General features: G+C 41.0%; 5 protein-coding genes across 6 annotated transcripts; 1 reads left to right on the top strand and 4 right to left on the bottom strand.

Moving 5' to 3' along the window:
- Nucleotides 1-278: 278 nt before the first annotated feature.
- slc4a10b (solute carrier family 4 member 10b) lies at nt 279-19,280 on the top strand (the record flags this gene model as incomplete). Its single annotated transcript, XM_084544167.1, has 24 exons — nt 279-449; nt 1,463-1,504; nt 5,695-5,776; nt 7,640-7,792; nt 7,898-8,036; nt 8,442-8,602; nt 8,793-8,978; nt 11,082-11,170; nt 12,568-12,725; nt 12,815-12,902; nt 13,535-13,681; nt 13,793-13,896; nt 14,647-14,821; nt 14,966-15,099; nt 15,273-15,518; nt 15,653-15,758; nt 16,114-16,275; nt 16,520-16,633; nt 16,946-17,107; nt 17,210-17,620; nt 18,219-18,392; nt 18,787-18,906; nt 19,025-19,089; nt 19,205-19,280. Exons 1-24 carry the CDS (start codon nt 402-404, stop codon nt 19,278-19,280), a joined length of 3,342 nt encoding a protein of 1,113 aa, XP_084400293.1. The 5' UTR covers nt 279-401.
- A 4,005-nt stretch (nt 19,281-23,285) lies between these two features.
- Nucleotides 23,286-24,874, bottom strand: gcgb (glucagon b). Its single transcript, XM_084544123.1, has 3 exons — nt 24,705-24,874; nt 23,914-24,069; nt 23,286-23,712 (listed from the first exon to the last, which is right to left on the bottom strand). Exons 1-3 carry the CDS (start codon nt 24,860-24,862, stop codon nt 23,592-23,594), a joined length of 435 nt encoding a protein of 144 aa, XP_084400249.1. The 5' UTR covers nt 24,863-24,874; the 3' UTR covers nt 23,286-23,591.
- A 614-nt stretch (nt 24,875-25,488) lies between these two features.
- fap (fibroblast activation protein, alpha) lies at nt 25,489-34,367 on the bottom strand. 2 transcript variants are annotated; one of them, XM_084544881.1, is made up of 26 exons: nt 34,032-34,367; nt 33,734-33,815; nt 33,171-33,260; nt 32,987-33,081; nt 32,822-32,896; nt 32,640-32,692; nt 32,481-32,553; nt 31,767-31,887; nt 31,525-31,679; nt 31,313-31,410; nt 31,085-31,214; nt 30,922-30,960; nt 30,741-30,839; nt 30,592-30,662; nt 30,447-30,500; nt 30,200-30,324; nt 30,017-30,067; nt 29,433-29,531; nt 28,673-28,742; nt 28,382-28,576; nt 28,202-28,256; nt 28,027-28,126; nt 27,054-27,112; nt 26,888-26,960; nt 26,660-26,733; nt 25,489-26,476 (listed from the first exon to the last, which is right to left on the bottom strand). In XM_084544881.1, the coding sequence occupies exons 1-26, from the start codon at nt 34,032-34,034 to the stop codon at nt 26,378-26,380; spliced, it is 2,238 nt and encodes a 745-aa protein (XP_084401007.1). In that variant the 5' UTR covers nt 34,035-34,367; the 3' UTR covers nt 25,489-26,377. The 2 variants fall into 2 exon arrangements, with proteins under 2 accessions (XP_084401007.1, XP_084401006.1); XM_084544880.1 differs by having other exon boundaries at nt 28,027-28,256.
- Nucleotides 34,368-34,578: 211 nt separating this feature from the next.
- On the bottom strand, nt 34,579-45,722 carry ifih1 (interferon induced with helicase C domain 1). Its single transcript, XM_084544712.1, has 16 exons — nt 45,145-45,722; nt 44,694-44,865; nt 43,595-43,720; nt 43,205-43,255; nt 41,455-41,681; nt 40,652-40,862; nt 39,433-39,650; nt 38,810-38,911; nt 38,579-38,702; nt 38,246-38,458; nt 36,981-37,237; nt 36,734-36,883; nt 36,196-36,357; nt 35,921-36,114; nt 35,735-35,828; nt 34,579-35,394 (listed from the first exon to the last, which is right to left on the bottom strand). Exons 1-16 carry the CDS (start codon nt 45,577-45,579, stop codon nt 35,197-35,199), a joined length of 2,934 nt encoding a protein of 977 aa, XP_084400838.1. The 5' UTR covers nt 45,580-45,722; the 3' UTR covers nt 34,579-35,196.
- A 3,918-nt stretch (nt 45,723-49,640) lies between these two features.
- On the bottom strand, nt 49,641-84,047 carry kcnh7 (potassium voltage-gated channel subfamily H member 7). Its single transcript, XM_084544342.1, has 15 exons — nt 83,647-84,047; nt 83,094-83,324; nt 73,437-73,592; nt 67,971-68,411; nt 66,628-66,839; nt 63,952-64,377; nt 61,752-62,151; nt 61,346-61,545; nt 57,971-58,223; nt 55,864-56,069; nt 55,686-55,773; nt 55,360-55,521; nt 53,273-53,429; nt 50,442-50,622; nt 49,641-50,267 (listed from the first exon to the last, which is right to left on the bottom strand). Exons 1-15 carry the CDS (start codon nt 83,720-83,722, stop codon nt 49,977-49,979), a joined length of 3,480 nt encoding a protein of 1,159 aa, XP_084400468.1. The 5' UTR covers nt 83,723-84,047; the 3' UTR covers nt 49,641-49,976.
- Nucleotides 84,048-121,896: the final 37,849 nt, after the last annotated feature.

Here is a 121,896-nt window from a genome sequence, read left to right as displayed (position 1 = left end):
TGGAAACAGTTATATAACGTGGAGCTGATCTCCCCCTATAGAACCAAACTGGAGGGATGTCATGGTAATATTTTCTGGCAGTTAGACCTTATCATACATTTTCAGTCTCCTCACCTTCTGCGCTTGAAACAAAGGCAAAACATTTCAAGAGTGACGCGTCCACGTCAGCTGGCAGCGTTGCGCGTGATTTTATTTATTTATTTTTCTCTAAACGGCATCTGAGAGGCGCTAATGACCAGCGGGTCTGCTGCTGCTGCTGCTGCTGCTGACCGACCGAGATATAAACATGTGACCGCTGTGTGGTCGCTCAGTTACTGCTGCACCTGACGGGATTACGCACAGTAGAGGTCTCTGCTCCATCTTTCTGCTGCTGCTGCTGCTGCTGCTGCTGAGAGAGGAAGATGGACAACACGGATCAGGGTGCTCAGATAGAGCCGCTGCTGCCATCGGTAAAGAGCACTGATCTCTGATTGGAGCTGATATTTGCTATTGATGAATATTTCAGGACTGCCTAGCGTAATGTGTGTGGTGTAGTGCTAAGTGGAGACTAATGGGAAGAGGTGCTATTAAAAATTAAAAATTTAAGTTCAGCATCTCAGGTGATGAAGTAAAGTAGCTACCTGTGGAGATCTGAGCAGCTGTGGTTCACCTGCTGAGCTCTTCTCAAAGACTGCATTTCAGTTTGAAATATTTTATCCAGTCATTTTCCTGAGCCAAAATTTACAGAAATCTAACTTTCTGAAAGCACCAGGAGGCTTCCACTGTCTCATCTCTCAGCGTGAGGCTGTTTTACCGTGTAACCTGTGGTCTCTAGGAGTGATTAAGTGATGTCCAATTACTTTGTGCTATATAATTTGATGCATGGCAAATCCCTATGGTGACAGCTGTACTGTTCATACAGTAAATTCACACAGGAGTGACCTTGTATCATCACATTATCTAAATGTATTGTGTGTCAGAGCCAGCAGAATGTTATGAAATGAAGGCTAGCTGCAGGCAGCACTGATCCACACATAAACGGCCATCCCAAAATCCACCTCCAACATTTATTTTTGAACAAATTATTAGCGGCAATCCAGATGAAGCTCTCACAGAGGGGGGGATATTCTCAGAGAGCTGTGGGCCCACGCTCAGTGGTCTTTGCAGATCATTTCGAAAGAGATTTGTTGTCATTATCCCCCGAGCTGTTTACGTTCAAACAGATTTTATTTCCCCCCATTTAGCCGAGGGCTGAGAGTTTGTTTGCCCTGAAACTACTTTTCAAAACCCGGTGTAGCTTTGGCTTTGGAAATTTAAGGTCACGACCTTAAAAACTGCAGGACATTTAGGAATTTAGTTCATCTTTTGTCTGATTAAGAAGGGTTTGAACTTGAAAATGTTTGGGTTGTGAAGTTTGGAACTTAAGTGTTCCTAAGCTTGTGGACCTTCTGTTGAACTGAACGATTATTTTCTTATCTTCCAGGTCGACTCTGCGTTTGGCTCATCAGAGGGGTGCAGAAGTCTGGTGAGTTATTACCTGGACTCCACGGCGTCTAAGTGTATTTTCGTTCTTTATTTTTTAATGTGCTTTATAAATAAGACTGACACTTGCACTGCTCCTTACTAGACCAAATTCCGAAGATTCACTCATGAATCAGCATTACTCTCCATCCGGGGTGAGCATTTAGATTCGATGCAACACAACGAGCTTATCCACAGCTTCCCTATACATACATACAAGAGAGAGAGGAGAGAGGAGACCCCTCTCAAACCGAGCTTTGTCTTTGACTAGATTCTGCCGGGCAGCAGCGATGATGTCACAACTATAATCTCCCGATGGGAGAGTGGTGGCACTGTCGATGGATGCTCAATCACGAATTACAGTTGTTTGACACAACAGAAGGGCATCAGCCTTTATCAGACATGGTGTGAAGCAGGGCAGCAGGAGTTTGCTCAGAGCTCAGCTTTTGGACTGTGTTGCACTCTGTCTAAACTGATTACATAGCAGAGGACACGGAGGGAGAGCTCATGCAGTCTGAAAACTTGGAGGCTCCTTGGATCTTCAAAAACCAGGTAGGACGAGGTTTGATTCAGGGGTCTTGTAACATGCCGGGTTTCTGGTTAGTGTGTGGACTTCTTTATTGAGATGAAGGACTTTTCTGATTCAAATTACAGCATGGTCAACAACGAATGGGGTTACGGGGCAGAAATCCACAACTAGAGACCCTTCTTTCTGAGTTCTGCAGCTCGGAGATGGATGCAGATATTAAATCTGCCAAAATGAGGTCTCAGAGCTGTAAAACACCTTAAATTGCGGCTCTGGGAGAGAAGACACTTACCACTAATGTGTAGTTGAAGTTTAAAGCGGAGACGTTTAAGGATTACAGTGCATTCGTTCTGTGCCACACGGAAGCCTGTGCCGTTAATGATATTGCTGCCACTGATGGTTTCAGAACTGCCTCAGCCATCTGTAGGGATCAGATCCAAGTATGTGCCACATCCTGCGATATCACTTCAGCTGTGTGGTTTGCCAGTCCTTCAACAGGATTTTCCTGGGTAGTAGCTGATCATTAGGCTAAAAAGCAGTGTGTGTGTGTGTGTGTGTGTGTGTGCATTGAGGGGGTATATGGGTGGTAATTGGATCACTATACTTAAAAGTTTTCTCTGGATTTTTGGTTTTCTTCAGATCCTTGTTTGCTTTGAGTTTCCTCAATCTTTCATCCATGCAAAACAGAATGCAGCTCATCCAGTCTGCAAATAGCCCCTTGTCAAACTGCAGATTGTTGTGTTAACACTTTGGCTTTGTTTATTGGTCCAGTCTAATTCTAATCAGGAGTCCATCTTGCAACTAGGATTTCTGAACATAATATATGAATATATGTGTGCCCAGTAAACCCTTTAAAGTTACGTCTCCAACTGATCTGCCTTGTGTATGAGTGTTCATACGGTTTCATAAAGAATCATTACAGAAGTTGCTTCAACTGGACCGACTGTGTCACAGTAGGGATTAAATATACATGCCCTTTAGTCTGGATAATTGTCCTTCTAAGAATAGAATACATCTACATTCATCATTACCACATTCGACATTAAGACGACTGCGCTTGGATTGTACGTGTGCACGCTGAACATTTAATGTGGGCTAATGTGGCCGGTGTTTTAGCAACAAATCCTGGCAGTTTAATCTGAGCAGGGATGCGTATCCTTGGCCTGTGTGTTCGTAGACAGATTACCGACATCAGCCTCGCGGCCCTCGCCAGCCCATGTGGCGCTGCAGCTGTGACCGGCAGTGACCTTCATTATCGTAATGCCTTGGTGGTCAACTGGTGGTCAAGAAGGCTCAAGGGAAAGCTGCCACATCCAGCAAGATAAAAACGCCCACCGTCGATAAGTGCTTTGAAGCTCCTGGGCTGAAGGACTCTCTCCGGCAGTGAAAGCAGTTGCATGTTTGTTTTGCGTTCTCAGCCCCAGCTGTTGCTGCTTGGATTTATAGCAAATGAAAGTGTCAAATACTCTTAAATCCGAATCACTTGAGCACTAATCACCAGCAGCACAACACAATGCTCCGCTCCTATAAATAATCAGCTGTTTAGACGGACATTTCTTATTGATTTATGTCTATATGTTGGGTTTGTTCTTATTGCGAGCATCCTTTCTTTTTTTTAATAGTGCTCCGAGTGTAAAATGTGATTATGAGAAATCTGTATTGATAATAATTACAGGAATCATTGTAGGTTTTTAACTGCAGCTTTGTGTGTCCAAATCTTATGAATAGAAAGTTTGCGAATAACCTCTTGTGAAACTGCTGATAGTTGTGTTAACACTTTGTTAACACAGACATAATGTGACTTGTTAATTACTGAGATTTTTGGGGTGAGAGTGGGCTTTTGTTACCTTTTGCCAAAGCCATGGCTAGTTATATTCAGAGTGTAAAGCTAAGCTACAAGCTGACTGAGGTATCAGTCTTCTTATCGTAACTTGTGGCAAGTTAATAAATGTCAAATTGAGGTCATTTGAGTGCACATGTTCGCTGACTCCCTATACTCACATTTGTAAATCTCTATGTAGTTGCAAATCTGGGCTCTGCTTCCTCTCGATGAAGGTGCACTGAGTAATCCTTTACAGACTGAGGGAGTTGCACGCTTGTGGCCGTAGCAACCTCCTCATGTTCCTTCATCCACGCAGGTTACGTCACCTCCGCGCTACCTGCGCCGTACAGTGCGGCTGTGAGTGCTCACGTTAAGCGGCGGTACTGTGTTGCTGTTCATATTCCGTATTTATATTCTTGTAATGTTTAACATTCATGCTAAAGAGGGTGTTTTCCCCTGTAAACACTGTTAAATGACACACAACGATTTCTGCTGGTTTTATTGATTCCCTTTTCACCACCTCCTCTGCACTCTCTCCTTCTTTCACGAGTATTACATAAACAGGCTGACATTCACACCACAGACTGCTGGTTTTCTCCGAGATCTGAATCTAATCAGCCACTCGATCCATGTTCCCCGGATCTGTCGCCCAGGTGTCCTGTGCTTATGAGCGGATATGTAGGGTTGGTTGTAGTATTGCCGACATTTTCAGAGCTATTCCAATGTAGTAATGTGTCAGTTTCTTCACAGGAGTTTGTGTTCTTTCTTCTCTCAGTTTATTAGTAACTGCATGGAGCCGTTGAAGAGTTAATGGTGACTATTCATAATGTTCCAGTGCGTCTAGACACCCACAAAATATGAGAAAAGCGCCTTCTCTTGTCTCTTTCCTTGTCAATTGCTCACAAAGAGCCAAATCAGTCAGTCAACGTTGCAGCATCTTTATGGGGCAAGAAACACCCAAACTAATTCTTTTTCAGATGTGTTCGGTTGCACACCTGGGTTATTATTATTTTTAGGGTTAGGGTTTTAGGTTTAAAGCTGCAGACACTAAAACTGTCTGTTTAGATCAAGGTTAAAAACAAACAAACAAACAAAAAAAAGCAGGGCTACATAAGCCTGGTAGAATGAGCCACCATTGTGGTATTTTCAGCAGAAACAGACCTATTCTGGGAACATGTAAAACTTTTATTAACTTGGTAAAATGAAACATAATGTGGGGACTTTAACTATCTGTCTCATTAAGTCTTTTAGCAAAATGTTAAAAAACAACAACCTCTCCTTCTCAAGTCATGTTCCCTTACAACAGTTTCTTGTTAAACATTCAAATCCAAGTGACCAAACCCACATTCCTGCATTTAAGAAGTCATATAACACAGCACAAGCAAACAAGTACTTAACTTCGTTTGAAATCCAGCTAAAGCATTTTTAAATATTTGCTTCTTCTCACATGGCGTGAGTTGTTGCACCTGGGTGTGGGCGGTAGGAGATGCATGACACCAACCTCACCTTGCTATATGAGCTTGGGCAGGAACTTGAACAGAAGTAAAATGTTGATTGGGGGGGTGTTATTGTTCCCATGATGAAAAGCTTTCTGTTTGGACTAAGATGATACGCTTTCCTTTTCAAGATAGGACATGCAATTAGTTTCCACGGCAACTGCGCTATTCCGTCTGATAATGTGTTTGCTCATAATGCCCTCCACTGCGAGGGAACACCGAGTCAACAAGCATTTTATTTCATGCTATGTTCAGGGTACTTATGTGTGTTTTTGTGTGTGTCTTGACTGAATAATACAATATGACTGTGCTTTTGAATATTATTCATGATTACTGTTTCTGTCTAACAGAGGAATGATGACGAGGCGGTGGTGGACAGGGGAGGGACACGGTCCCAGCAGAATACCAAGTTCGAGCAGGAGGATCTAGAAGGTACCTGGACAGGCTCTAAACGCTCTGAGAACGCTAAAAGCATCAAGCGGCCGCTGCAGCCGAGTCCGCCTACTCGGCCCTTACAACTGCTGCTTTCCTCTTGACAGCATTTTTACAGTTAAAAGATAAGAGCAGGCAGAGTGGGAGGCAGAAACGGTGGGTGAGCCGAGTTTGAATCAGTCATTTCATAATCACTGAAAAACATGGGCAAACAAAACAAAAGATACAAACTGTGGGGATGAGTAACTTTGGGTCATTAAAAACCATCTGCAGACACAGACAACAATTCACAGCTTCACAGCTTTTCTAAATATTGTACTGTAGATTATAGTTTAAAACATGACCATTTGTTCATTCTTATAGGGCAGAGGTCTTCAACATGGGGTCCGCGACCCCTAGGGGGTCCGCAGAGGTACTGCAGGGGGGTCGCAAATTATTTTTTCCATTAATTTAAATGTCTTTAAATACACATAAGTAGGGGGTCCCCGCTCCATCTCTCCATCAGTTTGGGGGCCCTTGGCCTGGAAAACGTTGAAGACCCCTGTTATAGGGGGTCACAGTATATATATATACTGTATATATATCCCCAGCAGGATGCAGCCTGACACAGACACACACACAAAAACGGTTTAGGAACAACTAAAAAAAACATGAAGAACAGCACAAGGTGTTGACCTGGCCTCCAAATTCACTAGATCCCAAACTGATCAAGGCCCCTCCCCTCAACCCGTAGGACCCAAAGGACCCCACTAACAACATTCTGTTACCAGACACCACAGGACACCCTCAGAAGGCCCATGTCCATTCTCTGATGAGTCACAACTGTTTTGGAGGCACAAGGGAGACCTACGCAATATTAGGAAGGTGGTCATAATGTTATGTCTGATCTGTGTGTTAACACTTTCACTTATCGCTTTCAGTTTGTAACATATAGTTACAAGACAAGCAGCTTTTCTATATGAAATGATAGTCTCAGCATAAGACAGGAAGTCTCACTGTTTCTGTCTCTTGCTTTCTATTGCGTGTGTTACTACAGTAGATAAAAATAAACATCCCAAATGAACAGAGCTGAAAATATATTGTCAAGACATTCAAGAAATTCTGCATACAGTATTTGTCATTGTAAAATAATTAGAAACAAAAAAGCAAGAAATCTTTTAAAAGAAATTTACAAAAAATTACTCTAATATTTCTTTAAGGGATAACACTTTATAAAACCCTGTTTGAATAGATCCAATACATTTAAAACCAGTATCGTTGTGTTTGGGTTATTGATCGTCTTGGCAGTAGCTGCACCGGTCTCTCTGGAGAACACTGTACCTCATACTGCACTGTATGTACCTGAATCATTGTGTCATACTGCAGTGAGGAGAGTGGGCTGACTTATGAGTGCAAGCGCAGACACAGACTCTTTCTCTGTCTCCTGTTTCCTCTCGGGCTGTCTCACAACAGCACGAACGAGACACATGAGACTCACATTAACTTGTTAAAAGGGGTATAATATGGGAACTTTAAATATCTTTTCACCAGATCATTTTCCTGTAGAACACAACCAAACATCACCAGCAAATCCCTTCAATAAATACTTGTAGGGTGGTCGAGGTAATTCTGATTTCAGTCCAGACAGAACAGGTGATCTAAGGCTCAAAGGGGTCAGCCGTGTAGTAACAGTGGGCATTATATGATTACATATCTGCCTGAGAAACGCACCCCATCACAGTAAAAATGCTCATGATGTAGCAGAAATCCACAGAACTAGTGCTTAACCATGATCAGCGAAATCATGATAATCTGTAAAGCTTCTGAAAGCACATGGACATGCACATTGCAGCTGATCCTCCTTTAACCTGGATGTGTCCCCAGGCCACAGGACTCTGTACATTGGGGTCCACGTGCCCCTGGGCAGCACCAGGCACCGGAGCCATCGCAGGACCCGTCACCATGGAAACAAACACAGGAGGAGGAGCAGGGATCGGACCCTTCCCTTGGTGGAGGGCAGAGAGTCTCCTGTTTACGGTACCGGCCCACGTTCATGGACTTCACAAGCTGCTCTTGCTTACAATCATTTGCTAAGTGAGAACATTTGGTGCAGCCAGTTCAGTTTGTATCTTGTGTTCCCAGACACTCCCTCCCAGAGAGTGCAGTTCCTGCTGGGGACAGATGATGACGACGAGGAGCACATCCCACATGACCTCTTCACAGAGATGGATGAGATCTGTGTGAAGGATGGAGAGGATACTGAGTGGAGGGAAAGTGCCAGGTACATGACTCTCGTGTCACTGCAGCACTGACACACAGTCACAAGCTACAAGACTGAATGCACTGATCACTCCCTACTTATACTGATGAGAGATGTGAGTCTGATGTTTGTGTTTCCACCACTTTTTATCTCTCCGATAACTGCCAAGATGTAGACTTTATTTATCACACAAAATTATGGTTTTCTGTTAACATGGTACGTCAGACATATTTTATTTACAGTGATACCCTGATGAAAGGCAATAAGGAAGGCGAGTAAATGAGTAGAACTGAGAGAGGGAAAGAGACATTACAGGAGCTTAATGTGGGGAGAGAGGCACCCAGAATGAATGTGGTTATTGCGGCTAGAACAGATGGCCGGCCGTCTGCTGGCCTCTCCTGACAGGAACTCAAACTCCTGTTACAGGTGGCTGAAGTTTGAGGAGGATGTTGAGGACGGAGGAGAGCGATGGAGCAAACCCTACGTAGCCACGCTGTCTCTGCACAGTCTGTTTGAGCTGCGCAGCTGCATTATCAACAGCACGGTGCTGCTTGACATGAGGGCTAATACCATTGAAGAGATTGCAGGTAACTGGTATTGATATTACAACTGTTGTATTTGAGAAGTAAGAAAAATGCTGATGTATTTTGAAAGGCTCTTTACGCGCTAAATGTTAATGAAATTTGTCTTTGAGGGAGACTTGAGCTTGCTTCTTCACTAATAATGGTCATCATTTGCACTAAAGTTTAGTAAACAGCTTCTGTTCGTCTGCTTTAGACATGGTCTTGGACCACCAGGAGTTGTACTCACCGCTGGGAGACGAGCTTAGAAAGAGAGTACGTGAAACGCTGCTGAAGCAGCACCACCACCAGAACCAGAAGAAGCTGGCTAATCGCCTGCCGATTGTACGCTCCATTGCTGACATGGGCCGGCGGACGTCAGAGCTCCACCTGGACAAGAATGGTGAGAAAGCTGTGTTACAGCGCTGCCATCTGCAATGGTCATCGTCCCAGATTGGGACCATCCATCAAAGCTGTTGCTATGAACAAATATATGTATTTTAAAACTTTTAAATTAAATAGATTAGCTAGCTTGGTATAGACAGACTCAGTTCTTAGCAAAATATGAGTCTGGTAATATGCCCTTGGATGCAACACAATTGAACAGTCCTAAAACCAATTTTGTTGTGAAAGTCAGCAATTCAGTGGTGCTCAGGTGACGCGTATGACCATGTTGCTGTTACTCCTCTGTCCATCCATGCATAAAGCCTGTCCAAATTTGACTGGCCGAGCAGATCTTTGCCGCAGCGTCCTCAGTTCCCAACTAAACAATTTCAGACCAACTTTCCCTGCCCACAAAGTTCAGGCTGGCTCTCAGGGTATAAATTGACACCTTTTCTCATGAACTTGATTTTTTCAGGCCACACACTTACGAAAAACATTCTTAAAAGGATTTTTTTCCTGGGATTGAACTGAACGGTTATTATCACACAATTGTCAGAAGGGGGCTCTATTACACATAACTTAGTTGCAAGGGTTTACAAGAAGTGAATAGATGCAAGTCTTTACAGTCTGACCCTCCAGCTTCTTCAAAATGTGCTGTTTTTTGGTTAGATTAAAGTGATTATGTTAAAAAGAAGAAGAAAAAACTATGTTCAAAGGTCCGTACACTGTTTGCTGTTCATGATACTAGAGCTAATTGGTTGAAGTCTTGGCTAAATTTATTCCAAGATGGGATTGAAACTGGAAGCATTGTTTGCCAATATCTTTGCCAGCTACATTTTATAAGCTTCATGTTTTTTTGTTGTTTTTTTTGCCAGTATTCCACATGACAAAAACGGGTTTCAGATTATATCAGACTGTTTGTGAAATGCTCTTCCTGTTTGCAAGAAATCCTGAAGGCACATCGTGAACAGTGTAATTTCACAGGTGTAGAGTTTCAAAGCAACAATTCCTGATAAGATCAGTGTAATGTAATGAGTACACTATAGTAACTACAATCTGTTATCATTTTTGTTTAATGAATACAGAAATTAGGCCACACCTGTTGAGCAGCTTGATGCTGAATTTTTAGAACATTTGTTTGTCTGCTTTAACCGTAATGGCACCAGAAAAAACCTATACCCACCATCTCTATATGATCATCATTCTTTTTGCTTCAACAATGTTTAGTAAAATCCTCAGCCTGTGAATGGGGGTGATGACAAGTTTTATGGAAATAGTATAGTATAATAAATCATCTCATTCTAATTGGCAGCATTTACAGATGAATGCACTTATGGCAACGGTTCTGTTCAAGTGAGGGAAATTAGCTAGGGAAATTAGCTAAACAAGAGTTCCTGACACCTCTGGGACGAGGCAAGGGAGAGGATGGCAAACATCTGGATAAAGATAAAAAGGAAAAATTGCATGGAGCTAACCAAGGATGGCATGAGGAATACAAGGAAGCACTACACAGACAAACTAACGAGGGGTTGGACTATAAATAACACAGAGAACTGATTGACAGCTGCAGGTGACACCACTGAGGGCCGACCAGCAGCCATGAAGGATGTAAAGCAAAAGCAGGAAGTGAAGCAAACACTGACACGTGAAGGAAACTTTCAAAATAAAACAGGAAGCTACAATTGCTTACTGGTGGATTAACACTGGATATTCAAATTATCTTCATAATTCTTCCTTTATTACCCATTCAGATGTCAATTTTTGATTCGTTAATTTAACAGCTTTTACCTCTGAGCCATCTGTACCGTGAATGCTGCTAATTCTTAATTAAGTGTAGTATCTTGTATTTTAGGATAATAGTTATTATTTTTAGATCACATATTATCTATTGGCCTCATGGCTGTATGATTGGGGATAATAGTGACCATGTGAATGGGTGTCTTTTATGTTTTTCTTTTTTTCTTTTGCACTCTTCAAATGTGACATGTATACTTTCATTGTACTGATGTACAATGACAATGAAGCTTTCAAATTCAATTCAAATAACTGCCTTACTAGAAATATATCTGTGACACTTGTTAGTGTAATTTACTTATGTTGTTCTCTGGTCTGGGTCGTTCAGGTCAGATGACGGCCTCTCAGTCCCAGTTAGCGGGTCCGGATGGCAAAACAGACATCAGTAGAGAAAACAGCTCTGTTGACTTCAGTAAGGTATGGTACACATTTTGTCTAGTTGAAGTATAATATTTTATATTTTGTGCATTATTTCAGTTCATTTCCAGTTCATACTTTTACATCACATGTACTCAGGGACATTTCAGGCAAATATTTGACTTTTTCCTCTACTGCAATCATTAGACTGGCATTACAATTACTGAATATAACATGCAAACATCCAGGTTATCATAAGAAATACAACAGATTGTCATACATAAAATACACAACAACACTGCAAATCATTATGACAGCTGTCACAAGAGTTGTTTTCTGCTTAATGAGCACTTAATGAGGCTATTTACAGTTTTAGTTTTTGATACCGAAACTGTAAATTGCAGGTAACAATTACAACATACTTTTTGCTTGTGCATTGTGAATGCTGCCATTTTACCATATTTCTGTCACAGGACATACTCTATGTAGTTATATACACTGTCATATGAGCAGACAGTTATTTAATTGTGTGCTTGGTACAATGACGAGGAGGTCATTGTTGGTATTTTTTTAATGGACAGGTTATCTAGTACTACCGGATTAGGATTATAACCATGCTAAGTATTAAAAAAGACTGTTGCCACAGATGATAACAAACAGCCACACACAGTAAAGGCAAAGATAAAATCCTTGTTGAAGCCTTTTTGCATTATGTATATGAGTTAATCTTTTTGTCCAGATGAGTGATTGAAACGTTTCATGCACTTTTCTCCTGTTCATTGAAAGAATGATAAAATACTGTTAAAATGAATGAACAAAAGTCCTCCACAGCAGCCTTTTACTCTTACAAGTCTTCCAGATTTCGGTCCCATTATTATTTACTTAATACACAAAGTAGCAGTTTAACTCTGAAACTTTTAAAATCAGCGCTATTTCATGATTTGTGTCAAGTCAAATCCTATCAATGTGTCAAAACAATTTTTCTTGATAGGTCTAGCCGCCATAGAGCCATGTGAACTCTATGAAGGAACAAACAACACTCCAGTCACCACTTGTCATCTCCACATAATTATCGCTGCAAATGCCCTCCCTTTAATTTTCTAAAATTTCCTGCACAATAAAATTCCGTTTTTATCAAAGATTGGAAAGCAGATAGAGGATTAGTTTCACTGCTCGGGACCGCTTGTTTGTGCTATTTTTGTGGAAAATTAAAGATGAGCTATCCTTGTGGTCGTATTTATTTGACTGTTAAGTAAGTAATAAGACATGCAAAGCTGCTGGACTATATTTTAACTATTCCAGCCATTTCAGCTCTTATATTTTTGGTTCTAATATGAGGATAGACAGTGAAAAGAATGAACTTCTATGCATGAAGGATGCACAAATCAAAGGCTTATGTTATTCTTTTAGTCAAACCACAAAACACTTCAAACACTGCATTTTGTGTCCTCTTTCAGATAGACCTTCATTTCATGAAGAAGATCCCTCCTGGAGCCGAAGCGTGCAACGTGTTAGTGGGAGAGCTGGAGTTTCTGAACAAGCCGGTGGTGGCGTTTGTCCGCCTTTCCCCTGCGGTTCTCCTCAATGGGCTGGCTGAAGTCCCAATTGCCACAAGGTTGATCTAACTTTGCTGCATCCTGTCTTGCTCTCGCAATTAAATAACGATTTGACAGTGAATTAAAAGTGACGTGTCTTTGTCTTTAGGTTTCTGTTTATTCTTTTAGGGCCCTTGGGAAGAGGGGCTCAGTATCACGAGATAGGAAGGTCCATTGCAACGCTTATGACAGATGAGGTAAGAATTCCCTGCTATCGTCATTTTTATCATCTGAAGGGTTTATTCATTCATTATGTCCTGGAAAACTTGCTGGATTGGTTTAAATGTCAACCAGATGTCGTACTCAGACTCTCCGCAGGCTCTTTGCATAAATTCACAGCACAGCAGAACTCAACAAATTCCTAAAGTGATGGAACATTTCTCAGCGTGAAACACAGCTCAGAGCTTTTATGACATACTTTGGCGATTAGTCAGCCCTCATGTCCTCCTTTTTGTCCAAAATTTAGCTCGTCATCCATCAGGACCGTGGAAAAGATCCACTTTAGCAAAGTCTGAACTTTCATTTAAAAACAAAACAGTTGGGAATAATAAGAACTGAGGAAACTTATTTCACAATGTAGAAAAGCGAGAAAAAGTCGTGAGCACTGTTTTTTTTTAACAGTGCGCTGATCCCGGGATTTAATATCCTAACCTTCTGGATTATATGTCTGCATGTGTTTATGTTGGATTAAGTTTGTCTGCAGGTGAGGTTGCTGCTGCTGCCTTTAAATGTCTGCAAGGCTTGAAAATGTGTTGTATGTATAGCCTACTGCACAACACTCAGTCCCAAGTAGTCATAAAAGAATAAAACCACAATTTTCTGTTTTCAGGTTTTCCACGACGTTGCCTATAAAGCTAAAGACAGGAACGATCTGATTGCCGGGATTGACGAATTCCTCGATCAAGTGACAGTCCTGCCTCCTGGAGAATGGGACCCGTCCATACGGATAGAGCCACCAAAAAATGTCCCGTCTCAGGTATTTGTTTGGTTGCTTCCTACTTTTTGGTAATTTTAAATTTCTATAACGCGCCACAATTTAAATTTGCACTTGAAAAAAGAACCGGCATGTGCGTCGTTTGTTAAACAGGAGAAAAGGAAGAAAAGTAACAATCTGGCTAACGGATTAGTGGAGGGGGAGGAGGAGGAAGAGCATGACGAGCACGGGGGTCCAGAACTGCAGCGTACTGGAAGGTGAGAGAGTCACCAGCCAGCCACACACTTCCCTTCTTTTCTCCATAAAAAGTTTTAAACCCATTACATTTCTTGGTACATAATTAATTTGTACAACAACTGGACTATTCATCCTCCAGAGCATCATGCTGTAATACTTTAGAGGGTTTGTCATAGTGGCACCCAGAGGGAGGCCCTGCAGCACAATTACAGTAAATATCAGCATGCCTCTTCTGTTCTCTTCTGTTTAAAAAGACAAACATTTTTCAGTGGTCAGTGCAGAACTGTGTCTCTCATATTATAACACAGTCTAAGACACTACACCCATTCTAATTTTTTAGCTGAATAAATCAGGTGCTTCTGTTTTTCATAATTAGGATTCCCATGGCTGAATTATTTAAGATAATAAAGGTAATGTGCCCTGAATCTTAATATTTTATGTTTTCCTGAAGTGTGCACAGACTGTCCTAAAAGCAAGCCATCAAACTAAAAAACTACCATCTTTCTCCACAATGTACCCTATAATGCTGATCGGCTATTTCTGGGGAAACTTGGTCTGTAGTTGCGGCCATGAAGTGGTTTCCATAGAAACATCCTATCTCCAGATCTCTATTTGCAGTTAGACTTTTCCATCAGAGGGAATCTATCACACTGAGCCAAGACACTGGGAGGGAGGCAGTGGATGGAAAAGAAGTTAGAGAAGCAAAAGGCACATTTTAAAGACTTTATTAATGTTTTTTTTTTTTTTTTTTTTTTTTTTTACCCCCTCAGGTGGTTTGGTGGTCTCATTCTAGACATCAAGCGCAAGCTCCCCCACTACCTGTCCGACTACACCGACGCTATTAGCTTGCAGTGCGTCGCCTCTTTCTTATTCCTCTACTGTGCCTGCATGTCCCCTGTCATCACCTTTGGAGGACTTCTGGGCGAGGCAACGGAAGGACGCATAGTAAATCACCTGCCTTTTACTCTGAATGTTCACACTTTTCTGCCACGGCAAGCTGTACACTGTGCAGTTAGAGTTTGATACGGCGAGGGTTTTTAAGATGCACATCTACCATAAATAATCTCTTTGTCCCTTTCCTTCACCCAGAGTGCAATTGAGTCACTGTTCGGAGCCTCGCTGACTGGAATAGCTTACTCCCTGTTTGCTGGGCAGCCTCTTACCGTTCTGGGAAGCACGGGGCCGGTGCTTGTGTTTGAAAAGATATTGTTCAAATTCTGCAAGTATGTTCCTGTGACTGCGCACAATTAATTAATGATAGCACAAAAATAAAAAGCAATTGCTCCAGGCCTCAAAATCTGACTGTTTGTATGAATAAAAAGCAGTTGATTTGACTGTGATAATGATTCCCTTTCAAACTGTAGATAATCCAGTTTTGTTTTTTTTTTTCCCACAGGGAGTATGGCTTGTCCTATCTGTCACTGAGAACCTGCATTGGCCTGTGGACAGCTTTCCTCTGCATTTTGCTGGTGGCCACAGATGCCAGTTCCCTCGTCTGTTACATCACACGTTTCACAGAGGAGGCCTTTGCCTCGCTCATCTGCATCATTTTCATCTACGAGGCCTTGGAGAAGCTCTTCCACCTGGGAGAACACTACCCCTTCAACAAGAACAACAACCTGGACAAACTCACCATGTACTCGTAAGCGGACACTTATTCTTACACCACTCACTGCTTAAAGTAATGAACCCACAGTGGCTATTTCTTGGGGGTAAAGTATAACCCTGGCAGATGAGGGATCATTAACTCACCCAGATGTTCATGTGCCACTGCAGATGTTCATGCGTTGAGCCTTCTGACCCCACCAATGGCACCCTGAAGTACTGGGAGATGAACAACATCACCGCCTCAGAAATCTACTGGGAAGCACTGGAGGTCAAGGTACTGTCTGATTCCAATGAAAACCAACATGGTGATGAGGATTTTATACGTACACAGCAGATGGAATGATTGCATTACACAAAGACAGTCTGAAAAGAATACATTTGGGTTTTCCACCTTAAAGTGGCATGCTCTACCAGATGGAGGAAGCGGAACAGAGGAGATTAAGGGCATGTGGGCTGGATTATATTGGATTACTAAAAATGCTCTGCAAATCACTATAAAAGCACATTTTTTTGTATTGAGTTACTAAGTTTTTTCTTTTTTTAAAACCCTGTCGGTGAAAACCCCAGAGTTTTGTTGTTGGTGGTTTTTTTTTGACGTGACTAGGTGTCATTCATTGTCTCCCCTACAGGACTGTATTGAAAAGCAAGGGGAGTTTGTGGGAAGCGCCTGTGGCCCTCACGGACCGTACGTTCCCGATGTCCTCTTCTGGTGTGTCATTCTCTTCTTCTCCACTGTCTTCATGTCCGCATTCCTCAAGGAGTTCAAGTTCAGCAATTACTTTCCCACGAAGGTACAGTGCGACACCCATTAATATTAACATCAGTGCCGTGACTTTATGTTTCAAACATGAAGATATAGGTGCCCTATCCTCCTGGAATGGCTTCGGTAGTGTGGTGCAGTGGTGCACTCTAGTGTGCATTTTTAAGTACTGCAGAATTAAATGGAGGAAAAAACTTAAATGGATGGAATTGGGTTAGACTGACTGATTCAAGAGGTCCTTGAAATCAACTTTGACCAGGCATCCTCTCTTTCAGGTGAGGTCCATCATCAGTGACTTTGCTGTTTTCTTCACTATCCTCACCATGGTGTTGGTCGACTACGCTTTGGGCATCCCCTCTCCAAAACTAAAGGTTCCCAGTGTGTTTAAGGTGAGCCAGAGTACAGAATAACTTTTACGGTGGCAGTTCTACAGATCATTAAAAGATTGAGTCTTCCTTAGACTAATGTTAACTGTTGAAGCCTCTTATTAGTTTCAGTTGAGCTTTTGAACGGAATGAATTAGGACTGCAGGTCTTGAGCCCCAATCACTTGATGTTTTCTTTTAAAATGAATCTTAACGTCTCATATGATGAGAATGAATGAATACGATTCATCTTTCGGTCTCTATGCACACATGGGTGCTGTTTTAAGATGCAGCTGAAAAAGTGTAACATAACTTCATTTCAAACATTTCTTCTCAGCCAACCAGAGATGATCGAGGCTGGTTCATCAACCCGCTGGGGCCCAACCCCTGGTGGACGGCAGTCATAACGGTATTCCCAGCTCTGCTCTGCACCATCCTCATCTTCATGGACCAGCAGATCACAGCTGTCATCATCAACAGGAAGGAGCACAAGCTCAAGGTACCTTCCTGCTTTGGCTGCAGGCTTCATATCACTTGTGTAGCGTCTTGCTGACGTGCATCCAAATTCCCAAACTTTCATTACTGGTGCCTCCCCTTCCAGAAAGGCTGCGGATACCACCTGGACCTGTTCATGGTCGGGGTGATGCTGGGCGTGTGCTCTTTGATGGGCTTGCCGTGGTTCGTAGCAGCCACCGTCCTCTCCATCACCCACGTCAACAGCCTGAAGCTCGAGTCCGAGTGCTCAGCTCCTGGGGAGCAGCCCAAGTTCCTCGGTATTAGAGAGCAGCGCTTTACGGGCCTCATGATCTTCACCCTTATGGGCTGCTCCGTCTTCATGACGTCAGTGCTTAAGGTTAGGCATTTTTTTCATTTGCTTATTTTATTTTTTATTAAATGTGAGCTACCCATTTGTAACTGTACCGATGTTTTGTTTGTTTTGAAGTTCATTCCTATGCCTGTGTTGTATGGAGTATTCCTTTACATGGGAGCGTCTTCACTCAGAGGCATTCAGGTAAAGTTATTTCACTGTGCATTCATGTTGTATTTAATAAATCTGCAGTATGCTCATCATGAAGTATAAGAAAGCGCAACAATGCATTTTTTTCCTCTGTGATTACACATATCAGTCTTGAGCCTCACTCCAGACAAGTAAAGATGTGCATGTTGATGCATATTTTAGGATCAGTGCTGAATGTTGTTGCAACAATCAATCGCCTCCGTTTAAAAAGAGTTCATTAGCCTCCAGTGTGTTCCAAGCATTTATAGATCCTCATAGTCAGTGGTCTAGTCTAATGTGTGGGTTAGGTTGTCCAACGTTTACTGTGCATCCAGATGTTCGGTTTTCTCAATACAGGATTATAAAGATTTAATGGGAAATTTATAATACTTTCCGTCATTAGTCACTGAGGAAGGAGATTTTACTTTAAGCCACTTGATGGAGAACAAAAGAGTAGATGCTGTAAAACTACATCACTTTCCCAGAGCTGTAGTTTCATTATTCTTTGCAGGTTTTTAGGAAACCTTTTACGTCACATGCACATTCTCACGTTGTGCACATTTCAACCAAGAAGACACAACCTTACGAATTGTTAATCATTTATCATCTGCAGTTCTTTGATCGTCTCACATTGTTCGGCATGCCCGGCAAACACCAGCCGGACTTCATCTACTTACGGCATGTACCGCTGAGGAAGGTGCACCTCTTCACCATCATCCAGCTGACCTGTTTGGTCCTGCTCTGGGTCATCAAGACCTCTAAGGCTGCCATCGTCTTTCCTATGATGGTTCGTAATCTTTCCAGTCGTCACTGTACTTCTGCAGCGTCGCTACTCCAGCGTCACATCATTCACGAGCAACATGCTACGTGTTACGTTAAAGGGTTAACAGACAAGTTGTCAGCACATAAAGTTTAGTTGCTCTGTTTTGTTTTCTAAATGTGCCCTCTGCTGTTAATAGACAGTTTCACAAGTTTTTGTTTACCTGAAGCTCTGATTGTTAGTTCATGGGTTTAATTCTCCTAGATGACACTTGAAACATCATTTTGTGCCGTCAAAAATACATTAAACTCTGCTGCTGCTGTTCGCTGGCTGTTAATTTAAATCCATCCACCCCCTCAGCTTCGCATTCTATTAACACGTTGGATTTTTTGTGGATTTGTCTATTTTGATTCTTTTTCAGGTGTTGGCTCTGGTGTTTATAAGAAAGTTAATGGACTGTATCTTCACCAAGAGAGAGCTGAGCTGGCTGGATGACCTCATGCCAGAAAGCAAGAAGAAAAAGCTTGAGGATGCCGAAGAGGTGCTGCTGCTGTCATTAACATAATTATAGGCTGCTTCATGACAGAATGCATGATGCTTTAATTTCATCTCATCCGTGTTCACATGCATCTAAACTGAATTATTTACTCAACCTTCAGGAGGAGGAGCAGAGTATACTGGCTGAAGATGAGGGAGTAGTCCAGGTGCCATTAGAAGGCTATAAGTAAGTTAGAGTTGTAAAGCTTTCCAATTAATGTTTTCATTTTTCTTTGTGTAAATTGTTTTTCTGAATTCCCATTCATGGACAGTATATGTTAGTGATCACACTCTTTTCACAGAGGGATACCCATCATCAACATCACAGATGAAATGTCAAAGGGTTCTTTTGGAAATACCTGGAATGCCAACGGTTAGTTTCAGAAAGACTCCACAACCGAACAGCAACAAAAACAACAGTAAGATTATTTATTTTGGAACAGGTGCAGAAAACTCTCTGTTTGTGTTGACAGAGACGAAAATGACATATAAAAGGTCACTTTTACGAATGCAGCGTCCCTTTCATGTAAATACAAATATGGAACCCAGTGACAGTGAATTGACTAAGGTGTTCAGGCTTTGCCCAATAATAATCTACAGAGCAACATATTTAGTTGCTCTGAGTTCACTTATTTGCATATATATATATATATATATATATATATATATATTAAGGCCTATAGGAGACTATTATGAAAAGGATAATGTAAACTTGAAAAATTAAAATTATTTTTTTATTTTCTCATTCTGGGTGCACTGTGACCAAATTATGACGAAAATGCAAAATTCATATTGATATTTAATATTTAATGTTCAATGTTGGATTCCACAGACAAAATTCAGTAATTATAACAACACCTTCCATTCATGCAAGTAGAAATTGTAACTACAATTAAGGCTGAAGTGCAATTCTTGAACTGCTTGACATGAAAATATAAACGGCATTTGACATTTTCTTTTCAAAGACCCTACAGTGGTCAATGTTCAGATGACAGTGGGAGACAGATCCCAGTCTTTTGCATTCACATGTATGTCACCATGATGTTCTACATGTTCACTTTTAGATTTGTATATCAATGCACACAAAAAGGGTATACGCAATTTCCATAGGGAGTCAAGTGTCAGATAATTTCTTGTCAATCTGGACAAGAAATTGATTCTTTGTAGATTTAGAGCTTTTAAATATAACCTGACAATTCAGTTTAATAAGAGTAGGTTATAGTAGTATGATATAATGGAAGGGAACCATTTGAAAGAGTTATTTTACTTTCAGTACTTTAATTTGCTGATAATACCTCTAACCATTTACTTGAAAGCATCTTTCACCTCTGCTGCTACTCTCTGTTAAAGTCATGAATCTATCTTGGTTCTCCATTAAAAAAAAAATACATAACCACTGCAAAATCAACTAATTATTCATCTGTCTTTTCTTTTTTTAGATTCTTAAAATGCCACTCACTCCCTACACAATTCAAGATGATGAAGTGCAAGATGGAGGCAGTGGGCACGGCGTCGTATTTGTCAACAGTTCCTTCTCTGTGTTTGTTAATCTAATCTGCACTGTGTACTGCAGATTATCAATCCTTCAAGTTTAGTCTCGTAAATCTCTGTGCGTGAGTGAATAACTTGGTTTTTCTGACGTGTGTCATCATGAATATTCCGTTTATGGACCAATGAAGTGTGTCGCGTTGTTAACGTCAAACCGGACTTTATGAGTTTACCGTATCGCTTTGCTGAATGTAAACTATAAAATCACACATCTCTGAGGAACCAAATGCAATAGCCCATTCGGCCAGAATGGCGATACTCTATGTGAGAAATGATTTTAGCTTTATTTATTTTCTGCAATAAAATGAATATGTTTGCTACAGAATATGTTTGAGCCTGATGGAAACTAACAGTATTTTGCTTTTTGGTGTCACTGTACTATTGCTTATCTTGTACGTGTAAATCTTATCAAAGGATCCTAATGTGTTAAATGTTTGTATGAACTTTACTAAATCATAAATCACTATGTTTTATCATAAAGGTATTTAACCCTAACAGACATGAGATGGGTTTAGTTTTATTCTGTATGTCTCGTCGATGTTCTAAACTGAATACATTTATATGAGCATCTCTTTTTCGTTTGTCTTATGACATCTTTCTAGAAAAGTTTAACACCGGGCCTTATTTTCCAACATGGTTTTTTTTTTGGACTTAATGAAAAAAAAAAAGGAACACAAATGCTTTAAAATGCTCAAGCAAGAATGTGTGGAACGGCAAATTGCAAAATGGCCCCAGTGTAATCAAAATAATCAAATGTTTGTTGTTCCGGCACGTAGCATGGAAAAGTGGAAGACACAAATGCAAGACACAGGAGGAGGCAAGAACAGGAAAGACAAGAAGTTAAAGAACTAAAGAGATAACAAAGGGTGCTGCAGTGACAAGCAGGTTATTTCAGCAGTCCAACAAATTAAGAGAAATTAAGATGGAACAAAAGGCCAAGGCAAAAAAAATTCAGCAGACATAAGAAAAGAACGGCAAGGAAACACTGGCAAACTGACAAAGGACGAGACAGTGCTATATATACACATACAAGGGCTGATGAGGTAACGAGACACAGGTGAAACCAGTGAGGATGGAACAGACAGTCTCCCAGGTGGGAAAACATAAAGGAAGTAAAACCAGCAGAGAGACACTGGGATGGTAAAAGATAAGATAATCCTTTATTTTTCCCACAGTGGGGTAATATGCAGTGTTGCAGCAGCAACACAGTGCACACAAGAGAAATAAATAAAACGCCAAATAAATACAAAAAACAGACAAACACAACAGGATTTATATGCCTACTGGGAGCAGGCTTGGTTGTGAGGCAGCTGGCTGATGCAGGCGCTGCCCAGAGGAGGGGGGTGGGACTGGTTTTCCATCAGGGATGACAGTTTTGCCATCGTCCTCCAATCACCCACCACCTCCACCGGCTCAGGAGGCCAGCAGCCGGCCACCGCAGAGTCATAAAACGAGTGCTCCCTGCAACAGGTAGAGTCTGCTTTGGGCTTTCTTACAAAGCCTAAACCCGAAGAGAAGTGCAAAACTCAAACCCACGACATAGCAACAGAAAAATCCAAATTAGCGAAACAAAGAAATCCCATAACTCGGACAACCCTGAACATTTTACAGTTGCCCTTTAAAGCACTTGAAACTGGGCCTATTCTAAACTCTATACTCCATATTAATCATTTAGACCTAAAAACATGGGAAGATGTTCTCAGGTTTAAAAACACTGCAATATTATAATTATATTAAGTGGTTTCAGAACTTTTAGTTGGCAACGAGCCAGCTAGCACATTCTCTGAAATGTTGATTAATGTTCATTGTCTTTGAAATTAAGCAAGGGCAACATAGTGATGTGCAATTAAATCATCACAACTCCTAAATCGTCACTTATGCATAATTAAGCACTGCTTTTGTATCATTATTGAAAATCTTACGTTTAATGTCAAATCACACCTGAGCTCAACTGTCAGATGAGGCAGCTGCACATAAATTCAGTGGAGAAGACATGTGAGGAACATCGAACATTGAGGCGGCAGGGCTCATTTATAACTCTCAAAGGTTTGGCCTGCAAACACATCGAAGTGGGCAGAGTTTTTTTTTAATTTCTATTTTTTTTTTTTTATAATCAACAGATGGTTTGATGTGCCACAGATGACAGCTCAGAGAGGTGGCACATCCCAAAGCATGTCAAGCCGCTGGCTCATGTGAATTACTGTTTTGTCTCAGTGCCAAGAGGAACTCGAGAGTGTCGACCCAGTCAGCGTCGCCGACGAGCCTGATACTGAGTTGATTGACATGATTTCCTCTTCCTTCATTTAGCATAACCCTCCTCTGTGGGCAGTCAGATCGTCACTGGGAAATCCTTCTCCAGTGAGCCGCTGACAGGTGACACACATCATCCTGTTACCTGGTAGAAATCCCACAGCACATTTCTCCCAGGGGAGTTTATTGATTGTAGTTCTGCCTCCATAAACAAGTGGATTAGGAGCGCATGACAGAAATAACAGCGCTGCATGCTGTTGAATCACGTTTCTCGGCCAAAAGTTAACACTGACACTTGGATGAACATGCTAACTAGCTCTTATATTGATTTGGAAAGTACTATTGATTAAAATTACCAAATGTTCTTATTTAATTTGGTTCTTTATGGGATTTAAAGCATAGATCCTGTGCGTCAAGCATCTTCACATATTTTCTGACAGAGACGTTGAACCCTGCCAAGAACACTCAACTTTATTTACTTGATTCCATTTATGAAAGCGGGAACTCATCGATTGTACACATTTCTTTATTGAAAACTAAATATGACTTTTCTGAATAATAAGAAAAGGTATGGAAACTATCTACAGATGTAATTAGTGGACTTGCGGTTCTTATAAACTTGTGAAAGGGAAGATGGAAATGAAAATAAATCATGATGTGAACGCTTGATGAAGGGGATGCATTTCAAACATACCGTGACTGTTTTAAACGACATTTCCTTCAACCACTTAAGGCCAGCAGGGCTTCTTGTGAAGGGAATTTAATTTAATAAGCAGTACCAAGAAAAAAAGTCTACTACAGGATGTGAAACATAGAATGGCACAGAGTCAGTGAGAATAGTTGCATTACTTTTGAGAATGGGTAAAAGCTGGAGGAGCGCTCTGGTTGAGTTTATTCTCTTCTGCCTCGGCCGGTCTTCAGCCAGGACACGAACTCCTTGGCTGCCTGGTCCTGCAGGTAGGAGCTCACATCACTGGTGTAGGTGCCGTCTGCATGGCGTCTGAACAGACTCCTGTGGATGTTCAAGCCACAATAACTCTATGATATAACTCTGGTGCAGCAGGTTGCAGTGAGACTAATATACACATGCAATTTTGGGAAGAGACTTTTTTTTTTTAATAGGAGGCATTTTGTGGACAAATTCAGACTCGCTTTATCAATATATTATTTAGCAGTTCACTGCGCATATGAAACAACACACACGGACACCCACCCGTTCCTTTTTGAGTTCTTCAGCCACTGGACAAAGTCTTGCGCTCTTCTCGTCTCCAGGTATTTACTGTAGTCGTTGGAAAACGTTCCCTCCGAATGTCTCTTCATGTTTGAGAGCTCAATGGGTTCGTTGAGCATCGAGTTTTCAGTCAACAACCTGAAGAATTATGACACTTTACGTTAGCAGTTGAACAGAGAAAGACACGCTCTCACCAACATGCTGTCCTGGGTACATGGCAGCTCATGCCCTAAAGTAGGGTCATTTGTGGAGTCCCAGAATACAGCTCTTTATCCTGATTAATCATTCATATTCACCAAAGACTTCTTATGTATGTATGCTTCATACTAAAGTATTCTTAACGCTGCTCATAAATCTGGAGATCATTCACACAGTAGTCCCTTTGCTTTTTTAGCTTGAATGCTGAAAAGGTTAAATTACTGTTTGTTTCAGTAGATTTGCATCAACAAATGCTACAGTCCTAATAATTATCAGGTGAAATCACATTATTACTAAACCCGAAAGCATCAAAATGACTCTACGTATGAAAATAATACTGCAATGAAGGCATTCATGATACACAAACATTTGAAATGACATAACAATAAATTGGCAGCTGTGCATCATTTTCGCATGATGTCCATTTCCATTTGTAATTATGATAACAGCTGTCACTTCCTCCATTAATGCTGCAAATGGGGCTGTAATGCGGTTTGATACCACATGGTATTGGTATATGGTCTATCATATTAATTAAAAAGTGTCAGTGGCAAATAACTGAAAGTTGATCTTACATGGAGTTGTGGTCTGTGTCTTGGTCAGGCACCTGCCAGCTGCTTTGGATGATGATCAGGAGCAGGAGTCCAGCTAAAGAGTGAGCACTTCTCATTGTTTGTTTGAGTTTCTGAAAAACGAGCAGAGAGAGACACTGAAAATGATCCCACCAGCGCATATTAAAGGTACATTCTAGAAAGGACCTTGAAGAAGAGACTCACCTGTCCTCCTTTCTGTCGAACGTTTAAGAGAGTGACTGTGTTGATAGGTGCCCTTCTTCTTCTTCTTCTTCTTCTTCTTCTCTGGCTTCTGAGGCGGTCTCATGGTCCCCTCCTGGTCTGCTCCTTCTTATATAGCGGAGCTGAGGAGCGGCTTCTGTGACGGGGGAGTCACCTCTCCCAGGTGACTCCCCCGTCACAGAAGCCGCTGTTACTCTCAGTCCATTAGTCAGCTTCCGTCTCACTCCCCTGAATGTGTTTGGATTCGGTTAAGAAAGTAACTGCGTTAGCCGAGTGGTTCAGGTGTCCCAATCAAACATGACCTCTAGCTCGACAAACAAATCCATCCACAAATACTGTGTGTGCTTGAATGATTCCCTGTCCATTGATCATTAGGGAAAGTTGTTATTTTTTACGCAGCAACTTTGTTGGCCAGCACTTCTAAAGACTGTCTGTTAAATACAGAGAGAGGTAAATTAAAAAGAACTTCAATTTCAGTGCATGTTTATAAAGATGCTTATAAGTCTTATTCAGACAGGGGAATTGCACATAATTAATGAAAACAAATGAAGCAGTTATATTTCAAAGCAATCTTTATTTTACCTGCATCAGAACACAACTTAAACACAAATGTCACCACTCTACAACAAATCAGTGCAGTGCAATTGATCTACTGTCTGTTACAATATTCTGTGGTGGATGGAGTATTCAGGTTCTTCACTTACCAACACAGCATAGTAAAACACTCCTCCTGGACTTGAGTAAAAGTACACATGTATTAGCAGCAAAATGTAGAAAAAGTACTGGTTTGGTCCCTCCGACTGAAACACTATTATATATGGCATCATTGGATTATCAATACTGAAGCATCAGTGTACTTAAATTTACTGAAATAAAAGCATGTAAGCAGTTCTGATGGAAAAATCGCAATGTAGTGGTGTCACTACCAACTCATGGAAATAGAACATATTATCCACCACAGTCACACTGTACCTTTGTAAGACTTCAGGAGACAAAAAATCTTGAATAATGTATTGTATTTTTTTAAGCTCGTTCAAAGGCTTAATCTTACAAGTAACTTAAGCTGTCCAACTACAATATTTCCCTTTGAAATCCAGCGCAGTAAAAGCACAAAGTGGCGTTACGTAGACCTCCTGCTACCTCATAATTGTGCTAAAGTCCTTGAGCGAATGCGCTTTTGTTCTCCACCACTGATGATATTCAAATAAAAATGTTGCCAGCTATAAATGCATGCAATGGCTTTTATTTTTGTCACATATTTTTAACCAGAAGATAAAATACAAACATTCATTTGTATGAGCAATCCAATGTCTGTTACACATAAAAACTTCATCTTAAAAACAAACTCCACCTGGCATCTCTGAATATTTGTAGTAAAAAAAACCAAAAAAACAACCACACACAAATAAAAAGAAAAAAATAAGTAATCACAAATGCTGTCACGGAGTTCACATCTATTTGGGATTAAGGCATTTCTGCAGGAAGTGACTCATGAGGGTGTATATGTGATGGTAGGCTGATCCTCTGAGAGCATGGTCCTTGTCAGTGTACCACTGAAATGAACCCAAAATAAGATAAGTTATACACGAATGAAAGCCACAATGAAACACATGTTAAATAACACACACACACACACACACACACACTCATATATATATATATTTCCATTTGAAACCATCCTTAATTCAACACCATCAAAACCAATATTAGTCCCACTTCCCTTAGCCAATATTTACCATTGCCTCAAACTCCACTTGCTCGTCCACCAGAGCTTTGGAGATCTGTGCGGCCTGCTGGAAATGGACATTGTCTACAGGAAAGACAGTACGTGACTAAAAACCAAGTTTCTCACAGAGCAAATAGAGTCCATCACCGTGTTTCCTGGAACACTAATGAAAAACAGAGCTACCACACGTTCAGGTCTTATCAAAACTAACGTGACGGAAATAGATGATGGAACGTACCATCGGCCGTGCCGTGAACCAGCAGATAGTCCACTGTTTTGAAGTTCTTTGCTCTGGATGTCACCGTGGAGTTCTAAAAAAGTAAGAAAGAAATGAATTAACGACAGGAACATGTCTCAAGTCAGGTATATAAAGCAGAGACGTTTTACTGTTGTATGATATTTACTTGGTAAGAATCTGAATTCTCTGTGGGCTTGCCCATGTAGCGCTCAGTGTACACCGCATCTGCAAAAAAATTAAACGACAACTGTAAGGCACATACAATATGAACAAAAATAAATCACGCTTATTCGTCACACAGAAAGAGACAAATTTTCATTAACCAAGATATAAGAAAATACATAAACGGAGATTTGAGATATGAGAATATTATTAGAGTATTATTGTTTCTCTGTTGACACTAAGCAAACATTCATTACTGGCAGTAGTGGATCTATGGCATTATGACATCTATGATACACGCCATGCTTGACAGGACATTGCATTGACTTTCATTTAGCATAAAGCTAACCCTCTGACCTCTAACCTAATCTCATCAGGGATAGGCTTTGGTCCCCCATGAAGACCAGGTTATGAAAAAGGTCAGCATTTATTTTTTTTTTCAGCTTTATTAGACTTTTTTTTTTTTAAATTGTAATATCCTTGACATATTGTACACCCGACATCCAGGCCAATAGAACATCGTGAAATTGAAACTTAAAGGTAAACTCATGAGTACAGATCTTGGGAAAGCTGAAAGCCCATTGTGGCTACAGAAAGAGTTGTGCAAAATCTGATAAACTGCCTCAAGTCGACTGGGTCCGAACACTGCAAAGTCTGAAACTTGGGGGTGTAGCCTTACAAAAAGGTGAGCTCAACAGATCTCTATAGCCAGCTGCTCAGGGTTCAGTTACTGAATGCTAGCCCAACACATTCAGATCCTGAGACGGTTGCATTGAGGATAACGTAAGTTTTGGCAAGAAAGAAGAATGCATGGAATAAAAAATATAAATACAATGATATAAATACAATATGTATTATATGTATAAATATAAAATATTATATCTTTGCTGCATCAACTGTGGTTGGACACTGCTCTTAGAGACACTTGTAGAATTATACACTACACGCTATTATAGTATGAATTCATGCGCACCCACCGTAATATTCCCACTTGGCTACCGGGGCCACTGCAATCCCACACTTGAAGAGTCCAGTTCCAGCTCCCAAGGCCATTGAGGTGACATAGCCACCATATGACTGAAAGTCAGAATAGATTACACATAATGAAGGCAAGACAGCTGATGAAAAAGATAAAGGAAATATCCAACTTACCCAACCCCATATTGCTATTCTGTCTTTGTCGATAAAACCCATATCAATGAACTTTCTGTAACACAGAAATTGTTCATTATCAGGAGGAAAACAACATTTATATCTATGCAAGTTTTAAATTTTGCTTAAATTCTAGATGCGTACAGAGAACGAATATCATAGAGGTGACCGACACTTTACCTGACGGCTGTTATCTGATCTTCCACTTCAAACGTCCCGAGGCGTCTGTAGATTGAGTGCAATATTTCATCACCTTGGTAACCGCTTCCCCGTCCATCAAAGCTGGCCACGATGATCCCGAGTGAACTAGAGAGGTACGTGGCCCAGTTCAGCTTGAAGCGAAAGTCCACACTTTGACTACAGGGGCCAGCGTAACTGCACGGGACAGAAACACCATACAGTTTGTCGTCAAACTGATAGCAAAGAGTCCCTGAATTTTATGGCATGGAGCTCTGAGGAGTGTCCACTTACACATCAATAAGAAGAGGATATTTTTTAGACTTCTTGAAATTCGGTGGCAACATCATTTCGTACCAAAGATCTGAAAAGAAAAGTTATGAAATAAATAAAGTATGAAATGAACATGACAGTGTTTCTGTTTAAACAGATTTGTCATACATAAATGATCTCACTTTTTAAGTTGGTAAGTACCTCATTTGGAACTTGTTACGTTATAAAATGCGTCTAAAGTCTTATTATTCAATTTAAAGTTACAGTGTAGAGTGTTTGTCCCCCCCTTCTGGCAGTGAAATTAATTACACGACAAATGACTAGAACCTGCATTCCCTCTGTCCTTTTTCTACTTTCAGCACTTTGCAAAGAGGGAAAGTCAATCATGTTAATCTTTTAGAGTTTCTTCCTGACTGACAGAGGCTAACAATGCATAGAACCCAAGTTACATTCATAACTTTAGTTTTTCAACTGGCTCCCCTGTGCTTCTAGTTTACTTGGTCTCAGTTGCTCCCCTCTTTACAGGGAGATTAATTAGCTTAATCAGCACTGTGTGTACTTGGGAAGAGGCTTGAATGTAACAGTCATCATTTATATGTAAAAGTCCAACACAACATGTTTATTGAGATTTAATTTGTGCGGTGCTCATGGTTCAACATTTAACTTGAACAAGGATAATACTGAAATTGAGACATGTTATGAGAAGTAAATACTTTTTTGATGGATGATATGTTGTCTTTGATGACTTATGGAGGGAATCTATACGCAAGCATTGTCTCACCAAATCCTGCAACCTTCAAGGAGCCATATTGCATCGTCGGCATTTGGAATTCAGACAGAATGTTTTTCAATTCATTGTTGTCTTGAAGAATGGAAGGCTCTGAAAAAAAAGAAATTTAAAAATTAACGACTGTCCTTCAGGAAATTACTGCTGTGCACTAAAAGCTAATACAAAAGTGGTTACATAACCATAAGACATTAAAACTTAGAACTGTTTTTTTCAGTAACAAATTTCTATTAGTTTCCTGTGCTGGGAAACACAACTGTTAATTCTAAAAGTCGCAAAGTTTGGAAGATACCAACTTAATTCGCCTGATTCAGACCTAAATCCTCACTTCCATCTTTAGATTTTGCCTCCTCCATCAATTCCTTTAGATGTGCAGTAGTAATTGATGTTAGAGTTGTTTGTAGCAGGAATGCAAATCTGTTTAAATGTTTATTTCATTTTTATTTCACCGCTGAAAACTAATTGAAAATTGTGTCCATATGCTCTCCGTGTCATTTGATGTAGCTGTTTTACAAAACAAATAATGTACTTGGGTTAAGAACGTGAAACTTCTATTTGCATACAATTTGTATTTGTACCTGCACTTGAGCCCTTGTTGTCCACAAGTGTGTAGAGGGGGAATCCAGGTCCTGGTGAAAACATAAATAGAAAGTCTTTCTTACGACTTTAGCTCTGATTATTGTTCACAGATGTTCCACACCACAGATGATCTCCACATGGGTGCGTTATTGCTTAAGAGAAAATGTGGATGGGTAACTGACCGTAGCAGTCCATTCGGTAGTAAGAGGCGTCAAAGCTGAAGTAAGCGGAGTTGTACTGACACCTGTCTTTGTACAGGTCGCAGGTGAGACACTTGGGGGCAGAGGGGCTGCTTCCAATCATAACCCTAATGACGAGTCACAAATCATGTTAGTTATGTATTTATTTATTGTATTCTAAACAGAGTAAAGTGAAAAAAGCAATGTGATATCCTGCAGTAGCTTAAACAAACAAGAATTCCTTACTTACTTGTAGAGATTTCTCTGCACAGGTATTCCTTTGTGCTCATTACTCACAAAATATCTGTCAAAATAAATTTAACAAAAGTCAGATTTATATATTTTTACTAAAATATTTGTGAAGTTCATGCAGTTTTCCCGAGAAATGTACTCACATGGCATCTTTTGTTAATTTGGATATGTAGATAACTTCCCATTTCCCAGAGGTTATTGGCGTTGCCTTGCCCTTGAAAAGCCATTAGTAAGTCACTTAAACACCAAACAGTGTGTACGCACAGTATATTTGAAAAATAATACAACTTACATCTTTCACATAATGAATATGTTTGTAGCCCCGAGTGTCGCTTATCACTTTGTAGAAACTGAGCTTATCTTCAGCAAAGAAAAGAGGCAAGGGCACATACTAAAGAAAAAGGTAATATTTTAAAGTCATACATCAACTCGAATTATGTGGAACAATGAAATACATGTGCAGTTACACTTACATGTCCTACCCAACCGGTCTTGCTTGTTTGCTCAAATTTCTATAGTAAATAGTAAATAGAGTAAAGGCATTGGTTGCAGTTAATAAGCATGTAATCACGTGAGATCAGTACTCTGTCGTGATCAAAAAAGTTGGGACAAACGACCTAAAAAAGTGGCGGGTACCTGTTTTTCTTTCCAGCTACTTCCGTCAAAGTCATAGATCTGCACGACCACATAATTCTGTTTTCTCGCGAGCCACTGCACGGCGACGCGCTCATCTGTTACCCAGTTCACCGAGCACAAAATGTGATCACTGAGTAAAGGCGAGAGGAAGTGACAAGGTTTGCACATAAGCCGGAGTGTGAAGATATTTTGCTCAAGTATGACGATACGACCGAAGGATGTACAGACCCAGAAGCTACTGGAGCAGGTGCAACAATCTGCATGCGGCGGGAGGGATCTGCGGTATCGACCACAAACAGCTTCACCTTGGTAAGGGCTGATCCAGCCTAAACCAGATACACATATAACATATAAAATATCACATTTGAAACTCTTGGTGACTATCTTTTTTTGTAAATAACTGCATATATTTAATGTTTGACAAATTCATATGATCCCACCTTTGGGTACGGAACAGCTACTGTTTGTGGATATTGCTCCGATCCATACCAAGAGAACTCCACTTTTTGAACTTCCGTGTCATTAAACTCCACATAAGCCAGGAATCTCCCAGTGGTCGACCACCATATCGCCCCGTTTGATGCAAACACTTCCTCTAAAATTGTTGATGGAAAAAAAAACAAAAACATTAAGCATCTTCCCTATCAATACCCACATGTCTGAAATGATTAATGTTACCTACCCTCATAGACCCAGTCAGGGACACCGTTAAGGACCTCATTCTTTTTCCCGTTGCGAGTCACTTGTACAGCTTCAGCGGTGACATCAGACTTAAAAAACACGTTGAAGTCCGAGACGTAAGCCTGCAAAACACGTTGCAGTTTTAGTTCCTGGATACATTTTTAGAAAAAACGTAGTCGATATCCAAATGTACAAATTTAGCGCCCAAAAATAACTTGTTTTCAGGGATCTCTTTTCAAAGATGCAATGATGGTCATGCACTTGAAATACACTTCCTGTGTGAGGCTACAGTGACCAAAATATCTCTCTTAAAAGTAACTACCCAATGAAGATACCATCCAAGGCATTGCTTTGCGGTTTGCATTTTCACTATGAACAGGAAGGCTTAAGTGACGTAATGGCCGGTTGCTGTTTGATATAATTTTGCCAATGTTCATTAAAATGTATGGGTGTTGTCATTTCATGTGCTTGACATTGACGTACACATAATATGTCTGGGACAATCACTGTGCACACTTTCTAAAGATTCCTCTTGTGCTGAGAGCATAGTTAGAAAAGCTAGAAAACTCTTCTCGTTAGTTACTTTTTGCAGTTTGGACACAAAAAACGGATGCTTTGTTCAACAGTTATACGAACTACGAAAAAGTTCCTTCAGCCTTGAAACATTGCTGTTCAGATAGAAATACGAGTACATAGTAACATGGCGCAAACTCACATATTTGTTTCCTGTTGGTGCCCAGGCAAAGTACTGCACGACAGGTGGAAGATTCACAGGTGTAACAAATGTTCTGCAACCAAACACGAACATTTTTAGGTTAATGTTTTTTCTTTTGTTTGAGAATAACAAAGCTTTAACAACAACATGGCTACTTACGATTGCTCCCTGTTATAGATGGTGTACGATGCTGTGAATGAATGCCTCCATTTCTGCAGGATTTCAAACACAAATCTTGTTATCTCGGACTTCTGTTATCAAACATGCAGCCTTCAGCTACTGCAAAAAGAAACATTTAAAGCTAACAGAGAACATTTACTTTTTATTAGGGGGCGTCTCACCTTTGTGTAGTTGCTTTCAAGAGCGATGTATTTATAATCGCCCGACAACAAGTAATCGTTTGCATCCACTTGGGCCTGAAAGGATTACATGAAAACTTGTACATCATCATTCGTATCCAGAATTGAAAAACGGTTACAAAATGTTCATATTTAAAACTATATTACAAAGGTTGAATTGCTCAAATACAGCGACTCCTCTTTTGTTTCTGCATTGTGGAGGAAGATATTTCCTTCGCTTGTTTTATGCAAATACTCCTTATCTGAAAACACAGAGGACACAGATGAATGAGCCAGTGCACAATTACTGATCGCTGGCCAAAATGAAGAACCGATATGGCAGGAGTGGTACCTGATATCCAATACAAATTGTAGCGTTTCCATCTAATGGTGTCATTGAAGTAATCTTCCAGGGTGAAAGGCCTTTTGGTGCGACCTGATTCTGAAATGATACGCACATGGGAATTTACTCTACCTCCAACTCTATGGGCAACAGTGCATATACAGTAAAGGATTCAGATCTTTGCAAGCTGATTTTCCCATTGACTCTCAATTGGAAGCACAGACAGACAGAGAGACGGACAGAGAGACAGCGTGAGAGAGAAAGAGAAAGAAAGGCCACACCACCAACTTAAAATCTGTGTGCCTTTTTTTAAGGCACACAGATTTAAGGAAAAATCTAAGTTTTGTTGCTTAAATAAAATGGTCAAACCCCCACTTTTAGACAGAGGGGTTACTCACATGTTTGAAATGAGACTGGTAGAAATGAATGAATTAAAAAAAAACCTATAATGAAGTGGTTCAGATCTTTACAAGCTGGTTTTCACTTTGAATTCCATCAGGACGCACAGACTGAGAAAGGATGAAAGACAGGAAGGAAGGGCATAGATGTGTAGATATACAGATATAACTTACTGCTGAAATAAACTGCTGGGATTGTTATTAAAGTGATGACGACAGCCGCCCCTACCACCACCCACATCACCTTGCTGCAGCCCTGCGGTGAAAGGTGACACATAAGTTGCGAAAAGAAACACATCCCCTGAAATCACACAAAGCTGACGCTGCAGGTTCCCATTTAGCAGACTGGCCCCCCTCCCAAAAAAAAAAAACAAAAAAAAAAACTTTCGGGCTGCTTTCTGTCTGTAAGTAGTTCTGCTTTAACAAATACATTTTCAGTTTTAGAAGTTTCAAGAGTCATTAGGCTACTGACCATGGTGCAGATGGAGTCGCCGTCTCGCTCTCTGGTAATCCTCAAACGTCGCCGGAGTTTTTTAAAAGTGTTTGGACATGCAGCCGGGTTTTACCGCACAAGAAAACCGAGCTCCGTCCTACTTTTAAGCTTCCTACACTTCCCGCTGCATTCCAGAGACTGGTCCGACGGAGATGCCTCCCTGAAGTCCGCAGCCCAACTTTCCAAGAGCGCACGGCTTAACTGGTACTAGGAAGTGTGGCTTTTTCGCCGAGGGTGTAAGTCATCCGCGCAACAAACAGAAAAAGTCGCCGTTTACATTCCATTTAAATCCATACCTGATTATGTGACCTGTATTTTTTGCATTAAGTATAACATAAATATAAATGGAATTATAATGACAGTGTAGTTTTATTTATTTATTTAGGCTAATTTTTTAATTTTCTACACTTTTTAATTAGGGAGCAAACGTTTGAGCATGTCATGGATTCATTATCTATAAGCACAATAAAAAACAATATAATAAATTTAAAAAAGAATTAGAAGCCATATAAAGGAGTCAGTTTTAATTCTTGGGGATAGGTGCCACTTTCGTTCTTGTGCTGTCAGTCTGATCGCACAGGTAACCCTTCTGTATGCGAAAACAAATATCCTACTTCTAAAAATAGCATCTCTGGCATTCTCTATTGTAGCACTCACTAACTGCTGTATTAAATGGGGAATCGTCAGCGCCTTGTCTGTGTGCATGTGTGTTGACAGGTGGGCTCCGAGGGGCTATGGCAGGCTCAGCGGGCTCAAACATCTCAAGAGAGCACAAGGGTTTGAGAGAAAGAAGTTCACCTTTTAACATTCATTTCCCACTTTATTTCAATCCATTGACAACTTATACACAGCGATTGTTACAGTACTGCAGCATTAAGTGTAATATATAGTATTTGATACATAATGCCAAATCACTGACCTCATATTTATATTCAAGAAATCCATTGCCAATGAAATGATGAAAGATAATTCCACTTTCTGTGGGGAAACCCACCACCAATAATGGTTATCTTCACAGTTTAGCGCTCAAGGGAAGCATTGCATGTACCAAGCCGATGGTTATAGTAATTTATGCTGTGCATATGCTGAGCCACCTACTTCTGACAAGAATACAGCACAGGTAAGTGTCTTTATTACTGCTAATTCATTCTGTTTCCTCCTCATCCGAGTTCGCTGCCACCCTGCTCGCGTGTTCAGCGTAGTCGAAGGCAGTGAACTTGACAGTGACCTCATTCCACTTGGTGCATTTGCTCAGCCTTTTGTCGCTGATATTCACCACAAAGTTTTTCACGTGAAGGCAGGGGCACTCGATGCCGCGGTACATCATCATTGAGCCCCATGGCTGCAACGGAGGACAGAAGTTAGCACAGCGGGAATGAAAAGGCACGCTTCGCAGGTCTATTTATCAAAGTGTGCAAGGCCAGCTGAATGATTGGAGCAGTACGTCCTGTGACGTCTGATTTACATTTCTCTCCCACATTTAACAACGAATTTCCCCTCTTTCTTAATCCCCTTTTCTTCTTTTTTAAATTAGCTGTACACAAATTACCACTGTAGCTTATGTATGTTGCACTCTGCCAGGGAACAAATGGTTGCAGTATGTTCCAAAACTATTTTAAGTTTTTCCTCTCCACAATTCCAAGTAAGTTTGCAAAACTTAAAAAATCCTGACATATATGTACCTGTCCGCACTGTTTGCATGCTATGACGCCATTGGTCTCATAATCCAGAAGCCGTTCTTGAAGACTAGTGTTTTCTCTCAGAATATAAAGTTCACTGTGAAACAAACAAACAAATGGAATTATTCCTCAGAGCTCAAATATATTAATGATTCACACGCAAGAGTTTCAAAGGATCATAGTTCTAACCTGAACTCTGGCGTAACATTGACTCTGTGCATGTTTTCGATGATCTGGATGTCTTCACCGGTGCAGACATGTTTGCTGCAGCCTCGACAACTGAACTTCACATTGGACGGCTTCTCGCTGTTCAGGTCCTTCTTCTTCTTCTTTGTCATTCTCACTCTCTCCTCCATTATAGCCTGAAACTGAAACTCTTTGATCTGATGATGAGAAAAAAAGCTTTCAGTTTAACAGACAACGTGGGTTTCGGTTTAACAGATACTGATTGGACGTGAATATACCCGTTTGTCGTAGTCATCTTGCTTTAAGGTTTTGATTTTGTCAATGGCTTTGGTCATCATGCCGGTGCGGTACTCGTTGACAACCTCCTTTTCAACCACCCCAGAGTTCTTCACGTCAACCAGAGTATAGCTGCTGTCCTCAGCTCTCCCTCTGCCTCGAGCCTGACGAAGGTAACAACTGAGTCAACGGTAGCAACTAGGTTCCCAGTCATCCAGGACATGGCATGTCCAGAAATGTTAAAGAAAGGAAACTGGACTTGTAGAGTTGCTTCTTCAGTTCTAAAGGGCAGGTGGGGAGTTGGGGTTAGCTAGTTTCTGATGGGTGACACCCCCAGATGTCCCTATTTAAACCCCAACTTCCCACCAGTCCTTTAGAACTACAGAAGCTACTTGGATGAATGCGAAACGTCTTCAAGAAACTCTACAAGTCCAGTTGCCTTTCTTTAACGTTTTTGGATAATAAAGTGTAGTAGTGATTTAATGACTGGACATAGAAGAGATAATTTGTTCCTTGGTCATTAGTCATCACATCACTGACCTGAATCATAGCGATCTCGTTGGTCACAAGGCCATATCGGATAACAAAATTGCAGGCCGGTATGTCCAAACCTTCCTCCGCCACCGTGGTAGCAATCAGCAAGTTGATCTCACCATTCCCAAATTTTTTCAACACGTCCTTTTGCTCTGCCTGATTGAAACAAATTAGTACGGGAAGGTTAAGAGTGAGTCGCATGCAAAATGCATAAAATACCAGAGGCAGAGAAGTTTGCGTAAAGTGCACTCACAGCAGTCATCGGTTTCACAACACTCTGGTCTCCTCCTCCGATGACATATGCGGATTTCACTTTAACGTCGTCAAACTTGGGGTTTTCCTGAATCCACTGATTCAGAGCAATGGCACTGCGACGTGTTTTGGTAAAAATGATTCCTCTGGCCTCCTCCCTGGTGCTGAACTCATGCAGAATTTTAGCTCTCAGCTTTGACAGGCTGTCATTTTCATACTCTGGATTCTCTGCAAGCTTCTCCAGCTCTGCCTTGTTGTCTGCAGGACAAAGATTTCAGTTGAGGACATCTGTGATGTTCTTGATATCAATCATTAGCATTACAAAAGAACTGGAAGGGCTAGCCAGAAACTTGAGCATGGAACATGAGCGGAGCTGTACCTAACACCTAGGCAGATAGCAAGAACCCACCTGTCGCTCAAAGCAACCAAACCGCAGGTTATGCCTAACTTTAGATATAATTTCAACAAGTGAGTTATATAAAAAATCACAGTCTATACAGGAAATGTACAAATGGAAAATTAGCAATAGCGAACACAAACCAACCTTGAATCAGGCTGCAAACATTTTTGTTTTTGCTCTAAAGTTTGACATTTTAACACGAGGAGCCAGACTCAAGTGGCCATTCGAGGATCTGTAGTTTGGGCACTTCTGTTCAGCCCAGGAGGTTGACAATTGTAGATAGAAAGTTTAAACTCATGCAATGCTAAGCTTATGAGCAGTGAATTCTTAGCATCTTTTTCCAATCACCATTTTTTGTCACTGGTTTAAATACAGATTAAACAAATAAGATTCTCTTCTGCCTTGTGGCGAGCTTTAAAGGTGTTGCTAGGCAGATTCTATTATCTAAAGCATGAAAAGAAAACAAACGAGGACATTTCCAAAATGCCAAACCACTGCTTTAGTCCCTGCTTGATATTAGGTGTCTTACACTCTACAGCATGTCCTTTATACACGGGTATCTGGTCCAACATGGTATTTTGGATTTTTTGACATTTTCCGGAAAATGACTCATCCTGCACCAGGGGGCGTGTACTAATTTTGTGTCCTATGAAATGCTTACTCAAAGCATTCTGTCCCTCCCTCCGTGTTTTTGCCTGTCAGTTTGGCAGAGTGGCAGCCTCCCTTGCTCCATTTTTACAGGCAACATGTAAATATGCAGAAACAAACAGCACTCTGCTCTCACGGGAACTTTAAAATACTTCAGGACATAGATTAACTCTTTTGCTTCCGTTTTCTCTGTCATACAACAAACAGTATTACAATACCATCAAACAAACTGAAGAGGAATCTCTCAGTGTCTGTGATTTGTATTTTCTGGTCATCTGGGGACGTTTTTTTCTTTTTCTCCTCCTCAAGGTATTTGCTCAGGAAACTGAAGGCATCACGCATGCGGATGGTGCTGCTGAGATTCAGGCCCTCGCTGTACTGTCGAAGGTGCTCGGCGCAAACTCTCACTTTGTGATCTTCCTCTTTTTCAGCTGAAATGAATTGAGACATTGTTTTAGTTTCCTACAAAGCAGGGTGTTGTCATCCCCGAGAAAGAGAAAAAAAAAAGGAGACACAGGACAAACTTGATAAGCTTGAAAATCTGTGCTCACCTTTTCGTTCCTTTTGAACGACCCACTGTTCATAATTCTGGGAGCCAAGCTCACAGGTGGGGCTCAGCTGGGCATGGGTATGAATAGCATTCATGATTTTCTTAATTACATCACCAAATGGATCCTGAAAAGCATATTTTGCCATGTTAAAACAACTTGACTACTGGACTCAAGTTAAAGTTTATAAACCAACATGCTATTGTGAATCCATCTCCTTTTAAAGAACTATACCTCTTTTCTGTCTTCAACAGTTACAATAATTTTCCTTGGTTCCTTCTTAAATTGCCCAAGGCTGCCTGTCATGATCTGGGATGCATCCAAGTTTGCACAAATCTATGACAAATAAAAAAAACAATTTTGCAGCGTTAAAGCATTAAGCATTAAATCCAAAATCTTGATCTTAGTGGTAGATAACATTTCTAATGAATTCCTGTAGAGTTAAAACCACATTGCTGTTTTCATTATTATTATTATTTTTTTTTTTTCACTTCTTGTGGCAGTGGGAAACTTTATGGCTGCACAGTCTGCAGGAGCAGTGTGGAACATTGGAAACAGCTTGGCTGTATGAGCAAGATCCTCAATGGCTTTGGCTGGAAAACTTACATGGACACATGGACACAATTAAAGAAGCAAGGAAATGAATTTATTGCTAAGAATACTCTTCTTCTATGGATGTTACGTTCAAACTGTGCCAGGTAGGATATAATAATCAAAATACCTGAAGAGCATAGCCTCTGGTGCTGCTATAATAGACTGAATAGAGATTATAAGCTGACATTTTGTGCATATGTGCAAATGTGTGCCACCATTATTGTCTTCATATGTGCAGACAGAAAGCTGAGAAGAGTATTTACGCGCAGTATGTGCTCCTCAGCTTTCTCCATTTTCGTGGCTCCCCCAACCCCTGGAGAAGCAGTCAGGCCCAGGATTTGAGGGAGGAGCGCGGGCGTCTTCTGCTCCTTCTTGAGCTTTGTGTTCTTGAACTTCTGCTTCAGGTATCGCATCATTATGTGGTTGTAGACTCCTCCTTTCTGAGTGTGGTGACACTCATCTATTACGATCAGCGTCAGATCTACGTGAGCAAAGGAGATAACACCTTAAACATTAAATGTGTACATTGCAGTATGATGAACGTTGGATAAAAGTATGATCGATAAGTAAATCTGAAGGGTATCCAGGGATTTTTTTGGTGACGCTGTTGTTTAGTAGGATTGCTGCTTGCTTTGTTGAAACAACAGAGATGAAACAGTTCAAGCGTTTAAAAAGATTATAACCTGGCTTAACAAACCAGTGGCAATTTAAAGTCGCATATTTATGTTTCCTAAATAAACAGAGGTGACTTCCCTCACAGATTATAGCATCTCTCTGTAATCTCTCTGTGGGAGATCCTCCCACACAAACCAGCACTTTTCTAGGAATTTTTGACGCAGCACTTTGAAACCACACAATAACATACGTTGGAAAACTGTCCCGATTCAAAAATAACATGAGATAATGTGTGTTCTACAGAAGCGCAAGCAACGCGAGTTATAATTATTCACATGTACAAGTTCAACCAGTGTGATAGAAATGTGTCTCTGGAGGAAAAGAGTATGCAGAGTGGCAGCTTGATGTATTGTTGGGTGATAGAAGCTCTCATGTGAATTTGATCAGCCACACACTGATGGCTTGAACAGACGTGTGGCCTGGAAACCGGGAGGAAAAAAAAAAAAAAAAAGCTTTCAGGCGTTTCAACAAACAGCATATGTTCCACTGAGGTGGCTATTCCACCTTGGACTGGTGAGTGCCAAGAGGAGTGAGCAGCGGAGTCGGAAGACTTTGACAAGATCCTGTCAGGGGAGATGCTGCTCTGAGTCATCTGGGTGGCTTTCTATTCCAGAACCTGTCACTGTCACAGGTTTAATCCTGGACAGATTTTAGCTTAAGTTTTTGGGAACAAATGTTGGGAACAATGTGGCCTTGTTTGCTCCCTAATGCATATCCCTCCCTAAAAACATATCCTAAACATATCCCAAAGAAACATTTATGTTGGTTTTATTTAAATTCACTAAAATTGTGTTGGAAAAATCATACCGCTTAGGTTCACCCCTTCATCCTCTCCTGAGTTAGATCTCTCCAAGAAGTTTTCCAGAATCTGGGCTGTGCAAATGATGATGTCATTTCTCTCCACAATCTCTGTAAAAGAGATTTTGAGCTGGGAGTCTCCGCTGACTCTCTCCACCTTGTATGTGCGCTTCAGAAAGGGCAAGAACTCTGTGGAGTAGTGCTGCTCCACAAGAGGAACCTGCAGGGCACCAGAGCACATTAAAGTTTCATTATGTCAATGCCAGCGTGCACTTTGTTTCCATACAGCTCCTGATGATTTATGGGTATGTTTGTTTGCATGCACATTAACAACACATCTAAATGTGTGCAGACCGTTTAAACTTTGTTTAAGGCGCTGGTTCTAATTAGTTGTGCAATGATTTAGATTATATTGGAGTTCATTGTTTACAAAGGCAGCGGACACTCCCTTTTCTGCGAAGACACAGTCACACAGTCTGCTTTTTTCAGTAACAAAGAATGAACCACTATAATGACTTTCACTCACACAGGGAAACTATTCCACAAGCTGTTTAGAAGAAAAATAAATGTTTTATTGCAGTTCAAACCAAATCCAAAATGGAGGTTTTCCCAGCTCAGAGTAGATCCCATTTGTGCCAAATAGTAAGTGCGTGGGGGAATATTTTAACATTATGGTAGTATGCCATGTGTGGTAAGCTGACCTATATGTGCAAACTGACTGAACGTTTTATTTATGTCTTAAATGGACACAAGTAGGTTAACATAATAGTGCAAACTCATAAGTGAGGGATCCCAGACTTGGATTGTAGTACCTTGTTCACCAGGACGATCACTTTCCCTGATTTCCCCTGTGCCCTCCTGCTGTCCAGATGTTTTTTGGTAATATAAACGGCAACTCTGGTTTTACCGCTTCCTGTCGGGAGGCATATGATGATGTTTTTCCCCTCCAAGGCAGGTCTAGCGACGTCCATCTGATAATCCCGAAGAACGATTTCATCTCTTTCTGGGGCCCTGGCCGATGCTACTAAGTCACTTCCTTCTGCAAGGCAGAGCAAAGGTTCAGCGAGACAAACAACTTCTGTCCGTGTCAGCAAACCACAATTACACACACTACCAGCAGGAAGAGATTGTTAGTCATTGTTTTTGCTTTTGGTAGCATAATGGAATGTCTTCTCCTTAATGCTGCTTTTAAAAAGGCAAAACACACAGATACAGTGCACCCCCATATCATTCAGGATTTTTTTTTTTTATAAACACTGACCAGTTAGATATTTTTTTTTGAAACCCCTGCGCTCCATGAATTATGTTTTGTTTTCTTAACACAAACCATACAACCTAAATAGTTAAAAGTCAGGCCAATATCTGCACCACATGGCATTGTTCAAGCACTAATAAATATGTAATCAGGCCCCATTTTCTCAAATTGCTATATCATGTCATTACATATCAGTTCAGTAATGAAGTGATGAACAATGGCAGTTTTCTGTTATTTTCCTCTGTGAAAGTACAGCAGATTTACTGTAATCCACTTTATCCAGCCTTTCAGTTGCTGGCAGGCAATGACTAATTTGCTCTGTCTAGGCATGGGATAATACATGACTAAAGCACCGTGCACAATGCCCTTGAACCCCCCTCTCTGCTATTCTTTCCACACAACTCTGCTTTCCCCTGCAGGTATGAGTTAGAAACCACAGAAAGTTATTTTTTTTCCCCCTCAGTGCAGACAGCTTTTAATTTCCCTTCTCTGACGCCAGAGTTTAAAGTGTTGTTTCAAGCGGCTTCATGTAAATACAAGTCTGTGTAGATCACAGTGATAAAGCTTTGATGACTATATGAAGTAAACACTGGTCTGTGTGGCCACCTTGACTTTTACCAGCAGTTCCCAGACAGCAGATGTATTAAAAAAGTTGAGAATTGGTAATAGTTTGGTGCTGTTCCAACAGGAAAGTTCAGAAGCTACACAAATAATTTGTACACGAGACAAACGGGGTTAGATCCTAACTCCTCTTGAGACACAGAAACTAAATGATATTTTCTCATTTCAGACAATAGTTTCCACTGCCTTATTAGTGCACATGCATCTCCTTTCGTGCCTCTTGCCGTGGCTCGATTACCACCTAGAACAACCTTTTTATGACATGAACGCGGTCTCAGGAATGCACTTTTATGTGTGCACAAGCGATGACGACGGAGCAGCCTTTGAAATAATCAGTGGGAATGTCTCAGAAAGCTCAGAGGTGTAACTCGAATTAAAGTTCTTAGTTCATGTTTCGATACAATCTGCAAATATAAGAGTCAGCATGTGGTTTTCATTTGAAGCCCTCGCTATGCTCTGTCCTCCCTGACCCCTATGTGGTTCATCATTGTACACACATGGAACTTATTCATTGGTGTAAAGCAGGGAGGACGGAGAAATGTTCCATGAGTGTTGCAGCACACTTCCAGCTACACTCACTGTCTAATGTGCATTTCTGTCTTTCTAAGACTTGATTTGGGAGATTTTGCGGACTTGTGAATACTTGAATAGCATCCACAGAGTGAGTGGGGGTGATTCAGTCCCACCTGGCTGCGAGCGCTCCGAGCTGTTTGGCAATTCATTGCTTGAGTACAGGTCTGAAAAACAATAAAAAAATAAATTAAATTACACTTATGAACGGCAAATGATACACCTTAACCTTGTTCAATGTGCTTTGTGAACAAGTTGCTATAAATTATCACTTTCATCTCGGACCAGTTTTGATGTATGAAGAGTTTTAGATGTACATCTGTCTATCTATGTCTGTGTTTGCGCCAGTTAATCATATTGTTCCACATATGAGTAAATGGGCATTTTTAATCTCAAGTTTTGTCTGTAAGTTAGACAGTGAAAATGCCTAGATTTAGTCATTTGACCCAATTTGCTGACAGCTGTTTTTACATGTTAATATATATATATATATATAAATGTAAGACCTGTGGTATCATCCTGAGGCTCCTCGGATACGCTGACGTCCATGTACTCTACTGGACTTCCCCCTGCAGCAGCTTCCGTTCCGGCTGGTCCTTCTCTCACTGACAGTGATGGTTTCTCATCTGATCCTGATGAAAAATAATAAAAACTGAATAACAACAAACTAGACTACAGGAAGAAATGCCATTGAGGGTATTTTAGATTATTGCTGACAGCGGTGAACGAAGTATTTTGATCCTTTACTTTAATAAAAGTTTATAGTATTGAGAGCAAAGACATTAAAGTATTTGTTTGGTCGCTCTGACTGATATATTACTATACAGTGGCATGGCAATCCTTCCTGCCATTTGCAATAACACTGTAATGTTGACAGATGAACAGAACAATTCTGCATTAGTTCACTCTGTTACTACTTCACACATCATATTACCATATTAACATTTTGCACAACTTGTACTACATGCTGTCTCTATTTATTCACATACTTACTACACTCCATATACAGTGGTACTAATCTCATCTAGAATTTAGTGTTTTTGTCTTGAATTTTCTTTAAATTTTATATTTGTAAACATTAATCTATCATTCAAAGACTGTAGACAAATCTGATGGGCCTTGAGATGATTAGCTGAAGGGTTTGTTTTCAGTCTTTGACCTTTTTCTCTGACCACTTCTTGCCGAGATATGGGACCATTTGATCATATATTGAAAGGAAACCATGTGAGAAACTCAGAGATATGTGAAATATGACCCTGTCCATGCTGCTTCTAAAAAGCAGGAACCCAATGTGTTGTAATTGTTATGTTGCATAGGCTACTGTACAAAGCCTTTGTCTTAAAAGTAACTAAAGCTGACCTGATAGCAATGGAATGTTGTTGTGAAGAACATTAAAGATGCTTTAAAAAAAAAGCACAGAACTAAGTAAACATACTTAGTTTACGTCCACTGCTTGTTGGTAACACTGTAAATAGTCACCACCTAGTTAATGATTGCTGCTGGAGGTGGAATAAAATCTCTCCATCTCACTCATCTCCTTCTGCTCAGAGTAACTGACATTTCCTGTAAGGGGAGTGCGATCCAGTAACAGAAGAGGTTAGTCACCTGTTTTCTCACAGTCAGGTGATCCTCTAATCAGGTCATAGAGGTCTGCGTGTTCAGTCACACGCAGAATTTCGCAAAATGTTGAGTACCATCCTGGTGGGCGTCTCACGATTCTTCTTAGAAGTTCTCCGGCTCCCCTCTTGGCCCCTCTGTTTTCTATTTCAGCTTTAATCTAAAGCATGATCACAGTCACTTTAGGGAATTTGTTGCACAGTGTTAGTGAGCAAGCAGTGCACTTGGCTTCCATCTAGTGGCCAAAGACTGGAAACGCATGTATTTTATTTTTTAAAGCTGAATTGACAAAATTACATTGGCAAAACTAAGTAAAAAAATAAATTGAAGCAATATAAGCGACATATGCGAATATTCTACATACTTTAAATACATATCGTGATTTCTTCATGGAGACTAGCAGTGGGTGGATGTAACAGCTCTGCAACGGTGTACTTACTATGTCATTGTCACCATCGGTGAGTAGCTGTTTAGAGAAACACTCCATTAGCACTTGATCTGTCTTCATGTCCAACAGACTGGGAGCCAGTATATTAATGAGCTGCACACAGATATCATTGTCTGCCTCGACCTCCGGGTCGGGTAACTTAAGCTGCACCAGGTCCGCTGCATGCTCGCAGCCCGAATGCTTCAGCGCGTTAACAAAAGCCGTGAACCAGCCGGGAGTGTGCGGCTTCTTAACCACCGCGTTTATGAGGGAATCCACAGCCGACGAGTTACCATCGTTTCTAAGTTTTTGCCTGATCTGGTCCTTTAATTCTTTTTCGATAAAATCGATGTGATCCAGAACCTGCTCCACTTCAATATACTGTCTGAGCCTCGGCCGAAAGTCTTGAATGAGGTTTTCACGGACTTCGTCGTTATCTGGATCCATTGCGACTCGATAAGACCGGAGACGAAGGTGGTTCCCATGTAAATATCACCAGCACAAATGCTGATTCACTGAGTTTCCATAGTAAGGAAACTGAAACTGTTTCGCTTTCATTTCTCCGAAAGCACCGACATTTAAAATAACCATTAGATGGCGCTGGTGGACCATTATAGCTGTTTTGTTTCTATAGAAACACTCATTTAACACTCATTTGCCAGTTCACTAGGTAGCTACACATGAAAACGAATGAATTCTAATATAACAATCCTGCATTCAATGAGCTTAATAAAGGTTATGGTGTTCTGCATTTGTTTAAAATGACTGTGGTGGTACATGTCTAAGTAACATCCACACGAATGCCAGGTCCAATTGTTTCCCAGCACTTCTGACTTCTCCTGTCAGTGGGTCAGTGGTCATAATGTTATGCCTGATTCGTGTGTGTGTGAGAGATAGACAGACAGACAGATAGATAGATAGATAGATAGATAGATAGATAGATATATTAGTGGATTATAAGTATTAATTTATCAATTTGAACATCACTGACAATAAACTAATTTTAATCACTTTAAATACTGCTAGATAGCTTAATCCATAATGATACAGCACTATTATTAATATTCATCATCAATTGTTTCATATTTTATATAATTAACTATTAACTCATTAACTTCTGCAATGTCACAAGATTTATTTCCATCCAGTGTTGCATTCATTTTTCACCAAGATCTTGTATTGATGATGAGAGAGTCTGACCACTGTGCAAAGCCTTCTCCAGTTCAACCAAAAGATTCTCAGTGGGGTTAAGGTCTGGACTCTGTGGTGGACAATCCATGTGTGAAAATGATGTCTCATGCTCCCTGAACCACTCTTTCAAAATCTGAGCCCAATGACTCCTGACATTGTCATCTTGGAATATGCCCGTGCAATCAGGGAAGAAACAAATCCATTGATGGAAATACCTGGTCATTCAGTATATTCACGTAGTCAGCTGACCTCATTCTTTGGGCACATAACGTTGCTGAACCTAGACCTGACCAACTGCAGCAACCCCAGATCATAGCACTGCCCCCACAGGCTTGTACAGTATGCACTAGTCTTCCAGTTTTTAATAATGCTTTGGACAGTTCTAAACCCAGTTTTAGTAGTTTCTTCAATCTCCTTAGATGTTTTCTCTGCTTGATACATGCAAATGATTTGACCCTTCTCAAACAGACTAACATCTTTTCCACGACCACAGGATGTGTCTTTCAACATGGTTGTTTAAGAAATGAGAAGCTACTCATTGCATCAGTTGGGCTTAAATAACTTGTTGCCAGCTGAAAGATAATCACCCATGCACTAATTATCAAATAGGAGGCTCGTACCTATTTGCTTAGTTAAATCCAGGTGGAGACTTTTTTTTTGGCCTGGCAGTGTATATCAACTCCATATTCCCATTACACCCAACAACTGCGTCGCAACCAGCAAAACAAATAAGCTATACATAATACTTCTAAAAAAAGCCAGTCTCTCTTAAGACCTGCTGCTGTGAGGACCAAGGCCCCTGGATAATTCACATGTTCATCTTAATGGACTTTTTTTAAAAAAAGGGAAAGCCTGTGACACAACTGCAACTGTGTGAATTCATTTATTGCTCCCACAGCTTCAAAACAAGCATATGCACTATTTTTTTCTATAGAATGTTTCATATAATTTATTCAGTTAAAAAAAATACATATTTTATTACATCTGGCAATGTTACATGTTCATTTTCTACGTCTTGTCTAACAACATTTTACTTTTAATGTACATTGCCAAAAAAAAAAAAAAAAAAAAAAAAACAGTATAGGGAAACAATATGATTAATTGATTTATGGTTAGTTATACATAAAGATGCTGACTGACTTAGCATTTGGATTGGTTGTGTAGGCACGAGACCCTCTCTGGGGCCTGTTTATGCGCAAGTACTAACTTCCTTTGCATCCCACATTCCTCCCATCCCTCTCCTCCCCCAACACACCCTTTAACTACATCTGAAAAGAGACATGTATGCTGACATCATTTTATATTGACATGTGCTACTTTGGGCTCATAAGCAGTGCAAAACAGTAAATTTAAAGATATATAAAAAACACATGCACTGCTTTGTAGAAATGCCTACATCATACCTGTTTGTCAGAGTATTAGCTCTGGTATAACTGCAGACATTTCTCAGATCTGCTTGTTATATTGATATTTGCCCAGACAAGCATGTATGGTGTGATCCGTTGGCTTAACTTTATACAGTAGGTGCACATCAGTGACTGCAGTAATAATGCACATTGCTTAAAGAAGAAAACGTTAGTGTACTTGATACTGAAGTGTGTATTGCAGTGCAATTGTCCAGAACCCCTGAGACACACTTCAGAGAAGACAGGCATACAACTTAGGGATAAGAAAACTGTTCACACGCCTTCATGACAATGCTGTTTTACTCTAATAGCTGCAGAAACATGTGTATAATCCGTTCATATGCAGGCTCAGACCTACTAAATGCAACCGTATATGTATCCCGTGTATAGGCTTTAGACTGTTAACAGGCTCTAACATGAATGAAGAGGTTCAACTGTTGACGGTATCCACGCGGCCAGCATCATGTGACATCTCCTGTCCCAGGGGAGGAAATTCACAGCATGTGTTTCCATCGCCCCGTCAGCGCCTCTGTGTCAGGTGCTTTGCAATGATTTTATCAACTGGAGGAAGAATGTCTGCGTCATCACTTTCCTGTTGTAACAAAGTTGCTTCCTCACACTTAAGGTACTTCACACATGATATGCTAAGTGCAGAGCCCTGCTTTCGGCTCACATCCTTGTTTCCAAGTACACCACACAGGTCAACTGCCTGAACAAACAAGTTTATGCTCACCAGTTGCCAGCCACCATCCAATGGCCAACCCCCATCTTCAGTGCTTCCATCTTCTTGTTCCAGCTTCTTGCCTGTTACTCTGGAGTTATACCAAGCTGAGTGATCAACTGAGTTGCACTTTGGCAGTGAGTAATACAGTCGCTACTCCCAGTTGACACTCAGTGTTTGGAAAGATAACCTTTCACTCTTCAGACTACAGGCATGAAAGGGCTTGACAGGGCCGGGGGCAACTTCCTGTTGAAAGACATTTCAAGATCCTATCAATTGGTGGACAGGAATTTTCTTGGCAGTGTGTTTTGTCCTGCACTCCCCAGATCAGTTATATGGAGTGTGACCTATGCCTGTGGCCTACTACCTTTGTCTTTTGCTTTCTGCACAGGAGTGTTGGTAGTGGACGTCTGGTGGCTTATGACTGTCACCTTGTCCATCAGCTGAACTGCTTTTGTCTATTTTCTGGCCCACACTCCAGACTTCTAAGAGACTGCCCAGGTTGTGTTGCTGCCACTCTCAACTTCCCCCTTCGCCAGACCAGAAAGGATATGTTCTTGAGAGTCTGTCCTTGCTGCAAGTCCCTGTATGTTTTGGTGTGCCCTTGGATACTTGCCAAGCATTCTCAGCACCCACAGACCCCTCAATTCTGGGAATTGGGGAGCAGCTGGCTGGAGTCACGCTGTGGGCCGCTGTGCCTCCCGTTGTTTTCGTCCATGCTACGTCTGTTGCACAGACTGGCGAGTTCTGGTGGCCGTGGCCTGGTATCGGGGCGAGCCAACCTTTCCCTGGCTCTGCAGCTGACACCAGCAAGAAACCCATGTGATATCACTGGGACCTGTCTAGTGTGAGGTAGGTCAGTGAGCTGTTCTTGCTTAGAGAGTATTGGTGGAGGTTGAAACACATCTCTCTGATTGTCAAGGTTGCCAGGCCTCTGCCGTGGGTTCAGGAATAATACTGGGGAATGTACATAGAATGGTTGCATTGGTGCTCGTGTCTGAATGGGCTGTGCACTGAGACAGATTTGATGACAGTAGGCCATGGGCTGACCGTGGCCTGGTGGCCCGGTCTGTTGTGACCAGCTGTATGGGAACATGAAAAGCTGCAGCGGAGTCACAGGCAGAAATAGAGAGCCCATTAGAGTACAAAGCTGTGGTGAAGTTTGTGAGGTGTTGTAGTTCTAGTTTCATCGCAACCAAGTGGAGCCCTTTAACCAGCATCCTTGAGTGCTGTTCTTATACAGGGGCAGTCTCCACTAGGTTGAACAGGCTTTATTGTGATTTGCTGGGCATCTGCATATAAATGTATGGTGTCACAATGAATGACGATCAACCCTGTTCTGGTTTCGTATTTCCCGCAAACAGTGTTTTCTATCCACATGCACATCGACAGAACATCTTATTTCTATTACCAAGCCACTGCAAATTAACAATACCGATGTCTGTGCCAGCATGCTGATAAAAAACTGCTACTTAGTAATTACAGCAGTACAACCCCAATATTAAAATACTGTGCGGCTGAAGGGTTTATGACCTGGGAAACTCTGGGTCTGAGACAGGTCTGTGGAGTCCAGTCGTGTTGAGGTTGGAGTCAGAAGGTGCTGGGGAGGAAGAGGAGTAGGAGGCGGAAGAGGTTTCGACTGGAAGGAGGATCAGTGTTGATTGCTGATGCCCTGGGGTCTGTTGCTGTCGTTGCTGTGGCTCTGAATGTCTCTGTACAAGAAATGCTGTAAGGCTGTCCTCGATGGGGGCATTCGCGGTGGCCAAGCTTGAGTCTTTGGATTCTTGAATGGTCTCCTCCGGTTTGTGGGTGGGGCCCTGATAGAAGATATTTTATAATTTAAAGAGCTTAGTTGCATGTGTTGAGGTATCTGTATCCAGATAATCGGTTAACCATTTATAAGATTCATTTTCAGTAAGGTAAGGCCTAAGCACCATGCAATGCAAAATGGCCCAGCTCACTATGCAACAATAAAAGGAGAACATTCTTACTTGTGTTCCTGTATGGGGAAAAAACTGACTTGCAGTCAGAGCAACTGGCTGGACCTTCACCGCAGGCCTGTGGTAGTCTGGACTGGCAGTCACAGTGCTGTAGGCGGGAGGTCCCAGAGTCGGCTGTCTCTGCAGCAGCTGCAGGATGGTCTGAATATCTGATATCAGCTGAGACTCCAGCCTAAAAAAGAACAACAAAGTAAGTGTGACAAAAAAAACAACACACAATGTAATCCCAGACAAGAGGAGACGAACACTTGATTCTGACAACTGTGATTCTGGCTGAGTGTGATAATGCCTGAAAAGACACCCGGTTGTTCTTTAGTGAGCACTAGATGGAGCTTCTGCTCTTTAACAGTGGACGAACGAAGAGATGGTAAAGGTGTGGAAGCACATTCTGTCAGAGTAGTAGACGAAAGACACCGCTCCTTCTCGGAGTGTTAATGAGCCTTGTGTGGGAGGTGTGAATTCAGCGTTTACTGTGGAAATGACTGTATAATACGCGCTTGGTCAATCTAATTACGGCTAGATTTCATCCACGCTCTATATTTAGGGCATGAGGCAAACTGGGGTAATGCTGAATAAAGGTTTAATTACCTGCATCCCATTTAAACACCAGGCCATTGACAGTCTTTTTATGATATAGGTTATGGATGAGGAAGTAGAAGTAGTCACACACTGATCTTCAGAGCAGCAATATGATTTTTTTTTCCTGGGCTATTTATATGGATCTGTTGAATAGAACGCTACACCAACATTTTTTTTTTTCTTGTCATATTTTTTCAGACTAGTCAAAGCAACAGAAACACTAACAGAAAGGTGCTGCTCATGCTGCAGCCAGGCAGCATTAGGAGAAAAAAAAAAACAAGGTCAGATATAGTGCACTGGATAAAATGTCTTATTTGTGCTTAATAAAATGAGCTCGCCTGGTATTTTCAGGCACCCTGATGCTATCTCCTATTCTCTGTCACAATTCCAGCTAAAAATATCACCTGCTGTTCATTTGTGTGTCAGTTTCAGGTGGCTGCCGGCTGCAGGTGTGTCGCCGAAAATGTGGCCAATGTGTTCCGGCTAAAGGCAATAGCGAGAATAAACTGCGGGAATTTTGTAAAGGTTGTGCACTTACGTAGCTATTGCTTCAATCTGATCGTGTTGTTTGTTAAAAAGTGTCCCACAACGCATAGGTCCGTTCATTGTAGGATGTTTCAGGCATACTTGGCTATCATCAGTGTTCTGAGTTCTACTTTGGAAAACGGCGCAGACTTTTTGTACCAATTCATTCTCAAGTTTGATACGCTCCTGTTTCTATAGTTGTATATCCTGCTTCCAGTGCGGATCCAGCCTCCCACTCTTGAGTCCGACAGCAGTTTCTGCCAGCTACTTGCCTTCCTCCACCTACTCATGTACATTCTGTGTAGCTTACTTTTTGGTTTTAGCAGTGTGGGAAGTGACAACTTAAAAAAAAAAACATTAAAGCACTCCATTATCATTAAGTGAAAGTAATGATAACAATTAAGTGAAAATTTACAGATAGGTAAATAAGAGTGTTTCCTGTTCCTTCCTCAGAATGCAACCACATCCAACAAATAAATAAATAAATAAATGCCAGGTGGTCTAATTGCACTTCTTACCACAGATTTTGTAGTATTTTGCAAAGACAGCTAAAGTGCATGCTCCTGTCACTGTACGCACACTGTAAACACTATGATGAACACATGCGGTACATTCTCCCATGATTCTTTTTATCTTACGGAATACAGATATTGCTACTCACACTTTAGGCATGAAGAAAAAGGCTGCACTTAAAGCTACCGTTGACTTTGGCACACCTAGCTGCTGTAATGTCAGACTTCAAGGCAGCAGCAGCAGCTATATGTGGGTTAGCCATCCGACATATAGCCGCTGCTGCTATGACAGTGAGTGAACAGAGGGGAGCCTTATATTTAAACTCAGTGTAGCCTCCTTGCGTTCACTTTCACCTAACTCTTAAAACATTCCTCTCTGCCTGGAAGCCTCATATTCACATATTCTATATCTGCTTGTTTCAAGTCTCCTGTGAAGCAATATGGTGTTTATGCATTAACTGAATTGTTCAGTCATGAGACTCCATGCATTTTTTATAGCTAGACTGCAATATTTGAGATGCTTTGTGCATCATTTAAGATACATTATCTCAAATTTAAGCCTCTAATTTGGTAACTTTGGGAACTCTCCCAGAATCTGAGAATTTGTGAACTTGCAGAACTTGTTTTGCATGATAAACAACCCGCACTGAGCCTGATATATGTGCATGTCTTCAGATTTATGGGGTCAACCCTGCCTTCTGGCTCTTCCCTGCAGTAGTTGATGGAGTTTAAGACATAAATACACAATACATTCAAAACCCATTTAAAAAAATAAAATAAAATGCAGCCATTGCACAACCATCTTCAGAAATAGAATGACTTCGATGATGATGAAGATTGTGTCAGGAACAGAGTCAACAAAGTCATTTTCAGCTGTTTCAATTGTTTTGTTTTCAACCGTGTCAGACTAAAATGTGTGGAAATGAAAATGGAAATGTTGTAACACCATAATGTAAATGCAAAGTGCAAAAATTGCTCTATAAATAGTTTATTATTTTCTATATTGTGATGAATATATTTAATGTGAGCATGCTCTTTCATAATCAGTTTCACTTACAGTTATCCTGCAAGTAGCCTGAGAGGCCAGATAATCAATTATTGCACTTAACCTTGTTTGACATTAGGAGCTTTGTGAAAGAAAAAAAAAGATCTCATTCATGGTTTATGACTGTAAAATGAAGATCAACCACCTCTAAAAATACGTACCTGTTTAAGTGCTCTTGAAGCTGACCTAAGCGTTGTTCCACCTCTCCGTACGTCATTTCGCTGGCAGAGTTATCGTCCTCTCTGAGGTCCTGGAACTGTGCTAACTCATCCAGGTAGTCTGCAGGTTTCTTACAGGCCCATTTATCACAGCACATATCTGGAGAACCAAACCAACAGTTTACATCCCCACATGTGGGTCAGAACAACGTCATCACTAAACAAAACCCCCACTAAAATAGAATGCAATTAATCTCTACAGGAAAGCTGCGTGTTGGTTCTTTGTTGTAATCTATCAAGCCTTTGTACAGGGAGAGTTATTATCGCAGTGCTTTTCCAGTTGCAAACGAACCCTCTTGTTATCTCTGTTGAGCACGCGGCAGTAGTCAGCCTGCTGTCCAGTGATTGTGTGGAGACCCTCCTGTGGTTTTAAATGGAGAGATGGTTAATTCTGTGATTACACTATCTCACGCAGCGGTGTGCGCAAAGGGCTTTGTACTGACACGATGAGACATATAGATTAAGTATACATTTAATTGGTCTGTTGTGTAGTCGTACTTAGTGGTTGGTGAGCTATGTCCACACACAATCCTGTTATTTCCAAATTAGGTGTTTACTTATGGTAAGTGGACATGGGGATGCATTTATTAGTGTACGTAATGTCTTTGAGCCACACTCCGAAGACTTAATCTGGAATTAGCACTTTCTGTAATTGCTTTTATTGGCCCAACTGAGGCTGCAGATCAATATCAGATCTCCCACATATTGAATCTCTTCTCTCCTGCATGTCTGCCCGAATTATAGTTACTTCTCTTTTGTATGAAATGGTCAGTTGATTGGCTGGTATGAAAGGTACTGTGGTGGGCACTGGAACATTTGATGCCATTAACTGCCATGCAATAATAAAGATTGCACTGTCCAAATACTGTATTGACTGTTTATAATAATTGGATGGTGGTTGTATTAAGTTACAAAGCTCTAATTCATCTTAGCCACAGCATTCTCACCCTTTCCTCGCCTTAATTTCCTCCCAAGGTACATGCAACTTTTTGTCCCAAAAGATTTTCAAGGAACTAAAAGGTTTCTTCAGAGAGTTGACTGTATGTATCTATGTGTATGTCTGCAAACATTTTGTATTTGACTGTACAACAACCTACTCCACTCCAACAGGTGGCAGTAATGCAGGAGACCATGCAACAATGATAATGGCAGGTCCTGGAACTGGTCCTGGGAGTATGTTAACTAATGCAGGAATTCTGTAGGCTTCTTAGCAGCCATTTTATCACATATCTGGAGAACCAAATTTGAACTTTACATCCTCACATGTGGGTCAGAGCAATACAATCATCAAACAAAACCCTAAACAAAAACCCTGACCCAACAGCAAGCAGGGAGGAGATCCAAGTTGTGCTGCAGTTAATTGGGATATACTGCTATACTGCGGTCACTGAGTGAACGCTAGAAAAGGCGCAAGCAGTCATAGAAAAATACTCAAAACACCCAAAATGACTGAAGTAAATGGATTTTCTTGCGGACACTATTGACTAAGAAGGACCTTGACTAATCAGAAATGTTCAGTACTTTTGGCCTATCCCTAAAGTATCCCTAGAGAAGGGACTTTTTGGAGATTAAAATAATTACCACGGAACTTAATTTAGATCCCGAGTACCACCAAAGGTTCCTCCTTTACTCTCTGGGAAAATGTTCCTGCAGTGGAAACCCAACTCCTCATTAAATTGGGACCACCATATTTACGGGAACAGTATTTACTTTGCAATGGTTGAGCTTGATGATAAAATAGCTAAAGCTTTTCCAAGGTTGTGACATCCTGTCTCATAGTATTACAATCTGCTGCACAGTATTTTGGCATAAGATCCGCATTTAAACTCTTAAATCTATGCTCAAGCCAGTGGGCTAGGGAAGATGTTGAATCTTTTCCTTACATTATGCTATTGTATTATACAGATTACAACCTCTTTTTTTTTTTACTGTGTTTTTTACTGAGTACCACTCACAGTTAAAAAAAAAAAGAAGAAAAAGATTGTGTCCACGTAAGACTTACAGTAAATCGACAGAACACAATCTATTACCTTCAAAAGATGGTCTTCTGTTCAAGTCCCCTCTGACAATAAGATCTGAGTCTAGGACTGGGACGTTGAGTGAGGAGGGACCCAGGACTACTGAACATCTCTTTAGGCATGAGTTGGACTCCCTCTCCCTTTGAACATCCTTAACCACTTCCTTGTTTTCCCCTGTAGAACGGCAATCAACAGGAGTCGGTGGAATAACACTGTACTCTATTCCACAGAGAGTAGATGTTCTCAGCGAGCACCACTCGATGAACAATAACAAAGAACAAATTTGCAGCCACGAAGCATGCTGAACAAGGTTGTACTGAAGAATAGTCTCTACTGACCTTTAGATGGATCTGGCGTAAAGGAGATTCTCCTTTTTATGCTTTTGTTGCCCTCGTCATCTGAATCACACCCTTGGAGACTGGGGGGCTGCAAAAACCCATTAACAAAAAAATATGTGAGTTTGCAATTGCTATTAACCTGAATATGAAGCCCCCATAAGATCACTGTAACATCTACCTTGGTAGACTCATCTCTGAGGTTGAAGGTAAGCTCCAGGTTGTTGAAGAAGTAGTCTGCAAACTCTGGGTACATGTCCAGCACCTCGAGCAGATCTTCTCTCTGAATGGTGCTCAGGTCACAGTAACTCAGAGCTCGCACGTCAGCATTGGACTTTCCGGGCTTGGCAAACACATGGATCATCTCTCCAAATATGTCGTTCTTTCCTGGTGGTGACAAACACACACTGACGATGCATCATCTCAACTTGTAAACTGGCAATATGGACAAACATGTTGACTTTACCTGTAGGGGCTTCTGAAACGGCATGCCTATTATAGAGAGGAATTTGTGCTGTGCTTGCTGTGGGGACTTATCTAACTACTCCTTGACTTTCACTAAAGGGCAGCAGACATGTTTGTTTTCGTGGCTAACGAAAATCAATCAGCCACTCCACTCTGTCTAGATGTTCTGCCAAGGCCTGTGCATCAGTTGTCTTTTTATCTTTGATCCATTATTTATGCGGAGGAATAACTACTCACACAAAAGCAACTTTGAAGTGAAGGGAAAAGGGAGGGTTACTTCAAAGGAAATATTTGGGTTGATAATGGCTATCACATAATGAAGCAAACTTCCACAAAAGTCATAAAATCCGCCTTAGACTTGGCTTTCAGACTGGGGAAATAAGGGCCCATTTGTGGAAAGGTCTGGTTAAAAGGCCATCATGACAAATCCCTTTGTTGGTGTGGGGGTTCACTAAATGCCAACAGTGTAAGCAGGGGTTCGGAGAAGGAGATATGATACGTTGGCTGCCAGTGTGCCTTTCACAGCATGCACCGGACACGTTTCTACCAAAGAGGAAGGCCCCACACAGAGCGATGTATTTCTCCTCTACATGCAGCTCTCACCACACGGATTTGGTTTGTCATTAGCGTAACAGACTAATTCCTCACCTGTGGAACAATGCTAGCAGCCTTGTTGGAGTCATCATCATTACAAGAGAAAAATGGGCTGACTACTATCATGTCAGAGGCAGCTCATAAGGTGAGAACAGTCCGAGACTCCACAAACGAACAAGCAAAAATGCTGCTGATGGCGCAATCTGTTCTTATGAGTGGGCGGAGGCGTAAGGTGCGACTTTTCCAGCTGCTTTGTAAATCATGTGTTTTGTGTGACGCAGCAACTTTTGCTAAGATTAAACCTCATTCTGTCAGGTGCAGCTTTGGATAGCATTCATCTCATGAATAATTGCAAAGTTAATCCAGGCTCGGCCCATAGCACCTGGTTGCAGTTTCCCCATGAAGATAAAGAGAAATACTCATTATTCCAATAAGAGTAATGTGTATTCGGTGTCATTATACTGCATTTCTGAGGCAAAATACAAATTCAAATGTAGAGCTGGCAGTTGTTTCAGCCAGAGATGCATTTTTTTATAATGCCTATTTTGCCGCTTTAACTCATTTCCCAGTGCTGTCAAAAAGGTGGCAGCTATTTCGCAGTGTTCTTTGAAATTGCTGAACAACCTTTCACGGAGCCACTTAATGGAAATGTCAGCATTTCAAACCTGTCACACAAACATGCTACCATACCTTCACAGAAAGGTGAAAACCCTGCATAAAGGAATAATGTGTTTTCTAACAAGTTATCTGGAATTTTGGAACACAGTTTTCCATATTAAATCCCTCACGCGTCCATCTTTAATAAACATTCGCTAATGTTGATGAGGATAATAAGACCCTGAATCACGCTTTCTTTATTCAAAAAGGTTATAAAAAGGTTTTAAATTTCTCTAGTGCTGACTTTCAAAACACAATGAGGTGAGCTCTTCTGTGCAACAGGGAGGAGAGGTTGACTTTTACTGCTATCACTTATCTTGGTGGAGATGGAGGCTTGCAGAAGAGACTGCCACTACATCTACAATGCTAATGACAGTTGTATCCAAAAAGGTCAAACAAAAACAATCTATCTTGACGCTAATGAGTTTACTCTGTCGATAGCAATTTCAGCTTTCAGAAAAGACTTAAATCACAGCCCCCCACTCACAGGTCACTTATTCAAACATACCAGATTAACTAGAGAATTTGCCTACGTTTCAACACAACAGTAACTAGTAATGTGTTGTATTTACCCAGGATAGCTACCACAGTGTCATCTTTCAAGATCTCAATTGAACCGCGGGACAGGAAGTAGAGGGCGGTCAGCACGTCGCCGCTGTGGACCAGAGTGTCTCCAGGAGGTGCGTGAGCGGTTCTGAAGCGCATGGCCAAGGCCCTCAAGCAGCCCTTGGTGGCCCCTTGGAAAGCTTTGCAGTCGTCTAGAAGACTCTTGTTAAGGTGAAGGCAGATATCTGCCTGCAGGCACTCAGGAAAACCTTTCAACACCTGTGACATGAAGAATATTGTTGATTAAAGTGCTCAAGATATTGGTTTGATATCCTCAAAGAGATGTATTCAAGTAATTATAGGGACATTTTTGTACATTTGGGCAAACTTTTCCTCTTCATCTGGCCATCATTTTGGCTGTGTTTTTTGCAACGAAGTCTCCCTCTACTCAAGGTTTGAAATTAAAAAAAATTAAAAAAAATCTAAAAGGAGACAACAGAACACTGTGAACATTGTTTACTACCCTCTTGAGTCATTAAGGACAAAAATGTCCATGTCCAGAAAACTGCTATAAAAACTTAACTGATTAATATTTTTTCTGCTTTTTTTCTGTTTTTCTGCATAAATCTCTTAAACCACTTCAGCACTTTACAATACTACCAAAAGTTCAATCATTTTAACCCTTTAAATGCCAGTTTGATTACTTAAAGTCACCTTTAATTCCCACCCCCACCCCACAAAAAATGAGTTATTTTCCATAAAATTAATGTTGGGGGGCTTCAAATCAGTCTTGGATATGACCAAGATTATCTAAAATATTGACTTGAACGCATTATTTGTTTTTGTGTAACATCAGATTTAAAATTTACTATCCTCTTGAGTCATTAGCGGACATAATGTTCCATTGACTCCCATTATAACCACATTTTTTTAGTCTCGCCGCCATGACACAATATAATCATTCATTCTGAAATATTTCATTTTTTTTTAGAATATTTATATTAAAATTCCTATTTTCATGTAAAACTTGAAATAATAACCTGAGGATTTAGAAACATTTAAAAACACGAGGAAATATGTATATATATTTATAAAAAAGAAGAAATATTTTAGATGTTGTGTCTTTCTAGGTCAGCAATCAAACTTAAAGCAACACTGTGGCATAGACCATGTTAACTCCTTTGCTCAGAAGGTGAGGTTCTCTTGAGTCGCGTCCCTCCACTGATGCGGCTTTCAGATAACGCTCAGGTCGATCCTATATCCTTATCAGAGACTGGTTCAAGTTTGCAGCCATTGTTCACCTCTCATTAAAACGGCCATGCCTCGAGTTTCCAGCCAAACATTGCTTTCTAAGTGGCACTGTCACAGTGTGTGTGTGTGCACATCTTTAATCCACTTCTCAGAAGGCCAAAGGCTTTTCACAGTAGAAGACTGGAAAAAGTACTATTTAATGATGAGTAGCTGTGAGACTTTTGGCAGTAAGAACGAGGTCTGTCATATGTGAACTTGTCCATGTCAGCTTAAGAGCTTTTTTAATTTTTTGAATCTCCCCTACTTATGCTGAAACAGTTATATATGTTATTAAAATGCAAATGAATGCATAATAGATCAATATTCACAATGTATGCACAGGTTCTACTTTGTGTCTTCATGTTTGTTTAACAGGAAACAAAGAAATAAAAAACCACATCCGCACTTTGGGAGCAAAGTCTGTATCAGCCTTACGAGAGAAAAAAAAGATTATTTTTACATTACTTCCTCAAGGAGAAAAACTATATTTTTATTATTAACTACACACAGTGATCATAGCTTCATAATATTACCTCACTCCTTCATAAAGTATATCTCATATTATGCAGTTATGATAGGTGTTTATTATTTGGGTATGTATTTATGTGGAGCTAATTCATGGAAAAGTCATACTTTAAAACATATTTCATGTTGGGCTTTTGTTTTACTGATAATAATGCTGTAAAACTCTGCCACACTCTGGGGCGCCGAAAAGGGGGGGTAAAGGAGACGGATTCTAGGGGCCCATGATTGAGGGGGGCCCAGAGAGGCCCCTAATGATGATGAAATTATAATACAGAAAAAATAATGACACTAAGTTATTAACTAACATATAATCACAAATGTTTTATTTTCAATGTCCTGGTAACAATAACTTTATTTGTTTTGGAAACATCAACGCCTGCAGCGCCCCCCCATTTATGTAAAATGGTTCAGTCCGTCTGGATCAGCTGCAGGTAGCACGCCGGCGGTTTGTCACACAGCGCCAAAGCTGCCAGTTACTGTTGCTGGTGGTGAGAGAGAGTTCAGTAAACTAAAAATGATAAAAAACTATTTGAGGTCCACAATGTCTCAGGAAAGACTTTGCAGTCTTGCCATGCTGTCAATTGAGAGTCAGTTGGCTAGAAAGCTGGACTTCAAATACCTGATAAGTGATTTTGCAAGTGAGAAGGCTCGGCATTGGGCTTTTGGTGAGAAAAGTTGAGCAAGGACCAGTGATTGAAAGGTTGCAAAAGGAAGCTTGACTCAGTCGGCAACGTTATATATTTGCCATTCTTTCATATATTAAGTTCTACTTAAATGATGAGAAATCATATATGGCCAATTTGTATTTTGATGGTGTTTTTGTTTTTGATGAGATTTTTTTCTCTCCACTGATTATAATTGCTATTTTTTCATGGAAGAGTTTATTTCCAATTTAAGAATCAGTGCTGCAGCAAATAAATGAATCAAAATGAATTCCATTGTATTCAGAATGCTCAGTTCTTCCCCTACTGTACATGTCAACTGTCATGTTGTTCTTCTTTCACAAATATGGTAATGATAGTCAAAAATACCATTAAAATGCAAAATTGTATGTAAAATAGCATCAAAAAATTTCACCACTGTGTTGGGGGGCCCTGTAAAGATTCTTTTCATGGGGCCCAAAATCCCTAGCGGCGCCCCTGGCCACTCTGCTACTATCCCGAATGTCCCAAACATATATGTATAGATATGCGGATATTTAATACATAATAATAATTCTTATCGAATACAGTGTATGTAGGAAATCAAATTAGCCACGTTTTATACACTTACAGTATGAATATTGATTAAAATAATATGACTAAAATGTATTTGTATGCGGTATCAAACAAACAGTAATGCTACTAGGGACACTGACTGAATAACAGATTTGAATAGTGCTGAAACAGTGACCCATTTAACCATGAAAATATAAAGAAATAATAATATGTACCTCCTGCTCTTACCAATTGAAGAGGTGTTAATCCAGACGGAAAGCAGACAGGAGAGAGAAAGCTCTATTTAGAACGTTGCATAAACATTATTACCATCATCATTCAGTGCACTCAGTCACTTTCCGGCTACATGTGTTGATTTCTGTTATTTACCGTGTTCATATCAATGCCGTTAGTGTAGGTCCATGAGTGCTGGAAGTACTCCTCCAACCTCTGCCTCAGTGGGTTGGGAATCTGGTGAAAGCGAATGAACTCCTTGACTCGTAACATTTGAGCGTGATAGCGGGCCGTGCCCGAGTACAGCCTCTGGATGATAGCAGAGACGTTTCCAAAGATGCTGGCGTACATGAGGGCTGAAACGAAGACAGATCAGTCAGGGTGAGTTATATCCCACAGACAGCTTTGCATGGTTATTGCTGCCACCCACAGAGACGCACTATAAACTTGATTGAATATGAGCAAATGTTGCCACAAACACAGGCAATCGGCCGCTTCAGTGCCACATAAGAACAAGAATAAATTGAAAATACATCCTGCAAACAGAGCGTAACATACTCACAGCCAATCAACATGACACATATGGAAAAGATCTTCTCTGAGTTGGTGTTTGGGGAAACGTTTCCAAAGCCCACGCTGGTCAGACTGCTGAAGGTGAAGTAAAGTGCTGTGACATACTTGTCCTTGATAGAGGGGCCGGAGCCAGGATCGCTGTAGTTGTACCGCTTCCCTATGGACACGCCCAGATTGTCTAGCCAGCCAATCTTGTGCTCCAAGTAGGGCTTCTCCACGTTGCCGATGGCGTACCATATACAGGCTAACCAGTGGGCGATTAGGGCAAAGATGCACATGAGCAGCATTAGGACTGCAGCTCCGTATTCAGAGTAGCGGTCCAGCTTCCTGGCTACGCGAACCAATCGCAGGAGCCTCGCTGTCTTCAACAGGCCAATCAGAGTGGTGGTCTGAACAAAACGTACAGGAAAGAAGTTTATTAGTAACAACAGTAGCACTTTGATGGTTAGTGTGGCAAACTAAATACAATAGCAGTGTTCAGCATCTCTTAAACATGCCCAAAAGTTCTTTTATAGTCTGCTTACAGATATCAGCCACAGCCATTTTGTCTGATGTTTTCTTTTCGTTCTCAACGCTGCTAATGCTCTGACAAATCTATAGTCACTTCACAAACTGAGGCTGTTTCCTTAACTGAGCAAATAAGCCAACTCCCCTGATTATTTGGTCGGCAACAAATTAAAAGAGAAGTGAAGACCTCATTTATTCAAGCCCAAACTGAGACTAACACTCTCTTGATGGGTCACTACAGCTTTTTATTTCATCAAGAAATGTTTTACCCACAGTAAAACTCTGAACGCTTGATATAAAATCTCCTTCCTGTTCAGTTAACATCATGATAATTTAATACTAATGCTTTAATCGTAGCCTCCTCAAGGAAAATTAAAGATAACATCTGTTGTTTTTTTCATGTCTATCCTTGTGTGAAAATTGTAGTTTCGTTAGATTTTAAATGAATGTTAAATTGAGTCAAATTCAAATCTCAAATGCAGGCAATCACGTTGCACGGCTCCTCAGCACTACAACCCCCTCTCCTCTCTCCTCCTCAGTTCTCTAATGAGAACAGCACTTAAGGGTTCAAGTTGGGCCAGAACGCTCAACTTCTTCTGCACAACATTCAGAGTGAAACAGCTTGAAGTTAATCTTTGGCATTTCTATTTCTCTAATAGTTATCATTCACAAAACGCTGCACGGTGCCAGTTTTGCACAATGCATTTCACAACGCGTTCAGTCTTTTGGGGGCGGCTGAGCTGTTTTAAATGCAGCAAGATACTGAGATCCAATCCACATATATATTCCACACTTTAATCAGCGCTACTTCAGCGCTGTAGGTTAAAACCGTCTTATTAAGCTGCTAAATTAAAGTGAAAACCATCTGCCACCGTCTCAGTTGGTTTTATTTTCTGAATGAGAATGCAGTTTATGGGGGACTTTATGTGTTCTGTCTTCATCACCAAGTTGGAAAGATAAAAATAGAAGTCACGTATTGACATGTCATCAAAGAGGAAAGACTAGTGTTTCCTCTTGCAATGGAAAATCAAGTTAAAAAACCGTCACACAGTCACTGTGAGGCATAATGCCCTGCAAATTTGCTTTGATTGTTTCTGTCTTGTGAGAGACACAGATGTCCATTTTCCTTTCTGATTTGTTGTCATTCACTGAACTGATTCAGTAACAGCAGCAGCAGCGATGGAAAAGATGATTATGGTTTATAATCAGGAGCTTTTCTGGTGTAATGGAGTGCCTACAAAGCACGATAAAGCCCTGAAGTGGATCCAGAGCCTTAGGGGACATATCCTACCAACAAACAAGCCAGCAGGCCTGGCAGCCAGCCTACCAATGGCCATCTCACATCTGCATGTAAGCTGTGCACACAGCCCTGTTGGCCTGTTCCTCACATAAATGCATCATTGATTGCCATTTGGTAAGCCATTAATCCGTGTAAATGGATTCTAGAATGAAGACCATTCAAAAAAAAAAAGAAGAAGAAGAAAGAAAAAAAGAAAAAAAAAACATGCAATCTAAAGTAATCCTTTCAGAGCCGAGACAGAAAGATTCAGGCTGTAAGTGGTGGCCCTGGGGTGCTAGTCTGGACTTAGAAAATGGATCACAGTGCGAGCACAACTGGATGGGCAGTAAAGCTCCCTGGGAAAAAAATGGTTAGAAATACATATGCGTCGAAGATAACGTACCTCATCGGATCCTGAGCCAAAGATGAGAAGGTCAAAAGGAATCGCCGCTACCATGTCTATGAGAAACCACCCTTTAAAGTAATGGATCGCTATCTTAGCAGGATGGCTGACCACTTCCTCGTTCTGGTTGACGTAAGTGGTCCTGAAGTTTATGAGGATGTCAATGATGAACATGATGTCCACCATTAAATCCACCACATTGAGGGGGCTGCAGGAGTACCCACATTCACGCCTCTTCTGCTCCTCTTGGTCATTGAGAAGGAAGGCGGCGGAGTAGGGAGTGAGGATCGCTGTGTAGATGACCAGCAGCAGGATTAGCCAGTCCCACACTGCTTTGAAGGGGCTATAGTGGAGGATGGTGAACTTGTCAATGCGAGCAGTCTGGAATTTGTACTCTGGGAGCACATCGGCACCCAGTGACAGGACCTGGATGAATGGTAAGAAAGAATCAGAAACCTAGAGTCAACAACTAGGAAGTCCTGATTACGCCACTCCAATCACATTTCACTCAAAGGCCAGTGTCACTGTGAATTTGTTTTCAACCTCTAATCATGATAATATGTTACAGAAATGTCTAATCCAAAGTCCTTCTAAATGTCTGCTCTACGCGCAGTACACAGTATGTGGATGGACAAGAAAGAAAACTTCAACTGACTGGTTAATGGCGGCATATAACCTTGAGGCAGTATTTCTAGTTTCGGTATGAAAACAGTCATTATGACGGTTATCCTCCTGACATCTTGTTTAAAGCCTGTCTCAAGTTTCTTTTATCAGCTCTCAGACTTCAGTGACTGACCTGACAGCAGCTGTGACACCCGCAGTGTCCTCTGCAGTCAAACTGTGTTAGGTAAAGACATCTACTCGAATAATTGGCAATGTCCTGGCACCACCATGTATAATGTGATAGCCACTGACTTGATTGCAAGAGCCATATCGCATTACTCCTGGAAAAGCATTTTACTGTGCAGACGATAAGATGGAGAAAAAGCTGTGTAATTGTGTACTGAGAGATACTGTTTTTAAATAAATTCTGGTCGAGAAACAATTGTTCTTATTTCTTCACATAAAGGAATTGTGGCTTGATAATAAATTATTCAGCATGCTCAGTAAGGCCAAGTCATCGCCTGTTTTTGACTTAATAACCTGTGGCAGACAAAGAGACGGGGCTTTCTCATGGCACAAAACTGTGTAGGAGTGAGGATGAGGGCAATGGGTCTTTCTTATTCTTTCCAGCACATCTCCCTCTCTTCAACACATGAATTATAGATTTCCCCATGCCAGCAGTCAGGAAGTAAGATGCAGCCCTCACATCTCAGCGGTGTCTAACTCCAAACTAAAGCCAGCAGGGAAGGAGAGCATTTAATCACGATGATGGTTCATCTTCATTTATGAATGAGCAAGCTGTGTTGAAAGAAGTTTAAATACAAGGCTTCTGAGCGTGCCTTTGGTTTGGTTGTTGCTAACATCACCTGGAGGTCCTAGCAGCAATGCTTTGCTGTACTAGTTTGCACATTTGCAAAAAACGTTTTCCTATTTGTCAAAATAATTGGAATACCCTAAACTGTTAGCCCAAGCCTCATTAGTCCGAAAGCTGAAATTCTGACGGATATTAGCACACCTTGCTGTCCCTGGCATGTTGGCATCAGCTGTGCTGCTATTCTTGTCATGAGGGGATCTGCCACAACATAGCTCTTGTTTACCATTTGACAGGAAGCACTGGACTGCTGTACTTGGCAAAAAGCTGAATCCCTGATGTCTGCTGATGTTGTGAACCTGCACCTTTGACTGGAACAACGAGGCTCTTCTCAGAGGAATCACAGGAACTTACTTCCTCGCTTTCAGAAACAATTACCCATGTTGATGTGATTTTTCCCACTGTCTTTGCCAGTTGTCACACGCCTCTGCACCCCTACTAGCCTTGCAGTGGCCGTGCAAGTGTCTTGGGCTTGTGCTTAATTACCTTAACCAGCCACACCTGAATAGAGGACCTTGTTGAGAAGGCCTTGGAGAACACTTTACAGTTAGAGAAGCTCACCATGTCACACCAGTCCCCTATTTGTTTCCTTTTTTATGAAATAAACCTATATTTGTGTGTCTTTAATGTTCTCCACTTTATATCGTGGCACTCGAGCCAGGTCGTAACACCAGTCACATGCCTTGTTCTTAACTATTACTTTAATTTCCAACTCTCTATTTTCATGCTGGGACATTGCTGGGGCAGCTTTCAGTCATTCATTCATCTTATGCTGGCCCATTATGTAGACCCTCGGCTCATCCTTTGCCTGAAACAAGTTGTTTTAGTTCCCGCCTCTTTAAGCCGTCCCTCCCTAAAAGCCTGCTTTTCTCTGGAGTGGCGATTTTAAACACTGCTGAAGGGGGAAGTGCTTGAGAGCTGTACCATCTGCACTTCGCGACCATGCAATTGCGAGTATTCAGAGCTGTCTGCAGCGCGAGCATTTACTTTTATATATGTTAACCTTGTAATTACCAGTAACTACATTAGAAGTCACACATGCTATGACAAGGAAAATATCCAGCTTTCCCACCATAAACATGGCAAATTGTGATATTTCAACCCTCGGCGTACTGATGGTGGCTGAGAAATGTGCCTCTGTTTCACAGCGTAGCCTTGTGCGCTAACGTCAGTATTAAACAAAGTCGAACTTTCCAACTCACCTGTGTGACCTTTTCGGTGACATTGTGAGTTCTCTCTTTGACCTTTGGTGCTATGATGGGTTTCTCAGATGTGGGTGGTGAATGAGTCTTCTTGTCAGCACCCTCCGTGAAGGTGAGTGCAATCAGAGGGATCTTGTTGATAGTGCTGTACTTGTTGATGTTGGAATCAGAGGTAGACCCAAGCAGGCTGGACTTCAAGTGGTTGAACGGGCCTAATGATTCAGACCAAAAAAAACTTTCATCAGTACCCATGGATAGTAGAGTTAGCCATACTAATACGGAGTGGGTATTTTCTTCATTATAATTTTTATTGTTTAAGCACAAATTATGTGTATTTCCATCTAAGTCTTTTAATAATGATGAAACAATACTTATTTCAAGTATTAGGGAGATATAAAGGGAAAACGTAGATCAAACAGAAAATGCACTAAAACACAGCTTGCTTGTGTTGCTGGAAACTGATGTTGGCTGTGAAGTAGGACAAATTAGTAACTCAGATGAAACAAAATAATTTAGAAACACAGAACTAAAAGTTTTGACCTGCAGCATTCTGCTCTTTTCATCACAGTTACACATGCATAGACACAAATGGAAAGTGTTAACAGAACGGTGGACTGGAGGAAACACTGCTAAAGTCGTTTCATAGGAGAATTCATGCATGGCAACACAGAGCTTCAGAACAAAATGAAATTATGTTGGTTTATGGCTAATTATGCAAATGCTTAGGATTTTGTCACACACACTGTATGCTTAGGTTTGAACCATAGCTAGTCAACAGAGCTGCTTTGGTATCAGATAATGCAAGCATTAGTTCGTGCAAGTTAATTTAAAGGTAATGCGTTTTATGAGAGCAGATGGGATAACTGTCTGTGCATTGTATGTTTTTATAGGGTACCGATGCATTACGTCTAAGTATGCAATCGGTTCAATAATTAAATGCAGTAAGCTCACTCAACTTATCCAACAGGAGTGGATATGTGAGGAGCATTAATGTTGATTGCATTGCTTGGAAGTCATGCTCTAAAACAGCACTGAGCAATGGAACACATGATTACCTCTGACATAGCTACCATTGTCTAAAGGCAGCGTTTGGAGGGCAGAGTAAATAAAGAAGAAACATTTTAATAAACCTATCTAGGAAAAGATGACAAGAGAAACGCCTGTATTAGGTACAAGACACGCATATGGCAAAAGAAATGTGTCTCTTAAACAAAGTTCTATCATCAACATACATTACTTTGTAGACCCTAGTGCCTTTGAGGTAACACTCAAACATAATGTGTCGCCTGTGCCAATATGGTAACATGCACTGGTCTTAGTTAAGCACATTTTACAGTACATACCTTCACTTGTATGGCGATCCCTGAATATGCTTTTGGAATTGGAGCTATAGCCCTCAATTTCATGGACGGATGAGGCTCTCCTCATGCTGTTGATGCTGCCTCTGGGGAAGGTGTTTGACAGGGAGGTAGAGGACTGGTGTGGCTCTGTCTGGTACAGCTTCTCCCAAGGGAGTTTAGGGGATGAATGGTCAACTGGTTCAGGGCCGACGCTGGCCTGGGAACAGTGGCGGCTCGAGCCTATGAGGGCATGCGTGTCATTGGCCTCGGTGGGACTGCAAATGCTCTTGGTGGGTGAGGGGAAGCTTTCCAGGGCCACTGAGTCCTCACCGTCTTTGGGCGAGTCCACCATCACAGCATCTGGGTCCTCTTGCGGAAGAGATTGCTTGTTGGTATTCATTAGGCTCAATGCGGCCTGGCGGAAGCGGAAGAATCTGCTTCCCCCTAAAAATTCAAGAGGAATTAAGGGAGGCCTTGTTAAGTTTCCAGCGTACTGAAATATGCAGCCCCTCACCCCCCAATAATTCTCTTACATAAGGAACAATTACAGTAAATTCATGGTTGAATAACAGCCTTCTCAGCCTGAACAACATATCAGGTAAAGTGGAAAATCTAAATCCCAGTAAGAAGGTATAAAAATACACAAAACCCTATTCGGCAATTCAGAGTTCATGACAGTGCAGTTGAGAGCCACAATCCAAATTTGTCAGCTCCCCCCACTCGTTGAAGAAAAGTAATAAGCAATAAGAGGTACATGGAATTCCAACATTGAGAGGAGCAGGCACTGAAATCCTCCTAAATCAAAACTGAATGTGTCCACAGGTTAACAGAACATAGACTTCCTGTAGTTACTACTAACAACTTCACACTTTTTATACTGCACAGAAGAAGACAGTGGAAGTGATTTTGTTTGACCATACCGCTACATATTTTCCTTCAGTGCCCAAACACATGAGAAGAAGCAACATAAAAACAAAAGTGTATGGTGCATAATTGAATGGAGACAAGACCACATTTTTTTTAACACAGCAGCAAATGATGAAGACGTTTTAGGACAGAGTGAAAGTTTCGACTCGTTAACAATGGAAGGAGGGTGAAAGCGAATCCTGTCCCACTCGTGAGGCGCCCATCCTTCAGCACCCTCCTTACATAACATCGCTGCCATCTGTTTCCATTCCCTGGCCAAATGTGCTGATGTTACAACTACAGTCACTCACACTGGAGGCATGACACTCAACAAGTTTCCTGGAGAGGAACCTAATGACATCGTGAGCCAGGAGATGTGCACAACCTTCCTGCCTCTGCTGTCATCTGGACAGAGGACTCTTGTACTTATATAAAGTAATACCTATATTTTATTTATTAAAACCCTAGCTCCTATTGTCCCAGTAAAACACTGTAAGTGAATTTATCCTTAGACTTTTCCTTACGAATGTCACTTACATTTACCACTTTCTAATGACATTTAATAGAATAACCGATTTATTTTTAGCCACAATAACAGGATGGTGTCCTAGTGTCATTCTGTTGGTGCATCAGTTGATCCAGAGTGAAAAGTTTCATCACTTTTTGGAAGGATGACATTAAAATATATGTTAATATTCACGGTCCCCAGAGGACGAATCCCATTGACATCGACTGTCTTCAATTTAAACTGATAAATATTGAAACAATATTGCGTTAAAATATCCCTATTTAGACATGTTTTAAATCTACCAAAACAATATTGCTTTTATCATTCAAAAAATAATTTAGGTATTATCTGTACTGCAATTTTTTACAAAACTAAAATCTATCTATCCATTATGTGACACACTCAGAGTGTAGAGTCTGAATGAATTACTGAATTGATCTGTTTTAAACATCCCTCCTCAATACAATGTTCTGAAACATTTATTTTCCGAAAAGCTTCTCATTTATTATTTATAAGTAGATTTGGTGCACATTAAGCACCCATCAGCCTTAATGGAGACATTGACCTTCTCTGTTCTCCTCTGAGTTCTGAACATTTTCTGTAATCCTGTTTGGGTTTCCTGACGCTGCCTGTCTTATTTCGAAACAGTCCCTAACCCCGTGATTAACCCTCGTTAGCTTTACCCCATTACTTCCAGGTGTACCTATATATAATCCTGCCTTTCCTCAGATGTGCCGGCTCTGTTTCTTTTCGATTTCCTGATTGATTCCTAGTTATTTCCTGGTTTCTTATATTTTTTGACTTTTCTTCATCATGCCATGTACCTTAGTGTGTCTTGCAATTTGGTGCTCCCTTTCCCTGCTGCATCTTGACATCAAATCAAACTACCCAAATAAATATTTTTGCTGTATGTTCTTGGCAGGCAATCAACAGGCATATTTAGATCACAGGCATTTATGTGATCCAAGTATAATAGACTCAGACTACAGGGAAACAGCCATATGACACACTTATTTATATAACTTGTAATTTTTTTGGATCTGACACAACATAATATACAAGGATATGCACTTTCAAAATAATCTAAAAAATGTTGTTGTTTTTTCAATACAAAGATACATGTGGCTATTATACCTTTATTTTGACTGTCTCTTATTGCTGCTGAGGAGATGGCTTTCCCATAAAGCAACACATTTACTGTTTTATTACGCAGATGTGTCTTTTTGTTCTTGCTTGAATTGGATTGCAGAACAGTATTGTTGTGATCATATTTGGTTTTATGGCCATAGTGGTGAAATGAGTTTAAAACACAATGCGATGTTGTGTTTGTAAGGAAATCCCCACAGTTTTATTCATAGAATGTCTTCGTTATTAAATCTGCTCCGTCCCTCTCCTTCGTGTTTTGCTCTGGTCCTTTCGGCGAAAGTGTTCCTTGAAAACCTTGCCAGCAGCTCACAGTGCCGCCTCGACATCTCTTCCGAGGTGATTTCAAACTAATTTACACCTTCATTCGAGGCACCGGAGTGACTCGCACATACTGTCCATGTCATGTGATCTTAACGACTCATGTTTGGCCGTAATATTTCTCATGGGAGTGGACCAAAGCAGCTTACCTACCAGATACTCCCCAATAGCCAACATACTGATTAAATCTCTTGGTTCACTGAGGGTATGTCTTCCAGGACCAAAACAGAAACTCCAGCTGCCCACGATTCAGCACTTCTTCTACTGTAAATGCCCTATTAGTGTAACTTACTACCTGGACGATGGATAATATATCGCAAGGGAGGCTGATTTCTTAAAATACGGTAGATATGTCAGCCTATCCTCCCAAAAATACTTCAGCCTTGTTAGTGGGATGCTTTGCAGCTGAGTTAGAATGGGCAATAGGATGAGAATCAGCCCCACTCAATCCACCGTACTCTGCTGGAAAACACTGGATTGTGCCCACTGAGCAGTGAACGAGTTACTGCTCCAAGCAAAAGGAGCATTTCAAGGTCTCCTTCCCAAGAATATGAAAGATACAGAGCATGGCATGGACAGGAAAATTAATGCAGCACTGGCGGTAACAACTGGACTGTTATGGGTAAAAGAAGAAATCTCTTTGAACTGATCTTGTTGATAATATTGAAGAGAATGAGACTGTGGTAGGAAGATATTACATGGTGAAAAAACTGGACGAGCTTGAACATGTCGGGGTAGGACGGTTTATTAGGAAAGTTATTAGGAAACCTTTGATACAGATGCAAATCAGATTTCTATATTTAGTCTTCATCTTAAATTTTCTCTCAATTGTATGGATAGTGAGGGGTATTTGGATTTTGGCATAATGTAACCTCATCACTGGATGCCACTAAATCCTGCACATTGGCCCTTTGACCCATTCTGGCTTAGTCACTTACAATAATTTCAGTTTTGCACAAACGTGATTCCATTATTTACTCATTTAATTTAACAATGGACTGTAAAAAGATGTCTCAGTGTGCGCCGTGTATCTCGCTATTGAATAATCTGGCACAATTGTCTCTGGTTTCATGCCCCGAAGGCATGCTGAATTTAGTAAACAGTGTGTCTAGGTGGCAGCTTGGGGGAAAAGGGATTACTCTCTGCAAGGCTCAGTATTGTGCTAGTTGACACCTGCCGGCTTACATGTAACCTGCTGTCAACAGCGGATCGTAATTAGCTCCCCTATCCAAAAATCAGGTTTCAGAACCAGCTACACTAAAACACACAGCACTGCTATAAGGATATGTTCTCCCTCCTCATTGAAAAACCCCAAAGCATTTCTGTTTTAGGGATAATTTAAGACATGTCACTGAGACAATTCTGTCGCTCTGCCTTAATGGTCTGATAATCTGAAAGAAATTCCATTTATAAGAGTGATGCCTCAATCTTATTACAATATGAAGACTATAGATGTCTTGAGAAATGTCAATATACAATCTTGCACAAAATGTCCAACAGAATGCAGCTTTGGAACAAATCAAATGCATTAGTCCTTGAATGTTATTCAAAAGAAGTACAGCATAAAATTACATTTTGAGGCCCTGTTGTGACTAAAGGATCACTCCAATAAAATGTTCTGGTCATATGTTAAGTGTTCTGTGTGCATGCGGTCAGGTTTGTCTCTTTGACTCTTCTAATCTAAAGTCACATCATATGTCGATCCGTCCCATTTACCCTCAGGTTCCATTGCTGAAGCAACGTCACAAGCAATCAACTCTGATTAGCAACGTTAGCAGCCAACAACAGGAGCACGTGCACACACTTGCATGCATGAAAAAACACACACATACACACCTAAATACACGCACACACAATGTACAGCGAAAGCTGAATGTCACTGCCTTGGAGGAATTCATACTGAGTGAAGCGGATAGCTGAGCTCCGGTCAGAGAAGTGATGCTGAGTGCCTCCAAACAAAACTGTTGCAGCGAAATTTACACCTCCTGACACACATCCAAATAAAACATAAAAAATGTGGTATGTGCTGATGTCCCAAAACACAGAAAACTGAAATAAATAATTAAACATTTGCAACATGACATGGTTACGTAAGCAGACCATTCTTTCCTTGCATCGGCACTGTACATTTCATTCCTGTACTTCTGCATTGCACTGTACAGGAAAGCTAAATAATGCATGGTTTTTAGAATAACAGAAGCTGACAACATGTTCGGAAGTTACTCTCTGCATGGCAGGGAAACAAAATCTCCAGTGCTTAATTAGTGTCTAACAGATATAGTGCTACTATTTCAACTTCACTGCCATTTGTGAAAGAAGTGGAAACGTCTATGTTTTAGAACGTGCAGGGGTTTCATTTTGAGAAATATATAGATGTGACGAAAGTATGACAAAAGATGCAGAGTGTTATGCATCATTGTTGGTGCAAAATCATATACAAAAATTGCTGTGCAAATGTAATTTATCCAGAAACTCCTAGTTTGGAATAACTATATATTCCATATTAATATTTTAGGAAAGCATTATACCAGGGAATGCATTGTATAGATAGGAATACAGCTCACTGATATAGTGGAGTATCATATACTTACTCTGATCTGACTTTGTAGGGGAGGTAGGGCTTATCTTCTCTGTGGAGTTGTCACTGCCCTCATCCGCGACGTAGTCAAAGTTTAAGATAAACATCATCACCACGCCCTCTTCGTTCTTCACTGGGATTATGTGAATGTTGCACTGAAAGTCAGACCCTGAAAGAGACACAAAGTGCCAAACAGCAGAATCATACATAATGCTTATCATATCTTGACGTGTGAGAGAGCTGTGCGAGTCGGCGCGGGAGACGTATGTCGTCGAGCGCTTTCACAATCAGGATGTTAGTTAAACAGAAATCTCCCTCTGGATTCACGTAAATGCAGCTGAAACTATTTAAAGGTCAAGGCGTGCATGACAGAGCAAATAAAATAACTGAGATAAAGTATGCCCAGGGGTTAAACAAAGTTTGCGTGTGATCATGTGTGTTGGGATGCTTATTTCCGCTATGATCCATGCATATTTTAATGAGCGTAAAAATGACTAAGAAGGCAGACGTTGGGTCAATACAATGTGAGAGCCACAGTACTGTGTAAACAGCACGGTTTAGTATAATAGATCAAACGGACAGGACAGATTACAGCCGATTCAGGGGCAGGAATGGGCGCATAGCAATAATCATTAAAAATGAGCACTGTGTGAGGCAGTGGAGCAGAACCACAGGAATATCACATTTTCTGAAACACACTGGTTATAGCTGTGTTAGCAAAAGCTATTGAGGCCCGAGGGGACAACTGCCCACCAATAACACTCTCTGCCCAGCGGACTCTAAACAACAACACAATAGCTACTGTGCAGCTGCAGCAACATACAGTGTCATTCATCATCTCTAGCATGGGGAAACAAAAAAACAACTTTTTTTCTGTTAGCCCCGAAACAAAGACAATTTTCAGAACCTAATCAAAAACTACCTCATAAATTTAAAGCTCCCGTTCCAGCAAGAGGTACACTATTTGTCTCTGCATATTTACGTGTTTTCTATAAAACCAGGACGCTAAGGAGGACTAGTCTGGAAGCAAGACCAACTTCCCTGTCCACAATTTTATTTATTTATTTTTTGTGGTGGGAAGTTGGTCTGGAACCGCTCTGTTGGGAACAGAGTTGGGAACAAATCGTTTGTGCATTGATGGACAGAAGAGTAACAGAAACATAGTCATACATAGCCCTGTAGAGTTAAATTTGTTTGCAACAAAGTGGCTCTGATTGGTTAAAGTACATCCTATCCAAATCCAAGTAATGTATCTCTCTGTATCACTTGAAACACTGCCTATTGTGCGTTACCAACTACCATATTCTGATAAGAATTCACTGTGACTACTCCAGGGTAAAGAAGGCCAGTCCCCTACCAAAAACCTCAGCTCTAATAGTCTGCTAATACACGTTTCAACCAAGAGCTGAAACTGGCAGTGCTGCAAATGAAAGTGCAGGACGAGTTGTTTTCCAGAAAATGCCAAACTCTAAAACACCATTAAAATAGGTACAAAATTTTTGCATGTTTGTTGGGCCAGACGAGTGCCCTACAGTGCAATATATATATATATAAACACATACGCCTCACATTTTATTTTTAGGGGACTTTAATAAACGTGTGAGCTTTATGAATCCGTAGCATAAGAAATATGTCAGAATACAATGTAAGAGTCACAGTATGGTGTGTAGACAGCATGGTTTGGCATAATAGATCAAACAGGAAGGACAGATATCAGCCAATACAGGGGTCGGAATGTGTGCAAAGCAGTAGTTGCAAAAAAAAAAAGCATTGTGTGAGGCAGGGGGGAAGAAACATAAGAAAATCTCAAGTCCTCAAGTGCACTGGTTGTAGCTGTGTTAGCAAAAGCTGTCGATGCCCGCAGGCACAACTTCCCACCAATAACACTTTCTTCCCAGTGGTCTCTAAACAACAGCACAACAGCTACTGTGCAGCTAAGGTGACAAACAGCGTCAGTGGCCATCTTTGGTCCAGGGAAAAGGTGTCCTGACAGCGTTTTCTGATGACTTTGAAACTCCTGACAGCTTTCGGGCACATAATTGATGACAATACATATTTTGTCCCGAAACACAAATAGGTGTTAGTATTTACCATGTAGAAAACAGTTATTAAACATAAACGTGTGATATTAAAACTGTCCCGTTGTCTCTCCACGTAGGTCTGTCTGTCATTCTGTCTGGCCTGTTGTGTTTCTCCTACTCATAGAGGACACATATTACCAGTGTTCACTGTAATCTCCTCAGGGCTCACAGACACCCTGCCAGCAGCATTCATTAGCGGTAGACTTGCTGTCGGACTAAATATAACAAGCATGGTCTGCCTCAACATGCCAGAGTTCTGTTGGACGGATTTCTGCATCAAAACTCCCAGAAGTAATGTCGCATTGTCACCATTGACAATAGGATTTTATTAAAATGGGAAACATCAAAACGTACGAATCGGTATTTGTGAATTGGTAGAATTCAGTGCAAATGTATCAAGTGAATAGCTGGGAATAAATAGTGCGGCATACAGGTGCACTTGCAGAATTTGGATAATAAAACCAGCAGGTGTGGACTACACCCCCCCCCCCCCCCCATCTCGTCTGGTGTCATGGGTGCCTGGTTGTGTTACACTGAAAAGTAGGAGAGCGGTGCTTAGAGAGCAAGGGAACTGTGAGTCCTTCCCCAGAAAATCCCCTTTTCATAAAAAGCACTTCCCTGCATTTCCCAGAAATCCTTCACCTAATTCTGCATTGTCCCTTTTGTAAAAGGGAACATTTTGTGTTCCGACTTTTATCTGTTTACTCATTTATCGGAGAGAGAGAGAGAGGAAAAGTAAATGAGCGCGAGAGTTATTCAGAGCCAACTTAAAATTTGCTGATGAGTCCTGGAATAAATTAAAACCGTTGGTTATAAAGCCTCCAACAGGAATTTTTTTGTGTTCCCCAGACAGAATTAATTTGGGAACATCGTGATCACAGCTCTGAAAATAAAAATAAGTTTTAGCTGCCAGGAAGTCACAGTTATTGTTCAAACCTTCTCATTTGAAACGTATCATTGACAGCATGAAACAGTCATTATATTGTCCATTATATTATGTTATATTTCCAACCACACATTTGACACATTGCACAGGGTGTAAATGAGAAAATGGCTGTTTGCACGTACCAATACATGAATAAATGCTCTGAGCTTACAACTTGTTTAGAAAGGTGTGGTCAAGCACTTTGTTAGAACGGTGAGACCTATCTTACGGTTCAGCTGCTCAGTAGTGAAATGAAAAATGTGACTATACGACATCAGCATCTCTTTTCCCTATTTTTTTGCTCCAGTGCTAGGCATAAATGCAGTTTTCTTGAGGACGTTTTTTTGCATTTAGATGGAGATCGACAAGATGCTTGTGGAAAGAAAGGACGCGAATGGCAAAGGTTCGGCTGGCCGGGAGTCTAATCGGGGGAGACTCAGCTGTTGAGGGCATTCTCGCCCATGCGGTGTGCGCCCTAACCACTCAGCCGTCCGGTCACCCGCTTAGCCAAGCTTTTCTGAGTTCAGCAATGAGCTGTCCATTAAATATGAATTCCTTAAGTTCACTGCAGCAGCAAGCATATAAATTAAAAATAGCTGTTTATTTTTTTTCCTGCAACACATATGCACACTTACATGCTGTATTTATTCTGTCCACGTCTTTTAGCCAACAGAAACGTAATTTAACTCCATTATCAGCTGACATTAAGATGCTATATGTTAACAAAGAAATGCAAAATTTGAATGACGCTGTTAAATTATTGTCAAGTCGAACATAAAGAGTTGTTTATAAGAACAGAGATCTAGTGCACATTACACAGAACAAATGCTCTGTGTGCAGCCAAGATGGTAAATTCAGCAGAAATATTTCTGGGCTACAATTTTCCGGACCAGATGGGGAAACAATGGTAATGCTTAAAGGCTAAGCCATGGGGGTTCCTTCTCATCTGGTACCCTGCTGAATGTCACCTCTACCAACATGGATCAAAAGAAAGCTTCTTCCAGTTCCAAATATGATCTGAAAGCACTCTCTAATCTCTATATTCTTCAGTGTTTTTGCAAACTTGCCCCTACGGTGCTCGTACTCTGCTTAACAACAGGAACATTCTGTGAGTAGAACAGGGAGCGCATTTCTTCCCGTCACCTAAAATCCAAGGAAGTGCGGCATGTGATCAGCAGAGTTACTCATGACCTGGAGAAAGGAGGGTGCAGCCATTGAGAACAACCACGGTATTCATATTATTTTGGATTTCCAAAAAAAGGTCAGGTCATCTACTGAAGGTATTTTTTAACTTGATTTTGTCTCTAAAACTAAACTAAAACTTATTTTATTTAACATTCATGAACTAATTAATGATGCAGAGACCCCCAGAATTTTGCGGTCGTAGTATAATTTTAGAAAATATAGGATAAAATTTTATGATAAAACCATAAATCAACAATAAAACTGTACCAGTCAAACTCAAGCCATAGAATATGTGGAAAAAAAAACTGAATTCAGACCAAAAGATCCCACTGTCTTTTCTGTGACGCTGCCCCCTGTAGAGTAACAAATTGCTTCTTGGCTGAAGTGCCACGATGAGCAAAACTGTCAGACAGTTTTATGAAATGTTCTTTTGTTTTCTTTAGTGTGAGATTTTTAATTTGACCTATTTGCCAGCCACCATGATACTACTGTGGTCTACATCTGGAGCACAGAGTTACAGAATGGGAAAAGCTTACTTGGTACTTTTTTCACAATTAAAAAAAAAACAAAAAACGTAATGTATTCTGATGTTACAGTTGTGAAAGTAGCTTTACTGGACCTTAAAAACAATGTGTACTGAGGATTTGAGCTCTTAACAGGGATTTCATTTTCATTATCTTCAAAACATGTTTTTTCTATTATCTCTTATATATATATATATTTTTACTTATCAGCTTTATTTTTTCATGGTACTTCTTAAGGACTTACACTGAGCACTTCCCTTTGATTGACCGTATCCAAACCAGCGTTGTTAGAATGATTGACACAGTTAGTGGCATTCATTACAACATCCCACTACACGCTCTCCACTTGATGCGAAGACTTCAGTGTGCCTCAAATTACCAAACAGCACCTGAAACCTCGCCGAGGACAGATTGTCTGGGCGCGTACAGCGTGTTGCAGCTGTAACGGCCACCAATGGGGTATCCACTTCTGCCGAGTTAAGAGTCTAACTACGTTGGCGAATGTGAGATCTCAGCGAGTGTGATCTTCATTTACAATTAGATTTAGGACACAGCAAAGTGCACAAATGGTAGACATGTTCGATTTCGGCTTTTGATTTTCAATAAGTCTGACTGTATCCGGGTGTCTCTCCAATAATTTCACACAGTCACAATGTTAATGTCAAACCTGGCCCATGGAAAAAAGCTGCGTTCTGAGTAACTTGCATTGTGCTGCATTGTGCTTCGTTTTACTAAATGTGTCATACGTGCGTGTTTCGCATGTGTTTTCTTAAAGCTGCAGTCCTTCCCGTCTCACTCTCACCGTAGACTCTCATTGGATTTCTCTGCCCTTTACATTCACATTTCACATAATTAACTTGCTATATATAAATAAGCATGAGCGGTAGTATATGCACCCCCGAAGACCGGTGACTGTTTCGTAGTCTCCAGCACAAGTATCCTCCATCCAGGCATGGTTATAGCTGCTAGACATAGCCATGGTAACATCTTTGAGCAGTTTGTATCCAGAGGGAGTGAATGTCCATTCATTCCTTGACCTTTATGGAAAGTGATTCACTGAAAGTCAAGTAATGTTATTTACACCTGCTTGAATGAATGGACAGAGTATTAAGACTAGCTCCCTTTTCATGATGGAAATTTCATTACTGTAGATTCTATTTCCATCATCAATTATTAAGACATTGCTACTTAATAAAGTGATCCTTTGGACAGTATTACAGTGATGGCTCGAAGGTCAAATAGAGTTGCGCTGGAAGTGTAAGATGTCTTATGGCGGTGTTTATATTTGCACCGTAGACAGATATACATTATTTTTTTTTAAATCTCATTTCAGAAAGAGAAGCTTTTGACTCATTTGCCTTTCGTTTTGATGTATCAAGGCCTCGTATTAATCTGCATAAGCTGATCTGCTTTAGGAAGAAACATGAGTAATATTGTTGAAAGCTGATTTTTGTTTTTGTATCTTTCCACCGACGTCCTATCCACAACCGCAGCTTTTAAACACAGCCCTACTACTACCGCCTGGTCGTAAGTCTTGTATAATGAAATCTGACATGCTTCTCTTTTAGGGCTATTCTGCTTAAGCCAATAACACAACACTACTGGGGCGTAGCCAGTCGGGGCTAGGACATGTAGGAAGAGGCCATGCAAGCTAACCCTTTGTTTAGAGTCCTTGGGCCTTGTGGCAATATCTCGCCTCAGTGAAACTGATGTAAGCAACACAGATCTGGCCTAATTTCATCTTCACTCTGTGTCTTCAGGGCCATCAGGGATAGCTCCAGTTCAAGCAACATCTTATTCATCGATTCATGAGATATTGTCCCGTGTTCTTTTATTCTGTTTAATGTAGCACGATTGTTGGCAGACTGAATGCACTGGATGGGAAAATGTAAGCAGATCAACACATATGTTATTAGGATGAATGTTAGAACCAACTCTAGATCGAGAACCTCGCTGAATGCCATTCCTCACTGAATGCCATTCCCCCTCAGGACCAATAACCAGGTTTCATATCTTAATTATGAGCCATGTTAACACAGTGGATTTCATTAGTTTTATTTGAAATGAGCTACAGTTACAGCACATTATCTAAACTTTTCATAGCACTTATTGCGCAGTACAATATAATACAGCTGCTTGGATAAGCTGATTTCACTCTAACAAATGAAGCCGGCAAAACTCTGTGTTTCACCTCATACTGTGAAAGACCAAAGAGGCCTGAGAGTGATGAAAAATGGATGTGCTCTTTTGGAGGCCAGTCATCCAAGTGTCCTGCAGCACACCTTGTGTACTGCGGGCGCTCTGTGTTGCCTCGCTCCCCCGCTACTAAACGCTCAGCAGGGGTACATGGCCCTTCAGTCCCCTTGGTGGGGAGTCACCTATGAAACCCTGCACCCACGCTTACCACATGTCCCCGATCATTCAGCGCGGTTAGCTAAGCTGCCGCTGTTTTGTAGCCATTATCCATTTAACTTCTCTCTGCGCCACGGTGTCAGCTTCCTTTTGTTAAGACTCATTCAGGTACAAAGTATTATTACGCCCCGCGGAAGAGGATAGCGTTACAAAGCCATCACGGGGAAAGCGTTTATCTCGCTGATTATGTATCATAGCTGGCGGAAGACTGAATTTGTGCTATCTCCTCTCACAACGTGTCTCGGCTGTTCATATACACAGGAACGCAAAAAAAAAAAATAAAATAAATATTGCTGTGCTAAAGGCCTTCGCTGAGCTCCCACGGTCGTCATTGTTCCACTACTTTTAATTTCTAAGCATACACATAAGCAGCTTAACTTTGTGCCTTTTTAGTGAAGACAGCCCAAGCTTGGTTGCTCCTGATGTCACATGGCTTCAACAAATCCACATCTTAGTTTTGTAAGATTTCCCACTGTAGTTACTGATGGGAGTAGAAAACAAACAACACTACGTTTGCGTTTCAGTTCATCTAAAGATTTGCATGTAGATCACAGTTCAACCAATATTTAGTGACTGTATCTAGTGGGTGAAAAAACAGAGTAACGGGGTAACCTGTCTGAGCTAAAGCTGGTTTATTTTATGATTTGTGACATACAGTAGGTGCATGAAATACAAAGGATTAACGGATTTGCATTGGGGCTGATAACTTGAAATGCCGCTAGTAGAGGAGACATGAAATATATCCACTTTCCGCCCATCGACTTCAACTTTTCAGGCCGCCTTGAATCAATAAGGCTATTGCTTTCAAGGATGGCATGAATCTTTCATTCCCCTATAGCAGTGTGGGAACGTGTGAACTGTGTCCTCCATACTAGTTTAATGCATTTACTCTGTAAGCTGCTCATTCCCAGTCACTGCGCTGTCAGCCCTGACATCTTTATTCATGAGCACACACGCTCGCCATAAATTCTTCTGAGGAGTATTAAGAGTTGTATCTTGAAGCCGTGATGCACACCAGGGAGGATTGGGAAGAGACTGGGAGCAACGATTATGTTGGAAGGTTTCTGCGACTCTCATCTGTCGGGCTTCAAGCACATGACGTTAAGATGGAGAACAGACCATAGGAGGACCATAGGAACTAAATGAAGTTGCTTTAAAATCCTTCGTAAACCAAGTTGTTTACACTTTCAGGAACAGACTCGAGAGAACGTTGTGTAATTGTCTTGCAGGTTTCTGTAAAAATCTATTTTAGCAGTGCAGCAGCTGGCTCTTGGTTTGTTCATGATTAGCTAAAAGGAAAAAAAAAAGAAAAGGCTGATGGCTGCTGATGGTAGATTAAACATGTATCCATGGCCTAGAATCTAATCAAACTCACAATTAAAAATTAAAGCCTCTGCTCCTTATGATTAAATAAAATATTACCTCTTTTTTTTCCTTCCAGCTTAGACTCCTCATGCATAGTCCCACTCTGTGCACATGCCTTCACGGGCATCACAAGATAAAGACAATAAGTCCATAGCAACCGTGTCTTTCAAAAAGGTGGCCTTCCTGGGTGCAGAATTAAAACATAAAAGCGCTGTACAAGAGGAGCACCACTGGTCTGACTCTGTACATGCTGAGCATAAAAAGCTGATGAGGGCGCACGGCAGGGGGTGGTCAATCTGGGGATTTATGCCACTGGGTGGTAACATCGTATTAATTCTCTCTGACTCTGCAGCACAACATTCATACCAGGACTGGGGATGGCCAAAACCAATGCATGAATGAATCAATGAATCAATGGCAAACACGAGCCATTAATAAGAAAGCATTTTATGCAAAGCTGTAACCAATAATTCACAGCACAATGTCAGCCACGTCTCCACCGCTGGTTTTAGCAGCACATTAAAGCACAGAAACTGCTCCATCATGTTATGGCTTGACATACTGTAACACCTTCTGTTTTATGCCCCATCTGTTATCCACTGACTGATGCATGCTAAATAGGAAACTAAGAAGTGAATTGCTGTGTAGACGTCAAAAAGAGCTGTCCTACACTATTACTCCTGTATTTCAACATGTTCTCACATATTTATTTCTGGCGCACCGACTTGCATGCACGCAACCAAAGAATAATAACCCACTATGTACTGTACAGCAGTACCACTAAGGTGGATCAAAAAGGCAATATTTCCAATATTTTATGCATCACCTACAGTTGCTATCGGGGTAATTTGTTTTTGTTTTGCTTCACTTGCTGAATACACCATGCATAACTTCTCAGATATATGAGAAGGATCAAAGTTATCTGATTACTTTTACATAGTAAGAGTTATTTCTGGGCTGGCTGCTCTTACTCTTCCCCCCTATCAGTGGTAAGGTAGGTTGTACATCTTGTAACAGACTCTGGCTTGTTAGTGACCAACTGACAGGCCCCATCACGAAGTGGACACAATGAGGAGCAGCAGTAGGCGCTCTCTCCGGAGCGACACGTCACAAAGGACACCTCTTGGCTTACGGCCACGCTGTGTCAGCCACATAGTTGTGCCAGATTAATTACTCACCGTCCTTTCGGTAGTAGGTGATCTCCACCTTGCGCTCCTCGGACCCAGCCACAGCCTGTGCCATCTGGCTGATGGCCTCCTTGTCGGTCAGGTCACCGTGCAGGAAGTCACAGGTGCAGGGCTTCTGCATCATGTCCGATCTTGAGAAGCCAGTCATCTCACAGAAGCCGTCGTTGCAGTAGATGATTGCACAGTTCTCCACCCTGGCATTGGCTATCACAAATTTCCGGTCTGCATGAAAAGAAAAGAGATGCATGTGCACTCCTTGCTGTGATACAGCTGATCTCATGGCTCGCAGTCTCATGAATAAAACCAACTAGCAATTCATTTAAGTTTGCTTTCACTTCTTCAGTTCCACTGTAGGACAAATAAGCAGCCTACTGATGATTTATTAGCTAAGCTCACGGAAAAAAACTCAACCAGCCTTCCTAAATTGGGACTTAAACTTCATTGTATCCACTAACCTTGTTTATCTCAGTAATAACATGTCAAAACATTTGTTCATGCATAACCTTATCTGGCAGCAGGATTTGTACATCAAGAACATACTTACTCTGACCCTCGAATTTCCGAATAATCATGCCAAGGAATGTGTTTTGTGGCGCAACGTGACCTCTTCTCACAGGCATGTTTACACGCAGAATATCCCAACGATCTCCAGCGAAAAAAAAGCGCCTTAAACAAGTATATCCCGAAGTTACAATTGCTGGCTCTTTGTGATGTCTCCCTCAGCATCCACACACGGTACCATGCCAGACTCGAGCGCTCCTTCCACTTTAAATGACCTTCCTACTTCGCCGGGGAGTTATTTATCCCGCTTGTATGCCTGAGCACGCGAATGCCTCCTCGCCGAAACGCACGGAATCGGGGAGGATTGCTCGTGTTAGATGCAGTTCGTGAAGCATTTCGCGCTGAGGATGGGCTCGATCCTGACGTCCTCTGTCGTGGTGTGTTGGGCGCATGCAGTGGACAGCGGCTGATATGCCAAGCGGAGTGACGTTGCTCCCCGGGGGCTTAGTTCCCTCCACCTCGGGTATGGATAAGTCCCAGCCTCGAAGCCACACTGAGCATTATCTCACTAGATGCGCTTACAGTTTGTTTTGCCAGTGTGAACAAAATGCAGCCGTTTTGTCATCTCATAAAAAACAACACACATACACTATTCTAGTTAACCTTGGTATCAATAATAATCATTAGATGTGTACAGAACACACTGGTTTGAAGTCTAGTCTCTACTTTTAATGCATCATACTTACTGTATACTATAGTACTGGAATAACATGCACCTTAATGGTACTATTCTATGTTTATCCACTGATTTGAATATGCATATGAGAGACCATGGTTAATGAATTCCTCAGCCTTTCAGTAAACAGCAATAATTTAATGCATATTAATTAAATGAGTGCAGCAGTATGGGAAATATGCTAATATGCAGTCTTGGCTACCAAAGTCAATTATCATATCTCAATACATTTCACCACAGGTGTGAAGAGAATAAACTATGCCCCACATTATAAGGGTGAATGCTGAGTCGGTCACTTGTCCCCTTGTTTCATGCCAAGATAACTATAGGTCGGTCGTCTGTGTCTTTACACAGAACGGACATGATATGAGCGGTGTCCAAACGAAGGCTTATTTCTCAAAGCATGGCATTTACAGAATACTTGGCCATAAAACAATACACTCGCTTGCTAGTTTATTGGGCACATTTGTGAAAAAAGGAATGCATTCTAATGTAGCAGTCCTGCACTGAATCGTAGCTTCATGTAGGTTATGGTATTCAGGATTTGTTTAAAATAACTGACAGAGCTGTTGTATCAACTGCGTTTTCATTTTGGAGGCTGCAGTTTGTGTTGCACTGACATGTTCCCATTATTTTGACAACCCCATTTTCAGTCAGTGGACTAGGCTAAATAACCAGTTCAATACAGTTTCACAGCGCCACAAACTACATCCTCCAAAATGGACAGTCAAATTACCACCTTTCCTGTGCCGCTTTAATATAAACTGAACATAATAGTGGTCATGAAGGGGGATTTAGTGCAGGACAATGCATCCGTCTTCACTAGTGTACCCAATGAACTGACGAGTATAGTTTAAAGGCAAACTTCACAGTTAAAAGGGCTGTTACGACTCCTTAGATGGTTTAAGGGCAAGAAGACAAACACGACAATCAAAATAAATGAAACCAGAGTTCGTGTGGGGAAGAAGAGAAAAATGCTTTATTAACTAAGCAAAACTATTAAACAGATATGCAATTGTGGAGGAGTATGGATGGTGTGGTTGCGCCAAATAATCAAATTTAGCAAACAACAAAATTAGGCCTATACTGAGGCTACACTTGAAACAAAACGCAAACAAAAACCTGACTCTCTTATCTACAAATGGAGCTTAACAAAAATAAATACAAAAGTGGCCCCAACCCTAAAACCTAGTGTTTATAGACAAGAAAGTGCTACGTGATTTAAAAAAAATGTATAGAATAACCAACCAACCGTGCAGGCAGGCAGGCAGAGAAAAGAGAACAACCACTGCAGACACAGTCCTTTTATACTGGAACCTGGGATGATTGGCCAGCTGCGATCCACAGGTGTAGGCTAATTGGGTTGATTTTACCTATGAGAAGGAGGAGGGGAAGAGGAGAACAGGAGGGAAAACACACATACACAAACAATTCTGCCCCCTGACCCTGCTTGTCACGTAACAGCCCATATACACACCTGTCATACATTCACAGCTTTACCTGGTTTTATTTTTTTCTCAGCAGTTTGCAAGGATATATTGGTGGCATTCAAATCACAAAATGAAACAACAATTTTTCAAATACAGCTAATGGTGAACTGTTATTCTTAGCATTACTTGTCATGAGAAGAGTTTTATTACCTTTGAAATGCTAAAAACCCTTTATTTGGTGTACCAATGTCCATGGAACTGAAGAGGATCTCAGGTGGAGATTAAAAAAAAAACTATTTGAAAACCTGGTGACACTTGAATACTGCTGAGCTGAAGTGATAAGCATACGTTAAACAACCAGTGTGTAGAAATTAGTGGCACTCAGCCATTAGGTTGTACACTACAACCAACTAAATACCCCTCCCTAGTAGGAGAATTTGTAGTAATGATGTAAACGTCCAACTCTAGAGTCTGTGTTTGCTTTTTTCCCATTCTAGGCTGGTTAGAAATCCTCTATTACATCTCTACAAAAAGATCTCCCCAAATTCTACACGGGTATTTTAAGGGAGCTGGCTACAGCGCCATCACCAATCAGCAAACTCCAGGGCTGAAAAATGTAAAAAAAAAAAAAGTAAAAAAAAAAAAGTGTTGGTCTCTATAGCTAATTTCCTTATTCATGACAACTGTTCAGGGTACGAATTTTATATAACTTACCTGTTTAGATGTTACCAATGCCTTAAGTGATGCAAAATTAAAAATTGGCCCTTTACAGTGACAGGTGAGTGTCTTCGCTAGCTTTATGTCTAGGCATCACACTCCAGCATTTTGTTCATTTCATGGGATTAATTGGGCGAAAAGTGGAGTGAGGCACTGCTAAGATGGTGATACCCAGGGCCACCACATTGAGCTTTAAAACCGCCTTTCAAGAATCCTATGGATGATGTTGTGATCCATCTTCATGTAGCATTAATGGCAATTAACACTCATTTAGTCTACTGCGGGACATAGACGTAACCTACATACGTAACCTACGTACGTAACCAACGCACGTAGCTAACGCACGTAGCTAACGCACGTGCAAGCCATTACAATTGTGAGCTTGTCAGTCTGGCTCACCCTGTAAAAACGCCACCCAAATGCTTGTTGGCGCTGTCTTTTTTTGCCAGTTGGATTAATTTTTGTTTTTACTTCCTGCTTCACTTTCAACAATGGCGACTGAAACTTTCGTCGAAGTTTCGCCAAAGACGAGTCATACAAATGTTTGTATCGCCGAACCTCCTCAGTTAACCGGTTGCTCGATGTGTTCCATCTTTATTGATCCAAATCAGACAGTTCGAAATTTGCGGAGCTGGAGAAGCAGACGGAAATATTAGGCGCGTTCGACTTCATGCAGATCTGTGCAGATCTGACTTGACGTGATGCATGCTGGGTTGTTCTGCTCATAGACCTCGAATATGATTGGTTAAAATGAACTTGTTCTACCCAGCATGCATCACGTCAAGTCAGATCTGCACAGATCTGCATGAAGTCGAACGCGCCTACTAAATCGGAAACACGCTACTACCAAGCGGACCAATCAGAGCTCTTGTCGTAGTTACACTGGTGGGGAGGTGCACGTCAGCTACGGCTCTAGGGTCTACGTAGGGTCTCCGTATGTTCTGCGCCGTCACCGTAGCTGTGGCGTCAAATTGACGCAGAAGTCTAAACTGCCTATTACTCAGCCTTGCTACGAATTTGGCCCCAGTGGTCACGTGTGGTACTGCAGCTAGAATCTCCTGTGTCCTAAAAGCAATTTCCATAAACCTCACATAAGTAAGCTTCTGTTATCTAACATATGTGGAAATGTTGACAGGGCAGCTCCAATAGATAATAGTGATTATTTTTTGTTTTATGATTTTTTTATTCCTCTTTCAGTCAGTAATAGTATTTGCACACTTTTTTATATGTCTGGCAGAAATCTTTAAGCCCATAGGAAAACCACATGGAGGACCAACAGGCAAACCCACAATCTGGAGATACATCTTGTTGTTCAGCCACATTGTGCACATTTTTAGAGTGTTTCTTGGCTTGTCAAAAGACAACATATGTGTGGTAGCATGAAAAGTAGATTTTCACTACAAAGTATATTGTATCTGATCGAAATTGGTGTAAGCATTCACAAAATTTGCCAAAAAAGTCAAGTTCACATTAACCTGAGGTGAGCTGGTCTGAGGTGCTGTCCATGGTCCTGCAGTTTCACCACTTCCTGCTTCCTCTGGGGGGAGCTGGGGGGAAATGCCATGTATTTCAATTATGCAATGTGCAACTGACTTCTTTCTCTCTCTCTCTTTCTCTCTCTCTCTCTCACACACACACACACACACCCACACACGTACACACACCACGTACACTCTTCCATCATGGGATTTTCATGAATGGGTGAATAAAAAAGAGACATAACAGTCGGGCTAATCTGTGCAGACTGCAGCCAGGTGGTGGGGAAAAAAAAAGAGAAAATGTATGCATTATGCAAAGCCAGCCTTACAGTCTGCAAACATCTGTCCCAGTATTTCAGCTGGAGCTCATCAAACATCTGGCCAATTGAGTGTGAGAGAATGCACTAAATTAATGCATCATCATATCCGGGATTATACATTTCTAATCAACGTGACTCATTTATTTATGCATTCAACCAATTACCACTGAACATTCTAGGTGGTACGCGACTGAGATTGTGCATCATCGATCATCTAAATACTGTTTGGAAATCTCTAGCTCACATGAAACTTTGGTCGGTGTGTTATTTTGCTGCCTTATACTGTATTTGTGTGGATGTGCAGGTGTGTGCACAGTGAAAAACAAAACACATTCTTTTTCTTCCGTTTAATTGGCCTACATTTGGAAGGCTTGGGCAAACAGTCGTGGCCGTATCTGTTCTCCTGTTTCTCTGCTCAGCTCTCGGAAAATAGCCTGCTTCAAAAGAAAGCTTAGCCAGCTTTTTATTATTATTATTATTATTTTATTATTTTTTTTTGTCTTCGCAAGGAACATGCAAGGCAACGTTTCTCCTCCTGTACCCATAAAGGAGACCTCCCGAGGCCATAGTGCTGTGTCTGCTGTATTTTATCAAATCACTGTTGCATTAAGCCAGTCTGCAGCTCATATCCATTACTCACAACACAGCCATGGTTGAACCTTTCAGAGGACAGTCATTACTCACTAACAATTAAGTTAGAAAACTGTGACATGTTTTCCTGTTGTTGCTTTTTTTTTTAGCTTCTTAGGATTGAAAAAAAAATCACTTTATCAGATTGTTCGTTCTAATACTGTTAACAAAACGATTATTTACCTTGTTATGACTAATAGGGCAAAGAACGTTGTTTCGTGCTTCTAGAAACACACTTGATTAACACTGGCATATATGCTGACTGGTAAAAGCAAAGGGGAGCAGTGGGTGGGTGAGGGGTGATGCTAACTGAGAGCTGCACACGAGGGAAACAGTGTTCCCATGAACAGCTGCGTGCCTTGGGAAAAGACATACTGTAGTCTTCAACTGCTTCAGCATGCCTGTTAACTTCACAATGCATCTGCACCATCCGTGCCTAATTACACTTGATTTTGTTCTACTAGAGTTAGTTTGACGCCTTTAATAGCCAGAGAGGCCCGCTGTGCAATTTACAGTAAAGAGAACAGAAGTTGAGATTAGAAATCTGAGGAGCAGGAAGCAGGGTTTAAACCTAAACATGTGCCATGCAGGACCTTCCTTTGGTGAACTTAAGAGAAAGGTGCCGCTAATGGCGCAGTTTCTTGGAACGGTGCAACTCCAGCAAGACACATGAAGGCATTAAATCTTCCATCAATGCCATGCAGCAATGCCAATAACATGATGGCATACCTCGCTCTGTGGCTTGTAATTGGTCTGTTGGGCTACAGCCGTTTCAGTTTTGAGTGATTCTAAAAGGGAGGACAGTGCTTTAGCGAAGAAGCAGCACTCAGGTTCAAACCTCAGTGTCAGAAAGCATCCATCTTTAGAGCAACAAAATGATTGTTTACCTGCTCGGGCACAGATTGCTGCTTCACGGCTGAGCTCAGCGACTGTGTGAAGGGTAAAAATGGAAGCACATTTTCTCCACTGGTGTTGTGTGCATTAAATAAATAGTGAAGAGTGAAAAACATTCTTAGTTGTTTTATTTTTATTTTTTTATTATTTCTCCGTTTCAGTGGTTTCTGGTATGGTTGTTTTGAAAACTGCTGTTCATTCATTCAGTCGTTCATTCATCCATTGCTCATAATCTCTGAGAATTTAGAGCAATCTGAAAAAAAAAAGAAAAAAAAAAAGCAGCAGCCACAGCGGCTTCCACTGTCCAGAGCCTAATCCAGGTCTCACGGCAGTGGTGCACTCAGACTCTCTTTCCCTCTCTCACCCCTTCCACTTTCGCTCGGCCACTGTGGCCCATTCGCTTACACCCGTGGAGCACAATCGCAGGGCTTACTCATTGTTCATATAAACCATTACGCCCCTGTCTCTGAGAATAATCCACCGCTGCAGAACACCGGAGTGCTATTGCTGCTTCTGCTGCTGTGCCTTACCTCATGTAGCACTGCACACGTTCTGCACCATCTGCCTCCAATGAGAGCAAAAAAAAAAGAAAAAAAAAAGGCCACCCTGCACTTTTGGCTTAGTAGGAGACTTCGCAGTATCATTTAATCTGCAAGCAGAGGTCAGTGCTTCGTCCTTTAGGCCCTATTGAAAATGTTCACGCGGGCTGTAATGTGCGTTAACGAACGGTTTCCCGGAAGTGAAAGAAGAACATATGTGAAACTCTGAATCAAAGCATCAGCAGTCTCCTGCTAACTTGTGCGCAAAGATTGTTTTCAACCATCCTGTATCACATGTTTCTGTTCATACTGCAGCACCTGTCCCCAGAGTCACCACTGCTATATGCCCCATGTGAATGCAGAAGCAGTCTCCAGGCGCTGGCCACCTACAAATAGGCTACAAAGTCATCCAAGCGTGCGGCTTGCTTTGCCTTTCGCCTTTGTCCAGGCACCGGCTGCTGATTCATCACAATGGCAGTCATCTTCTGTAGGTCAGCCATCCATTGTTGTTTATCAGACTGGCAGTGGATGGAGAATTAGTCGTGATACATTAAACTTACATAAATCCTGCGGAGGGCAAATTATATTTATGGATTACACTTACTTGAAAGCCTTGGGTGGAAAATAACATACAGGGCATATTTATTCCAGTTAAAGGTAATTTCCCTCAGATTAGCAAACAAAACAACAAAGGAAGATCATGAAAATCCAAATTGGCATTAACATCAGTGACACGGAAATAATTAGGCTGCATGCAAAACAACTTGAAGCGACACTGAAGCCTTTCATCTATTCCTAATGGTAGGAGTTCATCACTGACTTCATCAGCAGGAGCATTTATTTATTTTTATTTTTTTATTTTGCCAGTGAAAAAGTGGAAAAAGCTCTCCAAGGCTACAGCACAGCGTGGTTATAGATCATGCATTCGTAGGCAGCCTAATGCTGGATGACATGCAGAGGCCACCGTCACTGAACTTTTCCCCACCAAGTAACCATTTACCTTCATGAATAATTAAAACAGTGCCAATTAAAATCTGACGCAGACCGCAAGACACCCTTCCAAGTCACTTTGATGACCTCCTGATTTGACTGCAGATTAATCGGGAAATAAGGTGTACGTCCCCCGCAGCAGCAAACGCTGCCAAATCTCTTAGTGTGAAGAGTCTGGGTGAGTTGTTTTCTGAGATGCTTTCTCATTAGCTGCTTTTATAATATGATATTTACAGCGTTTGTTTTAACGGCCTGATAATGACGAGTCGCGTCCCATTTGCCTCATTTTCTTTCTTGCTGTGTGACAGATTTTTTCAAATACACTCTATAATATCTTCCACAGCAGTATGTTCCTAAAGGGCACGGTGGCAGCTGTATCTCCACGAGAGAAGCGCGTAAAAAACAAATGTCGTCAAGCTGTGGAAAAGCACTAGCTATTGCCATCCTCTTGCCAAGTTTTAGGAGGAGCAGTTCATTACCACTGTTGTCAAACTGCTGGCAGGGCTCAATGGAGTGATTACCTCATTTCAGTTATCCCCTCTGTGATCAAAAGTTTCCATGGAAACTGGTGTGCCCCAGTAGATGTGCCACTGCCCCGCTCCCCCTGGCAATGTGGGCTACTTTTCATGTAACGCTTCTATGGTGGTGGCGTTTTGTTATGTTTTCATCATCATAACCTAAGCCTTTTTTTTTTTTTTAAGCAACACACTGAGAAACTCTATAGATATGTTTACAGAGCTTTAGATCTGTTCAGTGTGACAAAATGTCATCCTTAAATGTTTTAGGGTTTCTTATGCTTCTTAAGTCCCAGCCTTTTATGCGGCATCTAGTCGGCACAGCACTCACGGGGGCTCTATCTCAGAATGGTCTGGCTCCACATCTCTGTCTCTGGAGGACAGTCAACAAATAAATAAAAATAAAAATACAAAAAACGTCTTTCTCCACGTCCAAGCTAACTAACAGAGATCCTGTCACGCACCTTCAGCCCACACGCCCACCATGCACAGGCTGTCTCGGAGTATTAAGTCTCATGTGCTAAGATTTTATTTAAGTTTAGCCCATGCTATTGTGAAGGCAGACAGCAGCATGCCTCTCTTTTCACGGGGGAGATATGCACCCACAGCTCCAGCAAATGCCGCTTTAACATGTAACTGCATCATTAAGAGCGGAGATGAGGAGGCTCTTATTATCTGCGTATTTCCTCAAAGGCAAAAGGTTTATTTTTGATTCCAATACCCTCCGCCTAAGCACTTTTATAATGAATCCTCCCCTGTGGTACGCTGCACTTCTCTCAGATCTCCGCCGTCATCCAGTGCAGCACGAGTGGTGAAAATGCAATTATCTGTAATGAGTGAAAATAAAGCAGGGGTTTTTGGATTTTGGCGTTCAAGGAGTGAAGCGCTCTGGACGTGAACTCTCACTACAAGCACATGAATTATATGGTGTATTATTATAAGCTGTAAGCAATGAAAGGAGAACCTGTCAATTGAAAACTATCCACAGTTGTTAGTGTTGTATGTACTATTATTATTTGTGTGTGTGTGTGTGTGTGTGTGTGTGTGGGTGTGTGTGTGTGTGTGAAATTTAACAACACTTAAACAGGATTTAGTGCATACGTGTATATATATTTTAGCCTTTTTCGTGTCCTCTCTGTGTAATTGTAGGGATTTGTGGATTGCGTGCGGAATAACAGAATTATAATCTTGTGAATACATTTACAGAGTTGTCTTTAAATCTTTAAAGCAGATCTTTTAGTGGGCCTGCTTGTTGAACTCTTTCTGGGTCCTTGCTGTTCTCCAGTGATGATTGGGGCATGTGAAATATCCAAAATAAACACAAAGAGCTGCAGTAATGCTCCCTGAGGATCTCATAAATTTCATATTTTTCTTACATCAGAGATATTTCTGTTATTTGTTGACTTATATTTAATCTAATAGTTGCGTTTTCCCAAAAAGCTTTCAATGTTTTGTGAGATTTTTAGCGAGAGGAGTACACATTGCTTTAATAAAATGTACCTTCTTGTAGATTACACACCTTTATGATATAAAGCTGTAGCGTGCAGTATGTATGAATCAATGACTCTGTGCTGACATCATGTGGCTACTGCAACAAGTTACAAGCCAGATTTCACATGTGACGTGTCAGGGCCTGTATTCTGGAGGCCACAGCACATGACTTGAACATGTGATCTCTATCTAAAATCTGGCAGCATACACAAAGGCACAAATAAGCACCCAGGCCTGAGTGATGCCAAACAGTTGTGATAATTTGATACAGCGATGCATTATAATACTGCATTATTACTGCAATACTGCATTGCTTTTGTTATTTGTTTCGCCACCTTGAAATGCTTAAAAATCCATTTCATATGACTGATTTCATATTATTTTTACAACTGACTAATCTGCAAATACCTGCAAGTCTAAGCAAGACGTCCTTCTCTTTCTGCAGAGATTCACGTCCCTCTGTGTCTGCCCATTGAGACTTTATTGATCTCTCATGTGCGGGTCTGTGCCATGAGGTACACTGATGATATAAAATCAATTTCAAAATAAGACATTCTTCCTCCCTGCCTCGCTTCGCACAGAGAGTCAGTGTCTGCAGTGGTGCTGGTTGTTAACGTGCAGCAAGACTTAGGAGCCAGTATTTGGGTTCTCTGCTTGTGCTTACAGTAATAAAATACACACTGTAACCCCAAATCCACTAACTCCAGGACGTGGAGCCATTTGCTGTGCCATAGAAATATATCTAAAATGAGTCATCTTTATCCAATTCTTTTTTTAAGTAACTTCACCGAACAGACCGTGTAATCCTTTTGGTGGCCCCAGTTTGAACTCGGACAGCGTGTTAAGCCCTCACATAAGCACTCATCATAGAACAGTCATTTGGAAAAGTAACAGATTGTTTTGGTTCTATATTAAAAAAAAAAAGTGAAGATCTGTTCATGTGCATGATGTTAATGTTAAAATACCGTTCACTGTATTCTTCCAAGTGAAACGCTGGTAACGCTGGTTAACTGTGTTATCTTTAAATTCATGCAAACAGCAATTTAAAACCACATAAATAGATCTGAGATCAGAGACATGTTTTACAGAAGGTGCACATCTACCGACATAGAAAGACACAAAATGCGGATAACATTACCTCCGTCATAAAATCATTTTTGGTATTTAGGATATTGATTTTTTTGGACATTCGTAGCTGATTCTGGTTTAGTTAATGGGAGTGGCATAAATGAGCTGGTACAAACACACAAACGTACATAAGTACATAAATTCCTATTAGGGGATTTTTACTCCATTAAGCAACATTGTTCTTAAATTAAATGATTTGACAAAACAAACCTCTGCTATGGCGAACAGATATTTCTGGAATTCAAGTAAAGCAGAAGAGGGCAGTGTTGATCAAGGTATAACTGAGAAGCCAGAGGACACACTGTTTTGTCTGCTTTACCGGCCATTAATGTTCTTGCATGTACAAAATTCTCCTCAAACTGTCAGACTTAAACATTTAGGAATAAAAACATAAAATGAATAAATAAATTTAAGATCACTTGTTACTTTTTTTATTTTATTTACCTTGATTTGACTTTCTCAAAAGTATTCAGACAATTGTATTTATAGACATGCGCTGGGCAAAACAGTAAAATAGGCAAAACGCACAAAATGCATCCAAAGTGACAACACGACAATTGAGGTAGAATTACTGTATGACTATGGTCATTGAAATCTCATTGTTTTATTTGTCAGATATTATCACGAACAACAGAAGCGCACGTCATGATTTAAAAGACCGTGCTCTGCAAAACTGAATTAATCAAACTTATTCTAATATACTTCAATAAGCTTCATTTCATTCTACCATTCTTCCTCCAACAAGTTACAAAGGCACAAAAAGAAACTCAAATAAATACGTAAAGAAATCAAGAAATATGCATCCATTCTCTTTCTTTTTTCAGTACGCCTGGGAAAGAAAGTTTTTCCATGCCTGATCAAATTCTTTGCAGTCTGCTGGAGGTACATTCAGACATCCAGCGTTCTCTGCATTCAGGAGAGAGAACTGATCCTGCAGCTGCTGGTGGTCATAAACTTTCCTCTTCCACTTTCCACAAGTCCTCTCTGGCGTTGGGTACCATGGAACAAAAAGTGACACTAACCTTGGACTAAAATTTTTTTAACATAACAATGGAGAATTCAACTCACTGTGATTGAAAATGAATTCAACAATCCTTTTAACAGTATGGAAACATGTGCCAAAAGGAGCACAGAGTTTTGATGGTGGTTGAGTTTGAGTGTGCGAACAGTTCATGAACTCGGAAACAAACAGTTGCCGGTTACTGAACGCATTTTATGTAAAAGCAATGAAAAGGGATCCACAGCGTAGTTCGCGTTGACCTCCAGTTTCTGGCTGTGTGAAGAGTTTTGAAGAAGTGAATTCAGTTCTGAGTGTTGATACATGAAAGAGGCTATGGATCATGACACGTGCATGTAAACAAGGGCTGCAAGGTAACTGCAGACTCACTTCCAGCATGAGGATATTGTGTTGGATTTCTTTAGACTGATGCTCTCAGAATAATCTGACTGGAAGGACCAAACCCGTGGCACAGTGTGTGCTGGAAAACCACATTGGGAATTAAAAGAGGAAGGTTATAAGCCTGTTTGGGCTAGCCAGAAGCAGGGTGAGAACTACAGAGACATCTAGAGATATAACTAGATAGATAGATAGATAGATAGATAGATAGATAGATAGATAGATAGATAAAACTGGTTAATAGTTGTGTCAGAATCATGTTAATCCCTCCTAGTGGGGTTCATTCTTAAGAAATCAGTGTTAAGGAGCAAAAGTAAGTATACTTTGAAGCCTCTTAAATGACAAAAGGTGGAAGATGTTAAAAGTCATTCTTAAGTGCAGCACCGGCGATAGAAAGTTGTTCTTGTGAACGGGGGGAGGGGGGCACTGGTGCCATACCTATGTAACATTCATATCATTTGAATTATGAATCAGAGTAAAGAGGACTCTATGTTCTGAGACGATGAATATTTAAAGAATTGAGTATACAGATCGTCATATTGACAAAGGGAGAATACTAATGTCTTCTTCTCTGAGTCTGATTAGGGGTTAAGCAGAATGCAAACTGCATAATTTATTTCCATTCCTGCATTTTTGTACCTTTTGATTTGGCCCTTCTTAGGTTTGATAAGTTCTTTGTGCAGAAGTTCAGCACCTTTTTTTTTTTTTTTTTTTAACAGAGACTATGGCAAGGTGCAGAATGCAAATGAGGAATAATTGGTGTAATTTGTTTTTAGCATGTCAAATGAAGTTAGAGACGTACTTTAATTTTCATTGTGTAAAATATTTCATGCACAAAAGGCCTAGTTGGTAACAAGTCTTCCATTTTCAAGGCCCTTGCTCCAGTAGTTGACATACATAGGCAGCCCGCTGTCCCCACTGACACAGACATTGTCCACAATCTATTAAATTGAATGTTGTATTTAACTGGTTTGGAGCCAGGGCAAAGTTACACGCTTTTGTATCATTCAAACTCCTCTCTCTGGTGGAATGTGCTTATTTCGGAGAGAGAGAGGCAGAGAGAGAGAGAGAAAGTGAGAGTTGGAGCCCATGCAGGTGAGAGTGTCTAACAGTGAGGAAATCAATATGATGTAAATTATTAAGAGCTCAGGAATGCGTCTGACCCCTACTGTCTTGCAGCAGGCTGGGCTCTGAAGGCTGGCAGGTGGACGCGAGCTTGGACTCTCCCTCTAACACTCATTAGTGGCTGGAAGCCGGGGCTCCTTGTGAGTGGGAAGGCAGGGATCACAGCGGGGAAGTGATGGCCCAGGCCTCTCACATCCAGGCTCAGCCTTCGCTCTGGCTTTGCCAGCCTCTCCCTGGAAGCTCATTAGTAAGTGCACTGATGCATAAGAGCTAGTCATTAGCTGGGCTTTTTTTCCGTCTTCATCTCTCTTTCCCCCGACACGATGTCTGATCCTGAAGACCGGTGGCAGTGCTGGTTTAAAAGACAAGAGGAGTCCACATTACCACAGGTGCTATAGACATATGGATATGAGACAGTGGTAGCCATCAGATTTTTTTATTTTTTATTTTTTTCAAAGAAGGTGCAGGGTGGGGTGGGGGTGTCAATTTGGAGTTTTTCAAATGGAGTCCATCCATAGCCCTTCAAACCAAAGAGTAAACATTAGCAGTTGACCAAGGCTTTGGCTGAGCTCTCCTTTCTTCCTCCATGGTTGGTTTTGATCTGGGGTATTTGCTTTTGCTGCTGGCCAGATCCCCTCAGCACCTGATGGTTGCCCGGGCTCTGAGTAAATAAGATCTGGGGCCCAGGCCTCTTCGGGGCTGATGGGTAAATAAGGTCTCTGGTGTGTGTAGTGTGCCTGGCAGCAGGGTGAGCACTGGTGTGGAGGCCTCCAGAGACACGCCATCCCCCTTTTCTATATCTGGCTGTTTAATTCTGTTATCCTCTCTCTCTTTAACTCACTCCATTCTCCCTCCCTCTCCACCAAGACACACACAAACACACACACACAGACCTCCCTCTCAGCAGGCGTTCTGATTAATGTTAGCCACTAGTACTCATGAACATTTCCAAAGCACTTGCAACAGGAGCCATGGAAATTAACCTGATCACTTGTTCAGCCAAGGCTGCTCAGATATAAAGGAAAAAAAATCAGGCATGCGAACTCTTTTCTCAAGACAATACTCCTAGCTTATTCACATGTTTTTTTTTTCTTCGCAAGCTTCTCCTTAAGCTTAATGTTTGCAGATGGGCACGACTATTAGAATGTAAAGATCCTGTAATTAAAAGTGTTTCACCATCACGGCGGATCAAGCTCTCGTCTCTGAGGAGCAGTTTGGCATTTAGTCAGTCTTTAAATGTCAGAAAGATAAATGATGATGATAGCACCTGTAATAATGTAATTACTTTTTCAATGGTAATCTTCCAAGCCCACAAACAAATGGATTTCATATACTTCTGAAAGATTAAACAATTTAACACCTGATGTCTCCGTGATTTATTAAAACCAAAGAAAGGACCATAGGGGACCTGCAAAATATTAAGTCCTTATATTACTCATCCTACATATTGTTTACTGTGTGGCTCGCAGCTGAGCAAAACCTAATGTCTTGTGCCTTTTCTGTCACAGTTTCCAAAGTAAATGTATATTGTTCAGCAGTTGTTATAATATATAAATGTTTTTTTTCAGCGGTGGAGTAGCAGATAAGTAGTTTACAAGCAATAGTGTCATTCAGTCACCGTAACGAGGGATTTGCCTTTGTGAAAGTTTACTGAGTCAAATCTCACCAGCTTAATGTGATCTGGCACTAGCCATGCTGGATCCCCTTATGCCAATTAATCCAGGTTGTAACTCACAGACTCCTGCTGACCAATTCACTTCCATTGTTGATAGTTTTTGGCTGCAGGAGCCTCAAAACTCCTTGTTAGAGCCAAAAACCGCAATAAACCCACCACCTCTTTCAGCCCCATCATATTGTCTGTTGATTGCCAGCAATTAGTAAAGCCAGGCAGGCTGAGAAATGACAAGATGGGGCATGGCTATTGCAATGCATGGGCGTTGTTGGCTCACACGCCAGCTGAAAGCCTCAACAATGTTTGTTAACCCTAGGGGTCACGACTGATTCACTAGCTCCGACAGAAAACAAGATTTATGTAGCACAAATCAATACACATTCAGACTTTTACCATTGTGCAGCACCAATCCAGGCACTTTGCTCTATCAGTCTAACATGACACTAATGTGTTTTTATTCCTGTTTAACCCAGCCGGTGAATGAATCTGTTGGCAGGCCAAGAAGGAGACGGTGAGAAGCAGGCTGCACTTGATTAGTTGGGGCACACATGGCAACATGCAGAGGTTGATGCAGTGGCATGTCATGCAAGCAATGACCTATCAGTCTTGGAGTTTCCAGCTGGGGATTGTTTATCCACTGTTTATTCATTGCGAGAGAAATCCGCAATTTACATCCCTGTGCCTGACAGTGTATCAAATGGACTAATGACAGTGTGCTTGAGTGCTGATCCCACTCAGCGCTGTCTTAAGTGAATTAGAATGAATTCAGTTCCTCCTGCTCTCCTCACAGTGAGTGTTCACCAGCCAGTGCAATATGCTCTTTATTCTCTATGCCATGGGCTCTGATTTCATTAACATTGCTTGTCAAGAAAGCACAAAAGGACACACACCTGGCAGAACGCTCACTGCAAACAAGTCCTGAGTAAATTATCGTACAGTAGGAATCCTCCTCTTGTAAGCTGGCAGGCCAATAATGTAAAATGTGTTTAACGTGTTCCCCGCTTACCGTGTTAAAGGGGGAAATTGGAAAGTGACATGAGTGACGGGTGGTATTCTCTGAGCATTGACCAGCAGGCACAATAGAGGAGTTGAGTCCGGTGCCAAGTTCTATTTCAGGGGCTGCATTCCAATTGATTAGGAGGCTTGTGAAACAAACGCTGGTGACAGAAACAAGAGTGCGGCCTTGGCAACTGTTGGGCAGGATGCCAGGTGTACAGTCTTTCCTTGCGGCGTCTCTCTCGCTCTCTGTCTCTCTCACTCGCCCTCCCTCTTCCTCTCTTATACACACATTAGTGACACATTAACGACATCCACAATGCGACCACTGGGATAACTTAGCGGCATTATCTCTCTGGATGTCATTATGCATTGAACCGGCTTGATTCCTTGAATTTTTACGGATAAAAAGCTTGTGAGCGGCGACTCTTCAAATTTACAACTTTTTTCCTCCTGCAGAATTCCTGAAATACAGAAATATTCCAAGAACTGCATTAAACTCGGCCCTTGACAATGAGCCCTGAATCATGCTTCAGTCAAGTATAGTTTTGAAGCACTTTGAGTACTTTTGAGTACTTTTCGAGCTTCAAACCACATGAATTTATGTATTTGCGCGTGGGGCGCGATCAAACCGCGTACGAGTGTGTGAATGTGTGCGTGCAGGGGCAAGTGGGTGCATGTGTCCGTGCATACGTCTGGTCTTAGCAGCAGCACCCTGTAAAACCTCAGCTTGTCTTTATAGTGAAGTTGATGATTGGATAAACAGTCTGGATTATTGTACTGGAAAATGAAAGCATATGCACAATTTGCATTTTAATGAGCAAGTGAGCATTATAAAACAAATTATCTTGGCAACAGCTACTCTTACAGCAAAGCACTGACTTGACACAGCAGTGAAATATTTTATATCGCCGATAAGTTATCGTAATATTTTCCGTTTCAGAGTGCATTTTGAGTTCATTTAAAATTAATTTGAGTGCATAAAATAATTTCCCTTTTGGTTGTTGTGGTTTACTGTATGTCCGGTATACACCAAGTCATGTGTTGCATCCTGCAAATCTGCTTTGATTGGGACACGTATGAGGAAGCCATGCATAAAATTTATGCATGACTGATGCAAAGTTCAGTAGGCCTGTGCCAAACAAAACGCTGTTCAATTAAAAGGGAAGTAATGGCATCCTATATAATAAAGGATATCTGCGCATACATAAACTGACAGAAAAGCATGATGGCTCATTCATGTCATGCTATGTAATTTAGTTAATGCATTTCCCCCTGCTCTTTAAAACACTTGCACATTCAAATTTGCCACCATAATCTCTATGACAGAGGACATTAATTATGTTCGTTGGCTGATCTCTGTTTCTTCACAACATCTCTGATTAAAATTTCACACATTGTAATGATGTGCTTCAGAGCTAGAAGCTGTGAAATTTACTAAGCAGTCAGTGGGCTTGAATTCCTATTCTTGGGAGGCTCGTACAACATGGGGGAAAAAAAAAACATAAAAACATACAATCCAAATCAAAGCTGTTAAGTGCTTGAGGAAAAGCTTTATTTACATGCAAATGGAAATATATCTTAGCAACTTGTTCATTAAAATATTGTGCAAATGAGGGAACAACAAAGCAGCAACTTCTCTCCAGATATGTGGGTTCAAATTTCATATTTGGGAAGTTTAATTAAGCAATAGATTATATTTTGAAAGGAGCGTTCACTTTAATGAATCCCCAGAGACCGCAGATAAACACTGCAATGGTATCAAAGCATTCATCTATTTAATGGATGTGAAAATTAGGGATGTAAATGGCTGTGAGCCTTTATTTTCATTGCCCGTGGGAATATTTACCCGATAAAGACGACACTTACGTAACCTACATTATACATATACTTTCATTTTTGGAAGCGGCATGAACAGCGCTCAACCAATTTCAAGGACAAACACTAAACACTTCCATGAAGAATGCTTTTAACAGCTGCACCTGTCAAAACACTGAAAGCAAATAGTCTTTCTTACTTTTTCTAACCTCATTCTGCTTACATTCAAATATATTTATATATATATATGCACTTATCTTTAACATCATCGTACAACTCTGCAGTTACCGATTGTCGCTCTTCTGTTTGGGTGAGCGCTTGCTCGCATCGCACAGCGAGCACATCTTGAGAGAACCACTGGTCATTTCAGCTTTCTCAATAAGATGTTTGCCTGAGTGTGGCTCTATACTCTGCAATCCCGAAACAGTGCAGAGTCAGTGAACCCTGGTACATTGTGTGATGGAGGAGTGCTACGTGCCCAACATTCACCTCCGCGAGGCCGGCTGTTGTTTATCCCTGTAATGTCCATTTTATTGGGAATCTCAGCGAGCCTTCACACTACCTGCTGTGCTCAGCAGTGTGGAGAAGCCGGGGCCAGTAGAGTGGTGGTCAGTGTCTGTCAATCACAATCACAAGGATCAGTTAGCATCCATCAGTCTGAGGAGCCGTACCCAGATGTTGCCTGTCTTCCATCTCCTCGTGCTCGGCCTCCATAGACTATCCCTTTTCCATTACGTGTTGTGTGAGCTTTTCTACCTTTACACAGCGTAATATCATCTCTCACGTTTGATGATTTAATTATAGTAGTGGAAGGTCTTTCATTGTTTAGAAAAACAGAAATGTATTCCAACTTTTTTAAAAAAAGAATGAAGAAAATAACCTTATATTCAACCTCAGGGGATGCTGTTTGTTTCTGTGTTTGTGCTGAAGTCTATAAAGGGGAGGGCTGATGTTGGGGAAGAGAGCAGTCAGAGGTGATAAGAAGGGAACACCACAATATACTCTAGCTGTTGGAAAAACAAACACAAAACATTGATTTTATCATCTTTACAGACACCCAAAGCTCACCGTGGTTGATGTTTACCTGACACGGAGTAAACAGCATATTGGACTGTGGACTTCTACTCTGCATTTCATTTGCCGCCGTGCCCTCGGTATATGTATGTCTTTGACCTGTTCCCGCCCCTAATTTTCCCCATCACATTCAGAGCAGACCTGCCAACGGTCAGCTTCATTACAGCCAATATCTTAAATCACCTCTCATGTGTTACCCACCAGTTTGGAGCTTGGTCTCCTCTGAATCACAGTCATTTAAATGTTCCTGCGCTGATTGTGGGTGCAGGTGGTAATACATTAAGGGACTGAGACAGCCAGTGGCACAGTGCTGAAAGACCTTTATCCATTTGCACTAAGTTTCCCCTCACATTCGGAGGCATGTCGGTCTAATTAGGCCAATGGTTTTGACTGTGGCCATATTCATATGGGACAGCTCACTTTAAGTTGTACAACAAGGTGATTCTACATCATATATACTCCACCAGGCCAATAGATTATGCCGTGGTCTGGGGAATTTCAAGAAGAAATTGTACATTAATGAAAGCAGAGAATGGCTGCGGAGAAGAATTGCAGCGGGGTTATTGCTCTTTTCCTCCCCATCTTTTAAATAAAAGAATCACAGATCTCATGAGAAGTGAAAATGTCTTGGGTGCAAAGCACTACTCTCTTATTTTTGTTGTTATTTTAACTACTTCAATACCAACTCTATCTGCAGTATATATAATTTTATTTCTGCAACTTAATATAAACACGCTTTACAGTGCTTTTTGTCAAATCAGTGGCTCAATTTTATATATATTTATATATATATAAAAAAACATCTTGTCTCTGTGTTTGAAACCCATTGAGTTCTCAGTGTGTCTCTGTCTCTCAATGATGAGCTCTTCAAGCAGGTAAAAGCTTCAGAAAGCCCTCGGTCCATTTCCATTCTAGCTTCCAGCAGTGTGAGTGGTGTGACAGCCTCTTGGGGCAAAGGGATTATTGAGATCAGGTCTCCCCCAGCTCTATGCCTCTGGCCCAGCCAGCCGAGCCAAGCCAGTCAGTTCCTCAAGCCCCCCGGTGCCTTACAGAGCAGCCCACCAGGCGCACAGAGAGCAAAGAGGCACCAGGGACCCCTCTAATTGTCCATGCTTTGGGCAGCTCTCTGGCAAGCCAGCATGAAGAAGGCCCCTAGTCCCTAGGCTGTCCCACTGCTCCCCACTCAGCCCTCACTCAGAGAATCTGAGGACGATATAGTGTCTGCTTTGAGGCTTTACGTTTCTGAGGCTGTCCTATGCTACCGCTGGAAATTTTAAATGTCTTTGAACGTTTGCTTTCAACACATCCAATACTAGAGTTAGGGTCAGTGAGATTGATGACGAACTGAAAGAACGTTTTACATAATCATTTATTTTGGATTAATTTGCCACATTTGTCATTTTGATGCACATTTAATATAAAAAAACATTTTAAATATGAGAAACATCGAATAGATACCTATGTATTTAAAGTACACACAAAGAAAAAGACATATTTCGCTAGTCTAATATATTCCTTTGTAACGTGTCTTACAGGACATGATTCAAAGGGGAGCTGCTGTTAAGTTACTGGGGAGAGCTTGAGGAATGGTGGAGGCCATGGCGGCTGGGAACTGGATGAGGACTGACAAGGCCACCCATACAAAGGCAGGGGCAGCCTCTAGTCATCCAGTGGGGGAGGGGGCGGTAAATGAACGTGTACAGCCACCATAATAAACACACAATTACTCTGATACCCACTGAGTGCTTCTTTTCCATTCATAGTACTGTTGTTCTTTAATAAATCTTGATGATTGCCTCCATATATATATATATATATATATATGTAATTTAACTGAAGAAAGGATTTTAGGATATTACTAGAATTCTGGAGCAGTGCTCTGTCAAGGCAGTGGACAAAAGATGTTAAAAATTATTTACAGCTTTCTAACTGCATGATCAATCAAACAGAACTAAAAGCAATTATGAGCCACAATAACATCCAGGCAAGCTTGCCATTCTGAGGACTGACAAAACATCACAATTACTGTGTATGTATTAGCAAGTCATTAGCAACATACACATCGCACGATATCCTCAGCCACTTAATTAAAGTGATTTCATCATTTACACCTCCCCCTTTTTAATTTATAAATAGAAAAACACCTAGTAGCTGACAAATTCTGCATCAAAAACACCTGCGCGGAGGACCTGCAGTGTTGCAGCCTCTAATAATAGTGTGGTGGGTGACTATTGTTACTATCATTTCACTATTATAGTTCAGATGTAAAGCTTTCCTTTGCTGTTGTACACAATAGGTGTTTGTGGGTGCTGTTTTTATTTTTATTTTCACTTTTTATTCTAGATGTCTGGCACAGAGCGAGTCCAAATGCGCGTGTGCCATGCATATTGTGCAACCACTGAAAAAGTTATGAGCTCAGTAAATAGGCAGTTAAGCATGCTGGTCATGCCAGTAACAGCTATGCAAAGGATAGCCAGACAATAGCCCCTAACTGGACTGTGACAGGGTAATTACCGTGCGCACATAATAAAATTCTCTTTACATAGGTCACTGGGAAAGTGTAATTTAAAAAGCGTTATAGATTATTTTTATTGAAGCAATTAAATCAAAAAGCAAAAAGTAATTAAGTGTGGAGGTAATAATAGTGTTGGTCAACAGCATTTGTTTTGAGAGAGGGATTTGTCAGCCTCACCTCTCTAATGCAGCACAGACATCCTCTAATTTACAAGCTACGATTTTATTACATGAACAGTTTATTTTTTTTATGCCATTACAATTATGTTTATAATGCCAAAAACTAAGCAGGATTTAATGAAATCATTATCATGAGTGATAATTGTGAGTAAATGCTAGATTTGAATTATTATCTCCCTCCACGTGCTAAATTAATGAATCGTTACTATTCATACTACTGGTTTATAATTATGTTAAATTGGCCGTCTTATCAGCAGTCAGAGACTTGGGATTATCAGCGTCTTGACTGTGTGGACTGTGCCAAATTCCTTGTGGATATGCGCCCGTTCCCCGCACAAAGCGAAAAGGGAGAGATAATATTGGGAGGTTAAACTCCACAATTTTCTCTTAAAAGATGTAAGGAGAGCTATTGCACAAATGCACTCCTGCTTTATGAGGGAAATCAGACTGACGGGTCTGCGGGGCATTAACATCCACTTGACTTCCAGTGCAGCCGATTTTACAAGCCAACACATACATGTAGCTGACACATCAACAGTGTTGATCTCTCCAATTGTGTCAGGTAACTGAATTCAGATGATATGTTAATGTGAAGGGGAAATATGTTGCCCTCGTTAGCATATGGGCCACTTGCATTTCAGGACGGTATTATCATTCAGTCTGCACATTTCTGAATAATAATCTAATTCTTAGGTTGAACAAAAATTATTTAATTCAGTGAGGTCAAAAATAAATTGGTAAAAATAAATGCCAATGTCTTTGTAAATCAAATATAAAGAAATCCTTATAAATCAAATTTGCGATTGTTCAAGTGTATTCTGTTCGCTGGAAAGAAAAGTGTTAACAAAAATGAATAACATGATAGGGGACTGAACCAAAAACAACTAAAACAAGTGTATTTAAGCTGAAATGTATGGAAACCTGTATCTTTGTGCATATCACTGTAAAGCTGTGTTGGATGTGAAACGGCTTTTCTGCAGACAGAACAACCTGGAAAACTAAATGCTTAATGAGCAGGCGTCTAATCAGCTTTATGTACCACAAACTTCAAGTGCACGCCTCTCACCCACCAGCATTATCGCTCATATCGTCATCCCCGGTGTCATTCATGTGGAAGAAAAAGAGGTGATAATAACCCTTTACATGTGTCTAAAAATACTTAAGCAACTGCAGCGACAGAAGTTTAACATAGTTAAATGTAACCTGAAAGAAAAAAAGATAAACACGGTAAGTCAAGGATATATCAAGCTAAGCAATAACAATGGTATTTGCTGGTGATTTCACACGTGACAATGTGGAAATAGTAGTTGGGATTTGAAGCAAAACTTTACCCTATCCCTTTGTTCTATCTCCTGTCATCGGGAATGCGAACAGCAGAGGGCAGCTTGAATACATAAATACAAACTAGAAGGGTGCATCTCTCAGTCATCAAAGGCATGCACTCGTTTACATCCCTAGGTTCCCAGCACACAGCTCAGCTCCTGTCTGACAGCTGGCTGGACCGTGGAGAGCCGGGGACTGTGATCAGCATCAACCCTATCACAATACCACACTGGGGACACAGTGGAGGAAGCGGAGAATAAAAGAATTGTGGAGTGACAGGTAATTGACCAACACCAGGCAAGTAGCAGGTAATGTTTTGAAAGCCCCGTGTCAATTTGTAAGTCACATAAAATCCCGAGCTCTCTCCCTGCCTTCTTTGTCTCTCCCTCTCCCTCTCCGCCTCGCTCTTACCTGCAGGTTGCAGGGAGTTACAGCACCTGCTGCTGAAGAACAAACCTCAAAGACAACACTCTATGCTGCTTTTATTGTTAAACCTGTGTTCAGCCATTGTCTGCCCTCCCTCCTGAGCTCCATCTCTCCCCCTTTCTCACTAGCTCTTTCTCACTCTGCCGCTCTCGCTTGCCCTCTCTCTCTCTTTCTCTCTCTCTCTCTCACTGTGGCTCAAGATGAATCTGCCAGCATGTGCCCATGCTCTTCATCACTGTCAGGTGCCCCATGGTGGTCCTCCTCCTCTTTCTCAAACTGGGCACCAACCGCTGGCTAGAATTATTCCTCACCTCCAAAACTCTCCCCACTGTTTCTAAATAAATGTGGCTGTAGTAACCGAGGAGTGTTGCTCATCCATCTTTACCATGCGGTGTGCGGAGTGTGCAGTGTTTACTGAACTAGACAGAGAGCCTAATAAAGCCACACAGTAAGTGTAAAGACACAAAGTATACAATGCAACAAAATGTTTATTCCTGGCATTGTGCTTTTTTTATTTTTATTTTTTCAGCTGCAATTCATTCTACTCCGCGATTTGAGGAAATCATTTCTCTTGGTGTTAGCAGCTCACTTTGCACACCCTTAAAAGTCAACCAGAACTCATTCAGAGCGGTTGTCAGGTTTGTACGCTTCAACAGCTCATTAGCTGATGTTAGGCCGGTGTATATTAGACTCATTGAAGGGGCCCGCTGATAGATAAGAGACTGTTTTTGTTTCACTTGACACAAGAATAACGGCTGATGTTGAATTTGTAATTAAGGCACAAAAGATAGCGACGCCATCTGTTGACACGGCGGCGCAGAGTTTGCGGGTGTCAGGACGGCTGCTAAATATACAACGCTCCGTGCCCAACCTTAACGTTTAAATAGGAAACACCTACACATGCTGTATCATGCTGCATGCAGCTGTTGTCGAACAAGGTGTGCGGTGATTTCTTTCCTCTGTGTTGGTTATCAGCAGACAATTAAAGAGGGTGCATTAATTTGTTTTTCTTTGAGGTAATTAAGCTCTTCCACATGAGTGATGTTGTCCTTATTGTCCCCTGCTTCATGCTAATGTGATTTTCTTTTAATCCTTTGTTACATTCGCTGAAATACGTTTAGGCACATTCCATTAGATTCCAAGAGAACAAAGACAACACAGGGTTTTATTTTCAGTAAAAGTAGCTGAGAGGTTGAGAGTGGTTTTCAAAAAAAGGAAAGCACCTGCAATACAACTTAACTTAGCAGTTAAAGCAAATGACCCGCAATGCTAGACCTCTGGTTGATCTCTCGTTGAACACATCAGCCAGGATTCTTTCCCTTTTCAGAGTCAATCTCATTCCTCAACACAAATGCACATATTAAGTTCCCCAAGTTCAATTTTTAAATGGTTTTGTAATTAACAAGTAAGCCAAGCTTTAAAATGTCACATTTATTGTATTTTCCTATCTCTGAAATTCAGTCCTGAAACAGAATGATGTGTGTTTTATAGCGGTTATGATAAGAGGCTTACACAGTCAAAATCTCAATATAGATCATTTGACAAACGTCTTTGGTGGCCACTCGTTAAATTGGTTTCACCCGCATATTTGGGCCTTATTTAAAAGATATCTTTGAATAATGGTAAGCAGTTTAGCTCCTCTGAAAGGAGGAGGTTGAAGCAAATGAACTCCATTTCACTCTGTTTTGTTTAATCTATAACGTTATAGGTTTTCTGCAGCCTTTTCCCCGGCTGAGTTTATAGCTTCTATATTCTGCGACAGATTAATGCAGCTTAGGCGTACCTATCTTGAATTTAAGGCAGTCTAATACTCCTTGTTGCATATCAAGGACACAGCAACATATTATCTGATCATTCCTTGCATTCATTACATTAATGAATCAAATATGAATAAGTGTTCCTCTTCAAAAAAGGGTCATTACCATAAACATTAATATTAATGTCATTATGTGGTGATGCTGGGCTAAAATATCTAATGACGGGTTTCGGTATGTTTGCAAACACAGAAACGGATCCGGAATATGGTGTTTCTTTAAATATGCAAATTTGGAAAGCTCGCAACAATGCTTGAGGAAAACGAAGAAAGTAAAACACGTTTCATTAATCATAATTACAATGCTTACAGTTTGCTGTCTGTCAGTGAGTTGCAGGAAGGTAAGACTGAAAAGGTATTGTCTGGCGTCTCTGGTTTTGCTTCAGACAGATATTTATGTTTGGAAAAACAATGTGCTGTACATCTACTGAAAATTACATTTTTTTTTTTGGATTTTTTTTTTACGAACAACATAGTGTATGGGGTAGAGAAAATAAAAAAAAAATTCATTGACATGGAGCTATGTGGCACACTGATATAAACACACAGTGACCACCATAGCTCTTTCTTTTCAGACACACAGTGCAGTTAATCACAAAGAAAACAACACATTATGGCACACATCTGAACAATGTGCCCCAAATATTCTGAAATGCTGTTGCATGGTGACTTTTTATTTTTTTCTGTTGTTTTTTTTATTTGATACCAAATGCATCAACAAGCTGGTTGTATTTTACCCCTGCTGAAACGTTGGCTGTCAACAGAGCTCCCATCAAAAGCAACGGTACCATCCAGTGCCTAGAGCGTCTGGCTCTGTCCTCTTTTCCAGCCAGACCGGTCTCTGGCAGCTGCACGCATCCACACTGGCCGAGGTCAAAGCTGTCACTTCAGAGGGCACTGTCAAATCTCAGCCAACGCTGGATGATGTGGGAGTGCTCCCTACAATCACCCAGATGTTTCCAATCAGCTGGACTTCTCCTATCCTCCTCACCCGCGCTTTTTCTCCACCGAGCGTGGAGTGCCACCGTCGACCGCTGGAAACGTTTTATGGACGCGGGCGAGAAAAATCGGATTAATTGAAAGCTCTGCTGACATTTCAGACAATTATTAGCATATTTCCCTCCACCTCGCCACCTTATCTCTTAGCACACTTCCTCTCTTTTGTTTATTTTATTTTATCTTGTGGAGATAATGAATTTATGAGAGCAAGATTTTACTTACTAACTACTGAGTGATAAAATAAGTAGAATTAAATATAATAATATAATTACAGATGGATTCTGTTTGCTTGGTTTTGTTGATTCTGTAAGTGTGGATATGCGTGTGTGCGCCTGAACCTGCCTGAATTCATTTCCTGTGCACGTTAACAATGCAAATTATTGACGGTAACTTTACCTCCCTCTGAAGCTATTTTCACTGATGAGTAATTAGTTTAATTAATACCACTGTAGCGAAGCACAAACCATCTATATAAAAACCTTTTTATGGCTCCAGGTGCATTGAATTGCCTCTATGTCGAACACCATCTGAAACATAGTATAAATGTAAATCTTTTACTATAATTTAACACTCAAGTGGGAAAAATGTCTGAGATAAGCTGGCACAATGTACCCAGCGACCTTGTCTCCAAGTCAAACAGAAACTGCAACAGTACCAATCATTTATAATAGCAGATAAAGGGAGTGAAAAAAAAAAAAAAAGGTGTTATACAGGCCACTTCACATCAGGCTTCACAATACGCTCAGACACGCTAACTTTAAGTACATGCTATACTATAAAGTGCTCTGTGAATGAAAATATTTTCACCTGACAAAATAAGTAATGGAAGGGAACAGATTACCTGGATTACCAACAACAATACACGCAACTTCTGGAGCTCCAAAACCCCCCCACAGATAAATCACTCAAAACACAGATGGGTCTTGCATTAGTATCTGAATTTGTTTGCCGTGTCTTAGAGGAGTCTTTGTGTCAAAATCTAGTTCTGAAACCCTCATTGTTTTAAGTTTTAAACTCAAACATTCAGAGTAATGTTTATAATGGACCTATAATGGGTTTATAATGAAGCTGCCATGTGCACAATGCACAGAGAGGCTGTGGGGTCAATAGGGACCAAACAACAACTCTCCCCTCATGGGCCCTAACAGGTTAATCCAAGCGTGCAAGCGCCAATATTGCATCGAAGGAAGTCAGCTGTTTCTGTTGTGGTCAGTCGCTCTGCAGCTTAATATAAATCAGAATAATGGCCCTTTTATTTAAAGCTGCAGGAATGACTCCCTTCAATAGGCAAACGGGTGAAACGTAACGGATGACATTATTTAATTCCGGATACTTGTACCTCAAGAAGCAAAAATGAATCATCCTTGACTTCACAACAGCACAACAGTGAGACAAGGCGTGCCTCGACCGTCCAGTGCAAATTACCACAATTTAGAGTGCTATATTCCGCGGGAGACCATTGCTAAATGGTCAGACAAGCTAGTCACAGATATTAAAATAAATTATGTCTAATTTGAATTTTAGTCACGCTACATTAACTAATAGAAAGTTATTAACATTTCAAAAGGAAGGGGAAAAAAAGCTTTTGCCTGCAAAATTAACAGTGGCTGGGCTGACCTGTAAGCCATGCAGTCTGATCACTGTAATGACAGTGTAATGGCATATTTACATTAAAATCTGGGCTGCTTAATATGGGATTCAAAATGGGAGGCTCAGTCAAGGATTATTTAGTCTGGCCTGTTGGCCTTTCGCTGAATGTTTCTTTCTTAACTTCAATACAAAGCAGAAAGTTCTCATTTCATGACTATTTATGTGGCTGCTTTGCTTTCCCTCTCAACACCCTAATATTCTCTTTAGTTCCAACCTTTTATCTCTCATCTCCGCTCTCTTTTCCCTCCTTGGTCTTTAAAGGCAATTATCATTTCACTTCAGAAATGTCAAAATCCTACACTTCACTTGTATCTTGAGGAGCCTCGTTGGGATGAATGAAATTCTTCACCCACTAAGATGAGTAGCCCTCTCCCACCATCCCTGAACCTTCTGATATTGCGGTCTTTGAAACAAGAGAATTTCTTTGCATTTTAAATGTTCTTAATTTATTTCCCCCTACTTTGATATTCTCCAAGAAACCGCCGCGCTATTTCAAGATAGAGGATGTGAGCGCAGGAGTGATAGGATCACAGTGGAGGAGAGGTTTTAGGTTTAACGTTTTAATTGGTGTGAAAGCAGTGAGGGAATGAATTTCTTGCAATGTTGAATACGTTTTGGCTTTGAATTAGCCGAGCTCTGTGGGAGTAAATGGCTGAATATGAACTACAATAGAGCCAGGGCCAGAACTAAAGATTAGATTGTTTTAACAATTAACCAGTCAGATGTTGAGACAACAGAGTCAGAAAAATATTGAGGAATGTTGCCAAAACATTTCCAATCTGCTCGACCCCAACATAAGTCTAAGCTGAAAAGCCAACATTTCAAAATAAAAGACAATCAAATAAAACCTTACACGAGTCATATTTATAAGTAGAATTTAGGCAGATTTGATAAATATTAAAACTGAAAACACACATTAAACCAACTGGAATAAAATATTACATTAAAAATCGAACGCCTTGATGCAGCTGAAGCTTTGTTTCCATGAACAAAACTGAACAAAACTACTTGAAATAAGTTAGAATTTTTTCATTAAAAGCATTTCATAACTTCACTGCCCAACACCTACAATGCACAGTACTTGGTATTGTTGTTGCAAACTTCTTCAAATTGCTTCCTCATCTCACCTGACATCCTTGGTAACCTCAGAGGATCGTGATCATGGTCAGTTCTCAAACTGAACACAATGCAGCATTTTATTTATTTTCAGCTAGCTACAATAAGTATTACAGTGTCGCACCAAGTCAAGCAATTCTGAAACACAGGCTTCCATTTTTCCACCCTGTTTCTAATTTAATACTGCTTAAAACATAAAACGACTGCTTTCAAGTTTCTTTGAAATTCTCTTACGTAATACACTAAAACTATCACACTTCAAAATTACACACAATACCAAGATAGTTCCAAGATTACGTAGACCCCATGGGTACTTCTTCAAAACACTGGCTGTTTGTCTCAAGAAAAGAAGAAAAGGATCAGTTAAAATTAGATGAAATATTAAGAAATTGTATTATCAGTATTTATTTTAAACAATTTATGGATTCAACTGACTTTTTTTTGACACATATGTTTGGTAACCAGTCTATTAGTTGAGTTTTTTCACAGCACTTTGAATGTTAATTAAACTGAAATATTACTATTAAGGTAAAAAAAAAGTGCTTTGACCAGGATGTCCTCGCTTTACCTTGCTGCTTCTTAGAAGCAGCAAGGTAAATTATTGCCACACAGACTCCACGTGACCGTTGGCTGTGAATATTGGATGCTGACATCCTGCAGGTGGGAGGAGGTGATGTGTATTTAAAAATGCAAAATGACATCTAATGTTTAGCGTTGCTGCTTGTTTCCCAGACCCGGGGTGGACCTGACCATCTGCTCCCCTGGTCAGATACAGCTATGCTCTTGGCAGCCCTCGGAGCTATTCCACTGGCCTCCATCTCAAAGGACACTCAGTATTATCAGATTTCTCTTCTCTAGAAAAACTGAGACTGTGGCACAATAGGAATAACAATATGCCAGGAGAAGGAAGGGGGTGGAGAATAAAATAGGGTAGCGGGGAGGGAGTGGGGCGGCAATAACAACAAGTTGTCTTCCTAGCAGCCAGATACTGTCACATTATGGATGGAATCACTTCAGAAACGTGGAGAATTAATATCCTAATGAAGCTTCGAGTGGCCATTAGGTGTGTGTAATGTGGCTCCAGGGGGCTGGGATAGATGTCCAGCAGCTTTAGGCCCTTATTTGCGCACAGTCACCTCAGCGGTGGCTTTTATTAGGGTAACATTAGAGGAAAAGCGAGAATGCCACAGAAAGATAGCATTTTATTACTCTGGTTCCCAGGGAGCCATGCTCTACCTGTCACAGGCACACAAAGCATGCTGCTTTAGTTCATTTTGCCGCTAAATATCTCTGTTACAAATGTTTCTGTCTATGGAACAACATTTGGGCTATTATCACCAAAGTGTTCCAGCGCTGCCTGGAGATGACTTATTTGGTGTAATGCTTCAAACGGCGTGAAGGGATTTCTCTGCAGACAGCCGTGAATATAAATTTCATTCACATTTTTCATTCACATTAATATACTCAATTTCTCTCCTTTTTTTTTTTGCCACTTCTCTCTCTCGCTCCCTCTTTCCTTCTTTTGACAGGCCAATTGCATGCCTCTGCTTTTTATCTCCTTACATTTTCGGAGAACGAATTGCTCTCCACTGTCACTGGGCTCTGACCAAGAATTCATTTTTAGTGGGTCAAATGTTTCAGAATGTCATCTTTGACAGGAACCAACCAGCACGATGAATACAAGGAAAGACACGGCCTGCTGATTTTTTTTTTATTTATTTATTTTTTTTTATTGTGTGTGCGTGCGATCACTGCATTCACTTAAAGCGTTGCAAGTGTGCGGTACACAAAGCACAGGCACAGATTTTCTATGTAGAAATCAATATTGAATTTAAACACTCCCCACTCATGAATAAAAAAACAAAAATGAATAATGGTAAGGGGGCTATTGGAGCTGCAGGACTCTACAGTCAGCTAATGAAGGTTATGTTGCATGGCAGAATTCAGTAATTGCAACGCACAAGTGAGGTATTAGACAGGATGTAGCTAATGGAAAACAATCACATTTAACATGGCTCCTTGGTTCTAGCTGTTCAATAAGTGAGCAGCAGGCTGGCTCACAGCAAACAGGAGGCGGGAAGGGTGGGGGGGGTTCACACCGCACAGGGTTTTAATGTGATCGGACTATAACAGACAATCTATTTACAGTGTGCTCTGGGGAGCTAATAAACAAATGTTGAGTAATTTCAGCCAGCAGTAATTACCCTTGCAGCTGACAAGGAGAGTGCGATACTCTCTCCTTCACCTCCGGCTCGGTCCAGGAGGTGTGGGCTCTTTGGAGCGGTCCTCCTCTCCTCATAAATGTGGCTCCTGGCCAGCAGTCAAACATACAGGATCATTTACAGTACACTGCTTCTCTCTGGGCACCGTGGTGTCAGATTCTACACGCCATTGTTCTGTTTGGGTTCGGGAATAATGGAGGCAGAAATTAATGCGATTGAAAACCCAAAATGGATTTGTAGTAAATGTCACAACTGGAAGACATTCTGCACAGCCGCGTCAAAATTCTTTCTATACAATCTAATTAAAGACAAACTCAAAGAGCAGGTTATCAGCTCCAGTGGTAATTAACATTTGCACGTAATTTGGGTGAAGATTCCTCACTTTCTTCAGCCAAATGTTACATTGCACTCTAACCATATTTATTAACTAGGGGAGAATAAAAACAAATATTAAGTTTAGGGAGCAAACAAATTACTTTGCAGGTTAGATGGCCCCGAAGGCCAAAGGCATCTTTATCCAGAGAGCTCAGACTTGATCCTTCAGCTGCGGTGAAATAGATTTTTATGCAAATATGTCCATCGATTGCTGCGCCTTTCTTTGACAGAATGGGATGGAGAAAACTGCATGTAATTAGATGGAGACAATCATTATGGAATAATCATTAATGGGCCATGTTTACATCAGCATAGAAAAGATCTGTTGCATACAATTACTGAACATTTCTAATATGCATTCTGAGGTTAGATTATTATTACATTTAGTATACTGCGACAGTCCATAAACGTGTAAATAATTTACTGTTAGAGTGTTTTTACGGATTTTTATTATTTTTTTTGGAGTTGTGCCGAACACTGATATTTTCTTTTGCAGATCATGCCTACAGTCCATTAGCCTTAGCCCCCTCTGTCTTCCTGAGCAGTATGACACAAACAATGCCACATATCAGATCCCTGCGTTCTCTCCAGAATAACAAGGAGGGAGTGGAGCAGTGACGTGAGGGGTCCAGTCTGAGGGGCTGACAGACGGATAGTGAGCCAGCCTGTCCCTTATCCTCAGACAGGCAGATGTCCCCTCTCCCTGCGTGGCCGGCTGCTGACCAGGGGAGAGCCAGGCGGCTGCTGAAATGAAGAAACTTGAGAGCTCCTCAGGGGGTGAGCTGGTCATTTGATGTCCAGCACAAGGGCAGGGTGTGATGCTGAATGAGCTGAGGGAGAGAGGCAGCCTCTGCAGTCTGTTACAAAGGCCCGATCTGATGGGTAGGGAAGGAGGGAAAAATACTGAGCTCACACCAGACCATTACTATATTTCATCCATTTTGTCACAGAAGACGGTCATGCAGCACATGTAGGAAAACATAGGGATGACATTCAGGAGTATTTCCACAGTAAAAGCTAAGACTGTGTGTAAAATGTTAGCAAATCTCAGCTTTAGGAACTGTCCGTAATAACTCACTGGACAAAGGCAAGTTATAGTGACGCCATCTACAACTGAAGTCCCATTGAAATGTGAAGTACAGTCACAGTGGAGCTATGGCATCTTTCTTACCTGGCCTAGGTTCAGTCTTGCAGGCAGCAGAGAGTCCTTTGAAGGCTACAGAGAGGAGATGAGAGGAAGCCCTGCCTGCAGAGGGATCAACTACGCCGGAGTGCCAGCGCCACAGTGCTGTAATTAATCGCCAGCAATGGCAGCCTCAGTCCTGCAGCCCCGCTCAACTTCTCCCTCACGACCAAACCTGTGGTCAGGAGATGTTAGGCAACATTAACTGCCCATACCATTTCCATTTTCTGAGATGGGGGTGGTGGGGTGCGGTGGGGGCCGTGGGGGTGTCCCGGGGATGGGTCTGTAGATATAGGACTACTGTGGGGGCTCAGGCGAGGAGAGCGACGGTGCATAAGCCATGGCTATGTACCTTTCATCTTGGAGGAGATTTGGAGAGGTTTCAGACCACAGAGACTTCTTAATTCTCACTAATTCATTTGCGTTCCAGATTCACTGGGCCTGGGATAACCTGAGAATGATAATGAACTCGCAAGGGGAGTGCATGGTCCCCTGCCTTTGAATGTGCTCAGAATAGATTCAGATAATCTTTCCTTGTGAATCTTTCTGAAGGAGAAGAATCCTATTAAGAGTGATTGCTTGTCATGAGATGTTCTCTAAGTTGGGGAGGTTTAGCTGGTGGACACACATACCCTGACATGACCCTCTCATGGTGGTGCTTGTAAAAAACACGTAAATGCAGTATGGATGTAACCATGAGGAAATATATTAGCGCTAAGTTTCCAATTTTAAAATCATACTTTATAATGAATATTTATGTGCAAGCTGCATGGTCCTCAAATCAATATACCCTACCCACCAGCTTATATAAAAACATGTTTTTTTTTTCTCCCCTTCTTGGAAATCAAGCTCCATCCAAACAATATATTATCATTACAAATGAGGCAGCGGGCTATTTACATTTATGGATTAAAATGCCACATTTTCACTACACAAGCATCTAGACCTACACGTTTAAGGCGAGTACAAGACTCACCATTTTGGTTTCTCCTGCAGCATTCAACACAGATGCATTCAGAGTTCTTTAAATAGAAAAAAAAAGAAAACATCCTTTGCAAATAAAACTCATTCTTCAACTGCACTCTCTGCATTCACAAGCAAGCAGTGTTTGTCCTCTGCAGTCAGACAGAAATTTGGATTGAAAGAATTTTCCATATGCTTCTTTATAGCGGGGCTGACAATGAATAGAGAGATTTTCAAGAGATTTATAGGTCTGCGGAGTTCTAAGGGATAGATTGCAAACTCTTGTGGAAAAAAAAAAAAACGGGAGGGAAAGCTGCCTTACTCCAGGGCTGGTCTCATCTTTGGTCAAACAGAAGTGAGCTTAATTTGTGGGTCTGCCTGGGGAATTTCAAAGGAAAAAAGCTTTGAGTGACGCCAAGCTTGAGCTCCCTGATGTTAGTGAGATGAATGAAAGCAGGGTCTATAGGCTACAGGGCCTTCTCACACGCTCACATTAACAAAGGTCTTTTAAGTTCTCATCAGGATAATTGTGTACCATGCAGTAAAATGCAAGACAGTGTTTTAGAGCGGCCGGTCTGATTAAGATATATTCATTTGAGTGACAATATGTGAAGTTCGCAAGGTAAGGAAACAACAGACAGTATGAAATCACAGTCAGTGAATGTCAAAACTGAATGCTGTCTCATTATCATTATTATATGCAGTATTTAAAAATGTAATAAATACTTTAAAACATACTGTAATCTAGTTGAAAGCTACATGAGTTATGGCATCTGTACAATGTACAGGCAGTTAAAAATGCTTCCATAAAGTCGGTTCTGTCAATTACTATATTGTAACTTAATATATTTTATACATAAAACTACACCTATGGGTGTCCATGAAAGACACATCAACACTGACTACAGAATGATTTGTAGTTATCCTGTTATTAAATGTATTATGGACATTTACTAAATGTGTATACACTGCTTATTGATGCCAAAAAGGGGGGAGGGGGGAGCTGAATTAAAGTGTTCCTCCAGACACTGTAGTCTTACTAATGTTGTCTTACTCACCCAGATTTGGTGGAGAAACTGTCTGATCTAATTTATGGCAAACATCTGGTGTTTACTCATAGTAAAGCAATACGATCTAGCTGACAAAATAAAATGACACTAGCTGGTCCCAATTGTGGAAAATACAAGAATTCATTCTCTGCCTGTTGGTGTTTTTCAACAGAAGACTTACTGTGCAATTGTATAGAACTGGCTGGCCTTGATAGAATGACCTAACATTTTGACAGGACAAAATATAAAGCTGCTCTTTATTCTGTGGACAATTCACCAGATGCAGGCATGGGAATGGCTTTAATCAATAGAAATGTGGGTGTACTGTATGATTTATTCCAGGCTTTGCTTTATGTACAAAGAAATCTCGGACATTGCTAAGAGTGCAAGCAATAATGGGACCCACTCAATTTTCCCTGAAAGCATGTGTTGTGATGGTTGTTGCCGTGAAGTATTTACAAGTGCTATCTGATCAGCCTCAGAGGCCTGCCAGCGAGACAGATGATTAGGTACGGCAAACGAGCCTCATCACCAGCTAGAATTGATGACTCAATGCAGGGTGACAGACAACTCTATTTGTATCAAGATAAGGCCCTGGCAGTCATGTACCAATCAAAACTGAGTTATTATTGAGCATAAAGAAAGGCATTTGTAATATCATTAAATCCAGATATGCCTCTCTTCACATCTGGCAGGCAGCCATGCGTGTGAAGGGAGGAGTTGGGGGGAGGTTAAGGGACAGAAAAAGAGAAGCAAAGCGAAGCAGAAAAAAAAAAAAAAGAGAGAGAAAACACTCGGGGCAATCATTCCTGGCAGTGTGCTGGCAGCTGCAGTGTTTTTTGTAATTTCAATATGTTTCTCTGCACCTCAAGCTTGGGTGCAATAACAGCTTACAGATTGCTTATGTCATCAAATTTTGACAAACTTCTCAATTGCTTTTGACCTTCATCTTTAGCCATCTGCTTTCTCCTCTTTCTCCTTATCTCCCCTCAGTCTATATGTTTCCAACTGCCAGAATAATTGTGTACATCAACTGAGAAATGCATACATCGCTAATTATTTTACAAAACAGCAATTAGCCATTATATATCAAGGACTGACATAATTGAACACATAAATGACTAATTTGTTGGCTTCAAATTAGTTATAAACATAACATTGACATTACTGTTTACATTTTGATTGATTCTGCGCATACAGTAGCCCATGACAACATTTAGCCTCTATGCGCCGACATTAGCATTCATTTGACAATGTCTTCTGACAAGCTGATAGTTAGAAGTTTTCACTTTACTTTTTGCTCAGTGTTTGGTCTCCACCAGTTACTGAAGGAAACATCTGGAAGCTAAAGCTCGCTTTGTTCAGCAGCTAGCTAGTAATTTCGCACTTTGGTTCTTAGGAGGTAGAGTGCAATTTTTAAGTTGAATGCACGTCTTTCTAGTGGCGTTCTCTTTCCCCGCCGGCATCTGCATGGTGACGTTCTCAAAATCCCCTTGCGCTACAACCTTTAAGCTGGCAAGTCACACAGGCTTTAGCAAACATCTGGTTTCTTTAGTAAGGCATGTCTGCTTGGTACTTTGGGGGGGACGTTCTGTAAAGATCCACAAAGAAAAAGTTCATGAGTCTGGGCTTTTCATGTAAATTATGTAATACCAAATGTCTTTGTTCACTGACACAGTCACTGTTAGTGTTGATTGGCCACATCTTTTTACTCCGACACTGACGTGACCAATGTGCCGATCAGTTCAACTTCACACCAGCTTCTGTGATCAGTTTAATGTATTTCTGCAAGATCCATGTCCAGCTAGCAAGTTGCAAGTCCAGCAAGTTACAAGCAGGCGTCACTTCCAAGACAGTGTGAAAATAGTATCAAACAGTCAAGATATGTCCTTTTTTTACTGTTGTTTTTGTGGAGTTCTCTTTAACAGGAAATCAGTCACAGCTGCAAGCCTTCCCACATGCTAATGTTCCACCAAAACAAGTTTCTCCCCGAAAGCTATTTTTCTGGTGCACGGCTGCTGCATCCCGCCCAAGACGACTGTAATTGTTTTAAAGAAACACAAACAAACCAAAGCATTTTTTCCCATATCACAGAATAATAACAGGTGCAGCCAAGCCATTCTTCACTGCCAACGCAGCCAAAAAAACAATGCACTGAAAGACTCTAAAAAGCCCAGCAGGGCTCACGAGGACTGCAGAATGAGGTGACAATTCATTCTTGGTTTACCCCTTTTACGTACTTGATCTTTGATAACATAAAAATATTGACTACAGCTTCTTTAATGAGGTTATATTCCTGTAAGTGATCAGATCAGTTATTTCTACTATCTCTGTTTGCTGTTGTTATGTAGCGTATGTTCATAATCATATACGTTCCTGTTGGTCTCGCCAGTTATGTTATTCTATTGTAAGAAACCCTCTGCACTTGTGCCTATCATAAGCAAAGCAGAGACCTCTCAAATCGTAAACTGACAATGTGGCATTAAGAAGTATCTTGTTCTGTGAGCCAGTGATCAGAGTAAACAACACGTTACGTATAATATAGTCAATCCACAGTTTGACATTTCCCTCTGATTTTCATATCTGTGCCTGAAATGACAGTCTATGTAACATGCGGAGGCTTTAAAAATGCCATGGCTGATATGAAATCAATTTGCATTTCCCCAGTGCCTGGATAACATGGCCCTGTCAGAGGACCCTGCAGATCTGCAGGAGATAATGACGTTATAGAGGGCGGCTTGCACAGTGGAAAGGATGAAATTGAAAGAGTGACGTTCTGTGTTTCCCATGATTGCCTTGACAGGGGGATGTGTGGCTATTGGACATGTACTCTTCTGTCTTTGCTCCCCATTAGGTCCGCTTGTTCCCAGTCAGGGGTTAAGACAGACTAAAGAGATCCACCAATCTGACCAGTGAAAGCCTCCTTGTTTCTGGGGAGAGTTTTAGCTTTTATGGAAAGAAGTGATGAACTGTAATAAATCTCATTATTTGCACATTTGGCATAACATAATCACAATTAATTAGGGATTCCACACAATAATGAGATTTTTAGGCCACAGATATTTTATCTTATAGATATTGTATTATTATAAACAATATGTAATACATGAATTGACTATTCAGCAGCTATAAATGGTAATTGAAGCCAATCTGAACGTGATGTCAGTGTTTAGTGGATAAAAGAAGTGGGGGAAAAGAAATAAAAATCTCTCCATCCCTGCTTACTGTTATCCAGTTGACTTTACACTGCCTCGCTTGGTATTCCAGGAGTAGTGTGTGAGTCCATCATTATGTTTTAGAAAAGAACCTCGCCGTAACGGCAATACCACTTTGTGAAAATGTGGAAAAGAATGAGCCAAACCGCGGCTATCGCACACAGGAGCATGCTACATCCCTAAATCCATATTAACAGTGCACAAGCCAGAATTTGTTCTAAATGTAGGAAGTGTATAGCTGGTGGCGCTGACCTGCAGGGCACTGAAACTTGATCACACCTGTGCAGCGGGTCTGCTTGTTATCGAGCTCAGTATA

The sequence above is a fragment of the Chelon labrosus genome (assembly GCF_963514085.1).
Source record: "Chelon labrosus genome assembly, chromosome: 5".
Taxonomy (NCBI): Eukaryota; Metazoa; Chordata; class Actinopteri; order Mugiliformes; family Mugilidae; genus Chelon; species Chelon labrosus.
This window is presented reverse-complemented; position numbering and strand designations above follow the sequence as displayed.

Coding starts and splice junctions, on each gene's coding strand:
- kcnh7 (XM_084544342.1), bottom strand. CDS start 83,722: ATGCCTGTGAGAAGAGGTCACGTTGCGCCACAAAACACATTCCTTGGC. Junction 68,412..73,436: donor CCCTACAAAGTCAGATCAGA/GTAAGTATATGA, acceptor TTGAATTTTTAG/GGGGAAGCAGATTCTTCCGC. Junction 62,152..63,951: donor TTGGCTCAGGATCCGATGAG/GTACGTTATCTT, acceptor CGTTTTGTTCAG/ACCACCACTCTGATTGGCCT.
- ifih1 (XM_084544712.1), bottom strand. CDS start 45,579: ATGGATCCAGATAACGACGAAGTCCGTGAAAACCTCATTCAAGACTTT. Junction 36,884..36,980: donor TTGTGAAACCGATGACTGCT/GTGAGTGCACTT, acceptor TGTTTCAATCAG/GCAGAGCAAAAGGACGTGTT. Junction 36,358..36,733: donor ACGAGATCGCTATGATTCAG/GTCAGTGATGTG, acceptor TACCTTCGTCAG/GCTCGAGGCAGAGGGAGAGC.
- fap (XM_084544880.1), bottom strand. Junction 31,215..31,312: donor CCTGCTCCAGTAGCTTCTGG/GTCTGTACATCC, acceptor GCCTTTACTCAG/TGATCACATTTTGTGCTCGG. Junction 30,961..31,084: donor GTAGCTGGAAAGAAAAACAG/GTACCCGCCACT, acceptor TATTTACTATAG/AAATTTGAGCAAACAAGCAA.
- gcgb (XM_084544123.1), bottom strand. CDS start 24,862: ATGCGCTGGTGGGATCATTTTCAGTGTCTCTCTCTGCTCGTTTTTCAG. Junction 24,070..24,704: donor GACACAGACCACAACTCCAT/GTAAGATCAACT, acceptor ATAATTCTTCAG/GTTGTTGACTGAAAACTCGA. Junction 23,713..23,913: donor AAGAACTCAAAAAGGAACGG/GTGGGTGTCCGT, acceptor GAACATCCACAG/GAGTCTGTTCAGACGCCATG.